Source organism: Panicum hallii, chromosome 3 (assembly GCF_002211085.1).
Source record: "Panicum hallii strain FIL2 chromosome 3, PHallii_v3.1, whole genome shotgun sequence".
NCBI classification, from domain to species: Eukaryota; Viridiplantae; Streptophyta; class Magnoliopsida; order Poales; family Poaceae; genus Panicum; species Panicum hallii.
The window spans coordinates 15,136,269-15,243,842 of NC_038044.1; the positions used below are offsets into that span (position 1 = coordinate 15,136,269).

At 46.8% G+C, this 107,574-nt stretch overlaps 18 protein-coding genes, 2 long non-coding RNA genes and 1 other non-coding gene across 31 annotated transcripts; 14 read left to right on the forward strand and 7 right to left on the reverse strand.

Moving 5' to 3' along the window:
- Positions 1 to 641: 641 nt before the first annotated feature.
- On the forward strand, positions 642 to 3,916 carry LOC112887873 (SNF1-related protein kinase regulatory subunit beta-1-like). 3 transcript variants are annotated; one of them, XM_025954159.1, is made up of 5 exons: positions 652 to 995; positions 1,074 to 1,132; positions 2,791 to 2,975; positions 3,068 to 3,230; positions 3,396 to 3,916. In XM_025954159.1, exons 1-5 carry the CDS (start codon positions 947 to 949, stop codon positions 3,711 to 3,713), a joined length of 774 nt encoding a protein of 257 aa, XP_025809944.1. In that variant the 5' UTR covers positions 652 to 946; the 3' UTR covers positions 3,714 to 3,916. The 3 variants fall into 3 exon arrangements, with proteins under 3 accessions (XP_025809945.1, XP_025809943.1, XP_025809944.1); XM_025954160.1 differs by having other exon boundaries at positions 642 to 1,132; positions 3,068 to 3,234; XM_025954158.1 differs by having other exon boundaries at positions 650 to 1,132.
- Positions 3,917 to 4,231: 315 nt separating this feature from the next.
- LOC112885271 (uncharacterized protein D806_0078-like) lies at positions 4,232 to 6,286 on the forward strand. Its single transcript, XM_025950925.1, has 3 exons — positions 4,232 to 4,252; positions 5,175 to 5,832; positions 5,982 to 6,286. The coding sequence occupies exons 1-3, from the start codon at positions 4,232 to 4,234 to the stop codon at positions 6,044 to 6,046; spliced, it is 744 nt and encodes a 247-aa protein (XP_025806710.1). The 3' UTR covers positions 6,047 to 6,286.
- A 1,175-nt stretch (positions 6,287 to 7,461) lies between these two features.
- LOC112887877 (calmodulin) lies at positions 7,462 to 9,841 on the forward strand. The gene is made up of 2 exons (XM_025954166.1): positions 7,462 to 7,643; positions 9,199 to 9,841. Exons 1-2 carry the CDS (start codon positions 7,568 to 7,570, stop codon positions 9,570 to 9,572), a joined length of 450 nt encoding a protein of 149 aa, XP_025809951.1. The 5' UTR covers positions 7,462 to 7,567; the 3' UTR covers positions 9,573 to 9,841.
- An 880-nt stretch (positions 9,842 to 10,721) lies between these two features.
- On the forward strand, positions 10,722 to 12,260 carry LOC112887880 (probable calcium-binding protein CML9). Its single transcript, XM_025954168.1, has 2 exons — positions 10,722 to 10,935; positions 11,021 to 12,260. Exons 1-2 carry the CDS (start codon positions 10,860 to 10,862, stop codon positions 11,401 to 11,403), a joined length of 459 nt encoding a protein of 152 aa, XP_025809953.1. The 5' UTR covers positions 10,722 to 10,859; the 3' UTR covers positions 11,404 to 12,260.
- Positions 12,063 to 12,259, forward strand: LOC112888217. Its single transcript, XR_003227758.1, has one exon. It is a non-coding gene; the product is annotated as a U2 spliceosomal RNA (small nuclear RNA).
- Positions 12,261 to 12,407: 147 nt separating the features above from the next.
- LOC112887878 lies at positions 12,408 to 13,697 on the forward strand. Its single transcript, XM_025954167.1, has 3 exons — positions 12,408 to 12,931; positions 13,035 to 13,151; positions 13,244 to 13,697. The coding sequence occupies exons 1-3, from the start codon at positions 12,602 to 12,604 to the stop codon at positions 13,319 to 13,321; spliced, it is 525 nt and encodes a 174-aa protein (XP_025809952.1). The 5' UTR covers positions 12,408 to 12,601; the 3' UTR covers positions 13,322 to 13,697.
- Positions 13,698 to 14,268: 571 nt separating this feature from the next.
- LOC112887881 lies at positions 14,269 to 16,939 on the forward strand. Its single transcript, XR_003227637.1, has 4 exons — positions 14,269 to 14,417; positions 14,955 to 15,041; positions 16,189 to 16,291; positions 16,425 to 16,939. It is a non-coding gene; the product is annotated as an uncharacterized LOC112887881 (long non-coding RNA).
- Positions 16,940 to 18,847: 1,908 nt separating this feature from the next.
- LOC112886522 (histone-lysine N-methyltransferase, H3 lysine-9 specific SUVH1-like) lies at positions 18,848 to 24,421 on the forward strand. Its single transcript, XM_025952442.1, has 3 exons — positions 18,848 to 19,091; positions 21,285 to 23,388; positions 24,041 to 24,421. Exon 2 carries the CDS (start codon positions 21,304 to 21,306, stop codon positions 23,344 to 23,346), a length of 2,043 nt encoding a protein of 680 aa, XP_025808227.1. The 5' UTR covers positions 18,848 to 19,091; positions 21,285 to 21,303; the 3' UTR covers positions 23,347 to 23,388; positions 24,041 to 24,421.
- Positions 24,422 to 24,927: 506 nt separating this feature from the next.
- On the forward strand, positions 24,928 to 31,784 carry LOC112886524. Of its 6 annotated transcripts, none has more exons than XR_003227395.1 (7): positions 24,928 to 25,521; positions 25,631 to 25,837; positions 25,950 to 26,115; positions 26,742 to 26,941; positions 27,233 to 27,469; positions 27,589 to 27,763; positions 29,569 to 29,767. XR_003227395.1 is itself a non-coding variant. In XM_025952446.1 (6 exons), the coding sequence occupies exons 1-6, from the start codon at positions 25,342 to 25,344 to the stop codon at positions 27,700 to 27,702; spliced, it is 1,104 nt and encodes a 367-aa protein (XP_025808231.1). In that variant the 5' UTR covers positions 24,929 to 25,341; the 3' UTR covers positions 27,703 to 27,929. The 6 variants fall into 6 exon arrangements, 4 of the variants coding, with proteins under 4 accessions (XP_025808231.1, XP_025808228.1, XP_025808229.1 ...); XR_003227396.1 differs by having other exon boundaries at positions 27,589 to 27,771; positions 29,569 to 29,703; XM_025952446.1 differs by lacking the exon at positions 29,569 to 29,767 and having other exon boundaries at positions 24,929 to 25,521; positions 27,589 to 27,929.
- A 2,931-nt stretch (positions 31,785 to 34,715) lies between these two features.
- Positions 34,716 to 36,699, forward strand: LOC112887045 (F-box protein At4g18380-like). The gene is made up of 2 exons (XM_025953121.1): positions 34,716 to 35,118; positions 35,276 to 36,699. Exon 2 carries the CDS (start codon positions 35,427 to 35,429, stop codon positions 36,489 to 36,491), a length of 1,065 nt encoding a protein of 354 aa, XP_025808906.1. The 5' UTR covers positions 34,716 to 35,118; positions 35,276 to 35,426; the 3' UTR covers positions 36,492 to 36,699.
- Positions 36,700 to 38,721: 2,022 nt separating this feature from the next.
- Positions 38,722 to 44,654, reverse strand: LOC112886041 (endoplasmic reticulum-Golgi intermediate compartment protein 3-like). The gene is made up of 13 exons (XM_025951793.1): positions 44,243 to 44,654; positions 42,964 to 43,037; positions 42,739 to 42,822; positions 42,568 to 42,648; positions 41,766 to 41,846; positions 41,538 to 41,630; positions 40,970 to 41,146; positions 40,821 to 40,888; positions 40,639 to 40,690; positions 40,475 to 40,528; positions 40,303 to 40,392; positions 39,649 to 39,715; positions 38,722 to 39,242 (listed from the first exon to the last, which is right to left on the reverse strand). Exons 1-13 carry the CDS (start codon positions 44,382 to 44,384, stop codon positions 39,151 to 39,153), a joined length of 1,155 nt encoding a protein of 384 aa, XP_025807578.1. The 5' UTR covers positions 44,385 to 44,654; the 3' UTR covers positions 38,722 to 39,150.
- Positions 44,655 to 45,884: 1,230 nt separating this feature from the next.
- On the reverse strand, positions 45,885 to 48,158 carry LOC112884983 (60S ribosomal protein L30-like). Its single transcript, XM_025950645.1, has 5 exons — positions 48,018 to 48,158; positions 47,810 to 47,915; positions 46,420 to 46,521; positions 46,234 to 46,302; positions 45,885 to 46,145 (listed from the first exon to the last, which is right to left on the reverse strand). Exons 1-5 carry the CDS (start codon positions 48,036 to 48,038, stop codon positions 46,105 to 46,107), a joined length of 339 nt encoding a protein of 112 aa, XP_025806430.1. The 5' UTR covers positions 48,039 to 48,158; the 3' UTR covers positions 45,885 to 46,104.
- A 138-nt stretch (positions 48,159 to 48,296) lies between these two features.
- On the forward strand, positions 48,297 to 55,789 carry LOC112884984 (calcium-dependent protein kinase 1). The gene is made up of 9 exons (XM_025950646.1): positions 48,297 to 50,022; positions 51,199 to 51,222; positions 52,757 to 53,271; positions 53,361 to 53,415; positions 54,326 to 54,436; positions 54,530 to 54,762; positions 54,866 to 55,073; positions 55,207 to 55,266; positions 55,385 to 55,789. The coding sequence occupies exons 1-9, from the start codon at positions 48,406 to 48,408 to the stop codon at positions 55,562 to 55,564; spliced, it is 3,003 nt and encodes a 1,000-aa protein (XP_025806431.1). The 5' UTR covers positions 48,297 to 48,405; the 3' UTR covers positions 55,565 to 55,789.
- Positions 55,790 to 63,835: 8,046 nt separating this feature from the next.
- LOC112885272 (leucine-rich repeat protein 1-like) lies at positions 63,836 to 68,445 on the reverse strand. Its single transcript, XM_025950926.1, has 7 exons — positions 68,207 to 68,445; positions 68,024 to 68,095; positions 67,764 to 67,907; positions 64,309 to 64,452; positions 64,164 to 64,235; positions 64,005 to 64,076; positions 63,836 to 63,890 (listed from the first exon to the last, which is right to left on the reverse strand). The coding sequence occupies exons 1-7, from the start codon at positions 68,443 to 68,445 to the stop codon at positions 63,836 to 63,838; spliced, it is 798 nt and encodes a 265-aa protein (XP_025806711.1).
- Positions 68,446 to 69,424: 979 nt separating this feature from the next.
- On the forward strand, positions 69,425 to 71,811 carry LOC112886758 (histone H3-like). The gene is made up of 7 exons (XM_025952747.1): positions 69,425 to 69,619; positions 69,710 to 69,735; positions 69,837 to 69,876; positions 70,348 to 70,481; positions 70,572 to 70,649; positions 70,908 to 70,983; positions 71,522 to 71,811. Exons 1-7 carry the CDS (start codon positions 69,520 to 69,522, stop codon positions 71,569 to 71,571), a joined length of 504 nt encoding a protein of 167 aa, XP_025808532.1. The 5' UTR covers positions 69,425 to 69,519; the 3' UTR covers positions 71,572 to 71,811.
- A 3,219-nt stretch (positions 71,812 to 75,030) lies between these two features.
- On the reverse strand, positions 75,031 to 79,549 carry LOC112887611 (trafficking protein particle complex subunit 5). Its single transcript, XM_025953837.1, has 8 exons — positions 79,250 to 79,549; positions 77,478 to 77,566; positions 77,181 to 77,244; positions 76,643 to 76,720; positions 76,226 to 76,302; positions 76,072 to 76,138; positions 75,880 to 75,987; positions 75,031 to 75,337 (listed from the first exon to the last, which is right to left on the reverse strand). The coding sequence occupies exons 1-8, from the start codon at positions 79,319 to 79,321 to the stop codon at positions 75,308 to 75,310; spliced, it is 585 nt and encodes a 194-aa protein (XP_025809622.1). The 5' UTR covers positions 79,322 to 79,549; the 3' UTR covers positions 75,031 to 75,307.
- A 3,217-nt stretch (positions 79,550 to 82,766) lies between these two features.
- Positions 82,767 to 84,395, reverse strand: LOC112887605. The gene is made up of 2 exons (XR_003227597.1): positions 83,228 to 84,395; positions 82,767 to 83,115 (listed from the first exon to the last, which is right to left on the reverse strand). It is a non-coding gene; the product is annotated as an uncharacterized LOC112887605 (long non-coding RNA).
- A 975-nt stretch (positions 84,396 to 85,370) lies between these two features.
- Positions 85,371 to 88,262, reverse strand: LOC112886884 (ABSCISIC ACID-INSENSITIVE 5-like protein 2). 3 transcript variants are annotated; one of them, XM_025952905.1, is made up of 4 exons: positions 87,894 to 88,262; positions 86,877 to 87,701; positions 86,580 to 86,651; positions 85,371 to 85,712 (listed from the first exon to the last, which is right to left on the reverse strand). In XM_025952905.1, the coding sequence occupies exons 2-4, from the start codon at positions 87,696 to 87,698 to the stop codon at positions 85,632 to 85,634; spliced, it is 975 nt and encodes a 324-aa protein (XP_025808690.1). In that variant the 5' UTR covers positions 87,699 to 87,701; positions 87,894 to 88,262; the 3' UTR covers positions 85,371 to 85,631. The 3 variants fall into 3 exon arrangements, with proteins under 3 accessions (XP_025808690.1, XP_025808689.1, XP_025808691.1); XM_025952904.1 differs by having other exon boundaries at positions 86,877 to 88,262; XM_025952906.1 differs by lacking the exon at positions 85,371 to 85,712 and having other exon boundaries at positions 86,587 to 86,689; positions 86,877 to 88,262.
- A 2,038-nt stretch (positions 88,263 to 90,300) lies between these two features.
- LOC112886273 (ADP-ribosylation factor 2) lies at positions 90,301 to 93,678 on the forward strand. 2 transcript variants are annotated; one of them, XM_025952115.1, is made up of 7 exons: positions 90,301 to 90,459; positions 90,955 to 91,115; positions 92,071 to 92,141; positions 92,333 to 92,452; positions 92,774 to 92,892; positions 93,141 to 93,222; positions 93,317 to 93,678. In XM_025952115.1, the coding sequence occupies exons 2-7, from the start codon at positions 90,968 to 90,970 to the stop codon at positions 93,320 to 93,322; spliced, it is 546 nt and encodes a 181-aa protein (XP_025807900.1). In that variant the 5' UTR covers positions 90,301 to 90,459; positions 90,955 to 90,967; the 3' UTR covers positions 93,323 to 93,678. The 2 variants fall into 2 exon arrangements, with proteins under 2 accessions (XP_025807900.1, XP_025807901.1); XM_025952116.1 differs by having other exon boundaries at positions 90,348 to 90,459; positions 90,960 to 91,115.
- A 1,443-nt stretch (positions 93,679 to 95,121) lies between these two features.
- On the forward strand, positions 95,122 to 98,162 carry LOC112887764 (non-specific lipid transfer protein GPI-anchored 2-like). Its single transcript, XM_025954027.1, has 3 exons — positions 95,122 to 95,890; positions 96,009 to 96,113; positions 96,650 to 98,162. Exons 1-3 carry the CDS (start codon positions 95,479 to 95,481, stop codon positions 96,787 to 96,789), a joined length of 657 nt encoding a protein of 218 aa, XP_025809812.1. The 5' UTR covers positions 95,122 to 95,478; the 3' UTR covers positions 96,790 to 98,162.
- Positions 98,163 to 98,648: 486 nt separating this feature from the next.
- LOC112885273 (type I inositol polyphosphate 5-phosphatase 10-like) lies at positions 98,649 to 106,986 on the reverse strand. The gene is made up of 18 exons (XM_025950927.1): positions 106,407 to 106,986; positions 105,863 to 105,945; positions 105,614 to 105,689; positions 105,240 to 105,299; positions 105,064 to 105,133; positions 104,882 to 104,986; positions 103,812 to 104,433; positions 103,536 to 103,729; positions 103,347 to 103,455; positions 103,062 to 103,210; positions 102,453 to 102,658; positions 101,343 to 101,550; positions 101,166 to 101,223; positions 100,951 to 101,055; positions 100,050 to 100,107; positions 99,235 to 99,410; positions 99,025 to 99,082; positions 98,649 to 98,944 (listed from the first exon to the last, which is right to left on the reverse strand). Exons 2-18 carry the CDS (start codon positions 105,890 to 105,892, stop codon positions 98,649 to 98,651), a joined length of 2,580 nt encoding a protein of 859 aa, XP_025806712.1. The 5' UTR covers positions 105,893 to 105,945; positions 106,407 to 106,986.
- Between the last annotated feature and the right edge of the window lie 588 nt (positions 106,987 to 107,574).

Below are 107,574 nucleotides of genomic sequence, written 5' to 3' on the forward strand. Positions count from 1 at the left end.
TGAAATACCATATTAGATAATACTCATTAAAGGTACGATTGTGTCACTTGTGAATGTAGAGAAGATGATCGTACTGCTAATAATTCTGCACCTAGCAAAGCAAGATATCAAATAGTTCTCTACATCGTTGTCCTTGTTCGGTTATTACTGCTATGGTTCATGTCAAGTTAACCTCAGTATTTTAAACAATCACAGTTTTCAAAATCCTACTGCCTTATTTATACAACAAACGTAGTTTTTATAAGCATGCTTCCTTTTAGACGCAGTGTACATAACATCTGTGCACCAGCCTTGAGATACAAAGCATCCCAAACCATATCAAACAGGTTTTCTTGGTCCCTATCCAAGAACATATCCTTTTAGAAAAAACAGTCCAAAATGTTGACTTCTTATACCACCTGATTCAAAACCCACCCAACGACAAACCAGAATATAATCCGGCCTAATCCAAAATCAGACTGCCGGGGACACCGCGGTAATTTGCCCCCACACGCGTCCACGACGCATGTATGCACGGACCGCACCTGAACGGCCGAGACGGCCCGACCCATCTGATCCGACGGCAGAGAAAACTCGCGGGGATAGCTCCATTAAAACCCGCGTGAGGCAGCGTGCGGGCCACGTGACCCGCCACGTTATATCTCGTCCCCCTCCGCCTCCGGCGAGCCGACCGGTGGTTGCGCGCGCCATCTGTGTCAGCTCCGCGGGCTCCGGGGGCGCCCGGTGGCTCGCCGGCGTAAATTAACCCAAACCCCGTGGCATTCTCGCACAGTGCCGTAGTCCCACGCTCCTCCGCCTAGTTGCTTGCTTCGCAATAACACTTGCTTAATTAGAGCGGCGGTTTCAAGAGGGAGGTGGGCGTAGTACTGCCACTCGCCTAGAGGATTTGACTGGTGGAGGCGGGAGTGGGAGAGTAGCTGCGGCTGCCGCGGCAATCCTGGCGGGCATGGGGAACGCGAGCGCCAAGGAAGGGGAGAACGGCCACATGGCGTCGTCGCCGGAGCTGGCGGCGCGCAACGGCGGCGGTAGCAGCTCCGCAGGGGTCGCCGCGGCGAGGCCGCCGCCGTTGTCGCCGCCGGACGCGGTGATGCTGGAGCAACCACCGCCCGTGCCCTACCTCTTCGCGCCGCAGGTGATGAACTGATGATGATTTATTGTTACCCCAAAAGGAAGGAATGATTGGAGAGGAAAAAAAGAAACTCCTCTTCTGATGTTCTTGACACTTTCGCGTGATGGAATTGTTCCATTGCCTCTTTTTGTTGGTAATTCGTGCGGATTGTGGTAATCCTAGGGTCTTGCAGATTAGCAATTTCGAAGAGGAATATTGCTGCTTGGTTGTTTTCTGCTCCTGCTTCGCGGACAAATTCAGTTTTGCTCGCTGTGGAAGTTGCTTTTTTTTTTGTTGGTGAATAACCTGTGTGCTTTCTTTTTCTTTTTAATCCAACATTGAATTAAATTTGTTTCGGGCTTTCGGCTGTAGGAGCGATGCGTATACCTGGATGTAACTTGCAGATCTGTCGCAAGACTGCAACTTGTAGATCTTTGTGATGTTCTCAAAGAATGGATTCTTGTTCAGGATAACAGTGCACCATGCAAAAGCAAAAAAAAAGATCGAAAAAAAGAAAGATAAAGAGATAGGCAGTGCAACAAAAAGATGATAGAGGAGGGATTTGGCTGCACCTGGATTCTGCAAACGGATTTGGTAGTTCTGAATCTTGGATTGGGTTGGGTGTAGTGGATAAGTTGGCCCACACATATACTTATTTAATCCTTCTGTTAGATATGTAGTTGTGGGGGCACAAGTGACTAGATGATGCAAATGTTTTTGATTGTTTCATTTTTCGTCCTCGATCACTGCACACCACATTGTGACAAAATTGTTACAGCCTGGTCTTGGTTTGAGTGCATGTGGTATCTTTGAATGCATACTGCGGGTCGCCAGTCTTCGATGTACATTGTAGAACAGATTGCTTGCTCTTGGTTCATGGATGGTCCCCATAGAAGGAGGGAGATGTTAGGCGCCATGATCTAGAAATGTGATTCACAATCAGAACAGTTCTCGAAAGGAATCATGTGATTCAACACAAGTACAGTACTTTATTGGAGGCTGCTTAAATGTGACCATTAGTTAGACCTGCAACTGCACATTGAAGTATTTTACTGCATCGTTTGATTATCCCCTTACCTGCAATTTACATGGGCCACAGATGGCTGCCGCTTGGAGCATTAAGCTAGTATGGCTAGTTGGATGAAGTTTTTTATTGAAGTATTTGTTTGTCTCGACGTCAAAGATGTGTCATAAAGCAGATGTTTGGGCAATTTGATCCAAAAAAAATGTAACAGTTCATAGTCCTAATAACTGCCACTTGTGTTATACTTACTTTGAAGTCATCTTATTACTAGTAGTATATAAGCCTCCCATTGACCTATGAATTCTTCACCAGACTCATCTTATTACAATGTCGAGTATTACCACACCAATGTACAGAGACATAACCATACGCTTGACATGGTTATCCACTTGACTTTCTTCTCGCAATTTCCATTTAAATTTATGTAAGGTTATTTACATTGTTAACCCTTCACTTTTCTGAAGGGAATTGCTAATCCTATCAGACTCCTGTAATACTGGGAGATATATGCACGGATTGCTCTAAAATCCTTTTATTGTAGGAGTATTTCCTCTAAGCATATTTCAATATTGCTAGACTCATTTGCAGCTGGGAAAAATTGCATTTATTGGCATTGCTGCCTGTCCTGCTTCAACTGACAGGTAACTGTACCTTGCAGGTTCCAGTGACGCCATTTCAGAGACCTACTGAATTTTCTCCTGTTTTCAACCATTCACCGATAAATGGAACAGATGAATCCACCACCAACCACTCCCAGGAGAAGGGGATTCCAACTCTGATTACATGGAGTCAAGGAGGAAATGAGGTGTTTCTGGAAGGATCATGGGATAACTGGACATCGAGGTATATGATAAAATCAGAATTTGTGTCTTCAGAAACCTTATTTACACCCCAGATTCAGGAGTAAACTCATAAACTCGGCATGTTAATCTCAGGAGAGCATTAGAGAGGTCTGGCAAAGATCACACCATCTTACTGGTTCTGCCGTCTGGAATATATCATTACCGGATGATTGTGGACGGGGAATTGAGATACATCCCTGAGAAACCTTGTGTTACTGATGAGAGAGGACAACTGGCCAACCTCCTCGATGTCCATGTCAGTAAGGATACTATATTTCTGTTTCATCATTCAAACCTGTGAGAACCTAAACAGCAAAGCAAGCAAATTACTGGGGGTATTTTGCTCTAAGCCATCTAAAGGTGCTCCATAATATAACTTTGTTTCCCATTTCATCTGAAAAAACATCTTTGAATTGAACAGGATTATGTTCCAGAAAGTCTCGACAGCGTAGCAGAATTCGAGGCACCTCCGTCACCAGAGCACAGCTACGACCTGCAATATCCGGGAGACGAGGAATTCGCCAAGGAGCCACCCACCCTCCCTCCCCAGCTTCTCATGTCTGTCCTTGGTGATACCGATAACACCGATGATCAAGCTCCAAAGCCACAGCATGTCGTCCTCAACCATCTGTTCATCGAGAAAGGGTGGGGATCGCAGTCGCTGCTCGCCCTTGGAGTCACTCACCGGTTCGAATCCAAGTATGTGAGCTTTGTGCTCTACAAACCGCTGAGGAGGTGATACAGCTGAAGGAGGAGTGCTGGCTAGGGACTGATGGAAGTGAATAATTAGAGTGTTGCTGACATGGTTGTATTGTACAGAAGGGAACTGCAGGAGCCCCTAGCTGTTCTTTTTTTTTATGCTTCTGAAAGTAATAAACCGGTTTCGTCGCCCGTGCTGTTCGAGAAAATGAAAATTATTAGTCTGAAATGAACTTTCCTCCATGGGCGCTTCTTGCGGCTGTGAAAAATTATCTGGTCTGAAATTTGTTGGACTCGTGCATTGAATTGTGCAGATATCGCTTCCTGCAGCTGTGAAAAGTTATGTGGTCTGAAAATTGTTGGACTCGTGCATTGAATTGTGCAGATATCTGGTCTTTGTTCTGTGCTGTAGAGATAACGAAAGAAAGCAGATGGTGAGACCAGCAAATCAGTTAGCAACTCGGTTGTATCGCCTGGATAAAGCTGATGTGTCGATTTGCTGGAGACGTAGATAAGATAACAAGGACATTGAAAGGAAATGGTCGACGTTTGACGTCGATGGCCACCATACAAACAAAGGTAAAGATAACGTTGTGTGATCACAAGCTGCCTGGATTTGTCAAAAAGGCTCGACGGTGACAGTGGCGATCAAAGAGCTGCTCCTTGTCAGTAGCTGTGTCGGATCTCCAAGATACTGTAGTATGTTTGCAAAAAAGAAAGAAAGAAAGAATTTTCGGGTCTTCCATGCTTCAGGAATTACGACTAACGTTTGTCGGGCTGGGCTAGGTCTGGCCCTAGCTTTCCAAGACAAAATTTCCAAGCCCATGTCATCCAGGCCCAGCGCAGCCGATAGCCCGATAGGCACCATGTTTTAAATCCGGGATAATCATTTGAAACTTTAAGCCGTAGAGACCATTCTGATACACACAACATGATAAGCACATGTTTTTTTACTGGATAGGAGTGGTGTAAAACCCAATCTTTGTACAAGGCAGAACTAAGTATCCAGGATGATCCAATAAAAGGAGCCATATCTCATGACAGCAAAGCTTCAAATTTCAGATATCGACGGTAACAACTTTTTACATTGAGCAATGGACTCTGAACTTGAGAAACGTCGGTCTCCTACAAGGCTACAAATGGTAACAATGTCTGAACTTGGAGTGTCTAGCAAGTAGCACCTACTTGGTCAGAAATTTACTTTGCGGTTCAGGACTCCAGAGTCCTATGCATTCACCGTAGTTGCGATTAGCTCAAACAGCGCTACTTCATCTGGCTGGCACCATCTGTATCGCGTCAAACTTTATCCGGAAAACAAGTTGCAGATTTACGTGCTTCAGATCAGCAGGACTGCAAGCAGGCTTCGTCGGTCGTGCAGGTCCAATATTAATACAGGAACGTTTGAATGCTTTATCTCGACGCCGCCAGCACTATAAATTGAAGAGAAGGCCGAACCCACGTCTCCATCCACAAGAATCAGGCAAAGCGCCATACGCCATAGCATCCTCCTAGCTCCTACTTCCAAGACCTCCAATTCCATCTCTTCAGCGATGGCGTCGCCCAAGATCATCGCGCTGTTCCTCGCTTTCGCCGTGGCGTCGGCGGCGCTGCAGCCCTCGGCAGCGGCGAGGGTCCAAGCCCAGCACGGGTTGAAGCCGGCGGCCGCGAGCCACGAGGCAGAGAAGGTGGCCGCCCAAGCAGCTGGCGGCAGCGCGCCGACCCCGCCCGGCCTCCCCGCCGGCGTCCAGCTCCCCCCGGGGCTGCTGCCCGCCATCCTGGGCTTGCTCTTCCCGCCGCTGGCGGCATCATCGGCATCATCCAGCCGCTGCTCCCGCCGCTGCAGGGCGGCGCCCTGGGCGGCCTGCTGCCGGCCGGTGCCTCGCACGCCCCGCCGCCGCCGGCGGAGTGCATGACGTCGCTGGCGGCCGTGGCGCCGTGCACGGACTACCTCACCAACGCCACCGCCGTGGCGACTCCCCCCGGGGAGTGCTGCGACGGGCTCAGGGCCGTCGTCCGGGACGCGCCCATCTGCCTCTGCCACGGCACGAACGGCGGCATGAACCGGTTCCTGCCCAGGCCCGTCGACCCTCTCCGCATGGCCGTCCTCCCGCTTGCCTGCGGCGCCGTGCTGCCGATCCAAACGCTCTTCTTGTGCAACTGTAAGCTACTACAGCTTTACAAAAAAAAAACTGCAAGTTACTACAATATATATCCTGCATTGTTATTTTCAACAGATTTTATGACTCTCCTTGCATGGAGATCTGTCGATCGGTTGACCTGATGATCATGTGTGTATTTGATCTGGCAGCGAACCAGGTGCCGCCGATGTTGCCGCCCACCCCGCCTGCCACGCCTCCTCCAGTGTCACCGTAGATGGCGGTTGTCTGTCGATGCTACTCAGGCTAGTTTGTCTTCTTAGTTTCAAGATGGTATTAGCCTATCAGGATAGTTTAGAAGTTGAAGTCCTCGTGGAGAGTAGTATTAAGTTAGATGGTTGAGTCATGTTAGTGCAGAGTGCAGTCATGTAAACAGCTCAGTTTCCTGCTTTTGCTTAGTTTGACTTTGACCATGTATAACTGCATATGGTAATTACTCCCGCCCAGATATCCAATACCGACAGTATCGTGTTCTGACAGTCATCCTAGGGACAGCGTTTGGCAGTGCCGCCGCCGCCTCCTCTCTTCCCCGGCACCGGCAGAGTGGGGTGGCGCGCCGCCGCCTCCATCCGCGCGTCGCTGCCCATGGGCCTTTTTCGTTGGGACTACAACGGTGCCGCCAATCAGCCAGCCCACCGAAGACGCCCTCCTTGCTGGGCTTGGAGCGAACCAAAAAAGGGAAGCCCAGGAGCGATTGCAAGCACGACGATCCGATCCAGTGGCGTCGTAGCGAGTAATTTTTCCACGCGACGACCTTTTGTTTGTTGCGCAGCCAGCGACGATCTGCGTCGCGGCATACAACACTACAAGTGTCAGGTGCTCAAGTAAGTGTACACCAGCTGCACAAGGACACGTCCGGCTCATTGGTCTTTGCGTGCGCGGTCACGGAAACACGGCGACGCGATGCGAGGACGCGCGTTGGAAGGCTAAAGATGCCGCATCACGTCACGGACGCACCAGCAAGCGGACGATGATGGTAGAGTCGAGAAAAAAGCATGGACCTGGCAGAGGGAATGAAGCTGCCTGCCTAGCTGGCACTATTTTTTGTAGCTACTACTAGATCACAAGAAGAAGAAATAAAATACTCCTAAAGAATTAGGTGAGGAGGAGTTGGGGATCCGAGCAATGCATGTCATGACACAGCTTCAAAAACCACAAATTGAGAAGTTCCTCTCGCATGCACGTGTATCGCTCAAAACTTAGGCAGCACCATGTTGAATAAATACTACTACCATATATCTATAAACTACTTTTGTGAAAAAGGAATCGACTAGAGAAAGAATGAAATAAAAAGGTGGATTTTTTAGCATAAAGAACGTCGTTGGTACATGCTGAGTTTTTTCCTCTTCATGGAAAATGCGTAATTGCTTAGTTTTCATATGTATTTTTTTTATTTTCTCACTTATTGCCATGTATATGCCCACTATCACACACGGATTGTCAAGGCAACTTTAAATCTTAGTCTTTCCTGTAGATTTGTCTTCCCTAATACACGACACGCACCGCCTAATAACCAAAGAAAGGGCAAAAAAAGGAAAAAGGGGTGGCGAACCGGATACAAAAACCACGGTTAGAACTTGGAATCCTCCCATCGCCTCACCGCTGCCTATAAAACCGGCCCGCGGACCGGCCACCCCGTCCCCCATCCGCGCAGGCCAACCAACAGTGACGCGAGCACGAGCACCCCTCCCCCTCTCCTCTCCTTCCGCGTCGCGTGCCCTCGCCGCAGCCCTCCCCCATGGCGGACCAGCTCACCGACGAGCAGATCGCGGAGTTCAAGGAGGCGTTCAGCCTCTTCGACAAGGACGGCGACGGTACCCGCCTCACCTGCCCCCCTCCCCTCCTCCCTCTGCCCCGCTAGGTCCCCCGATCTCTGGCGGCCGGATCGGGATCGAGCTTTCAGCCCCGCCCGATCCGGCCCGAATTATAGGGATTATGTCGGAGCCGTCGGGGGTACGGCTCCGGATCCGGCCGGCCGCGTGACGTGGTGCCTAGGGTTTGGTGGTCTGTGAAGTAATTCGCTGGTGTTTTGCCGTTCGGGCGTGGGTTGCGCGCGTTGTTTGCGCCCAGAGATTTGAGCCATCTAGTGACGTGTTCATTCCCAGCTACCAGCTGTTTATGATCTAGGATTTTGCTCGCAAGGCGGGAGAACAATGAAAATGGTTATGATTTTGCGGTGCTATCGAGGGGAGAACAATTTGGGAATCGTGAATCGTTTAGTTTCGGAGATAGGATTGGAATTCTAATGTCTAGAGAAGCATTCATGTAGAATGGAGTAATGGACAGTGAACATAGTATGATCCGAGCATCTAACTTTGTGGGACAGGTTATTAGCACAGTATGAACATATGGTTGCATGATCTATGCATCAAGTACCGGGGATATCTTAGGGAAAGGGTAGTTGGATTTGATCATGGAGACTGTATGCTTATGATTTTGAAGAAAGGGTGTTGGCTTTGAGCTATGCCTAGAAATTAAGGTGTGAATCTATGTAGTATGGTAGTATGCTAGTACGATGTTGAGCAGTGGTTGTTTTAGCTTGGAAGAAAAAGTTTTATAAATATTTGCTATCATACATGATAGTCTTGTAGCATATTTGTCCTGCCTGTTTATGAGCCAACAAGTTGGTCATAAAATGTTTATTGTGTAGTCTTGGACCAGGCATAGTAGTAGGGCACTCTTTATCACACTTCGCATTGTTGCTCATTTCGAAATGTCCTCTGTTGTTCTGTTGAATACATATTTTGACTTTCACGCTAGAGCTGGGTTTGATTATGCAAATCAATAGCTGTGAAGCATGGTTCTTTATTAAAGTGGCAGTAAACTGATTATGGGACTAGAATTAAAACCAGTCACTGCATTAATGTGTTCATTACCTGGATTATGGTCAGCTATACTCTTAATTCCACTATTTATATTGTTCTGTGATAAATCCATAACTTGACTGTTTGTATTGAGATGTTGATGACCAACATCATTGATATTTTCTGAAAGCGACTGGCATTTTACTATCTCCTGTCATGTTACTTGTTTGACATAACTTCCATCCTTCTGAGGTGATGCAATACTTTGCTCCTTTAGGTGGCTTTTCTTTCAAGCGATGCTTGTTTGTCAATTCTTTCCTGCTACAGTAAGTTTATTGTAATTCGATGGATGAATGGAAGTCCTTGGCATGCTGAAAGTGATCATGTCATTATTATGTGCTCTGTATTGTTATAATAATGTGAGCTAAAAATAGCCTTAACAGCTATGTAGTATTTGGCTTCAAATTGAACAAGCTAGGACTTCTATGACTTTATAAACCCTTTATGAGAAGATTGCTTGTTTTCTAATACTAATCTTAAGTTTGATTTCTTTTTGCTTCGGCAGGTTGCATCACTACCAAGGAGCTTGGAACTGTGATGCGCTCCCTTGGCCAGAACCCTACTGAAGCAGAGCTGCAGGACATGATCAACGAGGTTGATGCTGATGGCAACGGGACCATCGACTTCCCAGAGTTCCTGAACCTGATGGCAAGGAAGATGAAGGACACTGACTCTGAGGAGGAGCTCAAGGAGGCTTTCCGCGTCTTCGACAAGGACCAGAACGGTTTCATCTCGGCTGCTGAGCTCCGCCACGTCATGACCAACCTTGGTGAGAAGCTGACCGATGAGGAAGTCGACGAGATGATCCGCGAGGCTGATGTGGACGGTGATGGCCAGATCAACTATGAGGAGTTTGTTAAGGTTATGATGGCCAAGTGAGGAGCGGTCCCCCATAAATAAGTCTGTCCCAAGCAAACCGAACTATCAGACTCACAAGCTGTACTTTGTCATGTCCCGTTGATGAGTACGTATCAATATCATGCAGGTGGTAATGTTGAGTAGTGGTCGGGTTAGGTGGTGTAGTCATGGAAACGCGACATCAGATACCTGTTTCTTTTGATTGTGATGTTATCTTGCATTATTGCGCCTGTTGGGGCTTTAGGATTTGTTGAAGTTCATATTTTCGTGGGTATATTTTTTTTGCGCAAGTCCTATCTTTCATTTTCAATCGATCTGCATTTCTGGTAATGTTAGTTTTGTGTCCATGTTATGAGAGGGTGATGCTGTTTTTTGGTTGGTCATACTCTTGCGTCTAAGAGGCCATGGACAAATCTGGATTGAGGAAGTGTTTATTTCGGCCTTTCTGGTGTTGAGGTCTTGGTCTTGCCAAAATCTTGTATACCAGTCCAGAGTCCGGAGTCCAGACTCACTCGAGCACTGCAGCTGCCATATGATTTGCGAAGTGTGGAGGCCTGGAGACATCGGACTAGGATGGAAACGGAAGTCCGGCGATTCCTTCGATAATGCATCGTTCGAGAAAGCGCTCGCGACAGCAAAGCTGTGATCTCTGAGTTCATCTTCACACGTGCACGCTAATCATTCATGAACGAATCATGAACAGGAGGAACCAATTAGGTGTGGTTCCAGGCTGTTGAAACAAGTTGGTTCTGAAACGACAATTTTCATCACCACTGTTTGTATGGCTGCAGTACGAGTTGGTACGGGGGAAGAACAATCAGGGTGTGGAAAAATAGGAATTGTTAACATTTGATTCCAGCTGCTCCTAATAATCCTGTCATGGTTCATCTTCACCTCTGCCCCCCTCTTCTGGCTTCTCTGATTCTGGCAGACCTCTTTTAATACTGCTCGTGTCAGCTGCCGGATCTCGATCGGTTGCTGCTAATCGTGATGGTTAGGTGAGGATCATGGCGGCATGGCCTATCTTTACATGCACCCAGATGGCCAGATTCGATCATGCCAGGGGTGGATGAAACGTCGCTTTTGTGATTACTAGGTGCCGCCACTGAATCGATCAAGTTTGGCTATTTCCTGACCGAGAAAAGGTGGTTTGCCAGATCGGAGATTGGAGATGGTTTGGCTTTCCCTTTTGACCTGTCGAAATCGAACCATAGAAAACTCTGCACTTCTTCCTCGAGAAAAAACAGTTAGCATCCACCGCAAGAAGAGGCGGCTGGGGTGCTGGGAGAGCGAGCAGCTCGGGCGAGCATGGCGGAGAAGCTGACGCCGGAGCAGGCCGACGAGTGCAAGGAGATCTTCGACCTGTTCGACGCCGACGAGGACGGCAAGGACACCACAGCACCCATCACGCCCGCGCCACGCACAAGAACTGATCTTTTCTCCGTCTCCTTCCCAACCGCCCCCTGCAGGTCGCATCGCCACGGGCGAGCTCGTGACGGCGCTGCGCTCGCTGGGCCAGAACGTGGACGAGGCCGAGGCGCGGCGCTTCCTGGAGGACGCGGGCGTCCCCGCGGGCGCCGCCGCCATCGACCTCGCGGCGTTCCTGGCCGTGGCGGCGCGCAAGATGGGCGCCAGGCAGTCGGCGGAGCGCCTCGCGGAGTGCTTCGACGTGTTCGACGACGCCCGCAGCGGGTCCATCCCCGCGGAGCAGCTGCGGCAGGTGATGGTGAGCCACGGCGACCGGCTCACGGAGGAGGAGGCCGACGCGATGCTCCGCGAGGCCGACCCCCGCGGCGAGGGCCGCGTCGAGTACAAGGAGTACGTCAAGGTGCTGCTCAGGGACAAGAAATGACCCGGTGGTCCGTCGCCGGCGGGCGGCGGCGGCCATGAGCTATCGATCGATCGGACGTGGCCTTCTGGATCAAGATTCAGTATCTTGTCTTAACTTGCGTCAGTGACTGTGACTCGGTGTCAATGTATTCTGGGTGTACGGTACCAGTTTGCACTGGCGATTACCATTTCTTCCGGGTTATCTTGGTGTCAATCGACGATCAAGGCACTAGGCACGACACGAACGCGATCACAGCTCGCAGGATCCATTCACTTCAGGACATGGCGTTCTACAAGTCCAGCGTCCTCCAAGAGGCAAGAGGGCTCCGTTACCGTGTGCTGCTGGATGAACTTCTGCTCCATCAGCGCGCCGCCGCGGAGGCAGCCGATGATCCAAGACGAAGAGAGAGCGGGTGGAGCCCAGCCAGCGCGGCCGTGAAGCGGAACGCGTCCGTCGAGCGACAGAGAGAGAGCGGGTCGTGGTTTACGTGGGCCCGGAAAATTTCAGGGGAGCTGGGCGGATCGTGATTGCATCGATGTTGGGCCGAAGCCCATTACATACGCCAGAGCACAGAGCATGCGCGGGCTGCCGCTGCAGCTGTTTAGTCCCACCTCGCCCAGCCAAGCAGAGCCGTGGCGTCGACTCGCTACATAACGAGGCCCTATGCAGCGTTTCAAAGCATACCTTTCTCGGCCTTTTGGCTAAGATCAAGTGTAGTATCTGTTCTTATCAGTTTAATATCTGATACGTGGGCCATGCGCCCACTTTGATATTAAATTTATTTTTTGTGGGGGAGGGTCCACCATAGTGGCTTGCCACTGGGGCCCTCGAGCGTCGCCCAGCCGTTGCACTGCTGGCAGGGCCTGGCGCACCCCAACCAAATGTAAATGAAATTTTTTGGATTTTTTGAACGGATCTCATAATCGTCTGCTATTCATGTATACTTTAGTTTGGAGCTTTGTTCGTTGGGCCTGATGGACTCGTGGGGAAGGCCCAGCAATCGCTTCGCACGCAGACTTGTTCCAGCCCACGCCACGTCAGCCTCGTCCTATCCTCTCACGACGCCGCGTCGCCGACCACTAACTAGTCCACCTATCCACGGGAATCCCCTCCGCTGACTGCGCTCGCCATCCAGCACCACCGCTCGCACCGGTACACCCCGCCGAGCGCGAGAGCCGTATCCGCCTCCCTGTGCAGCAGCTCAGATCACCTCGTCTCCATGGCGGTCGCGGCGGTGGCCGTCTCCGCCTCCCTGTGCAGCAGCTCAGATCACCTCGGTCTGAGGCCGACGTCTGTGAACCACCATCTCGGCCGCTCGCTCCTTGGGGGGCGAATCGCCGGACGATGTCGGCGCCGAAGGCTGACGGTCTTGGCCGCCGCTGGCAAGCCACCGGGGGAGGCAGAGGAGCAGGTCCCCGCGTGGGCCAAGCCCGGTGCTGAAGAGCCGCCGCCCTGGGAGCGCAAGGGCGGGGCCGTGCAGGGGCAGGAAGCCGGGCAGGTGCCGTTCTACGCATACCTGCTCGCGTCCGCGGTCACCGCCATCGCCGCCGTGCGTTTCTTGGAGACTCCTCCTTTTCTTTTTCCTGCACGCGATGCACTCGTCACTCACCGAAGCCTGGCTCGGCATCTTTTGTGACGAAATCGCTCCACAGATCGGCTCCATCTTCGAGTACACGAACCAGCGGCCGGTGTTCGGGATCGTCGGCTCCGACAGCGCCCTGTACGCGCCGCTCCTGGGCTTCTTCGTCTTCACCGGCATCCCGACCTCCGTACGTATCGACATACGCACCGGCACCGTGCCTCCTATTGCGGCGCCTGGTTGTTGCTGACTGACTGAAGAGTTGCTTTGTAATGTTTTCAGGGATTTCTGTGGTTCAAGGCTGTGCAGACGGCGAACAAGGATGCCGAGGAGCAAGACCGCAGAGATGGATTTCTGTGACTTCAATTCATTTGCCGGTGCAGAAGAACAAGCACAACATCGACGGCATACTTAGCGTCGGCTGATGTAATGTATTTGTATTCTAGAACTGAAGAGAGCTGATCAATTTGCGGCGGAAGAAAAAAAAAAGAATATGTGCAGATTAAAGAGGGTTTTTCTATATGCGTGGAATAAGGTCTTGAGTGTCATCATATGAACGGAAAATATTTGTTTCCTTGGTTTAAAATGTCATGTGTTTTGCACTTGAACAGAATGCTTCTTGCTTCTAGCATTACCCCACCATCACTAGAACTGCTTTTTATTTTGATGTCAAAGATGCTATATCCCTGTATATTTAATTTGTTGTTATTGAGCAACTGCGATAGTGGAGTTGTCACATTTTGACTGAAGTTTGAAATCTCAAGTTCTGACTTCTGCCTAACTGGAAAAATACCAATACACTGGCAAATTCCAAGTTCAAAGCCGGTCACATTTGGGACCAAAGAAACTAGCTGAAAACTACCTCTTGTCCCCTCGTTTGACATTAAGGGTTTTGCATCGCCTTCAATGTTAGTGTGTTGCAGTAGTGGTTGTAGCAGTGGCTGGGAAATTGTGTCCAGTGATGATGTCTTGAAGATGAAGGTATATAAGCAATTTAGAGAGATGGAAGCAGTTTGACAATGAGTAGCATATTTACGATCTGTCTGTAGTCTGTCACCACATTCTCTCCGGATGGCCATGTCTTCCAGGTTGAATACGCTGGCAAGGTTGTCGAGTGTTGACAACAGCACGTTTGGAACTCAGTCCTCACAAGCTTCCTTTCCTTTTTTTTTTTGCATTGTTCTGTAATTTTATGTTTAGACTCTGCTCTTTGTTTGATTCTGTTTGTAGGACTATTGTTGGATCAAATGCAAAGATGTGATCGTTCTGGTGGGTGGTCATTGCTGGATAACTGATCCTTGGTCGGAGTTTTTTCTTTAGGTGCTTGTTTTATGTGATAACTGATAACCTGTTATGTTTTTGTTCACCTATAGGGTGTAGAGAAGCTGGTAACATCAAAGATGATTCCGAAGGGGTCCAATGGAGAATTCACTTGGTTCACCAAAACTCTGGCCTGGTAATTATGTTTTTCATTGTTCTTTCTTTCTTTCTTTTCTCATAGGAGTAAGCAGTCCTATGGTCATTGAGCTCTGACAATAAGAACATACGCGTGGTAAAATTGCACTTACCTTTGGAATTGAGAACTTGAATCCTCTTGCATTGTATATAGTGATACTTTCGTATGATCAGTATTTTTTTAACAAATTTATGTACTTTGAGAGTTCTTGTCCTCGACTTTTAGGCTTTTGCTGGTTTAGCAGCTGATGAGCAGATAGTATCAAGAGCAAACTAGTAAAGTCAGAGGCCGCCAATTATTAAAAGTGGAAAAATATTAAATCTTGATTATATACTACTGCTTTCTCAGAATTGTACTCTAAAGCAGTAACGCTGTATGGAGAACCCATTCCTGTAAAGGAGTTGGCTGATCGTGTAGCTAGCTGTGTACACTTTACTGGTGACTTAATAAGGATTTCTTAAAATAAAATTAGTCAACGACCTAGTAGTGTGCTTTGATAATACATCTACTTAACATGTTTGTTGCAATTTGAATCAGGATCAGGCCTTTTGGTTGTGAGTTGCTCTTGGAGGTTATCTGGGATGGGCCACAGCTCTACATGATCCAGTCTTCAGGCTGTTTTATGTGAGTTCTTACCATAATACTTGAGATTGCCTTCATTTTATTTTCATTTACTTGGATTGAGAAAGGAGTCAAAGGCATACTGTCTAGTTTATAAGAATATAGGCCTTATGGTAGTGGCTGGGCTTACCAGCTTATGTGATGAGCTGATTTGCATTTTCACTTGCATTCGCAACTTTGTTTGATTGTAAGAGTATATATTGTATGTAATGTCTATTAGACATGCGCAGTGCTCGTTTCATGACCTGCACATTTGTTATTTGACTAAAATGTTTTGGAGCTGCACTGTGGAAAGGGAAATAAGCTGCTAAAACGTGGTCGGTCATTTCAATTTAGATTATTTGGCTATTTGTTTTCTGATTCTTGCCCAGCTTCCTTTCTTTCTTTTTTCTCACTAGGACACATTTAGTAGCACGTTTGTATAATATTGCACTAAATTAGATTATCGCATAAATACCATCTTAATAGTTTGAAGTATATGACTTTAGGGTGTTTGTTCTTGCACTCCGCTCTTCTATGTATGATTATGCATCAATGACCCCTCTACAGCTATCATTAGTGCATATGCTTGTTTTAATGAGTAGCAGTCCATGTCAAACACTCAAATGTGAATGGGTGCTCATATTCTTGTGTTGGGATTTGGGATTAGCACATATCAGAATAGACTTAGTTTTTCATTTTGATGATTATAATCTACAGTTCTATTTAAAAGCTTTTTTCCTTTTGGATGTTATTAAATACTAAGTAAGGAACGACCTCTTTTCTGTATCCATGACAGTAATAATTTGCTGTTACTTATGGAGCAGTGCCACGACACAAGCTTTGGCCTGAGGCTGTAGTTCGTAGGACGACGAACAGATTTCACATGATGTGGTTGCATCTATACAACCATTTTCTTAGGTTCATTTGTTAGTTTGCTAGGGGCTTCGGGGTTTTGGAAAGAGAGGTCAATTGGCAGCAGAATACAATAGGCTAGCAGCCTAGTACGATTAGAATAACTGTAGTTTTATCTTGGCACAGATTCTAGTGATGTAGGCTTGTCGTATCAAGGTGGTGGTGCCAGTGGCTGTCCTGTTATGAAATTCCAGCCCAGAGAGATTTCTCTACAACTCTGTTGCTCACTTGCTCTTGAACCTTTCCTTCCTTCCAGAATCTAAGGTGTACATGACGAAGCCATGGACAAAGCTTTTGAGAGCTGGAGCGGGTGTGTGAAGTGTGATGAAATCAAACCGTCAGCGCCAGAAGCCCAGAAGGTAATGATCGGAGTAGCGTTGAGGAGCAAGAGCTCCCTCCAGGCTCCACCGTACCCTTGATTCTGTTTTGGCGATTCTTCAGGGCTCCTCTCTTTGTCTTGTCTTGTGAACTTCTTGCTCGCCTGACATACAGGTCCCGGCAGACCTTCCGAAGCAGATGAAAGCAGCTGCGCAGGCGGCGCTGGAGGAGATGGCGGCAAGCCCGCGACAGAAACTTTTAGACGTGTGTTGTTTGCAAGGAATCGTCGACACCATAGACCATTGTAGTACCATACAATGCTGCAAGTATCGAAAACAAAAATAGTACGCCATACAGTCTCCTGACCGACAGGACGAGTTCGTCAGTTTCATTTCATGGACGCAGAAGTGGCTCAGAACACGGCTGCCTCGTGCTCTTTTGCCTTTGGGGTTCAGGTGAGTGGCGCTCCTGCCGGCAGTTTGACGCGCCATGAGGCCTACTCCAGTGGCTGAGGTTGAATATAAGCTGCTTATATAATATTTTCTCATATTTTAATAGGAGGGAGAAGAGCTATCATTTGATCAATTGATAAAGAGACAATCTCGTACGTACTTCAAGATTATGTGGAAATGACGTATAGTCATTTATAACATATTATAAGTTATGTTCTAAGAATCAGATTATTAGAAGAGTTGCAGTGCTTAGAGGTCGTACCATTGGAATTGGAGGAGGCCTGCAGTCTGGTGTCTGATTGTACGGACGGCCGGGCGAACCTGCCGCGGCCAGTGCCACCGACTCGCTGTCACTTTCGACACCAGGACCGTTGGTGGTCGTGCACGGGCCATGGCAACAGCAGCGTTTCCGCCCGCGCCCCGAGCGGAAGGACACGGCCGAAGCCCCGCGCGAGCCAAAGCTTTCGCTAGCCCCGGTATGCGCGCGAAGCACCAAATGGTGGCTTGATGTCACGCGAGCGGCGCCCTTTTGGTGTTCGCATTCACAGCCAAGGACACCGATACGATATACCATGGCGATCTCTACATGGTGCTGGTGCATAGCGGCGTGCTACAGCTCAGCAGTGTGGCTTGCTTGATTGTGCGTGGTGGTTGTATATCTGACCGAGGACACCGATTGGGGTTTTGACCGCTTGATCACGCTGGAGTCCACCTCTTTTTCTATCACCTTGTCATTACAAATATATAGATGTCCTGTAGCTTGCATTCTCAATGGGCAATGTAGCACGAGACCGAAGGCTTTTGTGTAATGACACTAGGGCTAGCAGCCTAAGAGCATCTCTAACAGTGAGCCTCAATCGAATATCTACTTTTTACTTTTAAAGTAAAGTAAAGTAAGGGCTTTCTATATTTTTTTTGTTATATTTTTAACCTCAACTTCAGCAGTGACATGTAAATCTCACCCTTTTATTTTAATCTAAAAGGTGGGATCCATATGTATAGAGGCTTACTAAAAATCCCTCACGAACAGAGAGTGGACGAAGAGATTTGAAAGCCTTCCAAAATGGGGCTTTTAGTAGAGGATCTGCTGGAGTGTAATTTTTTTATTCCACCTTCCAAATTTAAGATAGAGACTATTTAGAGGTTCTACTGAAATTGGTCTAACATCTATGGAGTACGTCCTAAGTTAGAATTAATGTTGTGACATCTCAGCTTAACAATTTACACTTGTTCGCCTAACCTTCCCTGTTTAAGCAATCTTTCCTAACACATGATTTCAATCCAATGCTTCGGATTGATCCTGCCTTCGTATATAACTTTCTTAACCCTAACCCTATCCTTCCCTACTTGGCCACACTACCCTCCAATATTTTTCATGATACGCGCCGCCGTTACACTACCTTGCGTCCACCATCTCTTGTGCCAGCACAGCGCATCTTCAAGCACCTCCGCCCGCAGCTTCACACATCTTCTACCCGATGCCGATGGATCCCGGCTCCCCTACCTCGGCTGCCACCGGCACTCGATCGGGCGATGCCGCTACCATGGAAGGCACCACTGGAGTTGACGACCCCGCAACATCTCTCTCACTAGCCCTAATGGCGTGCGATGCTCCTGTTCCTCTCCAGCAATTTCATCCAACATGCGTCGTCCACAATCAAGACGAACGCCCACTTCGCCGCCTTGCCATCCAACCTAACGTCGATCCTGCACCCTTCTGGTGTTCCCACTACCAGCGCTGGCACATGTAAACCCCCGAATCTTTATTTTAACCTAAATTGCCAGTTTCTAAATTTTGCCCGATGGATAGGTAGTGTTAAATCGATCGATGATAAATATTGCTAAAAAGGATATATTTTTTTGGAAATTTTCAAAATTGCCTTTAGTTTTTTTACCTTTGTGCAAGAACATAACTCTCCAAATTTTATAAATCCATTATTCATATGGTAGTTTTCTTTCTATTTTCTCTAGTCACGTATGCGAGATTACAAAATTGCCTATGTGCTTCGATCCATGAGAACACACGGGCCACCGTTCCTCGCAAGTCGCCGCCCTTTGTTTAGCTAGACTATGGAAGTTGGCGGTTTTCATTTTGATGAACTAAACCGGCTGAACGAGTGCGGTTTTTATACTTGAGCCGGACGGCTTTGTGCCCTCGTGAAGGGAACCCTCAATTGCAAATTGCAAAGTTCATAATTTTCTTTTTACAAATTGCCACTGATTTCGGCTGTGGACAGTGAATGCCCCACGAGTGAGGAGGTTTTCGTGTTTCCTCCCGTGCGGTGTCTCCCCGACTCTCGCTCTCCGCCGAGCCCTCGCTCCTCTTTCCCGACCTCTGCCGGGTGGAGCGGAGACCAATCCGGGCCTGGATCCACCTCTCCTCTTGCTGGTGAGTAACCCTAGCCTGCCGGGCGGATTGCTCCAGGCGTCCGCGGTGTTTTTGGGGGGAGCATTTCGTCGCCGCGGCTGCTGAGCAATCGAATCCGGATCTCTCTCTGTCTCTGTTCACCCCGTCGGTCCGTCGGGGAGGGCGCCGGCCTGGAGGGCACCCCGCCCGGGGACGCCCGCGCGCGCCCCTTGGGGCCCGCCCTGATGCGTGCAGGGAGGGGCCACGGGCGGCGTCGTCGGTGCGGGAGGAGGGCGGCGGCGCTTGGTGCGGGGAAGGGTGGCGGCGCGGGTGCAGGAAGGGGCGGCATCACCGGTGCGGGAGGGGGCGAGCGGCGACGCCAGGAGCGGGGAGAAGGGCGGGTGACGGCGCCGGGTGCGGGTGCGGGTGCAGGGAGGGGCGGCGGTGCGGGAGGGGGGCGGGCTGCGGCGCGGGTGCGGGTGCGGGTGCGGGAGGGAGGCAGGCGGCTGGGGACGAGTTTTGTTGGTGATTCAATACCAGGGGTGTATAAGTCATTTCACGTTCATGTTCTGTGCTGAAAGGAGACAAAAGAAATATTTCAGTGAACAAAATGTAATGGAGCTATTTTTAGCTAACGTTTGCATCTTTCAATGGTATTTTACAGGGGCAAACGCTTTTGGTGGTATTTTACGGAAGTCGTGATCTTTCGATGCTACACAACCAATTTTCCCTTGTTTTAGCTGCTGATCTGCTCGCTGCATGTCGCCACGCGAGCTAATTGATGCGTCATCCATCCATGATTTGGTTTTGGTCCCCCCCCCGTGCGGGAGATCAGTACACCGTGGTGCGGGTGTCGTTAATTTTGCGGAAAAAATCGGGGGTCCATTTGACTGCTGCGTTCCTGTTGGCTCCGCGATTGGGGCAGATTTAGGGGGTTAAGTTGTCGGGGTCGTCTCCTAGGCTTTGCTGAATAGCTGGGCTTGTTTGGCCATTCTCCATGTGTATTGGAGGGGACTGTGGGGGATTGAGGGAGAAATTAGTTCATTCCCCTTCAAAACCCCTCCAATCCACTAGGGGTGTGATTCATCGAAACTAGCCTTGATGTTTTGGGGGGCAGGCATACTGTTTCAGTGTAGGTTCGCTAGGGTTGTGATTCCTTAGGTTGGGGTATTTCTCCCCCATTTTGATATGGGTTGCTCTCGATTGGGGGGTGGGGTGGGGGGGGGGGGAGCCTCGGTGGCACTAGGGGTAGTTCAAAAGGTCCTTTCTTTAAACACCATTGCTATAAGGTCCCGCGAGATTGCGCTGGTGATTGGCGCCTTGATGCATGTTAGACCCTATGTGTTTATGAAGGTACCTGTGCGCTGAACCTTCTCAGCTTGCTGTATGAAATGTGATTAGTAAAAGCATAACAAGAGGGATGCTCCTCGCCCCAATTGAATTCTGCAAGTTAGAATCCCTGGTGAAACTTTGCAGTGAAACCATCCAAATGATTGTTCTGTTTAGTACAAGCTATTTTGCCAATACACTGCTGCTGCCATTCTATCTCCCACTTCATAAACCTTTTTCCAACTTCATAGCTGATCACCAGCCAACTTCCTTGACACCATTGACACCCTGTTGCCTGTCGAAGACCAGACCACAGTCCATAAATGTATCCAATTCACTACTACTCTGTTCTGAATCTCCTTGCCCCTCCCCTTATGTGTTGCAATCATTGGCAAATTCACGGTGGTCAACCATTTGGTTTGGATGGTGGATTCACGATGCTTCATATTGAATAGCACAAGGTGACAAGGGCCTGAGGCTTGCTTGTACGAATTTGGTTTTGGCATGGTCGTCGATTATGTGCTCATAATGGCTAATAAATTTGTGTTACATAGAGTTTGTGACAGTCAATGGGTGACTTATGATATAAGAAAAACTACTGTAGTAATTGGCCCTCGAAAAAACAAAAAAGCTACCATTATAATAGAATTGTGAAGTCTTTTGTTTGGTGAATATTTCTTTTAACAGTACTTTGCCAACACAATTTGTTCAGAAAAACTATGCAAAGTGACTTGTAGGGTGACAGAAGTATGCCAGACTGTCAAATAGCGCATGAAGTTCATGTGCTGATTACAGCTGCTTGCATTTTTTTTCTGGGATGCAGCTCAAGGATTTATTTTGCTAATGCAATGCTCTTAAGGAGTTTCATTTTCTAATACTGCACTAATATTTTTCTTTCTTTGGCAGGAATTTTCATACATCTGAGATGTACAGGGCCTCAAATTTCATACCTGATCCTAATCAGGAGCTCCTAGATGCCAAGCCATTAAGGTCTTTGGCTCCCATGTTCCCTGCGCCCATGGGAGTCAATGTTAATCAGTCAAGTACACCACCATTGGTCTGTGTCACTCCGGTTGGCCAATTCCCAACAGGGTTTGGTGCAGGGAACCTTCCTGCCTTTGGATCGTTTGCTACTTTCAGTGCCACTGCAAATGGAGTTTCTTATGCCGGCACCAGTGCCAACGGCCCCATCGATGCCACCCCTATCTCTGCATACAAGACGAGATCAAGCATGTCAGTTGATGGTGATGATGAGCCTTACTTGGGTAACCAAACTTTTTCATCTGAACGGAAGGCTAGGAGAGGCCGTCCTCCTGGTTCTGGTGCATCTGGTGCAGATGGCTCAAATGGTAAGTTCAAGCGCCCTAAGCCCACGTACAAGAATTTCATTGCTGGCAAGGAGCTTGCCTTTCTGCCATCTACATCCGATCAAAGGGAGATTGTGGAATCAGTTCACATGACCTTTGAGGCACTCCGGCGAAGACATCTGCAGATGGATGAAACACAGGATGCTAGCAGACGTGCAGACCTGAAGGCTGGCGCCATCATGATGGCCAGTAACATCAGGGCCAATTCGGGTAAGAGGGTAGGAACTGTCCCTGGAGTTGAGATAGGGGATATTTTCTATTTCAGGATGGAGCTGTGTATCATTGGGTTGCATGCACCTAGTATGGGAGGCATTGATTACATGACTACTAAGTTTGGAAATGATGAGGATTCTGTAGCGATATGTATCGTCTCTGCAGGCGGTTATGAGAATGAGGATGATGACACAGATGTGCTGGTGTACAGTGGTCAAGGGGGAAATAGTAGGAATACTGAGGAGAGGCATGATCAGAAGCTTGAGAGGGGTAACCTAGCTCTTGAGAGGAGTTTGCACAGGAAGAATGAGATAAGGGTTGTACGGGGCTTCAAGGATCCATTTTGCCTAACTGGGAAGATTTACGTATATGATGGTCTCTACAAGATTCATGAGTCCTGGAAGGAGAGAACAAAGTCTGGTATCAATTGCTTCAAGTACAAGCTGCTGCGTGAACCTGGACAGCGTGATGGAGCTGCAATATGGAAGATGACTCAGAAATGGATATCTAATCCTGCTACCAGAGGCAATGTTCTACTAGCCGATCTGTCATCCAAGGCTGAAATGTTGCCAGTTTGTCTTGTCAATGAGGTAGACCATGATAAAGGACCTGGACATTTCACCTATACTAATCAGGTCAAATACTTGAGGCCCCTTAGTTCTATGAAGAAGTTGCAGGGCTGCGGATGCCAGAGTGTTTGCCTGCCTGGTGATCCCAGTTGTGCTTGTGGACAACATAATGGAGGCGATTTACCTTACAGTTCATCAGGATTGTTGGCATGCCGCAAACCAATAATCTATGAATGTGGTGATTCTTGCAACTGCTCTACAAATTGCCGGAACAGAGTGACCCAAAAGGGAGCCAGGTTACATTTTGAGGTCTTCAGGACCACCAACCGAGGCTGGGGTCTTCGCTGCTGGGACCCTGTTCGTGCTGGAGCTTTTATATGTGAGTATGCCGGTGAGGTCATTGATGAGCTCAAAGTCAATCTCAACGATAGTGAAGATGATTACACTTTTCAGACTGTATGTCCTGGTGATAAGACTTTAAAATGGAATTGTGGGCCTGAACTGATAGGTGAGGATAGCACGTACGTAACAGCAGATGAATTTGAGCCACTGCCCATCAAGATAAATGCAAAGAACATGGGAAATGTCTCACGTTTCATGAACCACAGTTGCTCACCGAATGTCTTCTGGCAACCAGTTCAATATGACCATGGAGATGACAGGCATCCACATATAATGTTCTTTGCACTGAAGCATATTCCTCCCATGACAGAGCTGACTTATGACTATGGTGTTGCTGGAGCTGAGTCTAGTGGTTCAGGTTCTCGTAGAACGAAGAACTGCATGTGTGGATCACCAAACTGCCGGGGTTTATTTTGATTTGTCAAGACTTACTCGTTGCGGTTAATCAGATTCTGCTAGGTAAGGTTCTTTTACAGATTGGTTTATTTATTTCATCATACACACGGATATTTCTGATCATGCAATCTGGCTTCAGTCTGGACACCAGTCAAGACAAATATGATTATGTAGTCTAAGAGTGTTGTAGGCTTTTAGCACCTTTTTAAAACAATACAGAGTTTTCTACGAACTGTAACATTTGTCAATATCTTTACCTTTTGATTTATCATGTATCAGGATCTTTCTTTAGTTTTCATGCTGAGGAGTACAAGGTAGAGTAAACTAAGAACAACTTTTTATTTTTCATGTTGATCTAGTGCACAGAACAAAGCTGCCTTGCACTATACACAACAAATTCAGATTATTTGTGACGTGTTGCTCCCTAAATTCCTAGTTTTCTGACTCATTATATGTATCAGAATCAAGCATTCATCTTCCCTCAGTACCAGTTAATTTTATTTTATTTACATTGTGCAAGTTAATTTTGGAGCTGCACGTGTAGGGGGATGATAGTTTAAGCTCCCCACCTTTCTTTGTTTAGTGTAAAATGCTGCACAAATTACCTGTTCTTCGCCCAGCATTAGACTACTATGATTTGGTTTTAGCCTTGTATCCTTTGTTGGTGGGTGAAATCTGCCTGACATCTTCTGTTTCACTGTTATTTCTTTTGTAGATCAATTCTACCAGACCCAAGTTTGAGCTATATGGTGTTGCGCCCCAAGGATGATGCACCAGAAGATGCTGCCGTTTGCGAATGCGAACTGTGAAGACAGAAAATCATCGTTGGACCGTAGAATTTCCATTTCCTTTGTCATGTGCCGCACACTCGCACTGCATGGTGCCCGTTGCCCCGCGGTTTGCTCTGATGTTCATACATAGGGGCATGGATTGATGTATTGCTGCTGCTGCTGCTGCTAATCGTGTCTACCAGTCGCACCTGCTTTAGTAGTCCTTAGGCCTGTTTGCGCCGGACGCCTGGCTGTTAGCCGTGACTCCTTGGATTCAGTCATGTAAAGTTATCTGGTCTAGGATCACGTTGCTTTTGACTCGATTTCGTTCTCCCTTGCCGTTTTGTCTTGTTACAACGCGCGCAGCGTTGTGGCTTGATTTCTGTCGGGTTCAGGTTTGTGCTGAATGTTCGAGGAGGAACAAAGGAGTCGGTCTGTGAGACTGGCCAGTTCCGTCGTGGGCGCCGGCGAATGAAATCTGCTGCGGGAGGGGGCCAGGTCCTGGTGCTGTTGTGTTGCGTTGCGCTGACCGGTCCTGTTTCGGCTCCCTTCTCTAGTTCTACAGGTGGAGGCTGGAAGCGATGGGCCGTGCCGAGCCGAATGTACGAGAAGGAATCCGCATCCTCGCAGCATCTCCAGCGGCGCCGCCGTCGGCGTCGTCGCGGGCGCGCGGCAGCGCATGCCGACGCCCTGTCCATCTCGCATCACCTGGCGTGCGCTCTGGCATCAAACATCATTGTCATCATGGTCGATGACGAGGCGCATCGTCCTCGACCGACCACGGGGCGGGAGCCAGGAGGACGCACTCTGATTTCCGACGGCAACAGGAGCACCCCGGACGTGGCTGGCGCGCCGTAGCGGCGAGACCCGCAGCAACTCTCCCTGGTCCCGCGTCGGCCTGGGTCGTCCGCGCCGTCCCGTCTCCCCGCGTCGCGTTGCGTCGCCGAGACAAACTCTCGATCTCAAACCAAGCCGGCAACGCATCGGCGTCGCGCGTTCACATCCAACCGCTAGCTTGTCTTGCGTCCCCCCCGCAACGCAGCGTGACGACACCGCGGATTCGATTCCCCCCTCCTCCAACCTCCGTTGCTTTTCGCTTTTCCGACCCGTTTGTACCGCCTTTTGGGGGGAGGGCTCAGGAGTTGAGCGAGCCTCGGTCTCGACGCCTCCCTCGCCGGGAGCGCGCCATGGCCGCCGCCGCCGCAGCGGGTTCTCCGTCATCGTCCGCCGCGGCCGTACAGCCGCGATGAGTCCGGCGGTCCGGGTGGGGGCCGCTCCGTCCGCGCCCGGTCGGGGCGCCAGGGTGGCGGCGGCGGCGGCGGAGGCGGTTGTGGCGGGGCGGGAGCTGCGGGGCCGGGCCGCGGCGCTCGCGGCCGCGGCCGAGGAGCGGGCGGCCCTGGCCCGCCGCATCGAGGCCGCGCTCGAGGTGGGTCCGTGCCCGCCACGCCCGCGAATGGCCCGACCCCAATCGGCCCCCTTCTGGCACCGCGTGGTTTGAATTTTTTTTAGAAAATTATTTTCGATGTGGTGTGCAGGTGAGGAGGGAGGCGCTGCGGCAGGCGGAGGCGCTGGGCGAGCTGAGGCGGAGGCTGGACCTCCAGCGCGCGCGCGCGGAGGAGGCCGTCGTCGGCAGGAGTCGGGCGGCCGACGCCGTCGAGCAGGGGAAGGAGCGGCTGCAGGAGCAGGTCGAGCGGGTGCTGCCGCTGTCCAGGGCCCTCACCGCCGCGCACCAGCGAGTGCAGGTACTTGAAGCGTTCCGTCTGTGGAATTGCGTCAATGCGAAGTGCAGCTAGTTTGGATTCTGGCTTGGATTGTCTGCACTTGTGTAAGGGAATCATCCCGCGCTGATTGCAGGAAGCGAAGGAGGCGTTATCTGGGGACAAGGCGAGGCTTGAGGATCTGCAGAGGCTGCTTAGGACGAGGCAGCAGTGCATGGTTGGCCAGGTTGCTGCCTTGTACCCTGTCAGGGTCTTCCATGATCTGCCACAACATGCACAAAACCCTGGTGCCGATACTAATGGTGAGAATCCATTACTCATATGCCTCTCTTGATATGTTAGGAAAAATACATTCTTATGACATACTTCATGTGTCCCAACAGAGGATAGTGAGAATGAATTTGCTGTTTGTTTAAGAAAAAACGTTTTAAAAAAGAATGAATTTCCCTGGTTTGTTCAGTAGTCCCCATCTGTTAGCTCTATGAAGTTAGCAAGATACTTTCCTTGTAAGCTAGTGTTGACTTATATGCTGTTGGTGTTATGATGGAAATGCATTGTTTACATTTAGATTTTAGTCCATGACCTGATGCTGAAATTACCTCATCTCTATGATTATTTTTCCGCCCTGACCAAATTTTGGTATCCATGCCTTCGGTGGCACTCCAGTTCAATGTTCGATATGCTAGTCTAGTTGGAGACATTGCTCTCTGTGCTCCAGGGACCGGGGGCTTCTTAAAAAGAATCCATATTCATTGAAGTTTCCATCTCAGTTCTGATACAGCTTGCTTAGGATATTACTGTTTAAGGATGATTGGTAAACATCTGCATTATGTGTTTTTGACCTTTTTCCTACAACGAAATTGAAGAAACAAACATTCCAGAATCACCTTTTGAAACCATTTATGATGAGATGACAGAACACTTTCAGGGGAGCGTGGAGCACTTTCAGAGGAAAATAGAGCACTTTCAGGAGCATATGGAACTCGTGTACCCAGCATCATTAAATCTCCACAAGTGCGTGGTTTGACATTTTTTGGCTGGCAAATTATGAAGCCTAAAAGAAAGCAAAAGAATTACAGTGACAAGGAGCTTCAGAGGTCTGCAAGTGTTCTGGGGTATGCAGCACATGTAAGTCTGTGTATTAGCTATTTTTTACTAAGTATCCCAACCCAGCTGGGATTGTTGTCCCGCACAAGGGAGAAAATAACCCCAAAAAAAATTGCACCACAGCATACTAATTGTAGAAAAGATCAGTTCAAGAATATTTGAGTTTTCATATATTAGTTTGGAATGATACAAGGCACTATGGTCCTTTCAACTTTTCAGTTTTGTCACAAATTTCAAAAAATCTACCTGCATATACTCTGATTTGGTACCTGATGCCATCAGAAGTTGCTTCTCTCTTTTTATTTGTTGTAGGCAGTCTTGCTCATTGCCTCCTATCTCGATGTTCCCCTCCGGTATCCTTTACGCTTTGGAGGATCCCGATCTTATGTGAGTGATCGCTTGCCTTCAGCTGAAACAGCATGCACTGCTTCAGCAGAACACGCAAGCACGCACAACACCATGTCTGAACTAACAGAATACCCCCTTTTCCTGGAATGCCAAGAAGACGACTCCACTAGGGCCTCCTATGCCATTTATTTGTTGCACAAGGTTTGTACTTCCCTCTGAATATTGTATTGTAGCTGCCGTTTTCCTGCTGCAATGCTTGTTTGATCTAGTTTTCACCTGTAAACTGAGACTTCTATGTTCATCTGCACGCGGATGGTTAGGACACGGAGCAGCTTCTGAACTACATTGGAGCAGAGAGCTCTGGGAGGCACGTATTTGGTAACCTGCGAGAGCTTCTCAGGATCGTACTGTCCGATGAGTATGTGTACAGATGATGGATGGATTCGATCCACGTGGTTTTGGAGTGATTATGCTGCAGAGAGGTGCCATACAGATGTAAGTAGGTGTGTTTTTTCTCTGTCGATTCTTTGGTGTGATTTTTGCCCTGTTTCGCTGCGCCAGGTTTTTGTATGCGCAGGAAAAAAATAGGCATATTAGGCCCTCCTAGATGAAATGAAATGGTATTACATGACGTGTGGCGTTACATGCGCCTCGGCCGCTACATGTGCGATTCAAGTTTCTCTACGAGTCATCCCAGGCAAACTAGACATTTTGTGCAAGCATCATCATGAATTGCTGTTGGGGTCACATTGTCTGACCGACACGCCACCTCCTGGTTTCAATTTCAGCACGGTTCTCATCACAGGACGACCAATAATATCCTGAAATCCTCCCGAGTGCCATGGCTTTCCAACCTGGCATTCTTGAGCCGGAAGCACGCCACCAATCTGGCGCTGCGTGTCCAAAAGAAAAATCCGGCGCTGTGCCGAAGAGGCAGCACGGCAACATGTCTTTTTTATGGTTCGCTCGGTCGAGAAAGCCGGGGTCTTTTTGATGTGCATGTGCCTTCCTAAAGCCGGCGCACCAGCACCTGATCTGAGCTGTGGCCATCACCGGCGCCACACGCCTGGTCGGTGAGCCTGCCCGGTGGCGAAAGAGGAGAGCCCCCCGGAACGAGGCTTTTTGGCACCGTCCAGGACCAGGAGCCGCATCCCATCCATCCTGACCTGAATCCCTGACGAAAAAGCCGCAACGAAGCAGCGGCACATCAGATCAGATGATCAGGTGCAGGTCGGCGGATCCTCCAACCCCAGCATGGCCACCAGTCCACCACCCACCCACCGCCACACGCTTCCCTCCGAGACCAGAACCAGACCAGACGCGGGAAAATACCCCACCCACCCCTCCCCTCCCGTGGACGCACGTGCCACCGCCACCCCCCCGGGGGGTGGGGTGGGGTGGGGGGCGCTCCGCTGGCGCGCGGGGCCGGCTGCTGCTGCCAGTCTGCCAATGCCATCCGCCTTGCCGGGGGTGCGGTGCGCCCGCTCACTCCATCTCGAGCCGGTCTGTCTGGTTGCCTTCCCACGCCGTGTTCCTGCCTTGCTGTTGCCTTCTTTTAGTTCCTTTCACCTCGACCACCCGCCCCGCCACCGCCATTGCCGCCCCGCCGCACTGGAGGCGCGCACCAGCGGTGCGCGGCGCCCTAAGCCTTCCCCCTCCTGCTGCGGTGGCTGCCCCTGGCTGGCACCGCCGACGGCGATTCGACAGGGCGAGGCGATCCCTTGGTGTTATTTACCGCCTTCTTCCGGGCCTGCCTCTGGTTTCCGCCGCTGCCCGCCGGTGACGCCTCCCCTTACTGCGTTCCGCGGGGGGCGCTGCACGCTTCGGCTTCTCAGATCCCGAGCGTGGATCCGATCGCCGGCTGCCTAAAGGTACGATCTGTATGCTATCGCACAGCATCTGCAGCATGTAGGCGATGCCATTGTTTTTTTTTTGAAAGGATGTCATTGTTTTTAAAAACAAACGAGGCAGCGGATTACGATGCTGCCGGACTGATGTCTTTCGTTGATTTATTATAACTGTGGGGGTTGCATTTGTTGCTGAGCACACAAGATGCACCCATAAATCATCAAAGATTGCAAGAGGGGTCATGTCTCATGTGGGTTGTATTCTTGGTTGTACTTTGGCATTTATTGTTAGTTTATTATGCTCTGCCTGATTGCCTGAACATGCCTTGGTCTATCCTGGCCTGCTGTGATCTGGGCATCAAGGAAGCTACAGACTGGTTATTGTTCACTTCTTTTGTGGGTTAGCCTATCGAATTCACGGAGCTAATGTTGCTTGTGTGTTTCTTCTGCTAGATTTGTGTGGACATCCGGGAGAGGGCAGGCCATGGGCGTCGAGGCTAAGCAGGATGCTCTGTGCAGTATCAAGAAAACTCTAAGGTGTGCTGTCAGAACGACCTGGAGATGCGCCTCTGAAAATTGGGCTCTGTTCAGTCTATTGCTACTGCCCTACCTGCTGTACAAGTACTCACCGGGTTTCTTCGCTTTCCTTCTCTCCAATTCTCCTGTCATTATATGCACGGCCCTTCTCCTTGGTGTACTGCTAAACTATGGGGGTGCACATCTTCCGGAGATCCGTGAAGATGTAAATATTAAAGCAGACCAAAGATTTTCAGTGCCTGCAGTGAAGGAGGACATAATCAGGGAGGCAAGTGTTGGCAGAAGAGACGGTAACAAGTGTATTGATCTGGATGAAAATGTTCCTCTTCTGAAGGGACATGATCAACGAGATGAGAGAGTTGAAGCTGCAGGTGGTAGACCCGTGAAAGTTCTCACTTATGCAGACAAAGAGTCCAAAGATGCATGTTTGAGCAAGGATAAGGGCAATGAGTATGCCAACTTGTTCGAGGATGTACAGCGGAGTAGAGTTGATGGGAAAGAAGCGACCTTAGGTGTATATTCTTCAATTGAGAATGTTAGGGAAGATGCTGAAATGGTGGCAAGTCCAAATTATGAAGGGAGAGTATGTACAGATTCACAAAGTGGTGAGGTGGTCGATGTTTCAGAACACAAGACTGTTGATGGAGCAACAGGTAAATGCAGATGGAGTCGTGCTTTTTCTGTGCGTCGGAGGAAGAAGCTTGCTGATATAAAGATAGAGGCTATTAATTCTGTTGCGGACAATCAATTAGATCATTCTCTATGCTCACCACTCACGGGAGTTGGCAGCCATGATAGTTCATCAGGTTTTGACCCTGATAATGCTGAGAGGCACTCTCCTGGTGTTTCTATGATCGACATTGGTGCCGTGCTCGATGAGACCGAACCTCTTTTGGGTGCTGATTGCTCTCATTCTCATCGCATCACTAACGATGAGTCGGATAATCATTCCATCGTCACCCCTCATGATTCTCAAGTTGAAAGTGATAGCAATGATGTGACTGACAATAACAAGGCCAAAGATGATGGTGAAGAGAAGGATGCTCGACTTGAGTCTGCACTTCTGTGGACAGCTGACGACGAGAAGAATGTCATGGATCTTGGGTACTCCGAGAAGGAGCGCTTCCGTAGGTTGGAAAGTATGATGGTGAGGAGAAAATCAAGGAAAAGCATAACATTTGATCTTGACAGCATGGATGTTACCGGAAATGATTTTTCGCGTTTCCGTCCACAACTTCAGCCTATTTCAATTTCAGAACGACAGATGAACCCATTTTCTGATGATGCGGAAATCCCTGGATCGGCTCCTCCTATTCTGCATCCACAAAAGAGCCCCTTCGATTTCCTTACTGAACAATCAATTGAAACTGGTGTCCCTGCACGTCACAATCTGGAACCCCAGGAATCCATGGCGGTTTCGCATCAAGACGCCCTCTTCACAAGGCACGAAAGCTTCAACTGTGCCAGACCGCCTTTGAGACATGGCTCCAGATTCAAGCCATGTTTTGGTCTGGAGGAGTTCAACTCTGAGGAAGCAGGCGCAAGCACTTTCCAGAGGCAGTTCAGTGACAGGAGCGTGTCGAGATTGAGCGTCGTCTCCGAATGCGACACGGTCTCTTCGATCGGCGATCCGGAGCACAACGACCTCATAAGGAACTACATCCGCGGCGTGCGCGAATCTCCTAGCCTGCCAGGCCAGGATAGCGATCTTGTGCATGCTGGAAACGAGTGCTTGGATGGGATCAGCTTTGTGGACAACGAAACTGTGAACGCTGTCATCTGCTGAATGGATACGAGGCACTGGGAGTCTTGGAGAACGTTACACTGGAACAGAACCATAGTGTGACTGAGGAGCGGAGGAGCTTTGCTGTAGCCCTTGCTCACGACGCATACTTATTTCGTGCGTGTCTTCGCTCGTCTGACAGGGTTTGCATTCTTCCTGTACATTTGCACAGTTGAGAACACACCCTCTTGTGTGTAATAGCGTGTAAAGATGAGGTGCTAGAGTGCTGCATACTTGCACCCAGTACTACTTGATTGTGTTTACTTGTACTTTCCTTTTCACTTTTCAGTTCTGAATTACCTGGGCCTGCACTGCCGGCAGTTTTCCAGTGACCAGTTTCAGCTCTGCAGCTACGGAGTGTCCCTTACAGTTTACTGAAACTTTTGTCTTGTGTGAGGATTCCTTTCCCATGCATGATTGGAAGCATAGCGTGTTGCCAACGAAGAACGACCGAACCATGGGCGGATCCGTGCTTACACAGGTTGCGTGCGTGCAGGTCCGGCGAGATTCATGCCTGATTGACCGATGGCTGGCCCCGTTTCACGATCAGATTGCTCTGAACTTTCTTTTGGGATAAGTTTGATAGCTTCCGCCGCCGGGCGCCCGCGCCTGTGGCGTTTTTGTCGCAGTGCACGAGACTCATGTCACCCGTGTCACGAAGTCCCAAAGAAACATTTGGGTTCTGATCATTGGTCCCAGGCTTCTAGTAGTAGCGACGGACTGATTGGATGATCACGGCTTCAGAGATAGGAGGATGGCGTCAGCTGCGAGATTGTTGTCATCAAAATAGTATTAGAGTCGAGTTCTCTATCAACTTTCTTCTTTTTTTTAAACAAAAAGATAAAGATTGCACGACTAGCACATGATCCCTTCCTTCCGGTAAAAAGAATCTCGAGTTACCGCTGCAGGGCTGCTGGATCAGCCCGTGAGTCGAGTCCCCAATCATCATCAGGCTGAAGACACGAGACAGAGGCGAGTAGACGACACATGGAGTCACCCGTCAAACCCCTGTGCACGATTCGCGGGGCACACTCTTTAACGCCGAGGCGCGCCATGGAATCCGAATCTTAAGCGAAGCCAAGCCACCGCTGCTGCCGGTTTGGTTTGCTCCCAAGCCCAGAACGAACGTGGGATGCCGCGGCAGAGTTTGGGCAGCGGCGCTGGCGTCTTTCGGCGGCACAAAAGCAGCAGCAGCAGCAGCGCGTGAGGTGTGTTTAGCTTTTGATCGGGTACGTGCTCATGTGAATCCTGTTGCCGGCACGCTGGCGAATGGGATTAAGCTTCGGCTGGATACTCGTACTCGTAGTGTCCTCTAATCCATTCAGTGACCTGAAAGAAATCAAAGAATCCAAGGGCAAAGGCACAGCCGCACAGGTTAGGTTTCCCACTTCCCCTACCCTGCCGCCAGACCAAGGACGTGGGGCCGGGATGTCATGGGCAGTTTCAGCAAATATCTCCAGCTCCGGGACCCACGGCCCCAACAGCAGATCCTGCCGCCCTGCAGACCCCTCTGCCAGCACTCTACCTCTGCCTGCACACTACTGCAGGCCCGAGCGCGGAGCAGTGCCCCTGCTGCGGTGCTGTCACAACTTTTGCAGTAAAAATTTAAAATTGCATCCGAACCCATCTCATTTTGGGCAGACAAGGGCACCAACCCCGGCATGAATGCAGCAGTAGGCGGCAACCTTCACCACCTGCCGCCGCACGGCCCCACCTGCAGGCCTCACCCGTCCCGGATCACCGGCTGACCGACCTGACCTGACCTGACCTGACCTCATCACAGTCGCCAGCAAAGAAAAAAAAGTCCCGGGAAAAGTGAACAGATGCTGACGCGAGCGGTGCCGGCACCGCGAGCCCCACGATACGAGATTTTCCAAAAGTTTGGCAGCTTCGACCAATCGACCGATCGGTAGATCCGGTGCCGACCGCCGCCGGATAGCGCGCGGTGCCCGGCGGCGGCAGAAACGGTCAGCCAGCTTTCACCGGCCGGGCGCTTCTCGGCGGATCCGGCCGGGCCCGCCGGCTGCAACTGCAAGCTTGCCGAGGAAATTCGCAGCTTGAACCAGCTTGCGTCGCGTCGCGTTGCTACTTTTTCTAGAGGAAGCAGGAACTAGGAGGATCGTGGCACAGTGCTTCAGATTTTTGTTTTTCTTTTCGGAACCGGCTGCTCGATCGGTGGATTCCATGCGACAGCAGTTGCGGTGCCGTTTTTATTAGCCCAGTGACGGACAGCCAGCATGTCTGGCGACGCCCTCCATCAACTCCATCAACAAAGCGAGCGGTCGGTCTTTATTTCTAACGCAGGTAATCAAACGGATCGAAGGAAGACGACGACGCCACCATGGCACCATGCTTAGCCTGATCCCACCCGCTAATCACCGGTTCTACTGCTAGATCTTTTGGGAGGCCCCCATGTGGGCCCTCCCCGTGGATTTTGCTCGTACCGCCACGCGAGCTAGCGCACAAGCCGCGAATCGCCGGCCGAAAGCGACCGCCGTGGCGGGCGTCGACGCGCTGGCCGCTTGCGCCGTGCCGTGCGCCGCCGGTTGGCGCGGAGGAGCCACATCCATGTCGGCCTGCCTCGCGACGTCGGCCACCGCACCACGGCGGGCGGTCTGAACATGCCAATATGCTCCCGGGTTTCGTCTCGTGCCCTCTCGCGTCTCCTTGTCCTTTTTCTCTTTTGACTGGTCGTGATGCTTGCTCGGTGTTGAGGACGACGGTTGGGATTTTAGCGCTCGTGAAAAGTTTCTTGCGGCGTCAGCCGTTGGAGATGGGGATGGAATTACCATCCGATTCACGTTTTGTTTCTCTGATGGAATTGTCTCTGAGTTTAGCGTTCTAAATTGAGGTTAGGCATGTTGCTTGGACAACTCGAGGGAGCAATTAGATTAGCGCACATCACAGTCTTAAGTATTCCATCTATTCCAAATTATTTTAACTTTTCTAAATTTACAGTTTTTGCTATGCATCAACGTATTATATTTAGGTGTATAGCAAAGTCTATGAATATCGAAAAGTTAAAATGACTGATAATTTGTGACAGGGAGATAGTTCAGAGAACGTGCTTCTTTAAGCTGGACTGTTGTCCTCCTGCTCTAGAATACGAAATTCTTAGGATTTAATAAACGCACTATACTAGTGAATTAGGGGAAAAGGACACTGTACTGCAGAGTTTAACCCCATCACGGTTCCGCCGCTGACGTGGGTGGACGGCACGGAGCCGTTACTTAACGGCGCCACCACCTCCGAGCCCAATATTAAAGCCGCGTCGGACGGTGAAAGAGAGAGAAGGGAAAGCATTCGCCTCGCATCGCAACACACTCTCTCTCTCTCTAAAAAAAATTGAATAGAGAAGGGGAAAATCCCCAACTCCTCGCCCCATAAACCCTAATCTCGCTGGATTCGCACCAGAAGCCTCCCAAATCGGAGCCATCCGGTGTTCCAGCTGCCCGCAGGAGCTGAGCCGTGCTCGGTTTGGTGAAAAATTCCAGGATTTCTGCGCTCGGAGCCGCCATTTCTCTGGGCTGCTCCTCGGAGGGCAGCGGTTTCCCGGCTCGGGTTCTCCGGCGCCGGATCCGGACGTGTTCCGGCGGGAGGTCGGGTTTCGCGTGGGGTCAGTTCAGCTTCGAGCTCGATTTGCCCGCTCGAGTTGGGTCGAGGCTGCCGTGGCGGTGATTGAGGTATACCATTCCCGGATTCGCATGCTGCGATTCTTGATTTGAGGCCCTTGTTGATTTCTTATGGTACTTGTGATGCATGTGGGTTTGATTAACCACTTGCCATTTTTGTTTGCTCGCTCGCCCCTGTTCTTACCGCCGATGTTCTCGTTCTGTTCAGGTAGTCGCGTCGATTTGACGGGTGGTTCTTGCCATTTTGGTGAGCCATTTTGGGGCGCGAAGGTTTCGCTGCGGGGCAGCAGCGTTTCTTGGTAATCCTGGGCCATTTGGTCTTTCTGCGTGGCTGAAAGGCGTGACCTTTGTGCCGTGCGATGCACCCCAAGGCTCGAATCCACGCGGACCCGGTGCTCGAGGTCGACCAGTTCGACTGCCTGCCGGATTCGCTCGTCTTGCTCATCCTGAACAAGGTGGAGGACGTGCGGTCGCTGGGCCGGTGTTCCGCCGTCTCGAAGCGGTTCTGCGGGCTTGTCTCCCTCGTCCACGATGTGTATGTCAAGATTGACCGCGTCGTGGCGGTCGACGGCGACGCCGAGGACACGCTCAACCTGTCCTCGCCGAAGCCTCGGAACATCTTCTCGCACTTCCTGAAGCTGATGCTCTTCACAATCATCAAGCCGTTCCACAACATGCGCAATCCGAATGGTAATGGGAGGCCACTGTTCGCGCAGCTCTCACAGCACTCGCCAGCCCAGGTGCTCCGGAACTTCACGCACATCCGGAATCTTCGGGTTGAGCTCCCCTCTGGGGATGTGGGTACTGAGGAGGGAGTGCTCCTGAAATGGCGGGCAGAGTATGGGAGTACACTTCAGAGTTGTGTGATTCTGGGCGGTACAAGGGTTGATCGCAGGCCTGTTGGTGGAGAGCATGAACCATCTTTGGAGGATAATGGAAGCATGCCAGAGTCTTTCTATACCAATGGTGGGCTGAAACTCCGTGTCGTCTGGACAATCAGCTCTCTGATTGCAGCATCAACGAGGCACTATCTTCTCCGATCAATTATCAAGGACCATCCCACACTTACAAGCCTGGTACTAACAGACGCCGATGGCCAAGGCACATTGTGCATGGGGGCGGAACAGCTGAAGGAGTTCAGGGAGAACCAGTTATCAGCCTCAGCATGCTCCAACAGGACTCAGGTCCCAGCCTGCAACATGAAGCTCAAGTACGCCCCATATCTCGAGCTGCCTGGTGGTATAGCGTTGCAAGGTGCTACGTTGGTGGCTATCAAGCCATCAACAGAGGGAAGCAATGGAGGCCATACCAGCCGTAAGGAAACTGATGCTTTCATCTCTGGAGCATTCGATGGGCCATTCAAGGTTGCTGTGAAGGCGCTGATGAAGAGACGAACTTACCTTCTGGAGATGAATGGCTTCTAGGTATCCCCAGTTTTCTGGGGGTATCTGGCTTGGTGGTGCTAGGCATGGCACCTTTAGTTGACCTTTCCATCTGTGTAATATCCAAGATGGCACCATCTCTAGATCTCTAGATGGTGCTTATCTGCTGTTTTAGCTCTTTGTACAGTGGTGACATTTGGTTATATGAAAATCACATGAAGTTAGTGCATCTCTCGTTTGCTCACCATTCTGCATCCTGGTGCCATGTGTGATACTGTAATGTATACTTCTGTCAACTCTTTCCAGTGAAATAGCCTTGTGTTTCTCTTCTTGTCTTAGTACAAGAGTTGAGATATTTAGATGTCCCATTGCACATAAGTTATTACATCTGCCATGTGTACAACTGCATGTATAAATTGGTTCTGTACATTTTGTTGCTCTTCCAGTTTTTGTTGGTCAGGTGGAAGTTGAAAGTAGCCTTGAAAAAAGGGAGAGCCAGATTATGCCTGCAGGTACATGACATTCATTTTGGGACTGTGAAATGAAAAGGACTGATCTGATGCTGACCGATTCATGCAGGAGGACAACTTCCGCTCGGTTCAGATTCTCACGCTTCTTCGAATGTTTTTAATGCATAGTCATTGCAGGTTACAGTTGTGAGATGCTTTCCTGAAGTTGACCTCACTTATGGGTTATCTTGTCTATCCCACTGCTTGGCAAAAGAACCTGCAATTCCAAATTAGTTATCATTGGTCAATGATCTCTATCCTCAATTTCAATGAAGTTAAAGACTTCATAACAAAAAAAAAACAGCTTGTTAATAATATTCCCATGTGATTTGGATCATGATCTAGATCATTAAGGCACATTGGTTATTTATTAATGGAGTTTCTTTGGATGGTGTCCACTTCTCATATCCATTCTTATGAGATAACACTTCTTTTAGATCTTTGAAAGGATGACACATAAGCTTGCCCCCAAAAGAAATCCCTCTGCACTACTAGTATTAGTATTTGGACCTTTGTATTTAGCTGACATGAGTACTTTTTTCAAGCTATAATTATTGAAGAGTTTGGAAAATATTTGGATAGTGCCTAAGTTTGAAGTTTGTATTACTTGAAAACAAAATGGATCGTACATTCACGCGTTAACTTCGTATCAAGTTGTGGATATTTTGCTTGATGGGAATATTCTCTCGCTAATACTGGTTGACATGTATGGATTGAGATATCATATTTTTAATATAAAATGAACAACTAGCGCATGATATTATGGTTAAATTGCCGCTTAGTTTCTATAGTTTCAATGATGAAGTTACCTTTGGCATAAAAAGAGGTGTGTTTCTAACCGATCTACCATCTTGTCTCTTCTTTAGAATGTTCTTCCTGCAAATCTGTGAGCTTCCAGAAAAACTGCCCACCAGCTGGGAGTGGTTTTGTTAGCCTGATTGCATCACCTTGCATATTTCATTTTGTAGGGTAACCCACCTGGAGAAAGGGCTTCCAAAGGTTTCTCTTCTCAGACTGCAGTGGTGACTTCAAGAAGCACTAACCTAAAAGACACACCCTTAATTGCTTATTTGTTTCTATCCTATTGCCATGCTATCCTACATGAATCTGAGATGTCACTTGGTAAGGCAGCGATGAATTTAACAGGCACAATTTTTGGCAGATTAAGTTGGTTTTACTCTCCAGAGGAACCTTCTCTAGATTTGAGTATTGATGCTAAAAAATCTCCACTTGCAGTGAACTCTATACTGAATGATATCGGCTGACCCGCGTAATGAAGCTGCATGTGCAGATCAGTCAATGAGAAAATAAGTCTGACAAGTAATCAACACCATCCATCTCTGAAGCTGCTTTTATTTGTTCTTATCCATTCAGCGCTTCAGATCGAAATATGATCGGATCAAAGTGCAACTGTGCAAATCAAATCGGATTAGCATCAGTTTTTTATTCATCTTATCCAGAGGTGAAGTCTTGAAAAGGATGGAGAATGCTTCTCACGCACAAAAAAAAAAGACAATGGAGAATGTGCTATATCAAGATCGTAAGTCAACCCCTTGTTGACTTGAGAAGCAATCCCTCATCTATGCTGAGTTTTTGCAGGCAACAACTGTTCAGTTAATTGCGAAGATCACAAGTTGGAAAATACCATCAATGCCGTGCTAACAATAGAATGACCGCACTATTCAATTAATTGAAACTATCTGATAATCACTAACCGGAATATATCATATATGGTTATTGGAGAGCTCATATGGAAAACAAAATGAAAAAAGGGTAATCGTGTAAGGCCACTAAGGGAAAGCAATATAATCAAATGGAATCGTTCTAGTTCGTCCTGAATAGCAGCAGCAACCAGCGAACAAAGTTAGATGCGCGACACCATGAGTGAAGTTGTTTCCTTCAACAGACTTTCACGAGAAACATTCTGTGCGATCTATGATCTATCCACCTCCAAATTACCCCACCTCCCAGTTCAGGCCATTCAAGGACAGTCAACGATGATAGACATCAATGCACTTCTCCAAGATCAGGCTATTCCTTGTATTTTTACAGGTAACATCTGATCAGCAAACGTGCAATAAGATCAGTTTGTTGGGCTTGCAACCTCAGCAACGTAAGTGGCTTCTCGTCATTCCCTCCTTACATGCCACAGAACTTGGAAAAGATGAGGGCCGGCATAAGGGCGATGTCGATCATCTGTACTTGCCTAGCTCCATTTTCTTCTTGAGTGCCTTCTGTCCATGGTATATGAATGAATCGATGATGCCAGAGACAGTGAACACGCCTGAGGATCATGCAGACCAAAATTAGTTAGCTGCATTCATATAATGTGTAACACACCAAAAATCTTAGTTAAAGCTATTTTATCAAGAACTTATATACAGAACTGCAATTGACTACGAATGTGAAAATCTGGTTCCAAAAAATCTCAGCTTTAGTGTGTACTACAGTCAAAAGCTCAGCCTAAACTATTTTATCAGGGATTTATGCAGAACCGCTACAGATGATAACTGTGGGCAGTTAATTCCACAAAATGTTTGCCAAAAGTACTAAGAAATTACTGTAAAGCTTCATTTATGTTGGAGTGAAGACTGAAAAGGTAGCAATCTTTGGACAATTGATACTAGAGTTCATAATAAAACAAAACAGAATTAACTAGTTCGTGCATAAACTAGAGTTGATGCTCATACCTCCCACAATTGCACAGAGGTTCGTCAGGTAGTGGAGTAGGGATCTATTTTCTTCTGTGAATATCACCTACAAACAACAGGCAGTTCAGTTTTACAGGGTGACTGACCTGAAGAACTGAAATGAGTATCTTTCAATCTGAGAAGACTACAAAGATACTAACCAGACTAATTAAAACATTTCAGAATCAATTATTACAATCATAGGTTTGCTTGTACATTGCCCATGTGATTATCTCATAGCGTATTAGGATTCCTGATGGTCATGCACAAGTATGTTTGGAAATTTATTAGCAAAAAGGGTTCTTAGGACCGTGTCCTGCTGCTCTACATTTTTTTCGTGCACAGACCAGTAATACTATGTTGACCTTTCCAAGTATTGCCTGCAACTTCACATGCATGCAACTATAGAATAGAAAAGAGGGTAAAGAAAGCTATTGCCTTTAGCATCGTCCCAGGTGTAATTGGATAATAACAGAAAGCGCAAATTGTACATGAATGTGAAGTTATTATACACAGCTGCACATAGGCAAAAAATTGGAACTAACAGGCTAAAAGCATGAAAAAAAGACAAAGCCAAGGAAGAATGATGCAAGTATAAAAATGCTTATGCTATACAGAAAACCGTATATGCATCTTTATCCTCTCCATTGTTACCTTTATGGGTGAGAAATCATAGAAGCAAAATACACCAGGTTGGGGTTTTGGACGAATATTTCCATCTCTGAAGTGCTCCGTCACCGAGAACTGGGAATGAAAGTAACAGCAAGATATTTATTGTTTGAGGGGATAAAAAGAACTATATAATCATTCAATTAATTCCACAAACCTGGTTTGAATGAATCTTGTGCCCTCTTATATCAGTGTATATTGTAGGGACAACCTGGGTACGAAACTCATAAGTTTTTTATGCAATGATGGCCAGTAAATGCTTTGACCAAGAGCAGCATTTAGTCGCTGAACTGGAACAAACAAGGATGAAGAAAGACTCACTTTTATGAAATACTGGTATGTCCCATCTGATGCTGGCTGTGTCCATTGAGCACTGTGTTCATGAATCGTGCAGTGGATAAGAAAACGAAATTTCCAAGGAAAAAAACATATTTAGGATAACAGGAATTCTTGGAAAAAAATAACACCATTTTGTGCTGAAAGAGCTAAATGTAAATACTTACCCATCAAGTGGATTAACAACACCAGGGAATTCTGTCCCAAAGGACAGTTTGTTTATTCTGTGAGTGATCTGGTAAAGTTGTAGATATTAGAAACACTGAATGGAAACACCAAAAAATAATGGGGTAAAACATTCACGTGATCAACTTACATTGAAACCACCTTCAAGTAACGATAGCTCCGGCACATCTATGTTTGATTCATAAAATCCTTTTCCTGGGGCAAAGTGGAAATTTCCAGCAACCTTACTGACATCTAAAAAGCCGCGGACATTGCAGCCTTCACCTTGCTGAGTTTTAACTCTTTCAACAAAATCCTCTCTTGTGCACTATAACAATCACAAACACCATTGAATCTCAGGAATAAAGAAAGTGTGCAGGAAAGCTTAAAAGCACAAAAGGTAGTTGCTTGCTAATTAGAAACCAACACATGAAGTATACAATTCTAAGGCTCATTCTGAACTAGAGCTAGTATCAGGCAAATGACATCAAACAATTAGTTCAGGTATGCAAAATGTCATTGTAGGCACCAATTTCTGTTATTCAAGGCAGGTGATGGATCAAGGAACAAAATACAGGCAAGGGACATCGTGGAGATGGTGATTTCCTAAGCAGTGCATTAATTGAGCACTGTAAAGTTGATAAAGTATTCTCCCAAAGAAAAGCTATATCATATGTAAAACTACAGATGAATAAATCCTGGTAATATAGCTGGTATACCTGGTCAATTAGGTCAGGATTTGTAAGGGCCCATCCTTTCTTCTTATATGCCTCCCTGACTTCTTCGCAAGAATTACAGCATTGCTCATCTGACTGAACTCCAAATAGGTGCAAGCAACACAATGTTAAAAGGTAATAAAGCAAAAGATGGATAAGGAAGGCTGAAATAGAAGTTACAATAAAAGAAAATGGCGCAAAGAAACAAAATTTACAAAAATCTGCGCATACCTCCTCAGCACCATAACATGTGCCACAATATTGTTCACCTTTGTCAAGCCTTCCTCCATGTTTTTGCAATGGTCTCTCGATCTATACAAGATTTAATCAAGGGTATGCATGAAATAGCTAAACGCACAATGAAGCCACATGATGTTGGTCTTGTATCTTCAGTTGGCCAGGTTTCATTATGGTTGTGTTACATATCAGAGATATGAAACATATGATCTGATATTACTATAATAACTTCACGATAATATGGTTGAAAAATGCTTCTATGCTAGACTCAAATGTATCAGTAATGGGAACATGTGCGAATGAAAACTTTAAACTTCCAACTTGTTGATGACATACCACATATGGCAGTTTTCTCCATGAATTCTAGCTCTTTGAGGAGCAACATTCGATGAAAGCACACATGGTCTAGGCAAGGAAGGCTTAAGCAATTTACTGATATGATCATGAGTCTTTATAAAGACCGATCACTTTGCAGAAGATGATGAAGCAATGTGGTTGAGGTTGTTATCAGCTTTTCCTGACGAGTCTTCTATTTTCTTAATAAACCCACAGATGGCTCTCAAAATTTCAACCTTCTGTTTGTAAAATATTAAGTACAATGCACTATAGGCCTACAAATGCGACAGGTGTATCAGTTGGTTGGCTCAACTTTTGAAAGAAAGGGTAGAAATTGTACTCATACTTCATCAACCATAATTGCTACAATAGTCACAGAAACATGCACATACAGTATTCATTGCCTGACCAGGGCACTCAAGTCCTATGTTTTTGCAAGTCTGCAATAGACATCACTAACCTTTGTTCCACCAATGCCTTCTTTTCTTGATTCAATAACATTACCGTGTGAATCTAATCTTCTTTTCTCAATGTCATGCCTCTGCAGGGAAAAGAATAATGGAACCATTATATGGAATATCAACAAATAAATTAAAAGATTATCACATAGTAAGATGACTTCAGAACGTACAATATCATGATGCTGCTCTCCACTAATATCCGTCGTATCAACGCTGAGGAGAGTGCAAGGAATGCTTGGAAAAGTAATATCAAACTGCAAAACAGAGCTATCAGTACAAAAGATAGTAATAACTAACAATCGCCAGGCACGCACTACACTACAATGTATGTGTATGTCTATTTAAAATAGAAACAACTGATAACCTGTACATCAAATTGGCACAAAACTACTAACATTTACTCGTAGCCTTTCTCCTCTTGATGTGTCAACCACTAACTTAGTCTCTGTTGCTGAATAAAAATATGACCCTGAGATAATATGATGCACACAGAAAAGTCATTAGTAGCTGCTTCACTCTGCTTATTTAAGCAAAAGATGTAACATAACAACATTTCCAAAGACAAAAAAAAAACTACAAGGCGTAATAGCCAAATTGCATCAGTGCTAGTGCTAGGCATAAACCTTACTTGGGCCATTTTGGTTTGGACAAACACCAAGTAAGGTAACATGTCCTTATTTTAGGATGATGGGCGCATTCCTCACTTTTATTGTCATTTTGGCCTAAAATTTGCAGCTTTGCCAGAACAAATATTATGCCACAAGACATAGTGATAAATTAGCTAGACCTTTGAGGGAAATAGTGATAAATTAGCTAGACCTTTGAGGGAAACACTAGCCAAAAAAAAATTGTTTTGGGTAAAATATCACATACAGATAGATGCCATCACAACACTGACCCTTGTTGATACCCACAAAAGGCAAAACATGAAACAGGTACTACTGCCTCAGGTTCACAAAGAGGTGTTGCGAGTCCGTGACAGTCCAAACATGCAGACTAAAAATAGAACCTTTCTCTCTACTAGAGTTTACCGAGACACAAATAGTAACTGCAAAGTAGAGCTAACCCTCAGAACCTAATTGTTTGTAGGCGTGATTTTGAACACGAAAAGAAATATAAACCCAAAGCTCATACGTCAGCACATAAACCCAGGTATCAACCGGAAATTTAGAGTATTGCCCCCCACCAAACTGGCACAACCGCAGGAACTAAACCGAAAGCAACTGAAAATCCAATCTTTAGCACCTCAATGTATCACGCCCAAACTAGAGAGAAGAATTATTCCAATTACACATTAGGATCTGTGGCAATGCCCAAAAGTAATTTTTGTCTACTAAAACTCGGATCTCACCCACCAAACCAAAAGCAGTAGAGCTAAGCCCAAAAGACCGCCTTCATCTAGAAGTAGCATGCGGACGCTCAGAAGCTTCTCAAAATCAAACCTATTTTCTCCCAACACAATCATCACGAGCGTCATTGAAACTGAATCTTACCCAAAATTAGCAGAAAGACAATCCGCTCAAACAAAACACGCCTCAGAATTCAATTTTTTTAAGAAAAAAATACTTGCAACCCCAATTCCACAACCGGCATGCCGGGCCATGAAACCACGAAACCAATTAATAAAAAAAGAAGGCAAATCGGAGCAGCGCCGGCCGCGGAAGGGACACTTACTGGTCTCGGAGATGAAGAGCAGCAGCATGACGACGGCGGCGACGAGCGTGACGACGCCGCCGGAAAGCGTACGCTTGTAGAAGTCCTCATTCACCTTGGGGTACGCGTCCAGCCGCTTGAGCTTCTGCAGGAACGCGTCCATCTCTCCCAATCTCTCCAACTCCCCCGCGGCCGCCGGCGCAGGACGGCAGCGCGCTCCCGCTCCCGCTAGCTCCCGCTAGCTCTCGCTCTGGAACAGTGGAACCCTAGCTCGCCCCCGCGCCCCTGATCCGAGCTCCCGAGAGCAGCAGGCAGCCCGGCCCGTGGAAACCGCGGCGACGCGGGGGGCTTTGACCGCCGCGATTCCGCTCGGTGCCGCCGGGGTCGGGCTCGGGTCCGGGCGGTCAATAGATTGATTACGGGGACGAGGTGGTATCCGCGTGGGGCGCGGTAATGGTGGGGATTTAGGACAATTTCCACGCACGCGCGCCACGCGGCGGGAGGCGATTGGCTGGCGGCAGCGGGAATGCGCTGGTCTCCGCCGACGTGGCAGGCTCGGTTCGGTTGGGAGGCTGGTGGGGGAAGATTTCGGAGGAAACCGGGAATTCCTGCTGGCGCACGGGGTTAACGGGTGGTGGCTTTGTTTGTCGGGAAGTTTTTATCTTCGCTCGTGCGAAGAATTTAAGCTGCCTAATAAGATCTCGATTATAGGTGAAAGTGCTAAATTTTTAGCTAGCTCATTCAAACAGGAGTGTTAATGCGGTGGACTAAACTTTAGTTAAGATTTAAAAATTTTAGTACGTGCATGAATACTAGTATGCGTTAAAACTTAATACTCAACTTTAGCTTCTCCAATTATACCTAAATTTGGTGTCGAAGAAATTTAAATTTCATACTATTTTTTACTTGAATAAGAATTATATGGTTGTATGTTTGATTATTAGGCAATCATTACTACAGATAAAGTTGGTACGAGTATCGGACTCGTATATAGGATGAATTAAGATCCACCTATCAGTAACAAAAAAGATAAAAAATTTAGGTACATAATAGATCTGAGACGCAGATTTTGGTTGGTGAGCTAACCAGGCTCCTGTGAAAGTTTGTGGTACCCGGCGTGCCAGGTGTGGATCTGTGCCGGGCTGCTAGAAGGTTCGGAAAGGTCAGCTCCCGTTTCCGGTGCAGTCCACAGCGCGTCAAAAGCGTACAAAATTTTCTCCAACGCAAAGAGAACCTAGAAAGCTGATCTAATCTGCGCGCCCGACGGTTCTAAGTTCTGACCTGTTCTCCCGTCGCCGGCATGTGCAGCTTCAAAAGCGAGCGATTCCGATGATAGGTTCAGCGTCAGGAGAAAGCCTTTGCTTACAGGACATCATTGTCCAGATGCTGGTAGCATACCGTACACGTCGTAGCGACAGATACATGGTTGCGAGACAACGAGGCAGCAGGTGGAACAATGTTTTTTCTTTGAAAGGCAGGTGGAACAATGTTGGCAAAAAAGAAAAGGATGCGGGGAGATAACTTCAAATGACACGTCGCCTTCAGAAGATGCAAAACCAAACCAGGCGATCAACGAATCATACCAAGCTTACTGGGCAACGCAACCACAGCCAACCAGCGTTACACAGCAAGGCATCACATCACATACTGACCTGATCTGAGGTGACCCACATCGACGAGACAACGGAATAATCATGACGATCTCATCAAACAAAACCATAGATATGCCTTACATAACAACCATATAAGGTATAATCTGTATGCAAGATCAACTCATCATAGACTAAAGACAAACAAGAAACGGCCATTGGCCTTGCAACAAAGTTCTGAGCCCTATATCTCATCTCAACTAGGGATAGGCAAAGCTCGCTCCTCTTCTTCGCTCACTGGGCGCCAGGGGTGGTGCTGATGATGTCAGAGTCACCTGAAGCACAAAAGAGTTATCAATTGTTCGATTACAGTTAGGCACTCCTAAGTCACCTGAACAAGGCGGCAATTCAAGGGAAACAAACCTGGGTCAATGATACTGAGGCAGCACACTCTGTAGTACTTGCCGCAGGCAGTGCCGAGATCAACATTGTCTGGAATACAGAAGGATAACACCATGTGTAAAAACAAATACCATTCATCATCGAATAGTCTAGTGGGGGGAGAGAGAACTTGCAAAAATTATTCAGGAAGAATGTATTTGATCTTACTTCCATGGAAATGATGCACGCTAACTTTGGCGAGCATGGCATAGTACTCAATCTCAGACTTCCTAAGTGGAGGGCAGTTGTTTGCAAGGATGATCAGCTTTCCTGAACGAAGACAAATTCGACTGTTAGAGTTCAAAATCATATGAAATAGAAAACCAACACTAGAACCTAATTTAAATTACCCTAGATGTCAAAACAATATTGTTTGCAAAATCTTACATGAGAGACTCAATAGCACAAGATAAGAAGTGACTAATTTTTAAGCAGGCAAATCAGAAGGATTTCAGGTGTCACATTTTCAGCTAATAGCTTCACCCACAATATCTCATTACAATGAGTTTTTTTAAAAATATGAACTCTGATGAAGTAGGTCACACAGAAACTACATTCAAAACATGACACCTCAAAAGACCAACCCTACATTACATTTGTATTTTGCATACCAGGCTAACCCCATCATTCAAACATACTAGAACCACTTAGTACAGTCCATTTAAGATAGGGGAAACACCACTAAGGATGAAGTAAACTAATATCCCAAGCTCCAATTTTCTTCCATACTTAGAAGAAATCAAGGAAGCTAAATCAAGAGGCTGGAATCATTATAGGGCGCTGCATTCATCTCAAAGGCACAGCAATGTTAAGCCAAAGAGTCAAACTCCAGTCCCAGTTATAAGCTATCAAACAAAACAGACTACATGTACACAATGGTTACACCCTGCTACATAAATCATGGTTATATCCCAAAACAATCAAAGCTCACTTTTCAGACATATTCAAACTGAAACAACCAATTAACATAAGAAAATAACCCCAACGATAAGTCAAGAAACAATATTTCAACCCCGATATGTTCTCCAGATAAGAAGAAACAAAGGAGAACTATTAATCAAAAGGCTGGCATTGTTCTAGGGTACTGCATTCATCTCTAAGGCGGGTACAAGGAAGCCAAAGAGCCAAACTTCAGTCCCATTCTAAACTTCAAAATACAAAACCTGATGACCTACAATGAATGTAACAAGCGGGCAATGTGACTCGAAACCTTGTAACGCTACTAAACTCGAATCCAAAGGAAGGACATGCAGATTTCTTTACTACATATATAAAAAAATAAAGCATAAACAAATTCCGTAACATATTGGTAGGAAGTAAACAGCAGCTGCCAATCCTAAACCATCCATCACCTTAACAGATTGCTAAACGCATCACAAAACAATTTCACACGAATATAAGCTAATCTATTACACACTAAACTTAGAAATTCAACAGGTAGACTCCTAGGGTCCAGATGTTCACACGCCTACAAATCCATACAGCGCCGCCTAGACTACGGTGTCATTCCGATGGAACAAATGGAGAGCTATGCTCAGAAAAGAAATGGGATCGATACCCTTGGAGTTGCGCAGCGTCTTGAGGACGGTCTTGTACCCGAGCGTGTACTTGCCGCTCTTCATCACCAGCTGCAGCTTGTTGTTGATGCTCTCCGTGCTCTTCTTCTGCACAGATCGAAAACCATCAGCAAAACAATCACACGGGCGAAAAACTGACCTCAAAATGGGAGGAATAGTGCACCAGAAGAGATCGGTTAGGGTTCGTACCGACTTCTTCGTGGGAGCCATCGGATCGACCGGCCGCGGGCGGCGACGAGCAAGGACGGCGGCGCGAAGGGTGGCGGCGAGCTGCAGCGGCGGCGCGAATGGGCGACTCGTTAGGGTTTAGCATCAGAGGAGTATATAATGGGCGGCCCCGTAGGACGAAATTACAGAGTTGCCCCTGGCCCAAGATAGAGTTGGACCTTGCTGGGCTTCGTCAAGCCCAAAATTTCTAGATGGGCCTATACGTCCAACATTTTGTCAGGGACGTATCCCTGCCAACTTATGGGCTCGCGTCCAGTCACAAAAACCCTAACCTGAGCACCTACCCCGCCGCCGTTGCCGCTGCCGCCGACCCGCCGCCTCCTGCTCCGCCGTGAACGCATTGCTGAAGATGGGGAAAGGGAGGAAGGAGAAGGAGAAGAAGTCGCTGGACATCCTCGCGGGGTCCGACGAGGACTCCGACGGCGGCGGGGAGGACCTTTCGAAGATCCAGATCAACGAGGAGTACGCTCGCCGCTTCGAGCACAACAAGCGGCGGGAGGCGCTGCAGCGCTACGAGGAGCTCAAGAAGAAGGGCCTCGCCCCCGCGTCTGACGACGATAACGACGACAATGAGGAGTCGTCCGAAGAGGAGGATGAGGACGCCATTGCCTCGCGCCGCGTCGACCGACGCGTGTTCGAGGTGATCCGCCGTATCCGCAGCGGCGACCCCCGCATCCTCGACAAAGACGCCAAGGTTTACTCCTCGGAGGAGGAGGAGGAGGGCGAAGAGGACGAAGAGGAGAAGAAAGAAGAGTCCAAGCAGAAAAAGAAGGCCAAGAAGGAGAAGCCGCTATACCTCAAGGACGTTAACGCCCGACACCTGCTCGAGGAGGGCCCTGAGTTCACAGCTCAGACCAGCCGGAGTAGCAGGTACGATAGGATCGCCTACGATGAGCAGCAGAAGAAGGGTCTGGAGGCTTTCCTTGAGGCAGAGAAGGAGGTTTTAGGTGATGACGACGACGATGATTTGTTCCATGAGAAGCCGAAGGCTGGAGCAGGCGCTGATGACGACGAGGATGTAGAGGAAAAGGAGACGAAGGAGCTAGCTGGTGAGGTTTTCGGGAAGGATGAGGAGCTGGACGAGAACGAGAAGTTCTTGAAAGAATTTTTCCTTAAGAGGCCGTACCTTGAGTCGGGGAAGGAGAAGAAGTCCTATCTCGATGATATGCAGGAATTGTCGGACGTAGAAGAGCTCGATGAACAGGAAAAATATGAGTATGTTTACAATTTCCGGCACGAGGAGGCTGAGGCATCAGGGGCAGTGGTGGCAGACCGGGTAACGGGACATTCAAGGGTTGTTGAAGGGTCTGTGAGGAAGAAGGAGAGCAGCAGGAATAAGCAGCGGAAGAGCAAGGAGGAGAGGATAGCCCGAGCTAAGCAAGAGCAGGCTGAGGAGCTGAAGCATCTCAAGAATCTGAAGAAGAAAGAGATTGCAGAGAAGCTTGAGAGGATCCGGATGATTGCTGGGATTGAAGGCGATGCTGCATGTAAGCTTGGTGCTGATGACCTGGAGGAGGATTTTGATCCAGAGGATTATGACAAGAAAATGCAGGAGATGTTTGATGACAGTTATTATGAGGCTGATGATGTTGATCCTGAGTTTGGAAGTGGTGAGGAGATGGATTTGGAGAAGCCAGATTTTGACAAGGAAGATGAATTACTTGGGCTTCCTAAAGGCTGGGCTAGTGAAAAAGATAAAGAAGAGTCTATTACCACCGATGGGAAAGCTACAAAAGGGAAGATCTCTCTCAAGGACAAGGTCGAGCTTGAGAAAGAGATGGAAGAGTACTACAAGTTGGACTATGAGGACACTATTGGAGATCTGAAGACTCGGTTCAAGTATAAGAAGGTTAATCCTAACAGTTTTGGTCTGAGTACCTACGACATATTGGCATCTGATGACAAGGATCTGAACCAGTATGTTTCCATGAAGAAGCTAGCTCCTTACAGGGAGAGTGAATGGAAGGTAACGTATCATAAGAAGTTGAGCAAGGACTTGATCCTTGGAGGCCAGAAGAAAGAAGGGAAGAAGGACAAATCTGACAAGAAATCAGTGTCTGTGGAAGGTGGCCCTAGTTCTTCAAAACCAGAGAAAGACAAGCTGCCAATTGAACAAGAGTTAACTGATGACAAGAAAAAGTCTACCAGAAGCAGAAGGAGGAAGCGCCGTAATGAGGAGCTGAAGATGCCCGCTGGTCGTCTAGGGGCATATGGAAAGATAAATTCAAAGCGTCACAAGGGCCATTGAGCTTTGGAGATTCATCAAAGTACATCTAGGGAATTTTGCTTTTCTTTTTATGCATTTTGGAAGGGGTGAAATCTTATTTGAGGAGAGTCTTTGCTTTTTCTTTGGGAGTTGCAAACCAGTGTCGTCCTAGTAGAATCATTTCTCTGAGATTTGCAGATAGTGTTGTGCGCCTCCTTTCGTGAACCATATAATTTAATTGCCTTGAAGTTTGCTGCTATTACACTTTGTGTTACTGTCATTTCCTTCTCTAATCTGCTTGAATTGACCAACTATCCTGGTGATCAATTGGCGGATGAACTCATATATGCCTATTGCACTTGCCCCGTACTAATGTTATTATTGTGAAATTTTAATGGCATGACGCCTTGGCTGTTCATGCCCATCTGCGTGTCATTTACGTCTCAATTATGTATGTTAATTGATATATCCAGAAAGAAGCCACCTACAGATTGTCCAAGGTGCTGCAATAGCAAACCACTGTAGTGATCGTCGCTCGATGCAGTTTAGAAAAGTCAGATTCCTTTGTTGCTTTTTCTCTTCCTTGCAACTGAAAAGAGGTTCGCCACCTGTGCTTCTCTGAGGAATTTCCAGTTTCTGCCTGAGCAGCAAGTTATGTGGTACCTGCTGTTGCTGCTGTCGGTTGTTCCAGATTCACTTGATGGATAAACCTGGTGACTCATAGTGAGAGTACCAAATTCAGGTCAAAGGTATGGAATCATTTACCATTCTATGTTGATGAAGGTAGAGACATACTCAGACTTGTCCAGCACGAAGTCAATGTAGGATAAGTAATCAGAAGGGTGTGTTATAGTGTTGTTCCAGTGCAGTATATCAAATTTTAAGTCCAGGCTTCAAGATTGCAGATTGCAGAGTACGCTAGCAAAGTTCCTCGAGGGCAGCTCGGGTAGTAAAAACCCTGTGGAATGTCACATTGTAGCTTTAACAGCGATGGATGAGATGAATTCTACATAACAATATACCTTCTTTTTATTGAAAAAAGCAGAACAATATACCTCCAGCTCAGATTGCTCGGGACATAAGCAGGAAATTTGGCATAGCATCTTATCAATAGTACTAGAATGATTACTTCACATGCCTATCCCTTTGTTAATAGTTGAACATGAAGTAAAATGAGAAGGTTTGCAAAGAGCCTAAAACCCACATTTAACATGGCTTAAAGCATTGATGTAGAAGAGTATTTAACTTGCATTTTTATCCCATCAGATTTCTTTACCAGCAAGTATGTGAGCTCCTCATGGAGCTGAGGCCTTAGTATCTCTCTCCATGCGGTCTAGAAAGTCAAATTCCTTTGTTGCTGGTGCTCTCCCCCGCAACTGAAGAGGCGTGACCATTCTTATGCAGCAGAAGAGACGCTATTTCTCTCAGCCTTGCGTTTCAACATTCCCTGAGTCGAGAGAGCTCCATGGATGTCCAAGCTGAGCACCAGCAGCGATGGTCCGCCTGCCGCCAGCTCCAGAGCTCAGTTTGCTGCAATCGGGTTGAGTGTCTCGAACAGCTCCAACACAGCTTTACATCCGGCATTAGGTTGTTCTCTTCCCCGCTCTTTCGAAACAATAGGTTTGATAGTGAGTAGTACACTGGAGAACCAGAGTTTTACACTGGAAAACTTGTACTATAAAAAAAGGCTTATTTTTGTGATGCTGCCGTGTACACTGGAATTTTACACTGATGCAAGACAAGCCGCAGAACTGACAATATTTTGCCTCACCGACCGAGTGAAGACCAATTCAAAGCAGGCCCTGAGCAGTAGCAACCAGGTCAACAAAAACCATTGCGGCCTGACGCCCACTTCCAATCACCCCATTTCTATATCCTTGTCATTTTGCCATTAGCACAAAACAAATCCTCGATGAGCTTATTCCATCGTGTTGGTTGTTGCCCATGTCCCTTTCTTCTATCGTCACCATCTTCAGCACCCCACTTTACTCTATTTATAAGCCCTCTCCTCTCTCAGTCTGCTCCTGCATTGATCATAGGCAAGCTACTTCTATGATATGTGGCACGTCCCTTTCTAGTACCAGCTGCTGCTCCTAGTTTCTGTCCTGCTGTTTCCCAATCTTCCTCCTCCTTGTTCCCAGAGAACCATATGGTCTAGCTGCTGTTCGTCTAGCACATGCCGCTCTAGTTTCTTCTTGTACAAAACACACTGGTCTTTGCTGGGTTACTACCAATTTTCCAGTTATTAGGGCCTCTCAATCAGCATCTGATACCAGTATTCAGCTCCTGTTCCTTGCATAAACCTGCTTGGCCGATGTCCAAGACCGAGAGCCGAAAGCTGTCCGATGACTACGAAGTTGTGGATGTTCTTGGCCGAGGAGGGTTCTCGATCGTGAGAAGGGGGGTGAGCAGGTCGGAAGGGAAGACCCAGGTTGCCATCAAGACCCTGCGAAGGCTCGGTCCGGCGACGACGGGGACGAAGCAGGGGTCAAAGGGTGGCCTCCCGATGTGGAAGCAGGTGTCCATCTCCGACGCGCTGCTCACCAACGAGATCCTCGTCATGCGGAGGATCGTCGAGAGCGTCGCGCCGCACCCCAACGTCATCGGCCTGCACGACGTGTACGAGGACGCGCACGGCGTGCACCTGGTCCTCGAGCTCTGCTCCGGTGGCGAGCTGTTCGACAGGATCGTGGGGCGCGACCGGTACTCGGAGTTCGACGCGGCGGCCGTGGTCCGTCAGATTGCGAGAGGCTTGGAGGCTCTCCACAAGGCAAGCATCATCCACAGGGACTTGAAGCCGGAGAACTGCCTGTTCTCTGACAGAAATGAGGACTCCACACTGAAGATCATGGACTTCGGGTTGAGCTCTGTTGAGGATTTCAGCGACCCGATTGTGACTCTGTTCGGGTCGATAGATTACGTCTCGCCAGAAGCTCTCTCGAGGCAGGATGTTTCAGCTGCGAGTGACATGTGGTCTGTTGGGGTGATCCTGTATATTCTTTTATCTGGGTATGTTTGGTCACCCTTACTTGTGATGCTCTTCTCTTGGTTTGATTTCCTGTTCATGGTTTGAAGGATTTTTACTTTGTGTATTTCAGATGCCCACCATTTCATGCTGCAACGAATCGGGAAAAGCAGCAAAGGATCCTGCATGTAAGTCCCTTTTTGTAGATAAACCCTGAACATAATGCTGTTCTGTTTGAGTTCAGTGGCGTTTGGAATTATCCGGTGACCCGTATTTCGACAGATTCACATTTTTCATCATTTATATAGGCTGCTCTAACAATATGGAACACGTTGGCTTGCTTGTAATGGAAGTGGGGTTAGATCGATTCCTTTTAAAATCTCTTTTCATTTGCTAACAAAACCAAAATCATTTCACTGCTGTCTCAGTGGACCCAACCTAGGGGTGTTTAGATTCGGGTGACTAAACATTAGTCCCATCAAATCGGATATTTAGATACCAATTAGGAGTATTAAATCTAGACTAATTATAAAACTAATTGCATAAATTGAGACTGATTGACGAGACGAATCTATTAAGCCTAATTAATCCATCATTAGCACATGTTTAATGTAGCACAACATTACCAAATTATAGATTAATTAGATTTAATGGATTCATCTCGCGAATTAGTCTCTATTTATGCAATTGGTTTTGTAATTATCCTAGTATCAAATATCTGATGTGACAGGGATTAAAGTTTAGTCCGGGCTATCTAAACACCCCCTAAAGTACATTTTGAAGACGAGGTCACCTAGGAGGAACTAGGTTATTTAGGCATGACTCTGAACCTTCCATCAGCTGGTTTGGAGCAACTGCTGCATAGCATGGTAGCAGGCCTGTCAATCAGTGCTGAATTGTCTTCTTGTGGTAGCTGTTGGCACTTGAATTTTAATGTGTCCTATCATTGGTCCGTTTCAATGGCTAAGTTTTCAACATCAGTGCCCAATGAAACTTGGCCATTGTTCTTCAAAAACTGAGGGTTCAAAAATCAACAGAATATCTTTAAATAACGAGATATCTTGCTCTAACATTGTGTGCTTATCATTCTCCTTTCAGGGGGAATTCAGTTTTCAGGACCATACATGGAAAACAATATCTTCACCAGCCAAAGAACTGATTTCCAGTCTTCTTTCTGTCGAGCCTTACAAGAGGCCAACAGCAAGTGATGTCTGTCTCGATGCTCCTCCTCTCCATCTTGGCCATCTTGACTTACATATAACTGTACTTAACTTGGTTACCATATACCTCATCATGATCCAGCTTCTGAGGCATCCTTGGGTGATAGGAGACTGCGCAAAGCAAGACCTCATGGATGCAGAAGTGGTATCGAAACTGCAGAGGTTCAATGCTAGAAGGAAACTGCGGGCAGCGGCGATAGCCAGCGTCCTTAGCAGCAAGGTGGCACTGAGGACAAAGAGGCTGAGGAGCCTTCTTGGAACCCATGACCTTAGCTCAGAGGAGCTGGACAATCTGCGGGTTCATTTCGCCCGAATGTGAGTACAAGGATCTTGACCCTTACTGTCTTTGCTACCTGAGTTCCGAGGACACCTGAGATGTGTTTGTTTCAGTGCGCTGAGGAACGTGATCCTGGTGCAGATGCGCAGACGGGGAGAACGCGACGCTGGCGGAGTTTGAGGAGGTCCTGAAGGCGATGAAGATGGACCCGCTGATCCCTCTGGCCCCGCGCGTGTTCGACCTCTTCGACAACAACCGCGACGGCACCGTGGACATGAGGGAGATCCTCTGCGGGCTCTCCAGCCTCAGGAACTCCCGAGGCGACGACGCCCTCCGGCTCTGCTTCCAGGTACACGGATGTCCGAGGAAACCTTGTACTGCTGAGTCGTGGCAAGTGGCCTCTTCGATGTCTGAACACGACATCTTTGGCCGAAAGAAAAAAGAAAAATGTCTGATCATGAACACGTGAAATGTTTTCCCAGATGTACGACGCCGACCGGTCAGGCTGCATCAGTAAGGAGGAGCTGGCGTCAATGCTGCGAGTAAGGGCTAAAAATCCAGCCAAATATTTGCCTCCCTCTATTCGGAAGTACTCCAGCTTTTGTTCAGTGTTCAAGCTTCGGTTAGAAAAGCTGACGACGCAAGTGCGTTGCTGCCCAGGCGCTGCCGGAGGACTGCCTCCCGGGGGACATCACGGAGCCGGGGAAGCTGGACGAGATGTTCGACGAGATGGACGCCAACAGCGACGGCAAGGTGACCTTCGACGAGTTCAAGGCGGCGATGCAGAAGGACAGCTCCCTCCAGGACGTCGTCCTCTCCTCCCTGCGGCCAGCGCCGTAGATCATCGTGGATTCGTCTTTTTTTTTTGTTCTTGCAGTAACAAAACATTTTTTCCTAAACTGGTGAATTTTTGTGTCCCTCCCGGCCGGCGGGGACGCCTAGTCATCGCACATAGGATTAGCTACTGTATCACCGCATATGTCTGCTGAAGATAATAATATTGCAGAATAAAATAAAATATTTTAGAATAAAATAAAAGAATGCAGATATCAATGGTTCAAAATATTTCTATCTTGTTCTAAAATATTTTATTTTATTCTAAAATATCGTTATCTTTAACGGATATGTGTGATACTATGTACGGCGGCCAGTTGTACGGGCGCCTGCTGGCTGTGTTGGATGGTTAGGAAACGCGCTCAGACTTGCTCAGATGCCTTGCTTGCCGGTTTTTTTCCTTTTTTTTTGTTTCTGTTTCTGAAGCCGCACGCGTTATTTCGGCCACGTACAAGCAGCCAGATTCGGTGTGATTGGTGAATAAGGGTGGTTGTTTGGTCGTCCACACGGTTCCGGTCCGTTCTCCAGGCACCAGCTGCTGCAGTGCTGTCAGCGGACGGCATCTTTCTTGGCTGGATCGCCGGGTGGCGAGTACGGCAGTGGCGCACCGCGCACGGCCTGCGGCGAGGATGTGTCGGCCGGCCGCCCTCTCTGCTATGCAGCTCAGCCTGCCTCTCTGCGCGTCGCGCGACAACACGAGCACTCGCCCACGGGCCGCCTCCTGGACCACGCAAATTTACTAGCCCGCGTGGCGCAAACAGCTGAGCAGTCCATGGAAGTATTGGGAGATCTATACTTCTATAATGGACAGGAGGACGTGCTCTTTTTTTCTCTTATCCTCTGGGTACAGCATGAACGCACGCACACCCAACCTCAACAAGCACATGCCGCACTCGTACCTCACGCATACAACCAGAACTACAACTACACAACTACTCAGAGATTAGAAGACCGCGTCCTTAAAAAAAAAACCAGAATCGACGCGACCAGTTGCTGGCTCAGCGCCACTTGCACTCCAGAGTCTCGAGTGCAAGACAGCCTCTTTTATGGTAAACTAGTTTCATCAGCGCGCTGCAATTTTTTCTCTGATCGTTGTTAATTTCCGTAAGAAAAATAAAAAATCATAAACGATAGGTTGGATCCACATAACTATACATACAAGACTTCCTATGAATGGATACAGTGAGTCCCCTTGAGCCTACGTATAAGTGTGAAAAATATATTAAACTGATGTTTAGCTCTAAGCTACTGTTGTTTTCTGTAGAAAAAAATAACATAAATAATGTAACTGGATTAATGGACCTACCCTTTAGAAATATTATTAGTTATAATATTATGAATAAATAATCATAGGTCCACTTATTGGATCCCGTATTCTTGTGGGGTCCTATCTATGGATTTCATAAATAGTTGAGCATCGGACTCATTAACACTAGCAAGTCCCTAGAACTGCTTAAAATTACCTTAAAATTATAAAGGTAGAGACATTGATGTGTAAAAAGCACACCAACTATGTACCATTTTAACTGCAGTCCAAGGTTCTTCCAAAAGATGAGAACATGGACAGTTATTGCCCGCATTGCAGTTCACGAGCACCGTGCCGCCGTGGCACTGAGCCGCGCTGACCCAAGAGATCACGACACGTCCACACGAGACTCCTGGAATGACAATTTTACGTTACCTTAGGATGCCGCTGCAAAACAACACCACACCTTGGAATTCGTTGAGTGGGCAGGCTAGTAGTAGCATGTAGCTAAGGCTGGACAAATAGACCTGGCTCGTTAACTCACTCGACACTCGGCTCGGCTCGTTGGAAAATATCACAAAGCAAAGCCAAGCTAAAATTTTAGCTCGATATTTTAACGCGCGAGCTGAAACAAGCCAGGCTAGAAGCCAAAAGCCCGAGAGCTGGCCAACATTCGGCCCATTCGGCCCATGTTCTCAACCCAATCCACCTCTTTCCCTTCAGCGCCATGGCAGTATGGTAGAGGGGACTGGGGGAGTGGCCAATATTCAGTCTTGGGGATGTTCTAATATTTCTTTTATAATTATTGGACGAGTTATTTTTGCACTTCCCCAATACTCATCCCAATCCAAATAACGGATTGGGAGAACTTCAACTCCCACTCTATTTGGGAGAGTTGAGGCGAATCATTGGTTTGTCCTAATAATTATTGAAAAAATGGAAAAGAAAAGGAGATCTGCTGGAGCATTATTTTTATATGAACTCTTCCAATATAGTAATTTTTATATAAACTCTCACAATATGGTAGTTGGATTGGGGAACGAGGAGCTGTTGTAGATGCTCTTACATCTCCAACGGTATCTCAATAAATATCTCCTAATAAAATATTATTGGAAGGTCCCAATACCACTTAGGTTATTAAAAGAGATGATTTCACAGTTCTCTAATAATCACTCTTCCTTTGCTTATGGAGATGCTGGATGCTTTTATTTATTTGCTTTCGTTTCTTAACCTTTTTTCTTCTTTGGGTCCGGGTTTGATCTGTGTTTGGCTGGCATTTGGGGTTTTCCTCTTTATTCCCAACGATAAAAAGAAAAACAGCCTACCACACGTTTGAGCTTGTAGGATGGCAGCTATACGACGGATTAAATAGCTTGGGAAGTGCGAAAGAAATTTGGGTTTGGACACCGGTGCATCTAGATGCTCGTCCCTTGTCTTCATCACGAAATTTGCGTGGAGTTTTAGCAAGTACTACTAGTTGCTAGAGTGCATTTTTTTCCCATTGTTATCGCTGGCATTGGATCAGCGCTGTTCGATCAATTTGCTGTTCACATGAGGTTGCATTCTTGCAGAAGCAAGGGCTAGACATGAGCTGCAATTCCCGCTAGGTATGCCACTGCTAGAGCCGTGGCTGCGCAGGGTGCCCCTGGAACACGGCGAGCAGCTCGTTCCCTTTGAGCACTTTACCCGTCATGTGGGTACAGCCTACACCTCTCGCTGATCCTTCCGACTGAAAAAATATTTGGAATGTGGGCTCTCTGATGATGCCTTTGCTGCTGCTGCTTAACCTTGCAGGTGCGGGAGATTACTGAAGCCCGCTCAAGTGAAAAGTTGTGCTGGACCCCTGAGGCGCTTCTTTTGTTGCAAGGAGTGAGTACTGAAAAAGTCTTATGTACTATATGGGTTGATCATAAAACTTATTTTTTACCTAGTCTTTTGTGCCTAAATTGTTTGCTATAGTGGTATTGATTTGGAATTTCAGAAGCAATAACATAAGAGAAGGATGGAATTGCCTCCATTGTCATGTGTGATGTGTCCTACTCAGTGCGGCTTGCATGTTTGGTCTAGGATATAAGTTGTGTCTGGCAATAAAGATCGTATCGCACTCAACTAGTCCATTTAAACTCCATCTGTAGCACAGAAATGAGGAAGAGGAGGTGACCAGTGTTATCTGTAATTGAGGAAGAGGACATCTCTATCAATCCTGAAATTTGGATACCTTTCTATGATGTTCTTTCCGAGCCGGAGTGGCAATCGATTACGTTCACTGAGTAAACCACAAATCCGCTGCAACAATTTGTGCAGTCATACTTGATTATTGTTGTAAACTTGGTTTGGGTGCCTCTTACAAGAAATGCTATCTTCTGTTATAACAAGTAAAGAGAACATAGGGTTTTCTTTACATGTCATGACTCAGGAAAAGTTTAAGTGCCTTGCCTAGATTTTTTAACCATTGTCAAGTGTGTTTTCTTTTACGTGTGAGATTGTTCCTCTCACTCTTTGCTGGAATCAGAGATTTACTTGTTAGATGTGTTTGCGGTTGTGATTCGGTTGGCTGGAGATGCTTGTAAGTTGTCACTGAATGAACACCTTTTTCTCATTGCAGTTATTAGGCTATATGCATTTTGTGTTCAAGTTGATTACATGATTCTTTTTTAGCATTCTGCTTATGTTTGATGTCATAGCTGATTTAGCTATTATTTGAAGTGGCAAAATTGTCAATGATTTGACATGCGATCTAAATTATAAAAACATGAGCAGTAGACTGTGTGTGCAAAACTGATAATACCTCTGAATCCACCACTTTGTACTTGTAGTGGCGCGACCCATACCATGTTACGGGAACAACACAAGGCTCACACCAGAGCAAGAAGAGACCGTGTTTGTTTTGTCATGTGCGACCTCTGGCATTCCGGTGTACGTTCACATGATGAAATATTGGAATGTCACCAAGAGAGGAACTATGGTACGATGCGAGGAGCAACTTGCATGCTGAAAGACAACCTGCTTTTGATTGGCTACTTATGTGCACCGCATATTGTTTTGTAGGCTTTACCTAGAGAGTATTGTCAGCATTTTTTAGCCCCTCGCCTGGGTTCCAATATGGGAGAGATCAAGATCTTTTTTGGTAACAACCTGACTAGCAGTGAGGTCAAGTTCTCAACACGGGAAAAACATTTCAGGCTTCTTAAAGGATGGCCCGACTTTGTAAAAAATAACTGCATCGAGGAGGGAAACAAATATGCTTTCACATTTGAGGAAGAGAAAGAGGGCGGCCCTCTGTCAATTAGGGTGCACACGCTTAATGGTACAGTGCTAACAATCTAATTTGGTCCTTCTGTGCTTATTCTGTTCATGAGGTGGTATTAGAATGAACCTGCATGAAATATGGTTGTCAAAATATTCCAGTAATATCGGAATTAATCGGATATTACAAGCTACTCAGCAAAGGAACAAGGAAAACCAGTGAGTGTGCAACAATGCAGCTCAGATGAATTCGCACCTAGCTGTCAGAAATATTGGTCACTTTGATTCCAATATGGCCAAACACTCTTGGTAAATGTAAGCCTGCTGGCTCCAACATAGTCATTTTTTAATGCCACTCTTCTCTAGTCTAGGGTCACACTAGGCAGCGCTGCAAAACCACCGCCTCATCGCCTTGCCCACCGTCCATTGCCACTGCCAGGCTGGGACTCTTGTCATTTGATTGAGACATTCCATTACTTATTTATATGATGAGATTTAGTGCGCAACTAGTGGCTTCTTACTTACAAGGACCTGGCCTGTTTAGCTTCCACATTAATGTGCCATGTGGAAGTGAAGTCAAATGGAGATCCCTAGGTTTTCATGGGGATTAGGGAACCAGGGCGCACAGATCTATCTTTCTGCTTTGGTTCGATTTGGGAATCTTGCTCTCTGGTGCCTATTTTGCTAACTGAGTTTTCAGATCTTCAGTGCTGGCTTTAGCTTACAAGTGCTGGTACATGGAGTGTCTTTTATGTTGTTTTTCTTGCGATGTGTGGTTCAATCGGTTGGCAGTTTTTCTTTAATTTCTTTGTGCAGTAGGTTTCTTTCGTACCAAGTGATGGCTAATGACACGTATTAGTTGTTTATGCCAAAGAGAGAATCAAGGAATGACAGTTATATAAGTAGGGAGGTCAGGTCTTGTTGATTGGAAAACAATAGTATGGGAGACAGCTTGTCTTTGTTCAAGGTGCCACTGTGCCATCTTCAGGTTTTACGTTCTTTCCATTTCTTAATTGTGTTTTTGGAAAAAAAATTATAGGGGTGCTGGGGTCAGAGTATGACCAGGAACAACCTCAGAGGCCACACGGATCCCGGGAAGAAGCAATATCATTGGGGCATACTGCGGCTGTTAAGATAACTGCTAGCATGCACATCCCGTATTTGCCTTTTGCTCGTCTGGTGGGTGCTGCTCTCATTCTTATCTTGTCAATAGAAAGATTTAGAATGCAGACCTTTCATGAAAGCCTGCTTTCTGGTTGCTGGCTGCTGCCCAAGCGGTTATCGCGTGAAGCGCAAAGAGCTCCTATCTTTGCATGATAGGTCAGTGTTCGAATTTCGATGTAAATTTTTGTATGGATAAAATCTGTGTTTAAGTCCTTTCTCTTAGGATAGGATTCCAGAATGATGGCATAAAAAATTGATTACTTATCCTTATTGTAGATTCCATGTTTTGTCTGGAGGTGACCTGCTAGGTGCAAGTTGTTTGTTAGGTCTAAGGCTAAACTTAGTGTTTTGAAATAAGACCATGTCGCACTTAACTACACCGTTTAACCCCACCGATGATTTGGAATGCGGTCCTTAACAGATAAATGGGGATGAGTTACCTGTAACTGTAACTAACGAACTAGAAAATGTCCCTGCAATCAAGAAATTTGTGTAAACTTGCTTTGGGCGCCTCTTGCTGGTAATGCCATCTTCTCTGTATCACAGGCCAAAATTGGCTTCATTTTTCTTTACTAAAGAAAGAGTGAAATTGTCATGAGCATTTTGAGAGTCGTTTATTCCTTTTTTTCCCGGCCATGTGCAGGCAGCAGTGAAGCACTTGGTATCCCTGTATGAGTCGGTGAATCAGTTTGCGGTGAATCAGTCTGTGGTGAATCAATTTGCCACCCGTGTGAGTAAGTTATCACTGGATGAACGCTTTTCTCCATAGTACTTGTTACACTAAATGGAAATGTGTGTTACACTATTCTCTTATAATGTCTGTGCTTGTGTTGTGTGTGATGTGATATGTGCTTTAGATCTTTTTTTGAAGTGGCAAAAATTCTAGTAATTTAGTGAAAAAATCAATAAAATGGACATATATCAACCATTATGGCTTAGAGTGGCCTGGAATTTGCTGATGCTTAAGAATTTTAGTCCTGCTTCATATAAATACTGTCACGAGTGATGATTTAAGATATAAAAAAAAGTTAAAGAAACTAGGTTTCGTGTATGTGTTTATTTCATACCCAAATAATAGGAAGGTTGCGGGCAGTAGAATATGCAGTATACCTTCAAATTTCTAGTGACTCCAGAAAGCTGACGCCGGGAGGAAGAACGAGCTGCAATTAGCTTTCCCCTGGCACTAGGACGTACATTCGGACCATCAAGGGTCTCGATAAAAAAAAGATTGGTACGTTGCGCCACCAAGCATCCCAAAACCCGACCTTGCTGGCTATCACTACTGCTAAATGTGCACCATTTATTTCCCTCTGTAGGTGTTCCAGAAAGAGTTCAGTGCGAAATATCTATATCCCTATCTTCGTTTGGGCAGGTGGAAGGTTTTCGCAGATGACAACTCGGTTGAGGTTACCTTCTGTACGATACCGAAGCAAGAGACATCGGCCTTTTATAGGTGGATGGCCACACTTCTTGGAGACCAACGGTATCAAGGAACGTGACGTGTGCGCCTTCACCTTCAGGGAAGAGAAAGATGAAGAAGGTGCCCCTCTGTCAGTAAGGGTGCGCGTCTAGGGCAGCTCCCTAGCTTGCTCGTATGCAGAAGCTGAGCATCTGAGAGTTTTGTACCATCTAGCTGTGGCTTGCATGAGCTTTGGCACTTCCAGGGAAAAAGGTAAAACGCTGGAGCTGCGTATTGGTCGGTGATGATGAGCAAGTGACGTATTTCTTGCTGTACGAGATGTGAGTACTCGATCGCCGGCAAGGTGCTCTTTTGTCCTGATGCAGGCATGTGTTTTTGGCCCAAGTGTTTGGGCAATGCATCCTCTTTTGTAAGTAATTTTCTGCCGTGTGGCGGCAAGCTTAGAAACTCCCCGAGTCCGAGCTGCCTGCCTGTATTCATTAAAGCAAGGTTGCCTCTCTTTTGTTTCCTAAAATTTCTCTTCAATACCCCATAAAAAAAAATCTCTCTTCAATACTGACAGCGCCGTTGTCCCTTTGTTTTGCGCTTCTTCTTTCGGTTTTACAGTATTTCTGAAGCTGTCGCGACTGTCCACACACCCCACACACGCATTGGCAATTTTGTTAACACTCGCATCTCGTTCTCTGTATTCGGGAGACCAACCCGTGCCGCCGTCGCTGCTGCCGGCATTTCGTGGCAGGGCAGCTAGCGTATCGGACGACGGGCATCATCGCGCTCCGGTTCTGGTTAGTTGGCTCGCGGCACAACGGCCGCCCGCCACCCGATACGGACAACGCCTCGCCGCGCACCGGCCGACTACGGACGGGCTCACGCCTACTCGACGGGCGGCGTGCGTGGCCAAGGAGCCCAAGCAAGCGAGGGCGCGTCTCAGAGCAGCCAACGACAACGATCTCTCGCCATGGACACCGCCTACGGCAATCAGCGACTACGTCCAGGCGGTTCCAAACAGCGACATTACCAGCATGCTTTTTTTTTATTTCAAACAATGCCCCGTCTAAGGGGAGTTCAGGCGTTACAGCTAGCGCGGAGAGAGAGAGAACAGTGCCCTGACACAGACACACAGTCGATCTGCACTGCCAATCTTTTGGTGCACTGCTCCCCACCTGCTGCTCGACCATGGCGCACACACACTGATGGCCACCTAGCAGCTGGGCACGTACGCGCCTCCCTGATGCAGCCGCGGGTTGTTGGCGAAGCTGCGAGGTGATAAAAGAGAGGAGCACGATTAGCGGAGGTGGGCATCGGAACGCGGCTGCAATTAGTTAACGAGCACCGTGAACTCACGGAGAGGAAGCTCACTCCACGCCTACCTGTTGGGAGGAATGTTCTTCAACGCTCCGGTCGCCGGGATCGCGCCGCAGAGGTTGTTGCTGGAGAAATCCCTGCATCAGAGAGAGGCAAGAACAATGTCACAGCATGGAAGGAATCTCTGCACGGAGGAACGATGGGAACGACGAGCGAGTGCTCACGCTACTCTAAGGTTGGGCAGTCCGGCAAGCTCCCTGGGGATCGGTCCCGTCAGGCGGTTGTGACTCACGCGCCTGTCCAAGCGCGCTCAGACATTCAGTCACTCACGCGATGCATGTTCCGAAGGGTAACGGTTTTCAGACTCACAAGAACTTCAGGGATTTTATGTTCCCGAGCGTCGCGGGTATGGGTCCTGAGATGCTGTTGTCCTGCAGGTCCAAGCTGACCAGGTTCGTCAGGCCGCCCAGCTCCGACGGGATCTGCCCCTGGATATTGTTGCCGTAAATCTCCCTGGTTCAGATGCCAAAAATCTTCATCAGGAGGAAAAAGAAAAGGAAAAACAGTAGATGGTTCAGAAGAGCACACATGTATTGCAGCTGATCCAGTTGCCCCAGCTCGGGCGCCAGAGTGCCGGACAACCTGTGTTTCGCAAGATCCCTGTCGAAGATGCAGAAAAAGATTGGGCGATCGAGCAAACAATCAGATCAGACGAATGCGTCGCTTCTCTCATAATCCCCGACAGACAGGAGGGGCACTGGGCAGCCAGGAAGGAAAGAGGCGGCCTAGGCCACACTCACAGGCGGGTGACGCGGTTGACGCCGTCGCAGGTGACATGGAACCACTCGCACGGGTACGTAGCCAGCCTCGGGTCCCAGCTCGTGAGCGCGCCGTCGGGGTCGCTGAGGCCCTTGCGCAGGGCCGTCAGCGCGTCGACGTCGTTGTTCGCCGCCGCCGGCTTCAACGACGACGCCGCGACCAGCGCCACGAGGACGGCCGCGGCGATCGACAGGGTTCTCGTGGCAGCGATGCGTGCCATGGTGTGGTGTGGTCGGGAATGTGATCTGAGGAGCAAGACAATCGCAAGGCCTGCTGTTGCGGTGCTGCCTCCTCTGCTGGCTCTCGCCCTTGGCTGACTTTATAGATCGCGAGGGCGCCTTGAATCCTTGATGGCAGGGTGAGGAGCTTCGGTTACCACTCTAGTGGAAATGCTGCGTGTACCAGCAAACATGCATAGGGTAAAATCTACTGTACCCAGCTGATCACTCGGACACTGACAGTGGGCCCTCGATTGAAGTTATCATGTACTAACCAATAGGCTGGTGTTCCCCAGCCAATCTGTTTCAGTCAAAACCTGTAGGAATCTGCTAGCTGTGCTCTAGGATTTAGTGCATGGCAATCAATACACACCAATACAAAGCATGTTCAACGTAGTGGAAATTCATTGGTAGCTCATTAAGCTTCAAACCATAAAATGGACCAGTAAATACTTGCTACTTAAATATACACGGTATATTTTATAGAAATATTTCCATGGTAGATCACAAGACAAGACGGGATAACATTTGTTACAAGACAATTAATTCTAAGAACATATGGGCTCGGAGTCTATCTACACCTATCTCTTCGAGTTTGACCCACCTTTAGCTGGAGGTGTAACAAAGATAAAGAGTGGGAATTTAATTAGTGTCTTAGTTTAACGATAGAAAACAATTGTAACAAAGATAAAGAGTGGGAATTTAATTAGTGTCTTAGTTTAACGATAGAAAACAATACGAGATGTAAAAGGTGTGTTCTTAGGTGATAGGTTTGTGTTGCGTTAGAGTCCAGTCGTCATCATGTCATAGCTATGCTGCAGCTCGAGAACAAGAAGCTCAAAATGGGAGGAGTAATGTTATGAGCTAGGGTTAGACACTTAGAAATAGGATTAGGCATCTTGAAACCTCGTTATATATAAAGAGAGATGTTTCAACCAAAGCAAGCAAGAAGTTGTTGTTGTGTTGTTTATTTGCAAGGTCACACTGCTTGGATTCAAGATGGTAAAAAGGCTAAAAAATTTACTCTAGAAATTTGAAGGATCGAGCTAAAACAATCAGGCTGAAATCTTATATGTTTTACTTTTCAAGTTAAAAATAATTAACGGATGGGTTGGACCGTGAAGGATCATAAGGATTATGATCCAATTACCAACCCTACTCTTGCCGCCCTCCCACTACCAACTCCCTCTCGCACAGCGTAGGCTCCCTGTCATGCTCATCACTCACTCCCACCATCAGCCCACAGTTCTGAAACACCGCCCTTGCATCCGACTAGCTTCGTTCTCAAGATTCGCGGGGGCTCTAGCTAGTGTGCTTATCCACCGCAACGGTCATAGCTTGTTCGCGCCCATCCAACATCAGATCAGGACCCGAGCTCCTCCAGCCCACGAGATCGAGAGGGGGTTGAGGAGGAGGAGCAGTGTGGAGGGAGCAACGGAAGAAGGGTGGCAGGAAAGATGAAAAGGAAAAGAAAGAGCAACTAATAAGCAGGCCTCACTTGCCATAGGAAGATGAGGCTAAAAATATTGCTGAATTCAGAGGCATTTTTTAGACCAACATTAGACAAAACTAATGTACTTAATCTTAAAAATGGGGACCTTCCCCGGCCGTTTGGTCATTAGGGGCAATGAAATAGAGGCTGGTGGTCTATATGCTCTTTAACGCTCGTCGTATGGCGTATCTCGTTCTTCATCCTGGCCACGGTTGACGACTTGACACCATCACAAATTAATCCTTCGACTACCAACTGCTGCTGCTGCTGCCATTCACGTGTCGCATCGCACGCCCTCGGGCCTCGCACGTGGTCCCGTGTCGTTCCCCGGCTCTATGCCACGACTTGCCACTGCTAAGGTTACTCCCCGAGCGCCCAGCACCGGCATCGGGAGGCCTCCCGCCTCCCGCCTCCCGCCTCCACCTCCGCCCAAAGCCCCCAAACCTTTTCGTATCTGCGAACGCTCGCTCGTGCCGCGCCTACTGGCACACGCGATCGCCGGGCAGCAGCACGCTTCGGGCAGCAGCACGCGATCGTCGGCGTGCGCGGCTCGGGCGGCGGACGCACGGCCGTCCCGAACCCGACGAGAACGCACGGGCGCACGGCGGCCGCCCGGCACGCCGACGCCTCGGTTGACGCTTCCCTTCGATCAGGCGCGCGGCGCGCCACGCCTTCGCGCGAGCGTGAGCCCGACGTGGCGTGACGAAGAAACCCAAGCGAACAAACGACACATCTCTCAAGAGTCAGATCGAGCAACCAACGATTTCATGCAACCGCAATTAATCGACCACAGGCGATACGTTGCCACAGTTTGTTTTTTCTTTCATGCGATCGACGCCAGGTACCAACAAGTACAAGCAAGGCTCGATCGTTTCGTCGACACATTAGATCTGTGCCAATGTTTCGGCACACTACTCGATCTTCCTGCTGCTCGATTATTGTTCATGCTGACCTGACAGGCATAATCTAGCAGTTTGGTTCGTAGTTGCCCCCCCGATGCAGCCGCGGGTTGTTTGCGAAGCTGAAAGTGAACAACAGACAAGCACGAATCATCATCATCATCAGCCTCTCAAAACCATACGAACTGATGAAGGAAGCTCCACCGACCTGCTGGCAGGAATGTCCTTGAACGCCCCGGACGTCGGGATCGTGCCGCAAAGGTCATTGCTGGAGAGGTCTCTGCAGCAGGCAGGCAGGAAGGAAGAACGATGTCACCGGCCGGATCATGGAAGAAATCTCAGCAGAGAGAGACGACGGAAACACCGAGAGCAAATTCGACTACTGCGCGCGCTTACAGGAGTTTCAGTGACTGGATGTTCCCGAGCGCCAAGGGTATGGGTCCCGAGATGCGGTTGCCGTGCAGGTCCAGGCCGACCAGGCTCGCCAGGCCACCGAGCTCCGACGGGATCCGCCCCTCGATGTTGTTCTCGTAGATTTCCCTGATCAGACGCCCAACCAGTCAGTAACACCTCATCACCAGCATTCCCTGGATACGGACGGAATCCCCATGGGGAGGAGGAAGAAGAAAGCCATCAGGTGGTTCAGAGGACCATACATGAACTGCAGCTGATCCAGTTGCCCCAGCTCGGGCGCCAGTGGGCCGGACAATTTCTGTTTCCCAAGATCCCTGTCGAAGATGCAGTTCAGATGGAGCAAACAATCAGACAGACAGGAGGGCACGCAGGGAGGGAAGAAGAAAGAGACGGCGAGGCGGTGCCTGCGCCTAGGCACCACTCACAGGCGGATGACGCGGTTGCTGCCGTCGCACGTGACGTGGAACCACGTGCACGGGTTCACCAGGCTGGGGTCCCAGCTCGCGAGCGCGCCGTCGGGGTCCTTGAGCCCGCTGCGCAGGGCCGTCAGCGCGTCGGCGTCCTTGTTCGCCGCCGCCGGCTCCAAGGACGCCGCCGGGACCATGGCCACGATGAGGACGGCCGCGGCGAGCGACGCGGTTCTCGTGGCGGCGGCGAGCGCCATGGCGTTGTGTGGCCGGGAAGAATGTGTGATCTGATGAGGAGCAAGACAGCAGGCAAGAATGCCGCGAGGCCTTGGCGCTGTGTGCTTTGAACTCTGGCCTTGGGTGGTTTTTATAAATCGCGAGGGAGGCTATATCGCACCGATGGGTTGGCTTTGAATCAATTGGCAAAGATTATGTGTTGGCTGTGTATTTGTGTTCACCTATAGAGGTTTTCCTTCGCCAGCCAAACTTGTTTAGCCAATAGCTGTAGGAAACAGCTGTTGTTTCCAGGATTTTGTGCATGGCAATCAATACAGCACATGCCAATACATTCATGGTTCGACACAATGCTTAGTAGGATGCAGGCACCAGGTAGGAATGACACAATCCGAGTCTTTTATGGATCCCCAAAGGCAACGGTAAAGAAATGTACACTATAATCCAAGTTTTGGGTGGATCCCCAATTAAAAACGATTGATACAGTGAAATGCTTTTGGAAAAAAAAAGGGAACAGCGAAATGTTGGGCTCTGGACTGCACTGCTGCTCTCAGGGCCCGGCCTACACATTCTGGGCTTCTGGCGTGCTCGTGCCTGTTGTACTGTAGCAGCGACCTCCTACGAGTTTGAACTCGCCCAACGTCTCACCAGTCACCATGCCTGTAATGGCGTGCGTCATAAAGGTCTCCGATGCAAGCAAGCCACGGGCGAACCGTCAAAAAGGAAAATAATTGGTCACTCGCATTCAAGCCCCTAGCAGTGTGCTTATTCTAGAACCCCTACGAACAAAAGAATAAACGCAAAACGTGAGGGCCAACCGGAAAAAAACGTACGCCCAACTGCCAGGCCCCACACTCCGCATTTCCGCAACGTTCGGCACGCCCAGGTAACCGTTGCTACTCCGGTAGCAAACCGAGCACTACCAACCACCGCGCGACGACACAATTGTGAATATATAGAACCGCAGGGTCCTACCCAGAAAAACGCCACGGTCCCGAACCATTTCCCCCGTACAACTCCCACCGCCCGCCCGACAGTTCGAACCAAAACCCCCCCGCCGCCGGGAGGGACAGCGCGAGGCCCGCCGCCCCGTCGCGATGGCTCGCACCAAGCACGCGGCCGTGAGGAAATCGAAGGAGCAGCCCAAGAAGAAGCTCCAGTTCGGGCGCTCCCCGCACCGGAAGGCGACGCCGACAGGTAAGCCCTCCCTCTCAATGCCTCGTGAGCAGCCGCTGCCGCCGCTCTCCGCCCGTGGCGCTAAGCATGTCTTGTTTCCTTATTTTGCAGGTGAAGCGAGCACATCGGCGACTCCGGTGAGTGCGTGCGTGCGGGGATTGCTTCTAGCCGTTTTTTTCTTCCCTTTTTACCCATTTTGAGGACTAATTGGTCTTGCAACCTGTTCGATGGAATGCAGGCAAGGGCTGCGGGGACCGGGGAGGGAGCGGCGGCTGGGGGTGAGTATCTCTCTGTCTTTGTTGAGTTCGGGCATTCCGGCGCGTTGTCAGCGCATTTCAGTGTTCTTTCGTTGTCGGTTTCTGATCTTTTTGGGGGATTGGGGAGTTCGGAGGTGTTCCTCTGAGACTGCAAGGGGGTGAGCGCGCACGGTGCACCATTTCGCTGTATCCTTTAGTTTGGGGTGTAGCTTAACCTATCATTTGGTATTTTGGTTGCTGCCATTGCCTCAGAACTGTCGCACAAGAAGCGGTGTTTATGCTTCTCCCAGTGTTGTTATTCGTTATGGTTTGGGTTGGCAGAGTTTCTTCAACTTGTTGGTGCCATAAGTCTCCCTTTTTGTACCAAGATGAGGGCTAATGTGCCGTGACACAATGCCACATGGGTGTCTCGATTTTGGAGTTGCTATCTTGTTTGCTGTTTGTAATATGTGCTATTCACTTTTGGAAAAAAAAATTCTCTCGGGGGAGCAGGTACGGCGGGGCGGCAGCAGCAGAGGGTGAAGAAGCTACACCGTTGGAGGCCAGGGACTGTGGCGCTGCGGGAGATCAGGAAGTACCAGAAATCCACGGAGTTGCTTATCCCCTTTGCACCATTTGTCCGTCTGGTGGGTGCAGCGTGTACTTGTCCTCCCCATAAAAATGGGTTTGGACTGCAGACTGTTTGATGGAAGATATTGCTTCTGATAATTTTGCAGGTGAGGGAGGTCACTGACTTCTACTCAAGGGGGAATGTAACACGCTGGGCCCCGGAAGCTCTCCTTGCGATACAAGAGGTCAGCTATACCTAATTGCTCCATTTTGAGCTTGAATATGCATTAGTTAGATTTTGCATAGATAATTTGTTGTCAGGTCTCTTAATTGGTATGGTAATACCACTATAAGAGTTTCAGATTGTGACATTTCTGAGTGATAAATTCTTCACCGTTAAATTCCTTTTACCTAATTGCTCTGGTTAATTAAGAGATTTAGATTGTGAGGTTTGGGTATGTTTACCTTTTGAATTCTCAGGTTGTTTTTCTTCTTGTCTGCAGGCAGCAGAATTCCACCTGATAGAACTGTTCGAAGTGGCAAATCTTTGTGCCATCCATGCCAAACGTGTTACTATCAGTAAGTTGTCACTGAATGGACACCTTTATTAGCTTGCATTCTTTTCGCCAAATGGAAATGTGTGTAACAACATATCAGTTACATGATTCTTTGATGATTGTGCTGATATTGATTTGGATTGAATGATGTTGTTTGAACTAGCAAAATTGCTAATGAGTAGACATAATATTGTTTAGCTAGTTTGTGCAGCGTGCAATTCTCAACTTTTTGAAAGGCCATTACGGTGTGATTCTCAACAAAGATATCAGCAAATAGAGTGGATTGGGATTTGCTCAGCAGTAAATATATTAACAAACGTTGGCTAAGAATTCTGAAATTTCAAAGATCTAGGTTTATTCTGGCTTGTATGAATGTCAAATGTTCTCTGAAGTAAAAAAAATGTGGTTTTCCAATCCGATTTATTGCTGCATCTGGAAATCGTTATGCTTTCCTTTTGTTATGGTAAAAATCATAACAATGGAGAAGTGTTTACCTTGTGCTTTTCTTTTGTTATGGTAAAAATCACAACAATAAAGAAGTGTTTACCTTGCTGCTGCAGTGCAAAGGGACATACAGCTTGCGAGGCGTATCGGTGGAAGGCGTTGGTGAATGGTGATAGACTAATCAGATGTTTTTGTGGACCCTACTACCTGATGTAGGACATGAAATATGTGTCGTTGGCCTTAGCATCTTAGAGTGTAATGTAGATGTATCTTAATCCAGTGGTGTCATTGAATGTTGCATATTTGAGGTAGCGTTCCAAATATTCAGACTGACGTATCGCCCATGTGCCTATGATGCGCTTATTCAGAATGTTACTCGATGATCTGTTAACATGTAGACCAAAAAGCTGTGAAATTGTCATATCTGTGTGGACGGACTACGTGGCAACTGTGGGAGGCCGGAGGGTGCCTTTTGGGATAGACTGTCGTTCTGGCTGTAGTTTACATTGATCCCTGAAGGTGCCAAACATCTGGAGGTTGTCTCTGTAACTCTGTTGAGTTTGAGAGGGCAGTGGTTTCCCTGCCTTGTCTTGGTTCTTGTTCAACCACTCGCCGCTTCAGCGATCCTATATAGATTGAAGAAGCTCACCATTTTGTTTGCAGCTTACATTCTGAAACTGTCGTATACACTCTAGGATTTTTTTTTTCTCTCCCTTGATATTCATGGTTTACACATACAGTTACTGGTTCAGGTTGTCAATTAACCATGACCTGTATCTGTTGCCTAGTAGTACTATCTTCGTTCCAAAATGTAGATCGTTTTTATTTTAATAGGTCTATAATTTTTGCTATGCGCCTAGACAAATATCATATCTAGATGCATAGCAAATATTATAAATCAAAAAAAAAAATAAACGACCTATATTTTGAACCATGGTTCCTCTGTCATCTCTTCAGATTGTAGAATCTAATGGATTGTAGTGAACGGGGTCTTCACTTGCCTTCCATGACCCGTGCCATCCTGTGTTGTTCGGCCGGGCTGGGCTAAAAGGAAAGACGGGCGCGAAAGCACCAGCCCGCGGAAGCGTCGGCTCCGTGACATATAGCACGAAGTTCTCCATGACTCCATGAGCCACGACTCTCCACTTTGCGCGGGGGACTGGAAAAGTGGAGAGCCGTGGCTCATGGCAACTGGAAAAATCACACGCCAGTTGGGATTGCAAAGGCGTGGTTCCGTGAAACGATATCGACGAGCATATGGGCATTTGCAAATAGTCCCTTGAGTTGAGGTACCCGGCCCGATTCAAGCACATCTTGAGCGTGGTTCAGTCTGGCCGGCTGCAGCAGCTGTTCCGAGCACCCTCTATGCCATCCCTGTTTCAAGCACCTCTTCACTGGTTTCGACGATTTAGCCATCTTCTCCGTTCATTATGTCGGCCTTCCTCTCACCCATGGCTGATCTGTGTCCTTCGATTTGGTGGTGCTGTGGTGGCACACACCTGTTTCAAAATGAGCTATTTAGTAAATAAGCAGTCATACTGGAAAGAAGTAGCAGAATAATTGTCATGGTATATGCCATACCAGATTTGAATTCAGATTCTCTTAGCGCCGTTTGCATCCTTTCATTTTGAAGGAATTAAAATCTACTTAATAAACTAGACTATTTGATTTAGAATTTGGTATCCCACCACTTTATAAAGTTTAGATATAAGCTTATCCTAAACTTATAGGATGGGAGATGGAAATTGATTCTATACGCCACTATCGGTGGTGAGTACCGAGAGAGCGGGGATTCGTGGAACCCGCGTTTAGAGATTCGATCAGAGGTTGAACACGCTGATCTCCTTGGACAGCGGGGATGGTGAGCAAAGAGATTTTACCTAGGTTCAACCCTCCCGGAGGATAATAGCCCTACGTCCTGCTTATTCGTATATTTTGTGGTTATGTATGAACTAGAGAATAAATGGGAGGGAGCTCTTGTTTGAGCTCTGTCCTCTTCCTCTTCTATCTCGGGTCTTCTCTTTTATTATCCAAGAGGGATTTCCACATCGGACTGTATACGGAAAATAGGTGAGATGTCCTCCTTGAGGTGACGTTGCTCTTCATGCATGGGCTTCCTTCTTTAATGCGTGCAGGTGCATGTATCTGCCACATGCTTGCATGCAGCGCATGCATGCATGTACCACCCTTCAGACATGCTTGTGTGTGGCAGGAGCCCCCCTCTCACCTTATAACTCGTATGCACGCCGGGGTGCATGATGCATGCCCACCCCAGGGTGCGTGCACATTTGCTCCATTGATGTTGGTCGGTGGTCCTTGTCTTGGGATATGCGTGCATGCATATTAGGATAAGGTAGCAGATGGTAGAGTTGCATGCCCTTCCATTTTATTATGAGAGTTAGACGGTTCTACCAGCTTGCCATACTGCGACGCACCACCCGTCAGCCATCAATCTAGGGTTATTCAATGATGCCTGCTCCTACAATTGCCATAACTTTTACTTTAGAGCAAAGAAAACTATCGCCTCCCGAGGTGCCGAGCTGCACCCCGTGGTCCTCGGGGGTGTTAAGCTGCACCCTGGGACATGGGTTAGGTGGGTCTATCTCGTAGGCCACTCCCTTCGTGCATCGTGGCGGTCGAAGGTCTCCATAAATTGTCTGCGCAGGAGACCCCGTTCCCTGTACGCCGACAGCAACCGAGCTATATTTCTATTTCATAACTTATAGCACACTCTTTAGCTCACTCCTTGCTATGTTTCTAAGTTATGCTCGCTTCTCTACGGTAGAATGTCTCCCTCGTATGGCCAACAATAATATACAAATATATTCTGTATATAATCATATTACCTTAATATAGCTTAATAGATTTATGTCTAAATTATAATTATTAGAATGGAATTCAATTTCAAGATTCCAAATAAAGCCTTATGGCTCCTCTTGACCACAGATATTTTCATAAATTTGGTTCATGAGGAATCAGACTTACATTGAATCAGAATGCATAATCTAAATTAATATTACTCGAGACTTTTCCATGCGGTGAAAAGCTCAACCTTGCGTATGCATACTCTTCTTGGCATGGAACCGACAGTTTGCAGAAGTCATTTAGCAAATGGTTGATTTCCGTGCATTGTGATGGATCTTGGATTGAAATTCTGCTTTCCATGGGGGTGAACCATTCAGTTAGTACGTGTAGCCCAATAAATAAGATTTCGACAAGAGTCCAAGGTCACCCAATTCGAAAATCAGAGCTAAAAGTTATAGCCGTTTTACCAAATCACAGATAAACCACAAGCAAACTTTTGAAAACTCTAGAACAGGACAGGGCACTGACTTTTCACAAAGTTTGAATTGCAGTTTGATCGATAAAACTTAGAACGATTTGGAACACTCACAAAAAGATACTAAAATCAGTGAAAACTGGACAGATTTTTCAACAATAAACAAGACATGGGAAATGAAATAAAGTAATACACCATTACTTCAATCTATGTTCTGCTGGCACACCGCACCTAAATGGATATGTAAGAAATATTTGGTAAATCAAAGGGAAAATAGAACTATAGAACAACATAATTGACCTGGTACACTTCGCAAAACAGAACAATCTGCCAGGTTCCAGAATAGGAAAGGCGACTTGTCAAGATGAGATTCCTTTCGTATAAGGTGAAATTCCAGGAAAAGTATCTAATACAGGAGCAGATTTGGCTGACAAAGCAATGTTTTACATTTAGAATTCTAACAAGAATGATGAAGCCCCTGCAATCTCACCATCATCACTTGTATTCTCAAACTACTATTACATAAATCAAGTACCAGAAACCACCAAACTACCCAGCAACAATTCACCTCACAAATAGACCATAAAAAAAGGTTTTGGTGTACATAAACAAAGCTTAGAACTCATCCAAGTCTTGCTTCTCGGTGTAAAACCTGAAAAGAATATATTTACATCAACTTATTGTAGTATGGCACTATAGCTCAACAGATAGATGATACTGTAAAATGCATGTGGTCACATTTCTTGACCAAGGACAAATAAATATGCATGGAAGTTCTTCAATAATGATATATGTTGATATCTGAAACCAAATCTCTTTAGCAAGGGAGAGAGCAAAATGTACTGGCTTATAGATGAATGAAATAATTTTGACTCAGCAATCAGCATACTAAAAGTTTAAGATTGATGTCTATGTCTGACAAAAACATAACATAATAGACCAATATATTGAATGCAATTAGATGCAAAAGTGTTTAGACAAAAAGTTAAGAGTTGATTTACTACAGTAGGATTTTGTGTTGTGAATTTCAGTTAGTGGTCTTTGTTATAGAGTTATCGCTAATATGAACAATAGTGATGGAATTAGCAATATCGTAAAATTATCTATTCATTTCTGAGTCTAGTAAAAAAATAATATACACATCATTCACGTGCAGCAGAACTAATAGCATCAAACAGTACAAACTTCTCCTACCTCCTCAGCAAACTTAATCAAGATTGTTGTCCTTGGCCTTTGCTGACCTTCAATCGGCACAAAGTGTGCAGTAACTACTGCAGGAAAGCCAGCATTATCTAATACACCCTACAAAAAATACAGAATAATTTGAAATATTGCTCAGGTCAAATGATAAGATCAATGGTTGGGCATGAGAATTGGAAACCCTACCTTTACAATTCCTGCAACAAATGCTCCGCAGTTGAATGCTCCCATATCTTTTGGCACCGAAATGAACCTGCCAAAACAGGGGGGAAATTATAATATCACATTTTAGACCTATAGGAAAAAGAAACATATTATGAAGTCCTCCATGGTATCAAACCGGTTAACAAGAAGCTCCTTTTCACTAATCATGTATTCATCTTCATGCTCTGTTCCCTTCTCAAGTGAGTCAGCCACCTGGTAACATAAGAAACCAAATCAGCAAATAGATGTCAATATTTTCAGTCAGAGTCCACATAGTTTTCAGTTAAGAGTCAAAGGTCTTTATTTTAAATAAAAGAGTAGGTCAGTTTGAGGCATGCAGCAGGCTATTGCGCATGCCCAAGTCTTAGGACGCTACGATGGCCATTATCTTTGAGGTTTGTTAGCTATTTCCATGAAGGAATAAACCAGAAAACGCTGCATCGTTCGCAGCAATTCCTCGCCAATAGCAAAGGTCAAGGAACACAAAAGATGGTAATCACTCAATTATGAGATCAAATAGGAATCAGAAAGACAGTCACCAGCAACATATTACCTTTCCAAATAGGACCTTCCATACAGTGCTGTGAATGAATGATAAAATCCCCAGAAGTCGTGTTTCTCGCCTATTCCCCTGAAATAGTACCTCATAATCTTTACTAACATCACTACCTCAAAATGAAAAAAAAAGGAAAAGAAACATAAAAAGTAGATATATACACTAAAATGGAGATTAATTCTTAAAATCTGGAGATCACTTGAAGTATTTACAGATATAACAGCATATGAACATTTCCGACCTATATAGTTAGTTAAAAAGATGAGCTGATACAGTGACACTACAACAGTTATTATTCAATTAGTTCATGAAAAGGCACTATGGTTTATACTAAATGCACACTGCTTGAATATCCATATGTGATATATCAGATTTGGGCTTCAAAAGGTAACTTCTGTTTCCAAAAAAATTATATTTTTTGAAAAGAAATAAGACTATAGAATGTTATTTGCAAACATGGAGCCGAGAAAATGTTCGATTTCAGCCTTTTACAATGCTAAAGTATATAATGCGAGCCAAAAAACTGGTACCAAACCTTCTCTCTGTGACAGAGAAGTTCAAGCACCCTTGCACCAACAGCATAACCAGCATCCTCCAGTCTGAGCATAAAGCAAAAACAAAAATATGCAGCCCAGATGAATTTATAGGTTGACGGACAAAATTTATAGAACAAATTTACATCATCTAGGCATAATATAATAGCATGTGGTAACGGAGAGGGCTGTACCACATATCAATCAAGACAGGTTTGAAAAAAAAAGCAACTGACAGCAAATAGCCAATTAAACATGCTACAAATTCATCAGACCAATATAGACACAATAGAAACTACCTCCGCTCCAGCTCCGCAATGTTGTCAACTTGTGTTTGGTTGTACTGAACCAACTCTGAGAACAAGAACGCAAATGCACTCAAACTGACCTACAGACGATAAAACTCACTGAGTATATAATGCAATGAAAAAGGCACGAGAAAAAGCAACTTTCTTAGTTGCAAAATAGAAACCCTAAAATACAAAGCCCATGATTAAAGCTTATCACAGTTTCTGACCATTCAAATTGCAAAAATTGTCAATAATTAAAGAGCGTTGTACAAAAGAAATAAGCAATAACTACCTGGCCGTTAATAAGCACGTCCCCAAGAAACCTCAATGCTAGAAAGAAGTATGACAAAAAAATGTTCTTTTGGACTATAGTGACCACATTTAGACACTGGATGCAGTGCAATAGGAGGGTCTCAGGTACATACACTTGGTGACTGGGTAAAATGGCACTTTTGAGGGGTCCTTTATTTTGCCCCTACGTATATGATAGTTTTGAGGGTCCTTTATTTTGTCCCTATGTATTTGATATTTTGAAGGTCCTTTAACACGTTCACTTATCCTTCTTTTAATGCCTATTCCTACTGTCCTCCACCATGAATTTGGGCACTGAGATCATGATACAGATGGCCAGTGACAAGGCTGGTGAGCCCAGCCAGAAAGCTTCGGGTTCATACCAAAAAGCCAAAATGACCTTATATTTTATCTGGCTGGCTTTGAGAACCTACAATCCCATGCCAACACCAGCAACTTCATAATAGCAATCCTATGATCCAATGCTTTTATATGAATAAACAAAATGAGCTCTTGGGAAATTAACATTCTATTAAAAATATCAAATTCAATAAAAATGCAGCCCTGTTCATCTAGCAAACACATTACTGTAGCACACGCTCATGGAGTCATGGTGCTGTTCCACATAAGGTTCAGAAAAATAGTGAGGACCCTAATTTAGAAAACAACCATCAGGAATTGAGATTATATTTTGCTTCCCATTATACGAACTTTGTTCGCAACTGATTTGGCCCTACTAGAATGACAGATAAAAGAAAACATAATTCCCTTTTATTGCTATTTTGATTATAAGCAATGACTACAGTTTAGGTCCACTTCAATGAACTTCAGAAAATAACCATAGGAAAAAAGATGGCGTCTGCACTTTTTTTACATCTGACTAGTATGAATGTTCTCCCTGTAGTCAAAAGTAAGGTTCGTTTTAAAATGTGTGTAGTTCAACTAAATTATCAATATGAAATAAGTAGATATCTAAGATGAAGAATGTTAACAGCATATTCGTCAAAAAAAAATACTTGAATCATACTGTAACTTTAATAGGTTTACAAATAGAATTGGGGATCAAAGTTATGTTTTGAAGTCCATTCTGCTTAAAAGACAACAATCATTAGTGACAAGGAGTACAAATGAATCGTGATCAATTCAAGTGACTGCTACTGAAGGCATCAAATTATTCAGTGGACCAATTATCTGACCACACTGCTTGGACTAAAATGGTTAATAAAAATGGGGCAATTCATTAAACAAGGCTCGGGCAACTACATCTCACGCAACAGCTCCCACAACCCCGCGAACCTTGCCAACAGATTACAGGTTACATCCCTACTGCCTTCCCAACACAACCTCTGGAAGAGCAACTAACTGGAAGGGATCACCTTTCCAGTGCAGTGAGATGCTCTGCCCGAGGAAGATCTACCTCACGAGCACGGATCCAGGGCGGCCGTGCGCGTGTAGATCCGAAGGAAATTTGGAGCGGGGACTGCGCGTACCTCCTGCCTGCCGCGGCTGAGGGGCTTGTCGAGGACGTTGGCGTACTGCTTCGCCTTCCCGACGCCGATCATCTTGTCCGCTTTCACTCGCTTCAGCCGGTTTCTTGGGAGCGGAGTATGAGGGGGCGAGGAGGGCGTGCGGCGCCGGTGGTGGGGAGAGAGGAGCAGGCCGCGTAGGAGGGGAACGAGGCGCGGAGCGCGGTGGTGAGGGCGCACCGTGCGCGAGCGGAGATCGGATTGGAGAGCAGAGGGGAGGTGCTCGACTCGAACAAGGATCGGATGCAGGGTGGGAGGATATTTTCTTAAAATAAGCAGGGTAGAAACTAGAAATATTGAATACGGATCAGATAGTTGATGAATCCATCTTTATAAAACAAAGTTCATGAACGAATTCGAATATATTTTTTGGAAAAAAATCAGATATGTTAATAATATGAATCTTATCATTAATATCTGGAGTCGAATTTTGATACCATGCGATGCGCCTTCAAATGGTAAATTCATTTTTAATACTACTAAATAATATTTGTATATATGGAAAACATATGAAACTAATATTATCTAAATATCAGGTTAAATTTATTTTAATACTACTAATGTTTGAGAATCATTATTTCGATCAAATACCGAATTAATATTTTTAATAAAAAATTAGGTTAGATGAATAAAAATATAGCATTGTCAAAATTTCAATTACCATGAGTAAGATCATCTCTATCGGTTGCTCAATAAACATCTTCCAATACCACTTTTATAGATTATCAGAGATATGCTTTTACACCATCCTAACACCATCCCAATAACAACTAAAATTCTCCCTTCGTTTAAATGGAGTTGGGATGAAATATTGGGACAATTCAATAATTATTGAAGAAAGAAAGAGGGTGCAGGGAAACACTACAAAACTGTTAGAGTTCATTCTCTTTCTAATATTATTAAATTATCGGGGAAAGAGAGATAGAGATGAGACGTCGAATGTCATGGACCCCTCCTCGTATCCCAGCTTAGTGTGCGCTATGTTTGAAACTTCTGTTTGTGTGCGACCCATTCGTTGTTAGTGTGCTGTTCTATACATGCATGGTAAGTTCTAAAAGAATGAATAAATAAACATGAAGGTTAGTGTTAAACTACTTAAAGGTCCGTGCATCACTACTAGCAAAAACAATATTTATTCCCATAAACATAGACACGGACGCATCCCAGTTTGGGCGCCATAGGATAGCTACTAGGAGCAAATGGTGAAAATATAGAAAGAAGTACACTGTTTATTACTATTCTTGACGACAAACTATGCCAAATGACACATCCAGAGTAAATGAATAACACGAGAAAAGTTACCAAACAGAGAAGTATCTCTACTATTTCTAAATTAAGCAATAATTTCCCAATCGAAAATCCTCCACACAAATCAGTCAGAATCTTAATCGGAATCTAAACAAATTAATCAGAATCTCAATTAGAACCTAAACAATTAATATCTCATACGATCACACCACAGTTGATGGTTTTATATAGATCTGAGTAAATTTATATCACCCGTAGCAATACACGGATACTGTACTAGCATAGAATAACAAACACAGATCGTACAAGTACAATGAAATGTTCCTTTTAAATTGACCGTTGAAGGCAGTCTATACTTAACAAAACTGAAACTTACGGTTGACATTATGGAGAAACACATATTTTCGTTGTGGAATTTAGGCACATCATTAGGAATAGATTTGTACTTCAAAGACCTTTCACGGCATCGATTTGTAAAAGACATATATGGTCAAAATATCTCTTTAGAGAACTTTTTAAGTTCTAATACGCCTACTAGACATAAATGGAAGGGTTAGTTTTTTTTAAGAAATTGGTTCAGGCTATCGTGAAAATGAAAATATCTCGGTGATGTCTAGAGCGGGATGAATAGACATAACTGTAAAATTTAAAAAATTCTTCGCAGCAATTAAATCTGCGGAACTTCGGACACTGTATAGAAAATTTCGACAGAACTTAGACCGGAACTTCCGACAAAAAGAAAGCTCTTATAAGAAATTCAAAATTGAACTTGAAACTGTAGAATCTAGCTGAATCAAAAATTACACAACGATACTAGAAGATTTATGCAGGTAATCTTTGTAAGTACAACAACTCAAGTACATGGATCGACACAAAATAAACTTTAGACCAACAAGAACTAAATAAATGCAATAAGCACAAAACACAGGAGATTTGTTTCCGAAGTTTACTCCCACTAAGGAAGCTACGTCTCCGTTGAGAACGTCATAATGAGCCGGATCTTCCACTAACCCTTTTACCTCACTCAATCAACAATCAAACACAAAGAAGGATTAAGTTATTTCTATAAAATCCACAAAAAATAGGGTAATACAAACTTTCCAAGGCGCACACGCACAAGAGGACGCTCCACGGGCGACACCAAACCGTCTAGAAGCAAGCTTCAAGAGTAACAAACGCGAATTGAAGAATGAGGATGTTTCAAGTGCTGTTGAGATGAACTTGGCTTCCCTCTAACTTAAATGGTTAAGTCTCACACCTCAAGCTTGTTCTCACCCAAATCCTATCTCAAATCAACTAAAGAATTAGCTTAAGGAGGGATTAAGGAGGAGTGGTAAATGCTCCTTGAGGTGTTTGTCTCGGGTTAGGTCAACAGCAACTAAAGGAGGAGCTGAGAGGGTATAAATACCCGAATCCCAAAACTAGCCGTTAGTGCACTGGTTAAGTGATTGTCGGAACTTTCGACACAGTGTCAGAACTTCCGACCTAACCTGAGAACCCCCTGTCGGAAATTACTGACAACTTCCGACACACACTGAAACAGTCAGAAAACTAGGTGCACAAATGTGTGATTCTGTATCTCTCTTTGATGGTTAGCATCTCAAATAAACACTTTGACACCTTTATGCTATCCATTCGCATCCCTCTTAATTAACAGTACAGTGCTTTCTATACTCAAATTCAAAATAGAAAGTAATAAAAGATCTTCTTTTAAGCCGAACACCATCCTTTGAGCAAATTTTGCATCTTTTCTTGCTCCTTTTCATTTCATTGAATTTTAACCCGTACATAACTCGATAAACTCGTTATCTCCTTAATTTTGTATGTCAACATCAAAACTCACTTAGGGAGCCAAATGCACTTTTAGAAAGGCCTGCAGCCTAGCAGTTATAGGAGATTCAGTAACACTTCATATGAGGTCCTGAATTCGACTCCCTGATGGGAGCGAAGTTTTTAGGATTTAACAGCGTTGTGTTTTCAGTGGTAGACGATGCTCCCGTCGATAACGAGGCGCTTGTTGTGATTTCGTCAATTTCGAGGATTTGCCAGCCCAATCTTCGAAGATACACGTAAAGGTAGGATTTACTACACGTGTTCATAGAGCTGAGCGTGCATACGTTGTGAGTGTCCGAGTTTTATTGTATAATTAAAAAAATTGATTCAAGCTATCAGCCAGCAAGCAGAAAGATAAGCAAAAGACGAAACAGAGCCGCACTATCTGAATCAACTAAAGTTACAGCAAAGAGAAAACGGGCTTCATCTTATGGACAATGATGGGAAATGTCAAAACTTTGCCAAAGTTTTCTTTAAAAAACACTTTGCCAAAGCTGAATGAGGAAAACAGAATCAGGCGATCGCCGCTTCTAAGAGGAATTCCAAGAGTCTAGATAAAATACTAGGTAAATTTAGAATTTTAGAAGGCCTCTAAGAAAAAGAAAATAGAAGACTTCCTAAATGGTGGGGAAACAACACTCTCCAAATTAGACACTCCATATTCAAATAAAAGATCCACATTCAAATCAGACTGTCCTTCCTGGCGATTCCTTTTTTTTCCATCGACCCCTCACGACGTGCGACAGTGCCTGGCCGCCGCCGCCACGAGGAAGCATAAATAAAGCATATATGACATGTTAATCATGTACTTCACATTCAGCAATTCATTTGTAAATGAATCAATTGCAGATGGCATCTCACCAGTGTACCAGTGTAGGCCTCCTCCACGTCGAATGAATCGATACTCAGCAGATTATCTGGCAGCCGGCCATGGAAGCTCGTGGGAAGAAGCACACGACGGCGCATCGATCCGACGCCGGATTCATCACCAGCTCCCTCCGGATCCACCCTTCTTGCCACAAATTGGGATAGCGAAACACTACGGGCGGATCCATCCCACGGTCCGCCACCCCCTTCCCCAGCCGGCGTTGAACGGGGACGAAAGGCCTAAACATGGCGAGGCGATGGCGGCAGGGCGTGACGGCGGCACGGCCTGGGTGCGGGCTAGGGCGCGACGGCGACTGCACGCGGGAGTGGGCACGGCGCGACGGCGGCGGCGCGAGGGAGAAGAAGTGCGAGGGCGGCAGGGGCGCGGGAGCGCGAGGGAGGCGCGGGAACTCGGCTGGCGCGCGCGACGGGGCTGATGGCGAGTCCGAGCTGCTTGGTATAGATAGCTAGCAATGGGGGATAGCGACTCGATAGAGAAGTGAGGCGTATACAAAGACTGTTGGAACTCGGTTTAATTTTAATTTTACAGAACAAAATAAATTTATCTAGGCTGTTGGAGTTATTCTAAACTGTTACGAATTACAACTCCAAAACGCGAGAAACGAAATACAGACATCTATATCTGAAAAACGCTCCCCTAAATCTTTCCTCAGCTCTTGCTAATTCTGCTTCGGATTCGACTTGCTCGGCGTCTGCTTTTTCAGGCTCGCGCCCACTCCGCGGCTCTCCCCCGCCGCCGCTGCGGCGGCGGCGGCGGCAGCGTTTAGCACCTGCGCGCCCGCTGCTCTTGCGACCGCATCCCGCAGCAGCTTCCGCGGCCGGAACCGGAAGCCACCGCTCGACGCCGACGACGGCGCCGCGCCGCCACCGCGATCTGCCGGCGCTGCTGGTGCGCCGACCAGGCAATGCAGGAGCAGCAGAGCGCAGATGAAGGGAGCGCCGATGGCGATGGGTTTCATGGCCCCCGGGACGACGCGTGCTCGAGGCGATCGAGGGCCAGGCGCTGCTACGAGCTGCATGCCAGGTGATTGCGAGTGGACAGGCTTCCGGGTTTCCAGTTGGAGAGTAGACGAGCAGTCTCGGGAGGAAGGAAGGAAGGAAGTGACCGGGATCGCAGATCGCGGCGGCAGTGTGGCTGGCGAGGGCGGCGGCATGTGACGGGTTGCTGCGAGCTGGAGCCGTACGGCCTCCATCGGCAGACACCTAACCAGCGTGCGCTGCTCGTCTCTTGAGGTCGAGGGCGAGCGTCGTGCACGTCACATGGGACCTGAGCCGGCTGCGCTTCTTTGTATGTTCCTTCGATTCTCGCCAGTCAGAACCCTTTCTGTTCCAATTCTTCGTTTCAGATTTTGCTGTCCCGATTTCTGTGTAGACGTTGGCACTGCGATGCCGATCGCAGCAACGTCATCGTGCCGCCACACCGGCACGATCAAGCGCTCGCTGTTTTTGGATGAACGATGGGTTAGACTGAGGAAAGCACCACGAAATCGGGTGAAGGGCTCGCGACTGAATGGATGGAGGAGCACTTGCGTTCCGGCGTCCCGCCTCACCCCGAATCATTGGCTCCCTCGTGCAATCCAGCAAGCAGCGCGCTCCGGCAGGTCACCATCTCGATCTTTAGCGCTGACTGCAATCACGTCTTCGCAACGTGCACGGCGACGCCACCGCCATGCGGGGCCGCGCGCGGATCACTAGACCCGTCACCCACCCGTCGATCACCACACGGATCAGGCCAGAAGGCAAACTGACAAGGACGCCACGACCTGAGAGTGCATCGATGTTGAGCTTGAGCAGGTCGGGATGCAATCATGCAAGCCACATCGTCACCAAGACAGCCAAAGTACAAGCGAGCTAATGCAAATCATAGGTTTAGACTTGAGAGGGGAAGCAATGACTCCCTAGCTAGGCTCCAATTTTGATCTGAACAAGTCATGATGGTGAGGGTTGAGCTGCGGATGGACCGTGTGAGTTGGGAGAGGCATTGGCTCCCGGATTTTTCTTTTTCTTCTGAACCCGGCAAGTGTTAGCTGGAAATGGTGTGCAGATGTTCATCAGGTCAAACACAATGGCCCGTACCAATGGAAAGCAACAGCACGAGACACACGTGGGCGACAGGTAATTGAAGACATTTCCAGTATGAAAAAGCTCTCGGAACTTAAGCATGTGTCTAGAAGATTCACATTCTGGCAAACGCCTCGGTAACGATCAGCCCCAGGGCATGGTACATGTTGCTACCAATCTACATACACTGGACCACCGGGCTGGGAAAAGCTATAACCTCAATCTATCAATTGTTTCTAACCCAAAGAGGCAAAACTATATAAGTAGAACCTTTGTGTAATGTACAAAAGTCACTGAGCATTGTCACCATCCAAAATCAAAAGGCAGCCGAGCTTGTTCTCCCGAGCTGGTACTTGGGTTCTGGAGGCAGAGCAGAGCTCAATATCTCATCAAACTCCTGAAAATAATGATATCAGCATGAATGTAATGCAAGAAAATATTCATAAGCAGCATGCAATTAAAGGGCTACCATTTACCCACTGTCAAGAGGGGGGGGGGGGGGGGGGGGGGACAGCATGCAGCTCAAGTACTAAATTACTTCATGCAATCATGCTGCCAAAATTTGATGCATCACCACAATAGAAAAGGAGCATCGCGATCTCATTGTGCTAGGCTTAAAAACGAAATGGATTATGATGTCAACTCTGACCAGTGTGAAATCAGATAAATAGTATAAAGATGAGTGGAACAAATTTCCCAAGACAACCCATGGATCCAATGCTCAGCAAAAACTCTGTTTTGGGAAGTGAAAGCAAAGGTAACGGCATCAAGCAATTCGATATAGTTAGTTATTTATGATGCAACAACAATCCAATGCCCATTAGGTTCTTTGGATATATGGAATTGTTCCCGTTGCAAACCTCAATAATGAGGAAAAATACTTCATTTCCCCCTTATGTAGCCTCTGATTGATGATTTAAGATGCAAGCCCAAACAATATGAGCACCACAAATGAAGAACAATGAAAGCCTGGTTGGCTAACTTCAAAATGTTTCATCCAAGACAGCAAGAAAACAGTAGTAACTGTAGGAGGTCATCCGGTGGAGATAAAACATAACTATTGAGCATCAAATGTTTAAAAAAAACTGAAACAAATAAATAGTTAACGTAGAACAGAAGTCTTGCCCATCTGAAGAACAACAGTTTTGCAAGAACTGACAGTTTAATATGAAGACACAGTACAGTAAAATGCTTTTGTTGAATACCCTCAACAAAAAGAATGAGAAAAAGAAAACAAAATTACAATAACAGGAGATAAAAGTACCTTCTGCTTCTTTAATCTCTCATTCTCCTCTTCCAGATGGGAAACCTTGTTTTCAAGCTCATTAGTGTAAGCCTACCAAGCGCCAATGCATACGGTCATGAAATTGATAACTATGCATAGAAGGAAAAAAGAACATCCCATTGTTTAGCAGCTTTCATATCCTAGCTAAAAATTACAAAATAAATACCAAAACCCCCTTCAACATTTCATGGGGCCTTCATGTTGCAATCAGGACATCATAACAAGCAATGACATTAGGTACAGAAATTAGAAATAAACAGGATAACAGAGGTAGACCTGCTTTCTCGCTCTTGATCGTGCAGCTGATTCCCTATTTTTTATCATCCTCTTCTGCCTTCTTTCAATCACCTTATCTACCACCTCCCCTGAGGCACCACGCTTGCGCCCAGGTGTCTGAGGGTCCGAAAATGCACCAACTGTTGGCGAAATAATCTGGCCATCGGAGTAAATTGAATCCAACATAGCACCTGTAGCAACAGATAATGGCTGGGGAGCCAACTGACTAGCCATGTATGTACCCACCAAACTCGGCTGCTGGGACTCCAAAGCTTGCTGCTGGTACTGCTGCAACCACTGTGCTCCAGAGTTCAAACTGGAAGTGCCACCCGCTACAACATTGCTCCCAGCTGTATTTATATTACTCGGCAAATCATCCGAATCCTTCATAAGTCCTTCTGAAACAACCCCAGCTTTAACCAAAAAGTCCTCAAGGGTCATCTCCCCAAGTGTTGGCTGCCTCTCCCGCCTGTGCCGACCACCATCCGTAGCACTGGTCTCTGGTCCATCCTGGATGCCCTTCCACACCTCATCAACAGTCTTCTTGCTCAGCTGCGGAGGCATCATAATGCTCCCTTGTCGCTGCAGGTTCGATGCTGGATCAGGCTTGCCTGTGACAGTGCCATTTGGGTCTACACTGTCAGGAAGCACGCTCTTCAGGAGCTCATCAAAATTCATGCTAAGCAATGGCTCCCCCAAATGGTTCTGCACCTCATCCAGGGTAAGGTTGTATAAGGACCCTTGTCTTGCCAAACCCTGAACCTGCCCGTGTTGTGCCGAGCCAGCATCACCGCCTCTGCCACCTCCAGCCTGTGATGCCATTGTCTGGATCATGAACCAGGGGCGGACCCAGTACAGGATATGGGCGTACACATGTACACCCAATAATTTTTGCAAAAAAATCGCAGTCAGTAGGTAAAATACATGGCCGGATCCGAATACAAATAGCATACATGAGGGGTTTCGGCGTTCGATTGCGCACAGCAGGAAGGAAGGGAAGGGAATGGGCGGGCATACCCCTGTCGGATGCTCGTCGCCGGCGAAGCGCCCCACGAAGAACGGGCCAAGGCCCGCGCCACTCGCCCTATCGTCGCCGCTAGGAAAGGACGGCCGATACCTAGAGAGAGAGGGAGAGGAAAAAGAGCCGGAAATAGGCGGTCCTATCCCCTGCCCCCTATGCCGATGGTGGGGCGGCGGCCCCCGCCTCGGCGCCGCACCGCCGCCCGCTCCCCGCTCCGCACCGCCGCCGGGATTTGGCCGCGCTGCCGCTGCCACCAGCACGGGCCTGCCGCCCTGGCCGTGATGGAAGTCTGGGAGGAGAGAGGGAGCAACGATCGAGGGAGAGGGAGAGGGATGGATGGTGGGTGGAGGGGGGAGGGGGGGGGTTGGGGGGGGTGAGGGGGTGGGTGCGAGAGAGAGAGAGAGCAGGAAGGGAAGAAATACAGAGAGCAGAGAGGGATAGAAACGGAGAGAACAGTATTGTACTGTATGCAATTTCATTGATACTTCCTCTATTTTAAATTATACTCCATCATTTTAGTTTTATCCTAAATTAAATTTGTCTAACTTTAATAAAATCTATAAGAAAAATACATTGATATCTACAATATCAAACAAATATATCATAAAAAATAAATTCATGATTTATCTAGTACAAATAATTTGATGTTATAGATATTTGTTTGTTTTTCTATATGTTTGGTCAAAACTAGATGATTTTGACTTAAAATAAAGATAAAACAACATGCAATTTGAAATGGAAGAGTACTTGATTTAATTTTCTAATGCTTGACTCTTCACTTACACTCATCGTTGTTGTACTACGCCACATGAAAGTACATAACAAAACTGCATGATTTTATTCAAGTTCATCGCAATAGAATCATAGACTTGCAAGCACACTCTCAACTTCAAAAAGATCCAATTAAGCACCTTTAGCAACATCATGCATTTATGTACTAAGCATATACTTTGTATTTTTCTTATAAGTGGTAACATCACTGGTGGGAGAGAGGGCTTCCTGATTTCTTTAGGGAAATAAACCGCATCTGCACCTCAATTCACAAGTCTTGCCCTATCAATCGAGGTGGGGTGGTGCACTTAGGGAAGAAGATGTTGTCAAACGAAATAAGAACTTGGATGGATGGATGATGGATCATATGACTACTAGATATAAAATCATTGCTAGCCGGATGGGGAAAGGAAATTTTAGATTTAATTGCTTAGACAAGTTGAAGAATATCCTAAACAAAACTTGTCCCCAGGGGAAATCATTGAAGCAAGCTAGGGTTCCTTATTGATAGAAGAAATTAATCGAAGTCCGGATGGAACCTCACCCCACATAGGGTAACAATGGGTGAGGGTGGAGTTACCGGTTACCACGACGAAAATGAATAAAAAGATACTCTTATAGATGTTTTCGCATTACAAGATGCTACAGTTACTGTCACCCAGAGTTTGATGTCAAGTGTCACACGACAGGTCTGATCGTGACTTGACATGCACGGGCTGAAAGGTAGAATAAATTATTTTTAATATTTCTAGATAATTGGTTAGTTTCATTTGTAATCATTTTAGTTGTGTCCATGGATCATCAATAGGATTACATTTGAATGAGAATCTCTTTTATTTTATATTTAGTTACTATTATCTTAAAACTCAACTATTCTTTTTACAAATCCAATTGTTTTAGAAAAATGCCTATTGAGTACAAAGGATCTGAGGTTAGTCATACCAGTTTTTTGTTTATTTGAGAAAGATATCTGGGTGAGGTCTAAGAAGGGACAAACTCAAAATTTGATATGATATAAGGAAATTTCAATTAGTTCGATTCATGATCTATAGTGTAAAAGTAGATTGATTGAAGATTATTCTAGTTCGACAAATTATAATTTATTGGAGATTGTATAGAGTTCGATACCGATAAATTTGCTTGTTCTACACTATTTTATAATGAAAACTATGTTGCTTGCTCTTCCCCTCAATATTCGCTTTGTCTGATCAAATTAAGGCCTCTTTTGGTTCCGATTATTTTGGATTTTGAAGGTTCGATTTTAGAAAATCCAAAAGTCGGATGACTCCCAGAATCGAGACTTCCAGAATAATCGGAACCAAACAGGGTCTAAGGCTAGATGTGGTTTCACTTCTAAAATTGAATCTTCAAAATTCAAAATAATCAGAACCAAACAGGGTCTAAGGCTAGATGTGGTTTCACTTCGGGACGAAAAAACTTCGAAGTGGTTCCTTCATTCCGAGGCATACCTTACGAGGGTACATTTGCAATTCCAAATGTCTGGAGGGGAACAAAATCATTTACCACGCAAACGCGCTCTACAGAGACAGACAGCCCCACTACCTTTACATTGCTGGCCCCCACTCCCAGCTGGCCCCACAGGCTGCGCACCTCAAACTCGTTGGGCCCACCTGCCCCCATTTCCCCTCCCTCCTATATATTTCACTCCCCGTGCGCAACGCCCGGCCTCTCTCTCCGCCTCCCCCATTTCTCTTCCCCTGCGATCCGAGGCCGCACACGCAGGGAGGAGAAGCGATCACCTGATCACCAGGGCGAGGCCTCGCGATATCGGTAACCACCATTCCCTCTGTTGATTCTCCATTAGAAATCCTGGCTTATCTCTTGCTCGATGTGATCCCGTTCCCAATCCCGATGGATTTGGCCGATTCGGTTCGTTGCGTTTCTGCGCGCCGCTGCGATCGGCTTGGTCTGCTAGGTTTAGCGGATCCGGGGAGCTAAATCGCGTAGTTTCATTGATAAGTTTGATCGATTTTGGGGGGAATTTATTCGAGGAATCCGGGCGTGTTTGACCGGCTCCGCTCGATTCAGCTTCGTTCCGACGCAGGTGCTCGGGAATCTCGGAGCGGTTTCCGCGCTTGTGGCCCCCCGAATCTGATCCGTTCCTGCGCTTCGTGTGCGCCGTTGCCGCAGATCTGCGTGCTGGTGGCATCGGCTCCCGCGGATCTAGTTGCGGTGGCTTTGTTTCTGGTGATATTGTTATCTTCGGAAGCTGTGGGGATCTATGTGCTGACTGCTGACGCCTTCGCTTTCGTCTTTTTTTCTCAGCGCAGGAGCGGAGATGGGGCTCACGTTCACGAAGCTGTTCAGCCGCCTCTTCGCCAAGAAGGAGATGAGGATCCTCATGGTTGGTCTCGACGCGGCCGGTAAGACCACCATCCTCTACAAGCTCAAGCTCGGCGAGATCGTCACCACCATCCCCACCATAGGTACGCCTTTCATCCGCATCCTGTGTCATGATTCACTACTGTTATACTTGCTTGTAACGTTAACTGTTGGTAATTCGGGAATGCATGCAATCTCCGTTCCTTGCTCTAGTTTGGGCCTAGGACTATGTGCTATGTAGGCTTAAGGAATGTTCTATTTTATCTCGACAACAGATGCCCTCAGAGCTTTGGACTTTAAGTTCGTTTGGGAATAATTGTATCGCCTGACTTAATGGTAGATAAATATTTTAGGATCCAGTGATATTTCACGCTTGATATTTACTTGAATATTTGTATAAGTGAATCTTATTTTAGAATTTGTAGGCTAGATGATGCAAAATCCCTGCGTGTTTCATCTCATATGTTGGCTTTCTGAAATTTCATTCTTCCTGAGTCCTATAAGTTGACTTCCACAAGGGACATAAGCTATGCTAAATAGATGATGATTAAACTACTGAGGTGTCAGCCTATTGTTTTGTGTTGAACCTTTTAATAACTGACCTCCTGAAATTCGATAGGTCATCAATTAGATAACTTGCCAGCACTTTCTGTAGTTATGATGCAAATTTGGCTCAATTATTAAAATTCAGATGGTCTTCATGGCATAGTTTTTTTAGCATTCTGTCATTTTGACTATTCCTAATTAAGCCATGGAATAACCACAACTATTTACCAAAGTAAATTTACCCTTTTTTTTTCAACCTTTAGTTGTGCCAGTGACCAATTCGATGTGTTCTGGATCGCTCGTGAGTCACTGAACATCTTTTACAATTATTATTGGTATTTGGTATAATCATGCTTAATATTATGCTTTTAACGAAGATATATAACTCCCAATTATACTTTTGACTTAGTTCTGTTGTGGGATTTTACCTTTGTTTCCCCTTGCCTTTGTGATTTATCTATCATCGATCTACAATTAAGTATTTAACTAAACTTGCTATCCATGAGACTGCAGGATTTAACGTTGAAACTGTTGAGTACAAGAACATTAGCTTCACTGTTTGGGATGTCGGTGGTCAGGACAAGGTAAGAAAAGTCCATATGACCTTTTTCTTTCGGTCATGATACATTTTTGCCATGCTAGGTGTTGCCAATTTTCTGTGTGTTATGACATAACTTGCGTAATAGGGAGTCATACATGGAACTGTGATGTGGTATATTACTTTTAACTTGGCATGTACTTGTGATCTGATATCTTCTTGGTTTCATTTTAACAGATCCGTCCCCTGTGGAGGCACTACTTCCAGAACACCCAGGGCCTCATTTTTGTTGTGGACAGCAACGACAGAGAGCGTGTTGTTGAGGCCAGAGATGAGCTCCATCGTATGCTGAATGAGGTATTACTATTTCCTTGCGATCATTTGAAATTAGATTGTCGTAGTAGTTACAGATGCATATGGCTTCATTCTGTGAAAATTACTACTTCAAGTACTTGTTTACTAGCTTTTTTCTTTTAGCCTTCAGCAGCACACAGTATCACAAAGATTTGGGAAATTATCTTACACCGAGGAAAGAAATCGTGTATCACTTTCCTTGTGTTAGTTAAAATCTAAATTCTCATTTACGGGATGTTTGAGTAGTATTGTTCGAAGAAGTTTAGTTCTTACAACTTCATGTATCTATTGATTAGTGACATTATTGTTGTCTTATGATGACAGGACGAGCTCCGTGATGCTGTGCTTCTGGTGTTTGCAAACAAACAAGATCTTCCTAATGCCATGAATGCTGCTGAAATCACCGATAAGCTTGGCCTGCACTCCCTGCGCCAGCGGCACTGGTATATATCCTATATTTCTGAAAGCATGCGCCTGCACAAATATTTATAACGAGAGGAATTGTGTTGATACAGAAAGGAATAGCATATGGTACAGCAATTTTTGCATAAATCGAATATTTAAACTTAAGCACCAAATATTCTGATTAGCGTGCAATATGTGCAACTGATGTATGCTATGTTTCCTTGATAATTACAATTAGACAATGTTTGTGCCCTTGAAGCTAATATCCATATCTTTACAATTTCAGGTACATCCAGAGCACATGTGCTACCTCTGGTGAGGGTTTGTATGAGGGGCTTGACTGGCTTTCCAACAACATCGCCAACAAGGTACCTTAGCAGAGTTGCTTACCATTGGGTATCTTTGGTATTTCCACCCGAAATGGTTGCGCAGCTGACCGTTTGTCTTTTAATTTCTCTACAGGCTTGAGGCATATTGGCAGGGCTCCAATCAATGAAAATACTTTGGATGTTGGAGCGCATATTGCCTTTACCATACTGCTATGCACTATATAGTCGTGACCGTGACAGATAATGTGGGGTGTTTTGGGGAGGATAAGGCTCCTTTTTCAAAGGAGCTAGTTATCAGATGTTTTCGTGGGTATTGTTAATTACCCGTGCTTGTGTTTTGGTCTGTGCAAGGTATACTATGTCGTGCTGTGTACCCTTCGTCTGAGGCGTTGTAGCATCGACTTGGCTCTTTGGCATAGCTAGCTTAATGGTCGCGTAATCTGCTGTATGCAGCATCCTATTTCGCTGCTTGCTTGTAAGCATCTGGAGCGTTTTGTACATTGGTACTCCGCCTCAGCAAGTCAGGAGGCGTGTGGCGGTGTGACTGGCACTCGTCAAGAAGCGAAATTGAGCCCGTTGCACGCACAGAAAAGCATTCCGGATAAGCTGCGTCCTGCGAGGGACTCTGATCAAAGTCAAGTCGTAGACATGGCCTGAACCAGGTCACCATGTGACGTGAAATTTGGCTCGGGAGCCTGGCAGCGTGCGTGCGTTCCAGTGGGCGAGTGCGAGTGCGCGACGCCCCCTGTGGCTTTGCACTTGACGTGCGCCGCTGTCGCGTTGAGAATTCGGCGCGACTCTTCGTCGACCATGCCGTAAACAGCCAGACAACTAGAACAAAGGGGCCTCCAGCTACAGCACGGGGACGCAGCGGCGCCCAGTGGGAGTGGCACGGGTGTCGGGCAAGACCCCAAGAACAGGTCATCCAGGCGATCGCGTGAATAAATGCCCCCTCCCTCCATTGCTTCCTAGCTCATCCGTGCACGATCATCAGTCATCACGTCTCCGACGTAACGTGACGCTACTTACTGTGTGAAACGAAAGAAAAAAAAAAGAAGGCGAGCATCGGAACATCTTGAATGCGCCCAAGCTGCCCCTTGCCCGATATCTGAACGCCGGTCATGTGAGCCTGGGAATTCCGGCGGGAGCACAAACTAGAACAAAGGCTTTCTGCCAGCTCCCAGAAATGAGAACTGAAAGGATATGGTTGCGGCCCGGCGGCGGCGCTCCCTCCCGTTTTCACATACACGTAGTACGTTCCAAGCGGCGGTCCCGGCCGGCCGGGTGCAGGCCAGCCTGTAGGAGTAGGAAGATGGAGATCAGGCGCCCTCACGTAGCGACGGTGGCGTGACGGATCGGAGCGGATCACGCAGTCCGCGCCATGCCGGCCCCTCTGCGCCTCTTCCAGCCGGCGTGGCAGCGCCCGTCGCCGAACGCGTGGCGCCTCCGCGTGGACGGCGGAACGCGTCGAGATGCGCATAGTAGACGTGAAGGAGGAGATCGAAAAAAAAAAGAAGACAAACAAGAGGATGGACGGGGGTGCTTTGGCAGCCGGAATCGCGATCATTAATGGCGAGTTCCTTCCTTCGTTCGTTCGTTTCTATTCTACCGGTGCTAGCTCCTGCTGCCGTCGTCATTAATGGCGGCCGGGTCGGAGCCCCCACGCACGATGGATGGAGAATCGGCAAGCCGCAAGCCAACCCGGGCGCCGGCGCCCGGTCTAGCTTGCTCGGCGAGCACGGCAACCGGGCGGTTTTGGCTTTGATTTCCATGCGAATCTCTTGCGAGCTCTCATTACCATTCCCGAATCCTAGAAGCTCGATCGACCAAACAGCGCGGTTACAAGCTGGAGGAGGAAACCTGAGCAGGGCCATGGCACGGCTACGAGCCAGCGCCAGCGCGCCGCGATATGATACGAACCAACAAGAAACCAACCGTCCCGAATTAATTCTGCTCTCGATCCGGGCAGAAGCTAGCTAGCGTCCGAGCGCAGGCAGGTAGCCATCTCACGCGAGCGGCTCGGTCCGGTCCAGCCGTGGCCGTCCGATCTCCCGAGACGTGCACGCACCGCACAGCTCGCACACCGGCAGCTTAGCGGCGTGCACCGCCGCTACGGCGGCCGTCTATATATACACCACCACGATCGCTGGGATAGGCCGGCCGCCTCCGAATTCATTCATCCCCTGCACACCACCGCTTGTCAACAAACTAGTAGCCGCGAGCTCGCCGCCAGCATCCAAGCCGGCCGGCCGGTGGCAGGGACCCCGGCGTACGTCGGCGGCGCAGCTAACTGCCATGGCGGCGGCGCACCATCAGCAGCGTCCGCGGGCGGCGGCGGCGCTCCTCCTCGTGGCGGTGGCGGCGCTGCTGCTGGCGTCGGCGCCGCCGAGCGGGGCGCAGCCGCTGCCATCGCCGGCTGCGGCTGCGCCGGGGCCGTCGGGCTCCGGCGGGATCGACCCGGCGTGCATGACGTCGCTGCTCAACATGTCGGACTGCCTGACGTACGTGACCAAGGGGAGCACGGCGCGGCGGCCCGACGCGCCGTGCTGCCCGGAGCTGGCGGGGCTGGTGGGCTCCAACCCGGTCTGCCTCTGCGAGCTCCTCTCCGGCGCCGCCGACTCCTACGGCATCGCCGTCGACTACGACCGCGCGCTCGCGCTCCCGGGGATCTGCCGCGTCGCCACCCCGCCCGTCTCCACCTGCACAGGTTCGCCCCGCTCAGTTCACTCGCCGCCCTTTCCTCTGGACGCTGCTGATTGCGGCGGCGGCTTGGATTTGTGAGTCCGCGCACTGATTAATCGTGGGTCACTGATGAGAAATTGCAGCTATGGGGTATCACGTCCACGTGGGCCCAGCTGCGGCGCCCATGTCAGGATCTCCGTCGCCCATGTCAGGCATGGCTCCCTCCGGGGAGGGCCCAGTTTTCCCAGGTAAAGCACATCAACTCAGCAATGGGTGATCCGTGCTCGTACTTTTGATCAGTTATAATGCTGCAACTGTTTTGCATCGACTCAAGCCAAGATTATGGTTCTCCTGTTTGAATGGAGAATTTCAACAGGAGATCAACATCTAAAGGAATACAGTTCATGCTGAGCACACTCCTAAAACTTGATTGTCTCGTGCGGTAAAATGTTTTTCCTTTTGGTAAATAGAACATCAAACACACCGATCGAAGTAGTAGTAACTTGACTTGAGTAGTTGGTTGACGCTGAATGCTGCCGTGCCGATCGCTGTCCGTCATGCAAGACGTTGGTGATCGTAGGTGATATCGCATCCATTAAGTGATAAATGCTCGTATTGACCTGATAATGAATACACTCTGACGCTCCGTACAGTTTGGCCCATCCACTCGTCACGCATTTAATCACCATCGCTAATCCCCACTCTGCTGTCACTAGTAGCAGCACTTAGTACTTCCTGATCAATCGACGGCTCACCTGAAAACTTCACGTGCATCATTCTGCAGGGACATCGCCGGTCGCGTCGCCTCCGTCCTCGACCAGCCACGCGGCGCGGCGCTCCTCCTCCGCCTGCGGCATCCACCTCGCCGCCCTCGCCATGCTGCCGCTCGCCGCCGCCGCCGCCGCCGCCAGCGGGATGCTCTAGACTGAGGAGGGGCTCCACACCCCGCCGCTGCTTCGATCATCGATTCCTTTGTCTCAACTCGATCAACATTGTCCTGCACATTGCATACATAGTATATGCTGCTTGTTATGCTCTGCACTGCTACCTGCTAGCTCTTGTATACCGTGGTGGCTCGTGTGGCACTGGCCTGTGTTCTTGGCGGCTGCTGCTGCTGGGACGGTTACCGTTTTGGTGTGTAGTACACATGACCCCCTGGATTCCTTCACTTTGCTGTTGTGCGCCCTCTTCCTCCCGCTCACGCCTTCCATGTGATCCGTCTCTGCTGTGCATATCTTTACAAGGATAGCCTTTGGCTGTCGTCACGAGTCACAGAACATGGCACTGAATCCCGGCGGCGGCCGGGGACGCGGACACGCGCGGATCGGCCAGCGCCGCCAGCGTGAACCGAGCCGAGCGGCGAGCGTGGCGTCCTCGCCGGCATTGATTGTCCAGACCACGTCGAGTGAATGAACCAACACGCCAGTCCGTTGGTGCCCATTGAATTCCCCCAACCGCCGCTTTGATGGGCGGCGCTCCCATCCCATGTGACGCCACTGAGCTCGGCGGCAGCACTGAAGAAGCCTTTTTCCGCTGTGGTCACCAGGCCAAGCAGGCAAGCACTAATTAGAAGTCCCTGTCAACATATCCGCGAGACTAATTTACGAGATAAATTTATTAAACATAATTAGTCAATAATTTGATAATACGATGCTACAGTAAACATATGCTAATTATAGATTAATTAGATTTAGTAGATTTGTCTCGCGAATTCGACTCATTCATATAATTAGTTTTATAATTATCTTATATTTAGTCCTCCTAGTTCGGATTTGAAGATAGGGATGTGATAAGTACTGAACTTTATTCCTTCGGTTTGGTTCGCTTGTGTCGGGTTTACGGGCAAGCGTCCAAGAAGGTTTTGTGCAGGTGCGGTCAGGATTCTGTTGGGCGGATGCACGGAGAAAGAGGAAAAGGGTGGCGCAGGAGGATTCATGAGATGGCCAGATGGGTCAGGCTCAGGAGTCAGGATTCAGTTTCCAACTTTCAGAGGAGTCTCTCCTTCACCGTGCATGCGAGTGGAGGTTTCGTGTAGACATTCAGAAAACCTGGATCCATTTGGGAGCCGGAACAGGGACGGAGGAGGGAGCATCTTTTCTTCAGCTGATGTACAGATCGAGAGAGCAACGCCGTCGCCTCCTGGACGGCCTTCAATGGCTGTATTCGCATTTCCTCTTCCTCGTGAGTCCATCGCGCTGGCCGGTGCAGCCTACAATCTGTACAATACAGTATCACAGCCTAGACTTGCTGGGACTGCACACCATAAATATAAGCACAAGAAATCTTTCAAAAAAAAATACTAGTATAAGTACAAGAGGTGTAGGGTTGTAGAGATCTGATGGATTCGCGGGATTACCAAGAAATTTACACCACTCGACAAGGAAGATTACAGATGACAATGGATCCAGACGTTTTTGAATTCTAGCACAAATTATGATCTAGCAGACCCAAGCAATCTAAATAAATAAATAAAAACACTAAACTTGTTCCGAATGCATCTTCATCCAGCATAGCCTAAAGTTTGTTCTTTGGACGAGATACCAAAACCCAGCATAGACTATGGATACAACTAAGTGGTAAGCACTAACAAAGAGTTGTCTTCCAGCTCCTGCCTACTTACCACTAAACACCGCTGGTGGTAACCCAAAGGCCAATATTTAATCAGGAACTAAAAACGGTAGAATCCAGGCGAAACCTTGTGAATCAATTAGGTGTAACCTGTTCCTTGAGTCAAGATGGATGGTTCCAATAAGTCCACTTTCTCATATCCCGACGCTAAGTCGCTAACACACGTTGCAGCTCCTCCGACAGTAACCGGGCAATGCTGCGGTTCCCACCATGTACTCTGGGTTCTTTATGCACTCTCCCAGGGCCGCCCATTTTGCGCAACTCTCATTCTCGTCGGTGCAATTGCCTCGTGTGTGATGTACCTTGTCAAACGAGGCCACGCGGATCCACTTTGTAGCTGACCATTTCTCGCCCTTTATGACTGGGCATCCAGCGTGGAGGCTCATTGAATCGGTGGTGCCATCTGGGCTAAGGTTGAAGAAAAGGAGGGCGTCCCCTCTTCGTGGTTTCACTGGGGAAGAAGTTGCATATCCATTGAGAAGTATGCCAAAGATGGGAATACAAAAACCTGTTGTGGTTAGAAAACTATACCTGCAATGCCTTTCTGAGAACATTCTGACAAGGTTACATCTTTACCATCGTCAAACTCCTGTTGAGAAATCCACAGAGAATTGTCTAATATGAGACCTCAAAATAAACTGTGAATGTGCACAAGAGATGGATGTACCCAAGGAAAACAATCTGAACCATTTTCTATCATTTTCTTAAATGCTGCCACCACAAAACTAAAAGAAAAATTACCTCGGCCAATGGGAAAACTGTTTCCCCTCCTTCTTCTACATCAGTTAAGTACAAAAGAACAGTAGCATAGCGATGACCACCACGGACAGTGTTAACATTGTCAGTGAAGTAATCATAGTGCGGTTCATACTTCTCCCCATGCTTATATCTTAAGACTTGGATATCTTCACCATTCTCTGAGTACAATAGAACACCCATAAGCAAAATATTCAAAATTATCACTCAAAAAGCAATACAGATATTTTATTCTTCTGGCAGGTCCAACCTGTACACGAGATTGGAAAATATAAACAGAAGAGCAACAAGGAAAATGTCAAAACAACTTATTCTATTATTGAAACAGATTTTTTTTTACAACAAGGTGTTAGAAGAGACGCATGAAGAAAAACCTTTGATAAGCTAATCCTCAGAATCAGGTAATATAGCTTGGCACTAAAGGACTTGCCTTGCTTATTTAGGTACAGTATACAGTAGATTTGACGCTACTACTGATACACGCATACAGCCAACTAACATGAATAACCATTCTGGAGCACTCAATAAAATGATCAGAGAAATAGACTGGTTGCGAATTTCTATAGGCATTAAATGGAAGGCATGATTTGACCCATAGATGATGGCCTTTTGCAATATCTGCTGAAATTACAAAGTACTCTTATCATGTAACTTTTGACAACAACTACATATAATTCCACAAAAGGAAATAAGATTGCTGAATATAACCTGCCAAACATGTTCTATTACTATGTGTTTTGAGCCTCCAAAATTGCAAGAATATAGAAGTAAAGTGTTACTCCGTCAATGAGAACCACAACCTTTTGGAAGAAATGTCCATGCAGCAATTTTGTCCTCTATACTCGCAACAATTGGATCCTACACATTTGAGTATCACTGTTCATCAAGAAATAACCATGTAAACAAATGAAATGTTTCAACAGCCGACTGTACCATACTCTTGGACTCGGGCTACAATTAGTCATAGGATTTAGAGATATTTTATGCCTAAAGAAAAAAAAATATATATATGAACAGCTGATTGACCCCACCTAGCATGTTTCACACAATTAAAAATCCCCACAAGATAAACCCAAATTCAATCTTTCATCCAAATGAACATGCCAAAGAAATGCTCAGCATCCACTAATAGACCATATCAATTTTAAGACTTGTTTTACTGCCTACCGACGAGTTGGAAAATGAATGCTCATACAGAGCTAATTTGATTTCAAAAATAAACCAATTAGCTTGTCCAAAAGGTCATATATTTTAGAAAACAGCGGGCGTATTTATCAAATTGTAAAAAGATAGAGGAAAGCATTTATAGAACGTTTCAGAACTCCCCATTCTCATCCATTAAACCACAGCGGCATTTTTTGTTTCTGCTTCCCCCTCATCAGCAATATCTTGTGTACGAAAAGGGGACCTAAGCAATACTCATCAGTGTGAACGGGCCAAAAATGGGCTTTAGCTTGCTTTGAATACAAGATGGCATATCCCATAACAACAGGCAAACGTGCTCATTAAAAAATTCCGCATTTTAGGGGTAGTTTGTGATGATCGAACTAGTGAGATGCCCTCTGGGTTAGAGACGATGCAGTATGATTGAGCAATATCTATGGCATACTGATGTAGAAGAGGATTCTAATTGTTGTTTTGCAGAGGCAATACCAAACAGGAAAAGTAAAGAGGCGGTAGGATAGTAAGAAGGGCCTTAACCTGGCCTTTCCTGAGGAAGGTGCCGGAGCTGGTGCGGACTTCACTAAGAGTGCTCTTGCCGGACATGTTATCGGCCACTGCCGACCTCTTGAGCTCCGCTCTAGCCTGAAGAAACGCAGATGAAGAAATCCCAAAATTCAGTCAATTCAGGGCTTTCATTTCATGATAGCAGAGACAAGCGTTCTGTGGACTGGGGGCGGCAGAGTGGCACTGACGAGGGAGATGAGGTGGTTGGCCTCGTCGTAGCTGAGGAAGTTCTGGTACAGGAACACCCTGTGCCGTACAGGCGTCATGGCTCGCGCATCAGTCAGCTCATCCGGTTTTCGATGAAATCGAGACGGCAAACAAGCAGAAACAAAGCGACCGATCGAATGGGGATGGGGGCTGCCTACCTGGGTTTCCAGGAGATCTGGCGGGAGTGGTGCGGGTACACGACGGCCGCCGGGTACACCGAGCTGCCCTTGCCGCCTGCCCGGGCAGCGCCGGAGCGGCCGGCTGGGAGCGTGAGGAGGGAGAGGAGGAGGAGGAGCCGCGCGAGGGCAGGAGGGCGGCCCCCCGCCCATGGAGAACTCGCCGCCATTGCAACGGAGAGATCCCTCACTCACCCACCTGCTCCTGCTCCTGCTCCTGCTCCTGCTCCGGAGGAAAAAGGGGGAAGGAAGAGGCGTGCGGCGGCGCGCGGTGATGCGAGCACGGCGGCGGCGAGTGGCCCGTTGGAAGTGGTCGCCACGTTCTGCGGGTAGGGAGACGGATCCCTCCGCTCCAGTCCCCGCGCCGTCGATCGAACGGCCACCCGCGCGCCAGAGGAAACGTGCGCGCACGAGCGGCAAACGACCGAAGGCAAACCCAACTACCAAAGGTCTGACCACCACGCAGGTCAAGGTCACAGCCCCTACGAACAAATTCTAAGAACAGATAAACTACCCGTCCATCCATTCACAGTAGTTAAGAATCAAGTAACAAATAGGGGAGGACATATTGTACACTTCGAAAGCGCGTTTCCTTTCAGTAAGATTCAGATCCTGGAAGATTCAAAACTTGACAGAGCTACAAACTACAAAGGTCAAAAATACAAACTTTGGAAAGAAAAACAGGATTTGGCTGCTATATTGGAAGCAAACGAGCCAATATTGTGGGGGAAATTTTGCAGGTATACAATATAAACTAATGACTAGCTGCTTCTTTCGAAATTGTACTCTGATTACATTTGCTGTACAACATAACAATCATATATGATCTCTAACCGTATCTCTCTGGTTGCAGAAAATTTCCCTGAGAAACATATACCTAGACGTCCTTGTGTAGGTTCCACGGTATCGTGTTCGTGAGTCACACAAAAAACTAATTGGTGATTTAGGTCCTGGCACCTGCAGTATCATATCCATAATAGTAGTTAGTCATGGCTATGCAAGTATGCGTTACTGGACTTCACAGTGTTTTGTGAATTGCTTAAGGAAATGCAGATTGCTGCGGAGATAATATAAAATCAAGAAGACATATACCTTTGTTGTGCTTACTTGTCGGTAACAGCTCTTCAGCACCGATTCTAATGTTAGTGTTTGATGAGCGCCGTTTTGATTTGCCATCTAGCATTTCAACGTCCACAATAAAGGTTCCACAGACAGGACGGTGGTCGGAAAATTTAGACTCCCCTCGGAAGTAGGATAACTGAGCAATACCATCTCCATGCCATAGTATTCTATCACACCTGAACATGTGGAACACTAGGTAACTTGTACGATATTAATCATTGCATAGTTGATTGAACAGGTAATACATTAGACCGGTAGTTGGCATGGAAGAAAAATGAAATAACACATGCAGCCTATTGCAGACTCAAATTTTGGGAAATGTAATTCATGAATACAGAATTTGTGAATCATCTGATTTTTAGTGAAATATGAGAATGATTCCTCTTTTATGTTTCCATAAACTTGACCAACTTGCTGTCCAAATGTGATTTGCCGCATCTAAAAAATCATGTTGTGGTACAGAAACAGGGACGATACCAGGTTATTAGGTTGCAAATAGGTTTCTGGAGTCTGGACTGTGGATAACTTATAGCATACTAGATCTGAAATTTCTGAGAGTATCTTTAACATTGTACTTACCAGGCTGGGGTTCTCCTCTTTTTCTTTGATGTGGCTGTTTCTCCAGCATAAGAATCGGAGTTGCAAGAGTACTTGTATGTGGGAGCAAAATATATCTTCTCCTCACTCCACCCCTTGAACACTCTTCCAGACGCACGCTGGATATTGAGCTAAGAAAATATGTGCAAAATGTTAGTAAATTGTAATATCATTTAACCAGAATATAAAATAAAAACATGGGCTAGTTTCTCAATCCATAACTAGTCTTCCTAGAAAAAAAAAGGTGCTCTATTTTCAGTATTTCACCTGATCCTTCTCGAAAAGGGCATCCCAGTTATTTTCAGTCAGAAGTTTCTTGGTATCTTCATAGCTCAAGGAAATACGGTAGTTCAGATCCCCTAGCCATATTGCCCGACTGAAATAAACATAAGATGAATTAAAAAAAACAGATGGCAGAAATAACCACTTCAAACATTTGCAGCATGACTTTATTACTCATGGTCAAGAATTCTCTCAGGGATTCTTCGCCCAGATCTTCTACAAATCCTTCGAAATTGTGTGAGCCTCAGAATCTCTAACACATCTATATTCCGCCTCAACTCATCTCCTTCTTTCTCACCTGAAGCCAAATGGCTGCAGATGAAACAAAAGCTCGTCTGATACAATGTCATGCTTACTGATATACATCCCTGAAACAAAAAGCAAGCATCACTTAAGGGATTTACTGCACAGTATATGAAATACATTTAGATATTCCTTTTTGGTTCTTACCTTGTTTCCAAGATATCCCATTATTCCACGACCAACACAGGACGTTCTCAAATGGCCTATATGCTGCACTAGTTCTTTCTTTGCCCATACTGTGACAAAAATACCAACCATTTGTTTGCAAGATATGAGGTTATACTTAAGCTGGTCCCTGGAGGCAGAAGCAGCCGAAGTAACGCCATCATCACTTAGACCAAATATATCATTCAATTTGTCATCCAATTCATCCTCTTCAGAAGAGTCCATTTCATTAGCATATGCTTGTGGGCACCGAAAGCAAGCATCTTTGTAGGATTTTTTGGCCATTTCCACCGGGCAATTGCAGAATTTAAGCTGTTTTCTCCGGGACGGCATGTAAGATTTCCTGATGGATTTCAAGGACTTTTGGAAGATTACAGAACCGCTAGATGTTCTTGAACGGTTGGAGGATGAAGCGTCAAGGCCTGGCGTTGATTGGGATGAGGTTGAATCAAGGGAAGGAGATGGTTTGTTCTGAAAAATATCAGCATCAGTGCCAACTTGTCTATTTAGCGCACGGTTTATAAGAGCAAGCCATCTTGCAGCTGGTTCGTTGTCTTCTATCACAAGCACATTACCAGCATTGAGAGGAACAATTTCCTGAAATCTGTCAAAAGATTAAATAAGGAAAGATATGATGGCATCTTCTGTCGGGTTAAGCAATAAAAAAAATTCTAAACCTTGACAGAAACATTAAAGTCATTTAGGAAAACAAAAATAAAGTCCAGAATCTCAGTTACAGTCAAAGAGATTATGGAATCTAAGAAATCAAGAAAATCCAAGATATAATGAATATTAAATGTATGTGAATCCTGGAGTTGGCTTCTCCCTCCTGCTCTTTGTTTCTTTTTTGTTTTCTTTATTTGTTCCTTGTAATTGTCTTGTAACACTGTCTCCTTAATGAAATACATGAATTGCACATTCTAAAAAGCATATGTGAAAGAAACATGGAATAAAACATAAGGAAAATATTAACCATTTCTCTGAGAAAACGTTAGCACTGCAATTAACAATATTGACGTGGATAAAATTCTGAGTTATATGAGAATGGTTACCCTAAAACATAAATATCTGAATGGTCATCAGCAGGAAGAAAGTCATCCAGTTTCAACTCAGAGGTAGGCGCTTTCCCTCCAACATTCCACGTGGAGACAAATATCCTAAATAAGGAACTAAAGAGTTAAGAAACTGTTCTGGTTTTCATGTATAACTGAGCATGCAAGGTTAATTGTCTGACCTGATATGTTCATTTTTTGTAGCGTTTGAAGAGTGGCTTAGAAAATGGCTGAGGCGTATGCTCCTAACCTCTGCTTCCATTTAGTCCACGAAAATACATATATAAATAAGCCGATCAAATTAAATATGTACCGTCAGTAGAGTTAGCTAGAGGGAGCAAATCGGATAGAAATCAACCTGAAAGTTTCCGGAAGGGGGATGAAGATGGTGACTTCGAGTTGCCTGATCCACATTTAGCTACAATAGACAAAAGAATATGAAAGTAATCAAGATAAATTAGCAAAGTTGTACTAAATGCAGTTTATACAAAATGTTAAGAGCCTGAAATGAAGAGATCGAGTGCAGCACCATATTTAAATTTGTTGGATCTCTTCATTTCATTTCAAAACTTCAACATTTTGTAGAAACCAAAGTTCAAACTCCTCACCATTTTCAATACAGATAGGATGAAATTTGATAAAGCTATCCTAAGATATATGTTACCATTTATCAGCGTACTAGTAGACATTGAGTGATGATGGAGTTTCTCAAAAGAAAGATGATGAACTAACCTGTGGAGCAGCTTGCACGGTCTGTCCTCTTAACGACTTTCTTATCTTTTGTCCCAAAAAGCTTTGGCTGACAGCCCTATAGTACAAAACAAAACACTTTTTAAGTCAAGTGCTCCATTTAATTGCAATTATGCGAATGCATTCAAGATACCTCGACAAATAGAGGGGGAAGGAGCGAGGATAGAAAATTCAGAAAGGATATGATCACGACATGAACAACGGTGAAACAATAGGCACATCAACACATACCTTCATCTTTCCATCATCTGGGAAAGCCATCCCCTTTTGAAGTCAGAAGAACAATGACAGCTTTTACCCCTCAAACGTCAACCCTGAACAAATGATTTAATAGAATCAAAGGCTGACGACAGATCATCAAGGCTATGGCAAGTGTAATAAGTCATGAAACCAACTGAGAAATCCAGATATTAGCAGCAGAGAAAAGAAGCATACACATGGAATTCTGACAGGAAATATAAAAAAAGGAGCAGTTGTACGAAAACTTCACTTTTTCTCAGACAAGTACGAAAACTACGCCGGATCCAGACCGTTATTCGAAACCAAGTTCCTCCGCTGGTCGACTACAACAACATAAAAACACCGCAAAACTAACAGAAAGATGCAATTTTTCACATAAAAAATCAAACATTGCGTCCACAAGTCCCTCAACAAAGAATGGTCCTTTCGAAATCCAACCGTTCTCGAATTCAGAACGCAGTAAGCAACAGAAGCAACGAGAAATAGGACAGAAGAACATCGTGAAACTGGAGATTTCGCAGCAGCAGAAACGCACCAATCAGCAGCTCCAGCGCCCAATCCGCCCGCCCGGTAGGCCACAAACTCCGAGCTCCGCTTCCCCCGGCCGAGAGCCCGGATCGGAATCCTCCTAAAACCCCAGCGGAGAATCCACCAACTCCGCAACCATTCCTCCCAGACGCAACCAGAAAAGGCCGCGGTGGCGGCGGAGGGACGCCTCAAAGCCGGGGCTGGGTCTGCAGGAACCCGACGAGGGCACGGCCATCCGGGTCGGCCCCCTCCCCTCCTCCCCCGAGGATTAAACTACTTGGCCGCGACAACTGTACAGCGGGGCGTGGGCCGGCGCGGTTCCACGGCATTTCTTGGTGGGGATCGGGCGGGCAAATTGTTTACGGGCGCAGAGGCGCGTCGCGGGCACGGTCTCGAGCGGGTGGGGGTGGTTGACCGTGAGACGGGGGAGCGGGAGGAGGAGGACGAGACGAGGCGAGAGAGGCGCTTGAGCGGCGCACGTGCGGCTCGTCGGATTGGGCTTGGCGCGGGCGAAGCGGAGACGGTTGGGTCGGGACCTTGGCCACCTGGGGGCGAGGTGAAGGTCGCCAGGACGAGAGGCGCCACGGGTCAACCCCGTCCTTGCGTGCTTTACACCACTGCCGCCACTGCGTAAAACACTAAACCTTTCCTTTCAAAAAGAAATAAAACACTAATCTTGCAATTGGTGAGCTCATGATTCCATCCTTAACCAAAAAAGAATTGGAATAATCTTCATCAGTCTAGATGATCCCGGGTAAAGATTCAGAGATTCAGAAGGATAAGATGCGGATCACTGTACACCTTGGTTTATACCAGCCTGTTATCTTGCCAGCGAGCTCTAGAGCATCGAGAGATCATGCTATTTTAATACGTGTTGTTAGGTGGAGCTAGGCGTCAAGAACGACCCTTCCATCCTAGGGTCGATGACGCTAGAGGAATAGCAGTAGAACAGAGAACACGTGTCACATGTTTTACCACCTGAATTCTTTGCGTGGAGTCCCAACTGACAAAAGTTGTCAGATCACATAAGTTTTACTGGATTCTAAGCTAACCTTTTCTCCCATTTCCAATCCCTTTGCTGATGTTTTACTCGATGATGATTGAACTGAACGGGGTGCGATCGAGATGGTGTCGCAGCGCATTTAGTAGGGTAGTGCAGATCTGTGTGCGAAGCG

Bases quoted from the DNA above. Each gene is read 5' to 3' on its own strand.
- LOC112886758 (XM_025952747.1), top strand. From the start codon at position 69,520: ATGGCTCGCACCAAGCACGCGGCCGTGAGGAAATCGAAGGAGCAGCCC. The intron at 69,620-69,709 runs GTAAGCCCTCCC...CTTATTTTGCAG, and splicing joins CCGGAAGGCGACGCCGACAG to GTGAAGCGAGCACATCGGCG. The intron at 69,877-70,347 runs GTGAGTATCTCT...TCGGGGGAGCAG, and splicing joins GGAGGGAGCGGCGGCTGGGG to GTACGGCGGGGCGGCAGCAG.
- LOC112886884 (XM_025952904.1), bottom strand. From the start codon at position 87,827: ATGCTATTTGTATTCGGATCCGGCCATGTATTTTACCTACTGACTGCG. The intron at 86,652-86,876 runs GTCTACCTCTGT...GGCGCTTGGTAG, and splicing joins GATCAAGAGCGAGAAAGCAG to GCTTACACTAATGAGCTTGA. The intron at 85,713-86,579 runs GTACTTTTATCT...CATTATTTTCAG, and splicing joins AGAGATTAAAGAAGCAGAAG to GAGTTTGATGAGATATTGAG.
- LOC112884983 (XM_025950645.1), bottom strand. From the start codon at position 48,038: ATGGCTCCCACGAAGAAGTCG. The intron at 47,916-48,017 runs GTACGAACCCTA...CGATCTGTGCAG, and splicing joins TGGCTCCCACGAAGAAGTCG to AAGAAGAGCACGGAGAGCAT. The intron at 46,146-46,233 runs GTTTGTTTCCCT...TTTGTGCTTCAG, and splicing joins CCTCAGTATCATTGACCCAG to GTGACTCTGACATCATCAGC.
- LOC112886524 (XM_025952443.1), top strand. From the start codon at position 27,683: ATGAGTATGTGTACAGATGATGGATGGATTCGATCCACGTGGTTTTGG. The intron at 27,772-29,568 runs GTGTGTTTTTTC...TTCTTCTGCTAG, and splicing joins TGCCATACAGATGTAAGTAG to ATTTGTGTGGACATCCGGGA.
- LOC112887878 (XM_025954167.1), top strand. From the start codon at position 12,602: ATGGCGGTCGCGGCGGTGGCCGTCTCCGCCTCCCTGTGCAGCAGCTCA. The intron at 12,932-13,034 runs GTGCGTTTCTTG...ATCGCTCCACAG, and splicing joins CGGTCACCGCCATCGCCGCC to ATCGGCTCCATCTTCGAGTA. The intron at 13,152-13,243 runs GTACGTATCGAC...TAATGTTTTCAG, and splicing joins TCACCGGCATCCCGACCTCC to GGATTTCTGTGGTTCAAGGC.
- LOC112884984 (XM_025950646.1), top strand. From the start codon at position 48,406: ATGGGGAAAGGGAGGAAGGAGAAGGAGAAGAAGTCGCTGGACATCCTC. The intron at 50,023-51,198 runs GTAACGTATCAT...AAGTTCCTCGAG, and splicing joins ACAGGGAGAGTGAATGGAAG to GGCAGCTCGGGTAGTAAAAA. The intron at 53,272-53,360 runs GTATGTTTGGTC...TGTGTATTTCAG, and splicing joins CTGTATATTCTTTTATCTGG to ATGCCCACCATTTCATGCTG.
- LOC112887045 (XM_025953121.1), top strand. From the start codon at position 35,427: ATGCACCCCAAGGCTCGAATCCACGCGGACCCGGTGCTCGAGGTCGAC.
- LOC112886522 (XM_025952442.1), top strand. From the start codon at position 21,304: ATGTACAGGGCCTCAAATTTCATACCTGATCCTAATCAGGAGCTCCTA.
- LOC112887764 (XM_025954027.1), top strand. From the start codon at position 95,479: ATGGCGGCGGCGCACCATCAGCAGCGTCCGCGGGCGGCGGCGGCGCTC. The intron at 95,891-96,008 runs GTTCGCCCCGCT...GAGAAATTGCAG, and splicing joins GCCCGTCTCCACCTGCACAG to CTATGGGGTATCACGTCCAC. The intron at 96,114-96,649 runs GTAAAGCACATC...ATCATTCTGCAG, and splicing joins GGAGGGCCCAGTTTTCCCAG to GGACATCGCCGGTCGCGTCG.
- LOC112887877 (XM_025954166.1), top strand. From the start codon at position 7,568: ATGGCGGACCAGCTCACCGACGAGCAGATCGCGGAGTTCAAGGAGGCG. The intron at 7,644-9,198 runs GTACCCGCCTCA...TTGCTTCGGCAG, and splicing joins CTTCGACAAGGACGGCGACG to GTTGCATCACTACCAAGGAG.
- LOC112885271 (XM_025950925.1), top strand. From the start codon at position 4,232: ATGGCCACCATACAAACAAAG. The intron at 4,253-5,174 runs GTAAAGATAACG...CATACGCCATAG, and splicing joins TGGCCACCATACAAACAAAG to CATCCTCCTAGCTCCTACTT. The intron at 5,833-5,981 runs GTAAGCTACTAC...TTGATCTGGCAG, and splicing joins AACGCTCTTCTTGTGCAACT to CGAACCAGGTGCCGCCGATG.
- LOC112887880 (XM_025954168.1), top strand. From the start codon at position 10,860: ATGGCGGAGAAGCTGACGCCGGAGCAGGCCGACGAGTGCAAGGAGATC. The intron at 10,936-11,020 runs GCAAGGACACCA...CGCCCCCTGCAG, and splicing joins GTTCGACGCCGACGAGGACG to GTCGCATCGCCACGGGCGAG.
- LOC112886041 (XM_025951793.1), bottom strand. From the start codon at position 44,384: ATGGACGCGTTCCTGCAGAAGCTCAAGCGGCTGGACGCGTACCCCAAG. The intron at 41,631-41,765 runs GTATGCGCAGAT...TTTGGAGTTCAG, and splicing joins CATGTTATGGTGCTGAGGAG to TCAGATGAGCAATGCTGTAA. The intron at 39,716-40,302 runs GTAACAATGGAG...TGTTGTTTGTAG, and splicing joins ATGATTTCTCACCCATAAAG to GTGATATTCACAGAAGAAAA.
- LOC112886273 (XM_025952115.1), top strand. From the start codon at position 90,968: ATGGGGCTCACGTTCACGAAGCTGTTCAGCCGCCTCTTCGCCAAGAAG. The intron at 91,116-92,070 runs GTACGCCTTTCA...ATGAGACTGCAG, and splicing joins CACCACCATCCCCACCATAG to GATTTAACGTTGAAACTGTT. The intron at 92,453-92,773 runs GTATTACTATTT...TTATGATGACAG, and splicing joins TCCATCGTATGCTGAATGAG to GACGAGCTCCGTGATGCTGT.
- LOC112887611 (XM_025953837.1), bottom strand. From the start codon at position 79,321: ATGATCGGCGTCGGGAAGGCGAAGCAGTACGCCAACGTCCTCGACAAG. The intron at 77,567-79,249 runs GTACGCGCAGTC...TATCGTCTGTAG, and splicing joins TCAGCCGCGGCAGGCAGGAG to GTCAGTTTGAGTGCATTTGC. The intron at 77,245-77,477 runs GTAGTTTCTATT...CTTTATGCTCAG, and splicing joins ATTGCGGAGCTGGAGCGGAG to ACTGGAGGATGCTGGTTATG.
- LOC112885272 (XM_025950926.1), bottom strand. From the start codon at position 68,445: ATGGCGCTCGCCGCCGCCACGAGAACCGCGTCGCTCGCCGCGGCCGTC. The intron at 68,096-68,206 runs GTGAGTGGTGCC...CATCTTCGACAG, and splicing joins AGCAACCGCGTCATCCGCCT to GGATCTTGGGAAACAGAAAT. The intron at 64,453-67,763 runs GTAAGCGCGCGC...CATCTGAACCAG, and splicing joins ATCCAGTCACTGAAACTCCT to GGAGATTTACGGCAACAATA.
- LOC112887873 (XM_025954158.1), top strand. From the start codon at position 947: ATGGGGAACGCGAGCGCCAAGGAAGGGGAGAACGGCCACATGGCGTCG. The intron at 2,976-3,067 runs GTATATGATAAA...TGTTAATCTCAG, and splicing joins TGGGATAACTGGACATCGAG to GAGAGCATTAGAGAGGTCTG. The intron at 3,231-3,395 runs GTCAGTAAGGAT...TGAATTGAACAG, and splicing joins CCAACCTCCTCGATGTCCAT to GATTATGTTCCAGAAAGTCT.
- LOC112885273 (XM_025950927.1), bottom strand. From the start codon at position 105,892: ATGGCTTTCCCAGATGATGGAAAGATGAAG. The intron at 105,134-105,239 runs GTTGATTTCTAT...AAATGGAAGCAG, and splicing joins CCCCTTCCGGAAACTTTCAG to AGGTTAGGAGCATACGCCTC. The intron at 101,056-101,165 runs GTCAGTGCCACT...GCGTTTCTTCAG, and splicing joins CCAACCACCTCATCTCCCTC to GCTAGAGCGGAGCTCAAGAG.